The 141,752-nt window shown below is 51.5% G+C and overlaps 2 protein-coding genes across 9 annotated transcripts; both read left to right on the forward strand.

Moving 5' to 3' along the window:
* Positions 1-2,892: 2,892 nt before the first annotated feature.
* ATP2B2 (ATPase plasma membrane Ca2+ transporting 2) lies at positions 2,893-98,096 on the forward strand (the record flags this gene model as incomplete). 8 transcript variants are annotated; one of them, XM_080718057.1, is made up of 24 exons in its annotated part: positions 2,893-3,091; positions 29,438-29,635; positions 34,968-35,225; positions 36,621-36,746; positions 45,707-45,832; positions 47,467-47,499; positions 48,593-48,649; positions 54,839-54,880; positions 56,041-56,199; positions 58,263-58,477; positions 62,865-63,107; positions 71,763-72,004; positions 73,214-73,448; positions 79,205-79,384; positions 79,540-79,627; positions 82,542-82,648; positions 82,940-83,131; positions 85,279-85,492; positions 87,089-87,300; positions 87,382-87,489; positions 88,275-88,457; positions 90,116-90,291; positions 95,227-95,281; positions 97,785-98,096. In XM_080718057.1, 24 exons carry the CDS (start codon positions 2,893-2,895, stop codon positions 98,094-98,096), a joined length of 3,960 nt encoding a protein of 1,319 aa, XP_080574183.1. The 8 variants fall into 8 exon arrangements, with proteins under 8 accessions (XP_080574183.1, XP_080574184.1, XP_080574185.1 ...); XM_080718058.1 differs by lacking the exons at positions 90,116-90,291; positions 95,227-95,281 and having other exon boundaries at positions 2,893-3,095; positions 29,412-29,635; XM_080718059.1 differs by lacking the exons at positions 90,116-90,291; positions 95,227-95,281.
* Positions 98,097-103,367: 5,271 nt separating this feature from the next.
* SEC13 (SEC13 homolog, nuclear pore and COPII coat complex component) lies at positions 103,368-129,837 on the forward strand (the record flags this gene model as incomplete). The annotated part of the gene is given in 13 exon segments (XM_080718217.1): positions 103,368-103,469; positions 110,773-110,817; positions 113,452-113,472; positions 113,476-113,535; positions 113,539-113,567; positions 113,965-114,100; positions 114,103-114,124; positions 114,880-115,013; positions 128,363-128,400; positions 128,402-128,476; positions 128,576-128,699; positions 128,767-128,913; positions 129,724-129,837. Coding segments are annotated over 13 exon segments (1,047 nt in total).
* Between the last annotated feature and the right edge of the window lie 11,915 nt (positions 129,838-141,752).

Below are 141,752 nucleotides of genomic sequence, written 5' to 3' on the forward strand. Positions count from 1 at the left end.
TAGCTTCCAGAGATCCTATTCTTTATGTCTTACAGTATCTCTAAGAATATTCCTGCAAAGTCCTTAGAGTGCCTGGCACCTAGTAGGTGCTCAGTGCATACCATGTGCCATGATAGTATATGTGTTAGAACCCCAATTATAAATGCTGAAATGAAGACACAGAGAAGCCAGGTGACCAGCTCAGAGTCACAGAGTGACCTTCCTACTCCACTAGTAAGGTTAGGGCCAGTCTGGGATCATAAATGGCCGTCTGGCTTTGTCTTTACCTAGCCCACATTTTCTCTGTGTATGGGTGCTACTGGGGCATTTAATCTCTGAGCTATACCCTAGCCCTATATTGTTTTTCTCTGGTGTCTGTGTCTCTTCTTGAAGCAGCATGTCCATTTTTGTGCCCTACACCCTAAGACACCTGTTGGTCCCAGGGGATGGCGTGGGGAGGCACAGCTTCTTCCGGTATCATTGAGTATGGGTGCCTCTCTGTAAGGCATGTGGACTTCTCCTCAGGCTCCACCCCAGGTGGAGGCACATGGGGTAAATTGAGGCAGAGGGATTTCAAGTTCAAGGACAGAGCCGGCAACCAAGTGAGATCCTTTCTCAAAATTTAAAAAAAATGGGTTGGGAATTTAGCTCAGTGGCAGAGCACCCCTGAGTTCCATTTCGAAAGAAAGAAAGAAAGAAAGAAAGAAAGAAAGAAAGAAAGAAAGAGAGAGAGAAAGAAAGAGAGAAAGAGGGAGAGAAGAGAGCTGGGTGTGGTGGCACACACTTGTAATCCCAGCATTTGGGAGGCTGAGACAGGAGGCTTAAGGTTTGTGGACAGCCTCAGCTACTTAGTGAGGTCCTTTGCAACTTGGTGAGACCCTGTTTCAAAATAAAGAATAAAAAAATAGGACTGGGGCTATAGGTCAAAGGCAGGCTGCCTCTGCGTTCAATCCTCAGTACCACAAAAAAAGAAAAGAAATAAAGTTAAGAAGAGAAGAAGCCAACCAAGAGACAGAGGAGGGTGACATTATGGCCCCTGTTCTAAGGATACAGGATCCCAGACTCCAAAAGCGAAGGGACTTGCCCAGGGCCCACAGCAAGGATGTAGGATAGTGTGAATTGCAACTCCAAGTGCTCTGATCCCAGATCCTGCGTTCTTAACTGCTTCCTGGCACAGTCTACCTGGCAGCCAGCACTGCAGAGAGAAAGGAGGGGTGTGTCCCAGGGGAAGGGAGAGGCGCCCTGGGCCAAGAGCCCTGAGGCCACCCGCTCGGGGCTCCTCCAGTTTCCTCTCTTTTAGAAATGAGTTCCTTTCCCTCTCTGTGCTTCCAGTTTCCCACTGAGAAAATGAAATGACCCCTGACTGCCCCCAGCTCCAGGAGGAAAGGGTTGTGAAGGACAGGGAGCAGGCGGTGGGCCTGGGGTTGGGCGGGGATGCAGTTCCCTTCCCCTCACTGTCCTGAGCCCAGGACGGCCAGCTGTCCAGGGCTGCAGGGCGGGGCCCGTCCCTGTGCCAGGCTCAGCCGAGCTCAGCAGGGGCCCTTTGTCACCCAACGCTTGCTGGGGCCTCAGCCGCTGGTGTTGGGTGTCCAGGCGGATTGGATTCTCTCCTGGCAGGATCACAGATGCCGCACTCCTGCAAGGGTGGCCTGGCGGGCAGGGAGAAGCCAGCACTCCCTCCTCCTCTGCCCCCAGGAGAGACTGGCCGGCCGGCCACTGTCCATGGTGCTGGTCTGTGGGGTGCCAGGTGAGCCTTGCATGGACCCCAGCTCTGCCTGGGGAGCGAGCTCTGGGCTCAGAGCCGTCCTCATGAATATTCATGACTGGCTGTCGAGTGGCCAGGCTGATTGACATGGCTGGGGGCTGCAGGTGGAGTTGGGGGTGTGTTTTCCATCCCATGCCTGTGAGGCCCAAATGGGAAGGGAATGAGGGCAGGGGAGTGTGTATTATGGGTGGAGGTGGCTTGAAGGGGGGACCCCATCCCAAGGCCTGTATCCTCAGTGGGAGGGAGGACATGTCCCACATTCTGTGGGCCCAGGCTGTGTATGAACATGCTAAAGAGAGAGAAAGACAGGGCCAGGGTCTGGGGTGCACATCGGGGCCTGGGCATGCAGGTGTTTTTGAGGAAAGGGTTGGGGATGTAAAATGGCACACCCAGAAGGGTGACTACATGTGACAGTGTACATGGGCGGGGTGTCCATCAAAGCTGGGTGCAGGGGGCCCTGCATGGGCGTGTGTGGCGGTGGGGTTGGACCTGAGTATCCAGGTTGAGTGTTGCACAGCACCTGAGCCATGTGTAGGTGTGTGCACCAGTGTGCTGGGGAACCAGGCGCTACCTGGCAGGATGCACAAATAAGGGCTTAGGGTATGTGACTAGGCTGTTGCAGGCTGTGCCCTTCGCACGATGTACTGCGGGGACCCTACCAGGCACTGGTAACCATTTGGACTAACAGTTCATGCTGGTGTGATCGAGATGTTGAATGAAATACCTGTTACTTGGAGTCTGTGCGCACCTACAGCCTGGATCTTACAAGCATCTGTCCCATGAGGACTCCAGTGCAGACCCTTGACACCCACTCTGCTTGTCCCCGCAGGAGCCACCACCCCTGACCATGTAGATGCCAGCTCCAGGGAGCAGCATGGGCCCCGCTGAATGGAGACTCCTGGGTCTACAGCCCTGAGCCCTTCCGGCCCCTGGACCCTGCCCCACACCCGGAGACACCCCTTGGAGCTCCTCACCGCTGTTGCCAGCCTGCCTCGACCACCCCCTCCCCCTGGGACCTGGAGTCGGCCGCCCGGCGCTGCAGCCCTCCAGTGAGGGTGTGCTGGGGACAGCCACACACAGCCATCGCCCAGAAGCCTCTTGTCCAGTGCTGACCCTCGGGCCCACCCTGAGCAGGGACTTCGGCAGACATGGGTGATATGACCAACAGCGACTTTTACTCCAAAAACCAAAGAAATGAGTCAAGCCATGGGGGCGAGTTCGGGTGCACACTGGAGGAGCTCCGCTCCCTCATGGAGCTGCGGGGCACTGAGGCCGTGGTCAAGATCAAGGAGACTTACGGGGACACCGAAGCCATCTGCCGGCGCCTCAAAACCTCGCCTGTTGAAGGTAAGTGTAGAGGACTTGAATACGGGTGGCCACCACCATCTGAATTGTAGGGGAGAGATGTCTTAGAAAAGGACCAAGCTGGGCATGGTGGCGCACGCATGTAATCCCAGCATTCTGGAGGCTGAGACAGGAGGATTACAGTTTGCAGGCAGCCTCAGCTACTTAGCGAGGCCCTTTGCAATCAGTGAGATCCTGTTTCAAAATAAAGAATAAAAAATAGGGCTGGGGGTGTAGTTTGGAGGTAGAATGCACCTGGGTTCCATTCCCCCATACCATGAAAGAAAGAAAGAAAGAAAGAAAGAAAGAAAGAAAGAAAGAAAGAGAGAGAGAGAGAGAGAGAGAAAGAAAGAAAGAAAGAAAGAAAGAAAGAAAGAAAGAAAGAAAGAAAGAAAGAAAGAAAAAGAGAAATGGACCAAAAAAGCCAAGCATGATGGCATGTACCTTTCATCCCAGGACTTGGGATGCTGAGATAGGAGGATCTCAGATTCAAGACCAACCTCACCAACTCATCAAGGCTCTCAGAAACTTAGTGAGATCCTGTTTCAAAATGAAAATTAAAAAGGGCTGGAGGTGTGGCTCAGAGGTGGGACATCCCTGTTTTCAACCCCCAGTACCAAAGGAGAAAGAAAAAGGAAGGGAGGAAGAGAGGGAGGGAAGAAGGAAGGAAGGAAGGAAGGAAGGAAGGAAGGAAGGAAGGAAGGAAAAGAAAAGGGTCAGAATGCCAGGATTGCCATTCTAGAGTACTCTAGCTGAGTCGGCAGCTTTGCCGAGGCCAGGGTAGGGAGCCCCCTCTCTGTTAGGGTCCACACCTTCCGTTAGGTTTGAACTGTAGGAAGTGATGTGGGTTAAGTGTGTGTTCTAGAGAGAATGTGCCAAGTCAGCTCCCAGGGTCAGTTGGTCTACCTGGGGGTAGGTTCTCCTTCCTGGGAACTCAAGCCCAGGGGCTTGCAGTCTTCCAGGTGGGAACAGGAGGGCTCCAAGAGTGGAATCCAGTCACCCTGCCGGCCTGCATGCAGGCCCAACAGAGGCTTCTGCTCTCCCGCACTGAGTCCAGCTGCCCAGCCCATCCTCCCTGCCCAAGCTCAGGAATCTTCTGGCCTGGGCTTGGGCATAGAATCACAGCATCGCAGACTTGCAGATGCCTAGGCCAGAGTCACGCCTGTGTCTTCCCGGGTCCAGACCCTGGCTGGAGATGGCTGGGGATCTCGGACAGCTGTGGGCTGTGGCACTGCCAGGCAGGCAGGGCAGCAGGAAGATGAGCCGCGACAGGCAGGGTGGTGGAGCGGGCCTTTCTTACGTTACCAAAAGGAGCAGGCCAGGGTTTCCAGAGAGAAGCTCTCAGCTCCTAGGGTATTTGTTTTGTTTTGGCAGTACCGAGGATAGAACCCAGAGGCATTCTACCTCCAGCCCTATTTTGTATTCTTTATTTTGAAACAGGGTCTCACTGAGATGCAAAGGGCCTCACTAAGTAGTAACCGAGGCTGTCCGTGAACTGGGATCCTCCTGTCTCAGCCTCCCAGATGCTGGGATTGTAAGTGTACACCACCTTGCCTGGCTCCTAGGGGTTTTTGTGCTTTTTTTTTTTAAGGGGACCAAAGTTAGGTCACCCAAGAAGCAGAGGTTCTTGCCCCACCCAGCTCAGCCTGACACCAGCACTCAGAGTTTGAGTCCACCTCGGCACATTTACCTGCTACAAGATTCCTGCCCTAGGCCACGCGGAGAAGAGAGCCCCCCATAAGCATCAAAGGCAGGGGCGCCAGGCAGGGCCTGGGACTTTGTCCCCAGCTGCACTGAGCCTCGGCTTCCTCCTCTGGAAAGTAAGGTCTGTTGTACAGTAGTTAGCGCAGCCCTGGGCATACCGTAGGTGCTCACTGCATGGCGAGCATGATTATTCTAAGAAGTGGATGACAGTCATTCCCCCAGGCACAGACTACAGCCTGGGAGGCGGACAACACCGGACTGGAGGTCCCTGCCTGCCACTTCCAGTCTCTACTGGCTGGGCGCTGTGGGACACTGACCCCATTCCTGCTGCGACTGCCCCGTGGACTTTGCTTCCAGGTGGAGGTCCACCGGGCAGTGTGGTGGTGCCACTCACCTCCCCTCCTGCATAGAGCATCCCTTGGGTGACTGGTCTGCAGTCCCCAGTCAGGAAAAGTAAGACAGCTTCTCCGAGTGGCTGTTCTCACCAGCACTTTGCCAGCAGGCTGAGCCTAACGGGAGTTTAGCAGCACCCCGCTGTTGCCTGGTTATGATTCAGTGGGGGGTGGAGGGGATAGTGGCCATGGCAATTTTAGCTCCAGGCTTAAAAATGGCCACCTGGGACCTGAGGTGGACACGGGCTCTGCTGAGGGCTCCTGGTGCTCACCCTGCCATCAGGTGCCCCCCCACCGCAGCCAGCTGGATTTTTGCCTTCTGACTGGTGACCAGGATGTTCTCTTGGGTCAGGAGTTCTTAAACGTCTCTGGGTCCCAGTCCTTGGGGAGACGCAGATGGACGAGGTCACCCTTCTCCCCAGAGAAATAGCTGCCTACAAAAGATGTGGCTCATGGAGAGGGTTCTCGGGGGGGAGGGTGTCCAGACCCCCTTGAAGCAAGGCCCTGGAGCCCAAGTTAAGAACCCTGCCAGCAAAGCTCCTCAGACCCAGGCGCGGCGCCCCGCCAAGTCACAGCACTTGGGAATGGAGTGCAAACTCGAAAGCAGGAACCCAGCCTGGTACTGGGTGCCACAGAAAGCTAAGTGCACCCTGAGACGTGTCCCGCGAGGTCCCCTCCCACCCGGCACACCCCTCAGGCGCACAGTTGAGGCTCTGGGCTGCAAGGGATCCAGGCTTACAGCAGTGGGGAGGCAGGCGGGCAACAGCGATCAGGGCTTCCCGGAGGCAGAGGGGTTTGGACTTGGCTATGTATGGGGGAAAGAGAAGGAAAAGAATATAGCATAGGTATAGCATGGCCTTGAGTAGCATTTCTCAGAATGCCAGAGTGCTCACCACTAAAAAATAAAGGGCTCAGCTGGGCATGGCGGCGCACACCTGGAATCCTAGTCCTTGGGAGGCGGGGACAGGAGGATCACAGGTGTGAGACCAGCCTCTTAGCAGCTTAGCAAGACCATGTTTCAAAATAAAAAATAAGTAGCCAGGCATGATAGTGCACACTTGTAATCCCAGGACTTGGGAGGCTGAGGCAGGAGGATCCCAGGTTCACGGCCAGCCTCAGCTACTTAGTGAGACAAATAAAAATAAAAAAAATAGGAAGCTGGGCGTGATGGTTCACGTTTGTAATCCCTGCATTCGGGAGGCTGAGACCGGAGGATCATGGTTGTGAACAGCCTCAGCTACTTAGTGAGGCCCTTGCAACTCAGTGAGACCCTGTTTCAAAAATAAAGAAAATAAAATAAGGCTGGGGGTGTAGCTTGGAGGTAGAATGTCCCTGGGTACCATCCCCGGTACCACAAAATAAATAAATAAATAAATAAATAAGAAAATAAAAATAGAGCTGAGGGTGTAGCTCAGAGATAGAATGTTCCTGGCCTCCTGGCCTCAATACTCAGTAAAATAAATAAATAAATAAATAAATAAATAAATAAATAAATAAATGTAAATAAAATAGGGTTAGGAGAGCTGAATAGTGGTACAGGAGGATCACAGGTCCAAGGCCAGCCTCAGCAACTCAGAGAGGCCCTCTGCAACTTAGTGGGACCCAGTTTAAAAATAAAACAAGAGTAAAACCGGGCATGGTGGTGCACGCTTATAATCCCCGTGCTTGGGAGACGGAGACAGGAGGATCGCGCTAGTTCAGAGCCAGCCTCGCTGGCTTAAGAGACCCTGTTTCCAAATAAAAAAATGTAAAATGGGTCTGGGAGTGTAGCCCAGAGGTAGAAGGGCTTCCAGGAACCCCAGTACCACCAAATAAATAAATAAATAATTGGAGCAGGGGGTGTAGCTCATCAGTAGAATGCCCCTGGATTTAATATTCAGTGCCACAAAAAAATAAATAAAAAGTAAGTAAGAGGGAGAGAAGGCACAAGACCAGGGAGGTGGCCCAGCCTCGCCTCTGTCACTAAGTAGGTTCATGACACTCTTGCGACCTCTGTCTTCTTATCTGTGAAGTGGGAGTCGCCACTTTCCCTCTCTGCCATTTGGAAACAACTAGCAGAAAATGCCATGTAAGTTTTCTGAGACAGGAGGATTGCAGGTTCAAAGTCAACCTCGGCAACTTAGCGAGGCTCTCAGCAACCTAGTGAGACCCTGCTTCCAAATAAAGAATAAAATTGGGCTGAGGGTGTAGCTTGGAGGTAGAATGCCTCTGAGTTCAATCCTCAGTTCCACACACACAAAAAGAATCATCTCCTTGTATTTAGTGAGGCTTTCCACGCATCAGGGTTCTGTGGAGTAGAAACCCACCCCCCAAATAGTAATCTTACGGCTCTTCAGTTGCAAAGCCGGCATCAGTGTGGCCTCAGGCATGGCTGGATCCAGGTGCAGCTTGCAGACCCGTGTCTCCATCTCAGGCTGTTTTTCTGCTTTCTATGTGCTGGCAGCCCGCAGGTGATGGTAGGCTACTGTGCGCACGGCTCCTACTGTGTGCACGGCTCCTACTGTGTGCACGGCTCCTACTGTGTGCTGGGGGGGAGAACAGAACTGTTCTTGTGCTGCTGGGGAATGCTTGACCTGGGTGTGGAGGAAAGGGATGAAAGTCATACAGGGAACGTGATTGGTACCGGCATATAGTAGGCGCTGCATCAGCATTAGCTGCTGTTACTCTCCTCTGTGTGACTTCAAGGGATATTGTCCCACTTTTATTTTATTTATTTTATTTTATTTTATTTTATTTTATTTTATTTTATTTGCGGTACTGGTGATGGAACCCAGGGGCATTCTACTTCCTAGCTACACTCCCGATCTTATTTTTTTTTTATTCTTTATTTTGAAACAGGGTCTCATTGAGTTGCGAAGGGCCTTGCTAAGTAGCTGAGGCTGTCCATGAACTGCAATCCTCCAGTCTCAGCCTCCCGAATGCTGGGATTACAAGCGTGAACCACCACGCCCAGACATTGTCCCACATTTAAGGGACATACTTCTAGGGGTCGTGGGATACCCCTGCACTTGGGTGGCTGAGACAGGAGGATGGCGAGCCTTGACAACTTAGAAAGACTCGTTTCAAAATAAAAAGGGCTAGCCGGGCATGGTGGCGCACACTTGTAATCCCTGCGCTTGGGATGCGGAGACAGGAGGATCATGCAGGTTCTAAGCCATCCATGCGCGCTGGCTTAGGAGACCCTGTTACCAAATAAAAATGTAAAAAAATAGGTCTGGGAGTATAGCCCAGAGGTAGAAGGGCTTCCAGGAACCCCAGCACCATCAAAATAATAACAATAAAATAATAATAATAATAATAATAATAATAATAATAATAATCATCAATTAAAAGGGCTGAGGGTATATTGAAGGTAGAACATCCCTGCATTCACATCCCCAGTACCAAAAAAGGGGCGGACATGTTGGGTTTTAATGAATGGAGAGAGAAGGGCAGATTGTCTCGGAACACCAGCGGGCTTGAGCAACCCACGGGAGTCTACGGGTTAAAGAAAAATTGTAAGCCTTATATTTGCTTTGCAACGCACAGACAGCCCACCGGCATGGGGGGAAAAATCCTTTAAAAGCAGCTCGATATGAAGGTTTGATGAATCACGTGTAGATGTTTTTCAGAATACCGCCCACACCTCTCTCTGAATCATCAATAAAAGAAACCCAGGAGTCGATCGATACGTGCTGTGGATTGTCCCAGGCCGACAGTCCCGTAGCCAAGGAGTGGGGGCAGGGGAAAGCACGGGACAGTTAGAGAAAGGGCCCCTGCAGCCAACCGAGGCTTCCAGGTGGTTCCAGAAGGACGAGGGGCCTTCGTGGCCCCCAAGCGATGCTGCTGGGCCTGGCAGGTGCTTTACATGGCCAGGTGCCCAGTGAGGTGGTGGAGGGGAGAGATGGGAAGGGGGACTTGCCGGCGGGCCTCTCTGCAGATAGACCCACCAGCCTAAAAGCTCAAGCCCCAAGCGTCTTTTACTCTGTGCAGATATTTCAGAACCACGCCCTTCCTGCACATCCTCCTAGCAGCTCCCAGAGCCAAAAAGATCCGCCTGAAGAGGGGAGGGGTGATTCTTAGAACAAAGCGTCTTCATTTCCTATTTGTTTGTTGTGATACTGGGGATGGAGCCCGAGGGACCTTCCACCTCTGCACTACACCCCCACCCCTATTTTATTATTCTATTTGGAAGCAGGGCTTCCAAGTTGCTAAGGGCGTTGCTAAGCTGCTGAGGCTGGCCTCGAACCTGCAATCTACCTGTCTCAGCCTCCCAACAACTGGAATTAGAGGCGTGCACCACCAGCTGCATCGTCATTTTACAGAACATGCTTTCAACAAGCTGGATGTGGTGGCACACACCTGGAATCCCAATACTTGGGAGGCTGAGACAGGAGGATCGGAGTTTCGAGGCCAGCCTCACTTAGTGAGGGCTTCTCAACTCAGTGAGACCCTGTTTCAAAATAAAAAAATAAATAAATAATAGGGCTGGGAGTGGAGCTCAGAGGTAGCATACTCCTGGATCCCACTTCCAGTACCACAAACAAAATAAAATAAAATAGGGCTGGTGGTGTAGCTCAAAGGTAGAATGCCCCTAGGTTCAATCCCCAACACACACATACATACATACATACATACATACATACAAACATACATACATACATACATACATACATAGTACTAAACAGTAGGTACCAGCTATGTGCTCAGAAAAGGAAAGGAGCTGGACATACTGGCGCTTGCTTATATAATCCCAGCAGTTGGGAGGCTGAGACAGGAGGATCGTGGTTCGAGGCCAGCCTCAGCTACTTAGCGAGGCCTTTTGCAACTCACTGAGACCCTGTTTCAAAATAAAGAATAAAGATAGGACTGGGGGTGTGGCTCAGAGGTCGAATGTCCCTGGGTTCTATCCCCAGACCCACGAGAGAGAGAGAGAGAGAGAGAGAGAGAGAGAGGAATAAGCAGAACATTGACGTTGAGTCCCAATTCCACCATCTAAGCCCTCGAGCAACTGACTCCCTCTCTGTGTGCCTCAGTTTCCCCTCTGTTACTGGTCCCATTGTAGCACCCAGCTCCCAGAAGTACTGGCCACAGGCGCTCAGCGGCGCGGCCACTGTTTCTCTGGACCCACTCAGGACAGATGACCAGGAAAAAGGGCGGGCACTGGTTGAGAGGATATGTTGCGCACCTACTACGTGCAGGCTTGGTCACAGGCCTTGGGAGGTGACTTGGGATCATCTCCAGATGCCCCCGCAGGAGCGGTGTCTGCGTGATGTGGCTGCACCTGGGACAGAGGGCCCGAGAAGGGGCAGCCTGTACAGACATCCCTCCTGGCCCAGAGAACCAGGGCCTGAGTCACCCCGGAGCCCCCGGGCCCCTTCCCCAGGACCCCTTAAAGGTTCCCGGGGAGGGGGTGCAGAGACAGACTGCGCACAGCCCCTGCCCTAGAAGCCCTCCCAGTCGGCTGCGATCCTGGTTACCCTCACAACACTGCTTTGGGCTGGGAGACTAGTTAGCAGCTCTGACCTCGGGGCCTAGGTAACACGTTGATGTACAGTGGGCCAGGCCCACCACAAAGGTCCCATGAATAATCTTCACATCGGCCCTGTGGAACACGACCCGTATCCTCCCAGCTTACAGAGGAGGAAGCCGAGGCCCACAGTACCTCTGTTAAAAAGTGCTCTGTGTAGCCGGGCGTGGTGGCACCCACCCCACCTGTAATCTCAGCATTTGGGAAGCTGAGACAGGAGGATTCCAGTTTGTCGACATTGCAACTCAGGGAGACCCTGTTTCAAAATAAAGAATAAAAAATAGGGCTGGGGGTGTAGCTCGGAGGAAGAGTGCCCCTGGGTTCCATCCTCAGTAATGCAAAAAAAAAAAAAAAAAATGTCTGGGAACTAGGCATGGTAGCCTACACCTATAATCCCAGTACTTGGGAGACTGAGATAAGAGGATTGCAGGTTTGAGGCCAGCCTCAACAACTTAGTGAGACTTTGTTTTCAAATAAAAAATAAAATAAGACTGGGGGTGTGGCTTGGAGATAGAATTGTCCTGGGTTCGGTACCTAGTACCACAAAAATAAAAGTGGTACTTGGCCAGCATTGGTCTCCAAGCTGTTTAATATTTTGTTTTGGTTTGGTTTGGGTTTGGGTGGTACTGGGGTTTCTGGAAGCCCTTTTACCTCCGGGCTACACTCCCAGACCTATTTTATACGTTTTATTTGGAAACAGGGTCTCCTAAGCCAGCGCGGAAGCGGCGCGATCCTCCCGTCTCCGCCTCCCAAGCGCGGGGATGACAAGCGTGCGCCACCGCGCCCGGCTGTTTAATATTTTGAAACAGTTCCGTTAGATTGTCAGAGTCTCTCCAAGTTGCTAGGGCTGGCCTCAAACCTGGAATCTACTGGGATTACTGACATGGGCCACATGGGTCACCTGGTGACTTTAGCTGGGGTCCCACAGAGGCCTCCGGGGTGTCTCCAGGCAGCCAGAACGGCCTCCCCTGCAGGCCGGCCTGTCACCTGAGAGACACAGGCGGGGGCTCAGCCACTTACAAAGCCCTTCTTGCCTCACAAAGGTCACCTCGAGGTACAATCAGAACCCTGTGGTTCCATTAGCAGTTATTTATTTTTATTTCTAAGTTTTTATGGTACTGGAGATTAAACCTAGGGGCATTCTACCTCTGACCTACAGCCCCAACCCTGGTTTTTATTCATTATTTTGAAACAGGGTCTCACTAAGTTACGGAGGGCCTCACTAAGTAGTTGAGGCTGGCCTTGAACCTGTGATCCTCCTGTCTCAGCCTCCCAGGGACTGGGATTACAAGCGTGCGCTCCCACGCCCAGCTCGCGGTTATTTATTGTGAGTGGAAATGAGCGCCTTGGGCTATGGCTCCTAGTACCCACCTCTGGCGTCAACCTTCACCCCAGAGAGAGGGTCCGGCCTGTAATGTCTTGGGGTCCAGCACAAGACCCCAGGCTTGGTGTGTGGCTGATGTGTGGCCCAGCTCCTTCTGGGAGGCAGCTTTGGACAACACATCCTGGAGGTGTGACCCGGGAGCCAGCATTTCTGGGTGGAGGAGGCAATATTAGAACAAGAATGTTTTAGCAGGAATGACACGGCAGGGAACCATGTGCACAGAGGCACCGCGGCGAGGGAGGAGGGATGGGAAAGGGATGGACGTTGTGTTCAGCCAGGCCTCAGGGCAAAGCATTGTGAGAAGTAATGATGATGACCGACAGAAGCGGACAGGTGCAGAGATGGCCAGCCCCGGGGCTGGTCCTAGCGGTGCCCCGCAAGGGACAGCACCTCTCAGGACCCGTCTACCAGTCAGGGAAACGGCCCTGATAAGTGGAGGCCACCATTATCATCCTCGTCATCGCTGTTGCTATCCCTGTGAACATCACGGCTGGCATCACATTGGTTCAGAAGCTGGGTGAGTGCGGTGGCACACCCAGAATCCCAGAGTCCTTGGGAGGCTGAGACAGGAGGATCACGGGTTCTCGAGGCCAGCCTCAGCAACTTAGCGAGACTATGTTTCAAAATAAACAATAAAAAGAGCTGAGTGTGTAGCTCAGAGGTAGAACAGCCCTGGGTTCAGTCCCCATACCACCAAAAAAGAAGATGAAGAAGAAGAGGAGAAGGAAGAGGAGGAAGAAGAAGAGGAGGAGAAGGCTGAGTAGGACGCCGCCGCCGCCGCAGCCCAGAGAAAGGGTCTTGCCCAGACTCACACAGCCATCTGGCACAGACTCAAAAGGGCACTTGGGTCTTTGGACCCGGAGTCACTGATTGATTGATTGATTGACACATTCTGTAGTTCTGGGGATCCATCCTGAGTCTTAGTGCATGCTGATCAAGCACTTTAAACCCCCCAGGCCGTTACAGATTTTTTAATCACATCGCTGTGTAATGATAATAAGGGCAGGAGGATAAGTAATTCCTAAATACCCAACACAAGAACAACTAAGTCTCTTCCAACTCCCCATGTGCCTGTGGGAACATTCCAGAAAATGGTTGTTATAGAGGACACAGAGCCCCGTGGATAAGGCTCGTGAAATCGCAGTGTGCTTATAAAGAAGTGGGTTTAGCACTGTGCACCCCCACAGTGGCAGTAGCTCCCTGGAGGCTGGCAGGGGTACTTGGGATGTGCCTGGTGTTGCGATCTCAAGGAAGCTGGGGGGCAGGTACGGCGATGTCCTCCCAAGAGGCATCAGCGAGGGCTGCCAGAGGGAAGCGGACTCCCTGAACCGGATCAAAGGCTGGAACACCTAGCTGTTTCCAGGTGACAGGGCTGGCATGGAGCTTGCCCCTCGGGGAGCCTGGGGTTGGGGACAGTCTACTCCGGCTGCTTGGGGTTCTATGTATCGCTCAGGATTTCCATACGGTGGGATGGATGCTGGTGAATGCACCACAGCCAGCTCTCTGAGGTTGGGAGGTCGTCTTCGTTTGTGGGACGTGTTGATTTTCATGGTGTACAAACTGCCACCGTGTCACCGATGTAACGTTCATTAAACATAGATTTGGAAGGCCCTCAGCAACACACTGCGATCCAGTATTTCTACCACGTGGATGTAGTGGGCTGTTACAGAGGACAGATCACAGTAAAATATACGAAAACAAGCTGGGCATAGTGGTACACACCTATAATCTCAGCTTTGGGAGGCTGAGAAAATAGGATTACAGGTTAGAGGCCAGCCTCAGCAACTTAGGGAGACCCTGTCCCAAGTTAAAAAAAAAAAAAAAAGGACCTGGGTTATAGCTCAGAGGTAGAATGCCCCTGGGTTCAATCCCAAGTACCATAAAAAAGAAAGGTTGAGAGGGCTTCCCAGGACTCCCCGACCCCAGCTGAGAGAGGGCAGGATTTGAGAGCCTGGGAGTTTGCCTAACTCCCAAACATACTGCAGCTCTGGCCCCAGTGTGAGAGAGAAGGGCCCGGAAGGGCAGGAGGCACCCCATCATTTGATCTGCCAATGAGGCAGCTGAACACCTGACCCAGGTTTCTGGGCCCCACTCTTCCTCTGGCCAGGGACATTCTCAAGGGCATGGTGGTGCATGCTTATAATCTCAGTACTTGAGAGGCTGACACAGGAGGATCACGGTTCGCGGCCATTCGTGGCCAGCCTCAGCTACTTAGTGAGGCCCTCTGAAACTTCGTGAGACCTTGTTTCAAAATAAAGAATAAAAGCCAGGTATGGTGGCCCACACTTGTAATCCCAGCATTTGAGAGGCTGAGACAGGAGGATCATGGGTTGTGGCCAGCCTCAGCTACTTAGCGAGGCTCTTTGCAACTCAGTGAGACCCTGTTTCAAAATAAAGAATAAAAAAATAGAGCTGGGGGTGTAGCTCGGAGGTAGAATGCCCCTGGGTTCCATCCCCAATACTGCAAAAATAAATAAATAAATAAATAAATAAATAAATAAATAAATAAATAGGGCTAGGGGTATAGCTCAGAGGTAGAGCCCCTCTGAGCTATACCTGAGTACTCCGTCCTCAGTACTGCAAGAAAAAAAAAAATAGACACACACACAAGCAGATGGATGAGTGAGAACCCATCAGGTAAATACATGCTCTGAAGGCCACTTGGGAGAGAGACGGCTTCAGGGAGGAATTGAGGAGGGCTGCCTCCGTCCCTGTGTAGGTGGCATTCAGCCTGAGCCTCAGCTGGCACGCTGGATGCCTGAGCTTGCTGAGAGTGATAGTGGGGCCCCTGCTTTTCATTGACTTTGGGGCCTTGCTCTCCATTTCTTGAGCTCTGCCAGGTTTTATATCACAGCTGCCCCCCCGGGGGGGGATACGCACACTTTCATCCTCCCGCTTGATAGCAAAGCAACCAAGGCGCCCAGGTGGCTCGGCACAGGACAGAGACTTGGCTTTGGAGATCCGACTCTGCTGGTCCTCCAGCTCCTACCTGCTGCTCTCCTTGTTGGGCTACATTTGGAGAAATCAGTGTCCGGAAGAGCGCCTCCTAGTCTGTTAGAGCTGGAGCCCTTGGGAGAGACAGCCAGGTCCCAAGGGGCTACTGAGGCCAGGCTCCCTGTCGTCCCCTCTGTCCCTGATGAGGAAAGCTATGTCCCTTGGACCCCCTCATGTGCCGGAGTCCCGGGGCAGATGCCTAGGCACAGGGGGTCTGTGACCTGAGCTGGCGGAGGCCCCTGGGGGCCCCTTGTTGGCCGCGGGGACATCTGAGCTGAGGGAGAGCCATTCTAGCAGGAAGCTGCCCGCTTCCGCTTGAAGCCCTGGGTGATCTAATTACCTAGAACCGAGGAGGACGCGGACAGCCCAGCGCCCCTCAGAACCATCGGTTCTGTGACCGCAGCCGTCAATGCCTGGCGAGGCTGCACCGGCCTCCCTCTCGACTGCCGGCTGTTTGATCTGGAACTGCCTGCTTTCCCGTCACCCCGCCTCTGGGGCTTTCTAAATTGTCCTAACCAGTGCCCGGTTGCAGAGCGTGCCGGGCTTCCGGCCTCTCGTGAAAGTACAGCTTTTAAGAGACTTCACCTGACTGCTGTCCAGCCTGGGGGCCATTCCGAGCTCTGAGAAAGGAAGGACACACCCTTCATTATGGCCTTTCCTCGGTATCATCAGCATCTTTTAGATGAGGAGACTGAGGCACACAGTGCCTGGCTCAGGCCCCAGCAGGTTGCAGAGGTGAGATTGGGGTCCAGGCCTGGCCGGCCCGAGCACCCCTCTGCCAGGGGCTTCCGGGCCCCCTCAGGTCCGCCATGCCTTCCCCCCCTCCCCGTGGCATGCACTTAAACCTCACGACCTCTTGGGACATGCCGTGCCGGCTCTGTGCTGAAGCTCTGTCCCTGAAACGTGCCAGGAATGGTGTTTGTCTGCGAGAACAGTTTCCACCGAGGAAGATTCTAATCTTCCTTATCGGATAAAGAATTGCCGGACTGAGCAGCACAGGGCTTACCAGCCCACTTTCTTTTCAGAAAAGCAAAACCCAACATAAAAAGGGACTAAGGCCTAGGAACACCTACTAAGCACCAAGTACTGGTGTGTGTGTGTGTGTGTGTGTGTGTGTGTGTGTGTGTGTGTATGTGCGTGTGCAAGCATGCACATTCTAGGGATTGAACTCAGAGGCATTCTACCTCTGAGCTATGCCTACTGCCTTTTTAGTTTTTTACTTTGAAATAGGGTCTTGTTAAGTTGAGGCTGGCCTCAATCATCCTGTAATCCTCTTGTCTCAACCTCCCAAGTATTGATATTAAATACTTAATACCGCACCCAGCTACTTCACAGTGTGAGTGTGTGTGTGTGTGTGTGTGTGTGTGTGTGTGTGTTTAGGATTGAGCCCAGGGTGTTCTACATCTGAGCTACCCCCCAGACCTATTTTATTTTTTTATTTTTTATTTATTTGTTTATTTTTTGTTGGTACTGGGGTTCCTGGAAACCCTTCTACCTCCGGGCTACACTCCCAGACACCTATTTTTTATATTTTTATTTGGAAACAGGGTCTCTTAAGCCAGCACGGCTGGCTTCAACCTGCGCGATTCTCCTGTCTCTGGCCCGGCCCTATTTTATTTTATTTTTTTTTTGGAAACAGGGCCTCACTAAGTAGCTGAGGCTGGCCACAAACCTTTCATCTCCCAGTCTCAGCCTCCCAAGCGCTGGGATTGCAGGCGCGCCCAGCGCCATGCCTGGCTGCTGCTGCTCATTGTTACTGTTCTCATCCTCCTCCTCCTCCTCCTCTTCCTTCAACTACTCCTCCTCTTCCTCCTCCTCCTCCTCCTCCTCGTCCTCCCCCTCTTCCTCTTCATCCTCCTCTTCCTCCTCCTCTTCCTCCTCCTCTTCCTCCTCCTCTTCCTCTTCTTATTTTGGTGCTGAGGATGGAACCCAGGCCTTGCTTCTGCCAAACACGTTATGCCGCCAAGCTACACGCCTAGCCACAGAGAACTTATTTATACAACTCGTTCACTCAGATGTTTCTTTTTCTCTTTCTTTCTTTCTATGTATTTATTTATTTATTTTTTCAGTACTAGGGTTGGAACCCTATGCATTCTACCTCTGAGCTACACATCCAGCCCAATTTTTTATTCTTTATTTTAAAACAGGGTCTCACTGAGTTGCAGAGAGCCTCACTAAGTAGCTGAGGCTGGCCGCGAACCTGGATCCTCCTGTTTCTCAGCCTCCTGAATGCTGGGATGACAAGTGTGAGCCACCATGCCCGGCTCCCACTCTGCAGATGTTTCTAGAGTGTACCTACTGTGCTCAGAACCCAGGGTGCTAAGGAGAGACCCAACAGCGAACAACGCCACACGGGCTTGCGTCCACGCAGGCTCGACGAGCAAGACGGCAAGCGATAGAAAAATAATGGGGTGCCCACTGCAGTCGCCCTGGAGGAATGAACAAGAGGCTGGGGTTGGGGGACAGAGCGGGCCCCCCGACAGCCTGGGGTCAGTAGGTGGAGAAACTGGCCAGTGAGTGAGGGCAGAGGCCGGGACCCGAGGGGACATGGCGGGAAATGAAGCAGGGGAGGGCCACGGGCTTGTCCTCTAGAGCTCAGGGGCTACTGCAGGGTTGAGAGCAGAGTCCGGTTTCATTTGTCCCCAGCACCTGCCAAGCGGGTACTCAATCCTCAGCTTGGCAGGCCAGGCCAGGCCAGGTCTGAGCGGGGACCTGGCTTCCCCAGCGAAGACGCCACCAGGAAGCCATGCTGGGAAGGTCCTCACGCCGCCCCTGCTGCCCGGCCGGCTCAGGAGGGCAGGGACGGACCCACACACACGGCTCTGCTCATTTTGTTTCGCTGCCTGGGCCTCAGGCTGAAAGAACTCAATGTAATGAGATTTGAGGGTTCATCGGGAACATTGTGTCTCCCCCATACAATGGAAGGCGGCTGCAGAAGGTGCATTTCTGGTCTCTCAGCAACCAGGTGCGAGCCAGTGAGGGGAGGGGGCTGTGATTCATCCTGGACAGCAATGGCCAGTCCGCCCCCTTCCCTCCTTACATGGCCCCAAGATGCAGTTCCTCCCGGGGAGACAGGAGAACCCTGGGAAATCACAGGAAAGAGGCAGAAATACAAAGTAAATGCAGGCAGAAGAGGGTAACAGTTCCAAACAGGTACTGGGTTCAGCCCCAAAGGAAAAAGAGAAGGGTCTATTTCCAAAGATGTAGGGAAAGCTCTCTGTGACCATAATAATGACCTCCACTTTTACCACAGACCAAAGGTTGTTCTCAGCACATGGATATATATAACTGACTCATCTCCCGCTCATGGTAACCCTGAGAGGAGATGCCATTATAACCCCATTTTACAGAGGGGGGAATGAGCTACCTTGGAATTAACAAGCCCAACCTGTAAATGGCAGAGCCAAAGGCTGGGCATGGTGTCACGTGCCTGGAGCCTACACTCTGGAGTCTCACAGGAGGATTGCTGGTTGAAGGCCAGCCTCAGCAACTTAGCAAGACTGTTTCAAAGTAAAAAACAAAATAAAGCTGGGGTGTATCTCAGAGGCAGGATGCCCCTGGGTTCCATCCCCAGTATCCCCCCATAAAAGCTTCGCACCCAGCCTCCAGGCCAACAGATGGATGGTAGGCTTGAGGGGAGCAAGGAGAAGTCGGACGCATGTGTGAATCTCACCAAAACTGGAGTTGGAGACCAGTGTGGTGGCGCACACTTGTAATCCCAGCATTAGGTGGCTGAGACAGGAGGATCATGGTTCGCAGACAGCCTCAGCTACTTAGGCCCTTTGCAACTCAGTGAGACCCTGTTTCAAAATAAAAAATAAGGCCGGGGCTGTAGCTGGGAGGTAGAATCCCCTGGGTTCAATCCTCAGCACCACAAAAAAAAAAAAAAAAAAAAAAACTGGAGTTGGAGCCCAGGCTTAGAGGGACACACCTGCGATCCCAGTCCTTGGGAGGCTGAGAGAGGAGGACTGCAGGTTCAAGGCCAGCCTTAGTAACTTAGCAAGACCCTGTTTCAAAATAAAAAATAAAGCTGGGTGTGGTGGCACATGCTTGTAATCCCAGCATTCGGGAGGCTGAGACAGAAGGATCACAGTTCACAGACAGCCTCAGCTACTTAGTGAGGCCTTTTGCAACTCAGTGAGACCCTGTTTTAAAATTTAAAAAATTAAAAAAGGGCTCAGAGGTAGAACGTCCCTGGGTTCCATCCCCAGTGCCGCAATCAATCAATCAGTCAAGTTGCCGGGAGTGTCACTCTGAGGTAGAGCCTCCTGGGTTCAATCCCTTATACGGAAGAACCCGGAGTTGCCTCAATTCAGGTCTCAAGTCTCTGCCGTGTGCGGGACAGTTTATTCTGGAAGGGAGCAGGGAGTCGAGGCTGGTGGTAAGGGTCTGGGGGGAGACAGAGCCAAGCAGGCGTTTGGAATATTCAGAGGGGTGTGGTAGGTTCCAGGAGAGTGAAGAAAGGGGGGCTCCAGGGGACGGAGGGAGGTAGATTCCAGACCTAGAAAAGGGTGGCAAGGTGGAGGCGAGGCCACGGCAAGGCTGGGGACCGGTCTTCAAGTCCCACCCACTCAGCCCAGGCCCTGAGCTCCCAAGCAGGGGACGCGAGTCATCTGTCTTTGGGCCCTTTGGATGCAGCAATCATGAAATGGTCATTTATCAAATAGACAGACAAAGAAGGAAAGACAGAAAGAGCCATGAGTGAGGTGTGTGTGTGTGTGCTACTGGGGATTGAACCCAGGGGCCTCCCACCTCTGCCCTCCACCCCCGGCCCTTGTTATTTAGAAACAGGGCCTCGCTAAGTGAGATTAATCTTAACTGTGAAACGGAGGCTGCGGGGAAAATGGTGTTGCTGGAGCCCCAGTTACTGACTGAATGCTACGACCACACAGTTCAAAGCCCAGGGGCTCGAAATTAAGTGATGTTTTATTTGCGCATATCCCGCACACTCCCAAAAGATTTCCAAACAGCATGGCCTGGTAATGCATCTGAGTGAGTGTAGAAAATTGAAGAACCGGGCGCGGTGGTGCATGCCTGTCATTCCAGTACTTGGGAGATTGAGACAGGAAGATTGCAGGTTCAAAGCCAGCCTCAGTGACTTAGTGAGACCCTATTTATTTTCTTTCTTTTCTTTTCTTTTCTTTTTTTCTTTCTTTCTGCGGTACTGGGGATGGAACCCAGGGGCATTTTACCTCCAAGCCACACCCCCAGCCCTATTTTTTATTCTTTATTTTGAAACAAGGTCTCAGGAAGTTGTGGAGGGCCTCACTAAGTAGCTGAGGCTGTCCTCCGACCTGTGATCCTCCTGTCTCAACCTCCCAAATGCGGGGATTACAAGCATGCGCCACCACGCCTGGCTGACCCTGTTTCAAAATATAAATAAATAAAGCCGGGCATGGTGGCGCATGCTTGTAATCCTCACGCTTGGGAGGCAGAGACAGGAGGATCGCGCAGGTTCGAAGCCAGCCGCGCGCGCTGGCTTAGGAGACCCTGTTTCCAAATAAAAATGTAAAAAATAGGTCTGGGAGTGTAGCCCGGAGGTAGAAGGGCTTCCATGAACCCCAGTACCACCAAAAAAATAAAAAATAAAAATAAATAAATAAATAAATAGGATAAGTGGGTGTCACTTGAAAGTAGAATGCCTCTGGGTTCAACCCCCAGTACCAAAAGAGGGAGAGAGGGAAGGAGAGAGGGATAAGGAAAGAGAGATTGTCATAAACTGACGGTTTCACGCACCAGAGTAAGACCCATGTTTGTGGAGTACGTGAATGAATGAATGAATGAATGAATGAATGAAACCAACACTCTAGTAGTCCAAAACAGTACTCAAGCTTTCTCCTCCACTAGAAGGACAGCCAGCTAGAAAGAAGAGAACAGCTTCTCTCCAAAGCCACACTGTCCTGGGGCAGCCTGTACCCTGGCGGACCCTTGGGCCCCGTCTCTGTGCAGCCCTCGCTTGGTCGGCCAGCACCTCCACCAAGTGCCAGGGCCACAGTGCTGACGCAGCAGCTCTGGGTGTGCCCTCAGTTGGGAAAGCCAACCTGAGCCCCCTGGTCCAGAGGACAAAGGAACCCTGCGGGAGAATGGGTGTTGCGAGTCTTGGCATGGGCCCTGGCATACGCTGGCACCAGCCTCACTACCGGTCTTGGCCTCTGTCATCGTTTGGGTTTCCCCCAAAGCAGGACCAGAGTCAGGGAAGGGGTGTAGGGGTATATTAGGGAGCGATTTGGGAGTGAGGCATGTTAAACAGCAAAGGAGGTTAGGAAAAGAAGGGGAGCTGGCTGCGGTGGCAGCAGCTGAGGCGCTGCCCCACTGGCCACCTTTGCAGGGAGCATGTGGGTTGTACCCCCTAATCCTTCTGCAAAGGGAGTCATCCCAACTCCCTTTCTCTGCTGGGCAGGGTCTTGCTGACCTCCAGCTTGGTAAAAAGCCCCAGAACAGAAGCTGGAACCTTCTGCCTGGGGGAAAATTCAGCCAGCATGCTCAGGAGCACTGCAGCTGGGAGTCAGGGAGGACCTGGGTGCCAGGGCCCAAGATCAAGGTCACAGCTTCCCAGGAGCTCATGGAGAGAAGCTCCAATCCTCGGTGTTGTTTCTTGTGTGCTGAGTATACTACATGCATGGCTGTGCTTGCTCTCGGGTGCATTGTAGAAGGCTGCTACCATTTATCTCCTCTTACCAATGAGATAAATGAGGCCCAGAGCCTTGTGTGTAAACCCCATTAAAGTCAGCCGGGTGTGGTGGCGCACACTTGTAATCCCCGCACTTGGGAGGCTGAGACAAGAGGATCATGCAGGTTCAAAGCCAGCCTCAGCTACTTAGCGAGGCTCTCAGCAACTTAGTGAGACCCTGTTTCCAAATAAAATATTAAAAAAAATAGGTCTGGGAATCCGGGCATGGTGGCACATGCTTGTAATCTCAGCACTTGGGAGGCTGAGACAGGAGGATCGCACAGGTTCAAAGCCAGCCTCAGCTACTAACTTAGGCTCTCAGCAACTTAGTGAGACCCTGTTCCCAAATAAAGTATAAAATTAGTCTGGGAATATATCCCAGAGGTAGAAAAGCCCCTGGATTCCACCCCCAGTACCACCAAAAATAAATAAATAAATAAATAAATAAATAAATAAATAAATAAATAAATAAATAAATAAATCTAGGAGTGCAGCCTGGAGGTAAAAAGCCTCTGGGTTCCATCCCCAGTGCCACGAAAGAAAAAAGGAAGGAAGGAAGGAGAGGGAGGGAGGAAGGAAGTCAGTCAAACTGGTGACAGGCAGGATTTGAACTCAAGTCTGTCTGATTCCACAGGGCCAGAGAGCCTGCCAGGAGTGGGGCTCAGGCAAAGGAAGTGGCGAGTTATGTATAAAGGCAGGGAAAAGCATTCCTGGCAGAGGGAACAGCATGTGAAAGCCTCTGAGGCAGAAAAGCACCAGGCCTCAGCAAGGAGGCTGCAGCCTAGTGGTGTGTGGGGGCCACAGGGGCTGGGGAGGTCTCAGATGAGTTTTCCTGTTTATGGAGGAGGTCAGAAGGCAGAAGAGTCCCTGATGTGATGCAAAGGGAAAGATGAGATGATGGGCATCGTTCATTGAGCACCTGTTGTGAGCCTAGAGTGTCCCGCGCATTACTTACTAACACTCAGTCGAGGAGGTGTAAGAAAGGGAGCCAGGCTTTAACCCCAGCTCATCTCCAAGTCTGCTTCACCCAAAGGTCCTGTGAACACTAACCGTGATTTTCTTACAGCATGTATTGATTTCAAATCAAACTTTGACTTATTCAACTAAAACATGTGCACATTTTTGTAAAAACTAAAATGTTTCAATCAAAGCTTACCACTCTAAGCCCGGCGTGGTGGCGCACACTTGTAATCCCCGCGCTTGAGAGGCTGAGACAGGAGGATCTGCAGGTTCGGAGCCAGCCTCAGCTACTGAGTGAGGCCCTCTGGAATTTAATGAGACCCTGTTTGAAAATAAAGAATAAAAAATTGGGCTGGGGGGTATAGTTCAGAGGTAGAATGCCCCTGGGTTCTATCCTTAGTTCAAGAAAGAGCCGGGCGTGATGGCGCACGCTTGTCATCCCCGCGCTTGGGAGGCGGAGACAGGAGGAGGATCGCGCAGGTTCAGCCGCGCTGGCTTAGGAGACCCTGTATCCAAATAAAAATGTAAAAATAGGTCTGGGAGTGTAGCCTGGAGGTAGAAAGGTTTCCAGGAATCCCAGTACTACCAAAAAAAAAAAAAAAAAAAAGAAAAGAAAAAGAAAAAGAAAAACAAGAAAAAGAAAGAAAGGAAAGACATAAATGACCTAAATGGAACTGAGCTACACATGTTATTCCGCAACTTCTTTCCGCTCCACAGTTTGTCTTAGAGAGCCTTCTCTGTCCGCACATATAGATAGCTCTCCGTGTGTTAACAGGCGTGCACTGTACTGTGGACTTGGTGTACCCCGTTTATTTCACCCACTCTCCTTCCAAAGACAGAAATGCATTTTTCAAAAAATGTTGCTCTTGAAGGGCTTGTCGATTTTTTCCTTGAAAATATAAGTTTTTTATTTATGCTAATGGAGGAACCCACATCACACAGACCACGCAAATGTTTAGCAACACCCAGCCTGGTGACTAAGTCTCCCAGCTCCCCTCAGGTGCTTGGCATCCCCGGGAGGTAGCTGTTGTCCATTGCCAAAGCTCTCTCTACAGCACAAGCTCTCAAAAGCAGCGGGAGGGGGCAGAGCTGTTGAGGATGGCGCAGGTTCGAAGCCAGCCGCGCTGGCTTAGGAGACCCTGTTTCCAAATAAAAATATTTAAAAAAAAAAATAAGTGTCTGGGAGAATAGCCCAGAGGTGGAAGGGCTTCCAGGAACCCCAGTACCACCAAAAACCAGGCTGGGATGTAGCTCAGTGGGAGGATGTTTCTGGGTTCCATCCTCTGAAAAAGAGAGAGAGGAGAGGAGAGGAGCCACACCGTGGACAGCGTCCGAGTGAGCGTTAGTGTTTATGAACTTCCAGGCCTCACAACTTTGTCCAGCATCATTTGACACATGGTGTTAATTTTTAATATGCTCTGTAATCTAAATTCAATCTCTAACACCATTCATTTCTCACCCCAGTCTCTCTTACATCTGCTCCCAAAAATAGGCGTGTTGGTTTTCAGCAGGAAGGCAAGAGGCTGCAGGACTGGGCTCTGGGGAACGGCGTGATGGGTGGGCTGAACCGGGCCAGTGTCGCACCTACAGGTCCCCAAAAACACTTGGCACCCGAGGTACCAGAGCCACCTGGCCTTTCTCCGGGTCCCTCCTTCACATCACAGGTGGGGAAACTGCGGCCCGGGAAGGGACACAGCTTGTCCACAGCCCAAGGCCCTTCTGCTGCACACTTCTCCTCACTTTGACTGTCCTCTCCCCGTCCTACCGTGCTGTCACAGTCCTGCCTGTCCAAAGGGGTCTTCTCCCAGGATGTCTGGACCAATTGCTAAAAATGGGTGATAATAGTACAGAACAGGGCTGGGGGTGCGGCTCAGTGGCCCAGCACTTGCCTAGCATGCATGAAGCCCTGGGGCCCATCCCCAGCACTGCAAAAGCAAATAATAAGCCAGGCATGGTGGCTCATCCCTGTACTCTCAGTGCTTGGAAGGCTGAGACAGGAGGAACGCAGGTTCAAGGTCAGCCTCAGCAAGCTAGGGAGACCCTGTTTCAAAACAAAAAATAGGAGCCGGACGTGATGGCTCATGCTTATAATTCCTGTACTTGGGAGGCTGAGAAAGGAGGATCGTGGTGTCGAGGCCAGCCTCAGCTACTTAATGAGGCCCTCTGCAACTCAGTGCGGCCCTTTTTCAAAAATAAAAGACTAGAGCCAGGTGTGGTGGCACACACTTGTAATCCCAGCATTTGGGAGGCTGAGACAGGAGGATTGCAGTTTGAGGACAGCCTCAGCTACTTAGTGAGGCCCTTTGCAGCTTAGTGAGACTCTATTTCAAACAATGAAAGAATAAAATATAGGGCTGGGGGTGTAGCTTGAAGTTAGAATGCTTCTGGGTTCCATCCCCAGTAAAATAAATAAATAAATAAATAAATAAATAAATAAATAAATAAGTAAATAAATAAATAAACAAACTAACTAAAAAAATAGGGCTGGGGGTGTAGCTCAGAGGTAAAATGCCCCTGGGTTACATTCCCAATACAAGAAAGAAAGATAGAAGGAAAGAAAGAAAGAAAGGAGAGAGAAGAAAGAGAAAGAAAGGAAGGAAGGAAGGAAGGAAGGAGCCAGGCATGATGGCACATGCCTGTAATCCCAGTACTCGGGAGGCTGAAACAGGAGGATTGCAGGGTCTGGACAGCCTCAGCTATTTAGTGAGTCCCTACATAAGTTAGTGAGACCCTGTTTCAAAATAAAGAATAAAAAAAATAGGGCTGGGGTGTAGCTTGGAGGTAGAATGCCCTTGAGTTCAATCCCTAGTTCCGCAATACAAAACAAAAAATAAAAAGGTCTGGGGGTAGAGCTTGGAGGTAGAAGGCCTCTGGGTTCAATCCCCAGTATTGCCAAAATAATAATAATAAATAATAATAGTGCAATACGCTTACCTGGTGCCAGGTATTATGGGACGCATTCGCCCTCGCACCCTGACCCTGCAGTGTGGACGGTGTTGTCACCTGGCACCAGACTGGGCCCACAGCGGGGGTTCCAGAAAAAACAGACCGAGTGAATGAGCCAGCAAACATCCTGCTGCTAGAATCCCAGACTCGTGTCATAGTAGAACACTGAATTTATAAATATAACAGGCGACGCGAGCTCTGCGGCACAGTAGACTTCTAGCGTAACTGTAACAGGCAAGCGCTCCGGTCCCCCAGCCAGCATGCTCACAGTGCTGTTTCAGAGGTCCCTCTGATGGTCCCTTCCTAGGAGCAGACTGGAGACCCTCCGTCCGCCCTCCCATCCTCACCAAGACCCAGCCGCCAGGGCCCATTCATGCTGAACTCTGCCCAGAGGCATCCTGGACCAGGCTCCCAATGCTAACACTCGCTCGTGTATGTGACCCGCAGCCAGCAGGGGGGACGAGTCTAAGGCCTCCAGTGCTGGTTCCTGGGGCAGCCCCAGAGCGCCACAGCAACTCCGTGAGCCCTGCTGTGGTCAGAGCTGGGTTACGAGCAGGCTGGGGCTACCGAGAATGGGGCACAGCTGCCAATGGAGGGAGGGAGAGGCCAGCCCTGGCTTGGAGACCCAAGGCAGGACAGTGGTTACGGGAAAAACAGAATGACACGCTCAGCAACACGGGGAGACTCGGGGGCGTCTGATGAAGCGTGAACGTCAGGAGGCCTCTCCCCAGAGCCGCCCCTCGGTCACACGCTGAGGCCCCTGTGGGAGGCTCGCCTTACCAGGCTCTGCTTCTCAAGGGTGAGTGCACCTGGGGGTCCACCAGTTGTTTGTCAGCCATGTCTTGGTGCAGATGAGTTCAGAGGGGAACACAGAGGTGGACACATGGAGCGCAGGAGGAGGAGGCTATGGACATAGGTTGGAGGCAAGTCCGAAGGCCAGAGTAGCGGGTTGAAGCCCACAGGTTTTATTCTGAAGATAATAAGGTGCAGCCAGGTGTGGTGGTCATCCGAGAACTTGGGAGGCCGAGACAGGAGGATCACAGGTTCAAGGCCAACCTGAGCAGCTTAGCAAGACCCTGGGCAACTAAGCCCTTGTTTCAAAATAACAATTTCAAAAAGGTCTGGAGCTGTAGCCTGGAGGCAGAACACCCCTGCATTTATTTTTTTATTTTTATTTTTTGGGGGGATCCCTAGACTAGTAAAAGACCTAAAAGGATTAGAAACGTTTATATAGTTGCTGCTACTCGTGAAAATATTGCAGACAACATAAGATTAGGAAAATAAAGAAGTTGTTTTTCAATATTAGCAACAGAAATTATAATCTTGTTCGGTGTTCAATTTGTAACACAGTAACCAATAGGCAATTTTATTTTTCTAAGGTTTTATTTTTTTATTAAACAAATTTTTTATTGAACATAAATGGTATACATTTAAACTATCCTTGGTGCCCTCTCCCCACCACCCCCGTTTTCCCTTCCCCCCTCCCACCAATGATTGTCCAGGGTAACCATGACTTATTCATAATTTTACACATATTCGGATGTAGACCCTCATTAATCAAGTTCAGCCTTCCTCCTCTCCTATCTTTCCATTCAAACTTTGCTGGTATTTCCCCTCCATTACCTGGAGTCCCACTGGTATCCTCTGTGTTCCCTAGTTTGGGCATATTAGAGGAAACATCTGTACCTTCTCCTTCTGTGCTTGGCTGATCTCACTTAACATAATGTTCTCTAGGGCTTTCCATCTTCTTGCAAATGATATAATTTTGTTCTTCTTTATGGCTGAATAGAATTCCATTGTGTGTATTTCCCACAGTTTTGCTATCCATTCATCTGTTGATGGTGATCTGGGTTGGTTCCATATTTTGGCTATTACGAATTGTGCTGCTATGAACATAGGTCTGTATATGTTGCTGTATTTCTCTGAATTCAACCCCTTTGGAACAATACCCAGGAGTGGTAGAGCTGGATCATATGGTGGATCTATCCCCACCTTTCTTAGGAATCTCCACACAGATCTCCATAGCGGCTGAACTAGTTTGCACTCCCACCAACAGAGTAAAAGAGTTCCTCTTTCCCCACATCCTCGCCAGCATTTGTTGTTGATTTCTTTATGCTTGCCACTCTGACTGGGGTTAGATGGAGTCTCAGTGTAGTTTTGATTTGCATCTCCCTGATGGCCAGTGATGAAGAACATCTTGTCATGTATCTATTGGCCCTTTGTATCTCTTCTTTTGTGGAGTGTCTATTTAGTTCATTTGCCCATGTCTTGATTGAGAACACCCCTGCATTTAATCCCTAATACCACACACACACACACACACATACACATTCATACACACACACACACACACACACACGCACGCGCGCGCGCGCACACACACAATTCCAAACGTAGCGTATCGACAAAGACTGCTTTCCCAAATGCAGTCACATCTGCAGGCTCCCAGGTTTGGCCACGGATACTTCAACGCTTCATCTCACTTAGGGTTTTGCATCATAGAGACAGCACGAGGGCTATAACCATCCCGGTTTTTGCTTCCAGTACAGAATTCACTAGATTGCAGAAGATGTTCAGTGCGTTATCGTAAGTCAGGCTGTGGTTGAGATGAACGCTCAAGAGTAGCTTGCTATACATGTCTCCGGGTCAGGCATTATGGCTCACGCCTGTAAACCAGTGCTCAGGAGGATGAGACAGGAGGTCTGTAGCTCTGAGGCCAGCCTCAGCAACTTAGCAAGACCCTGTTTTAAAATAAAAAAAAAATAAAAAGCTGGGCATTGTGGCACACACTTGGAATTCAAGCATTTGGGAGGCTGAAACAAGAGGATAGCTGTTCAAGGCCAGCCTCAGTTACTGCTTAGTGAGGCCCTTTGCAATTCAGTGAGACCTTGTTTCAAAATGAAGAATAAAAAATAAGGCTGAGGGTGTAGCTCAGAGGTAGAATGCCTCTGGGTTCCATTCTCAGTATCGTAAATGAATGAATGAATGATAAAAAGAGTTGAGGGTGTAGCTTAGAGGTAGAGTGCCCCAGGTTCGATCCCCAGAACCAAAAAATAAAAGTATTCTGACTGTATGATCACGGTAAACTATGCCATTCTGTAGCTCAGTTGCATGAAATGCACTTTTTTTTTGTAGTACTGGGGATTGAACCCAGAGGCATTCTAACTCTGAGCTTCACCCTCAGCCTTATTTTTATTCTTTATTCTGAAACAGGGTCTCACTGAGTTTCAGAGGGCTTCACTAAGTAGATGAGGCTGTCCTTGAACCACAGTCCAGGGATTACAAGCATGCACCACCACGCCCAGCTTTGAAATGCACTTTTTTGTATTTTGGTGGTACTGTGGTTCCTCCTACCTCCGGGCTACACTCCCAGACCTATTTTATACTTTTTATTTGGAAACAGGGTCTCTTAAACCAGCGCGGCTGGCTTTGAACCCGCGCGATCCTCCCGTCTCCGCCTCCCGAGCGCAGGGATGACAAGCGTGCGCCACCACGCCCGGCTGAAATGCACTTTTGACTTATATTTCCAGCTTACGATGATCTTATGAGGACGGCACCCCACTGTGAGCCCTCGAGCAGCTGCATCTTTGGGGGGACTACCAATCAAACCACTGCATGGTGTTTCTGGCATCTGACAGGTGCCCGTGCAGGGCCAGAGGCTTGCAGAAGCGCTGGGCTCGTGGGCCAGGTACCTGGAAGTCCCTCTGTTCCTGCTCTCTGCCCAGCAATTGCTGGAGGCACACGCACATTTCTCCTAAGCCCAGCCGACCTGTCTGCACTCTGTCCACAGGTTTGCCAGGTACGGCTCCAGACCTGGAGAAGAGAAAGCAGATTTTTGGGCAAAACTTTATACCTCCAAAGAAGCCAAAAACCTTCCTGCAGCTGGTGTGGGAAGCACTGCAAGACGTGACGCTCATTATCCTGGAAATCGCGGCCATCATATCCCTGGGGCTGTCCTTCTACCACCCGCCTGGCGAGAGCAATGAAGGTGAGTCCTTGGAGCCCCGCCTCCCGCCCTGCACCTGACACACGCCCGACCATGGCATGCACACCATGGGCACCCAGGGCTCATGGCTGCCACAGCGAGAAGCCAAGCCAGACCCAACTCAAAGCCTCAGCCCCATCTTTGCTTGGGTGACATGCGAAAGTTAAAGCCAATGGTAGCGATCATTTCAGTAGGCACTTATTGGGCACTTATGGTATGCCAGGCAAGACGGCGTCCTGATAACCCCATAAAGTTGGAGCTGCGCTTATGCCCACTTAAAGGTGAAGAGCTCAAGGTCACCCAGCGTCCGACTCCACTTTGTGTTACCATAACAGAGTAGCAGGGGCCGGGGAATTTATCAGGAAGAGAAATTCTGTCTCATAGTTCTCAAATTTCTAAATCCAGATGTCAGTGTCTGGCTAGGGGCTTACGCCGCGTCATAATATGGCAGAGGGAAGGCGCCACATGAGACAGGGGAAGTGCCTGGCTCACGCCCTGCTCTTTTGGGGCTGGGACACAGCTCAGGGGTAGAGCTGGGTTCCATCCCCAGCACAGCGAAGGACGGAGGGAGGTAAAGCCGGGCGTGGTGGAGTACACTTGTTATCCCAGCATTCGGGAGGCTGAGACAGGAGGATGCGGGTTCATGGACAGCCTCAGCTACTTAGTGAGGCTCTTTGCAACTCAGTGAGACCCTGTTTCAAAAATAAAGAATAAAAAATAGGGCTGGAAGTATAGCTCAGAGGTAGAATGCCCCTGGGTTCCATCCCCAATACTGCAAAAAATAAAAAAAGTAGGGAGGGAGGTAGAGAAGAAAGGAAGGCAGGAAGGAGGGAGGAAAGAAGGAAAGGAGGAAGGAAGGTAGGTCTCTTCCTATAAAGCCTCTAATGCAGCTGAGGGTAGAGGCTCACGCCTGTAATCCCAGTACTTAGGAGGCTGAGACAGGAGGATCACAGGTTCGAGGCCAGCCTCAGCAACTAAGCAAGACCCCGATTCAAACTAAAAAAAAAAAAAAAAATGTTTAAAAGGGCTGGGGAAGCCAGGCGTGGTGGGCATGCTCAGAGGATCGCGATTCGCAGACAGCCTCAGCTACCTAGTGAGGCCCTCTGTAACTCAGTGAGACTTGGTTTCAAAATAAAGAATAAAAAATAGGGCAGGGGGTGTAGCTCGGAGGTCGAATGCCCCTGGGTTCCAGCCCCAGACCCGCAAAAATAGATAGATAAATAAATAAATAAATAAATAAATAAATAAATAAATAAAAGGGCTGGGGATGAGGCTCAGATGTTAAATGCCCTGGATTCAATCCTTAGCAAAAGACACGAATTGCCATAATGGGGACACAACCCTCCGAACTCCTTCCTTCCTCTCTCCCTCCCTCCTTCCCTCTTTCTCTCCCTTCTTCCTTTCTCTACCTTCTTTTCTTCTTTCCTTCCTTCTTTCCTCTTTTTCGCACTGTGTGTGTGTAGTAGTAGAGATTAAACCCAGGAACGTTCTGCCTCTGAGCAACATCCCCAGCCCTGTGCAGATACCAAAATCCTGGAATGCTAAAGTCCCTCGTACACAGTGGCCTGGTGTCTGCATAGAACCTACACACACCTGCTTTTAAGCATCTCGAGATGACACATCGTACCTAATACAACGGCAATACAATTCCACTGTATTGTTTCAGGAATTATAACAAGAAAAAGTCTAAACATGCTAGTACAGACCCAATTGGGTTTTTTTTTTTTTTCTTCCTTATTCTTTTTTATCCAGTTGGATGCCCAGAGGCAGAACCTACAGATAGAGAGCTGACTGCTAGGTTTCTATAAATTTAGCAAGGATAAAGCCGGGCATGGTGGTGCACGCTTGTAATCCCCGCGCTTGGGAGGCCGAGACAGGAGGATCGCGCAGGTTCGAAGCCAGCCTCGGCTACTGAGTGAGGCTCTCAGCAACTTAGTGAGACCCTGTTTCCAAATAAAATATAAAATGGGTCTGGGGGTGTAGCCCGGAGGTAGAAAGCCCCTGGGTTCCACCCCCAGTACCACAAAAAAAAAAAAAAAATTAGCAAGGTTCACTGTGCTTCTCAGCCTTTAGGTCTCCACGGATGTCATTCATGGTGGAATAGGGCCACAACCCTACTTTCTTTCCTTCCATCATTACATTATCAAAATCCTGTTGGGGCCGGGCATGGTAGCACATGCTTGTCATCCCAGCACTTGGGAGGCTGAAACAGGAGGATCTGGGTTTGCAGCCAGCCTCAGCTACTTAGTGAGGCCCTCCGTAACTTAGTGAGACTGTGTTTCAAAATAAAGAATTTAAAAAAAAATCGTGCTGGGAGTGTATCTTGGAGGTAGAATGCCCCTGGGGTCAATCCCCAGCAGAACAACCAAAAATCCTGTTGGACCCAGGCACGGTGGCGTGCAGCGTGTAATCCCAGAATTTAGGAAGCTGAGACAGAAGGATCCCAGGTTCAAGGACAGCCTCGGCAACATAGTGAGACTTTCAGCAGCCTACTGAGACCCTGATTCAAAACAATAAAAAGGAGCTGAGGGTGTCGCTCAGAGGCAGGTTGCCCCTGAGTTCAATCCCCAGCATCCTGTGTCCTAACACACACACACACACACACACACACACACACACACACACACACACCTGCTGGAGCGAGGAGTGATGGCACACACCTAGGAGGTTGAGGCAGGAGGCTCACAGATTTGAGGAAACATATTGCAACCCTATCTCAAGAAATAAAAAGGGCTGGGGATGTAGGTCAGAAATACAGCACCCCGGCAGGGCGTGGTGGCGCACGCTTATAATCCCCAAGCTTGGGAGGCAGAGACAGGAGGATCGCGCAGGTTCAGAGCCAGCCTCGCTGGCTTAAGAGACCCTGTTTCTAAAAATAAAAAAATACAAAATATGTCTGGGAGTGTAGCCCGGAGGTAGAAGGGCTTCCAGAAACCCCAGTACCACCAAAAAAAAGAGAAATATTGCACCCCTTATTTCAATCCCCAGTACCACAATAAAATAAAACAAGAAAAAATTATAAGCCAAACAGTGGCACACACCTGCAATGCCCATATTTGGAAGGCTAAGACAGGAAGATCGAAGGTTCAAGGCCATTCCCAGCAGCTCTGGGCCTCCTTTTTCTCATCCATAATCAGAAGACCAGCTCTCCCTCTCGGAGGTCTTCTTAGAGGTGCGGGGAGAGGCTGGACCAGCTGAGGCTCAGCATTCCAGGATGGGAGCCACCTTTGGGTTGTGCCCGGTGCACCTGGTGTTTTTCTGTTTCTCTTCACTGCAGGGGCTTAGCTTTCCTGGAGCAGTTTGGGGTACAGACAAGGTGTGACGGTGTGGGGTGCAGGGTCACTGTGGTCACTGAGGGCCTGTGGCTCCACTCCACTGCACTCACCCAGCAAGGGCTGCTGGGAACCGCCTATAAGCTGAGGAGCATCTGCCTTCCTCTCCTGAACCCCGAGGGGTGGTCCATGGGTCCGCATTTTGCAGATGTGACAAAGACTCCCCCAGGCTCATGCCAGGTGGGGCGAGAAGCAGTACATTGGAGGGCAGACGCAGAATGGGGGCTCCCGGCCCTGCCCTGCTGCCTGGGGACCTCCCCACCCCACCCCTCCACCCTCTCTACTGGAAGAATGGGAAGCAGGCACATCAAGAACACGCTTGTCATCCCGGCACTCGGGAGGCTGGGACCGGAGGATCACAGTTCAAGGACAGCCTCAGCTACTTAGTGAGGCCCTCTGTAACTGAGTGAGACCCTGTTTCAAAAAAAAAAAGTGGGCAGGGGGTGTAGCTTGGAGGTCAAATGCCTCTGGGTTCCATCCCCAGACCCACAAAACAAACAACAACAAAAAACAAACAAAAAAACCCCACTGCATTCAAAAGCCAGGCGTGGTGGCACACGCTTATAGTCCCAGCATTTGGGAGTCTGAGACAGGAGGATCTTGGTTCACAGACAGCCTCAGCTGCTTTGCTTTTAGAACGCCCCTGGGTTCCATTCCCAGTACCGCAAAAAAGAAAATAGAAAAGCCAGGTGTGGCGTGGTGGCCTACGCTTGTAATCCAAGCTTTTTTTTTTTTTTTTTTTTTTTGCATTACTGAGGATGGAACCCAGGGGCATTCTACCTCCAAGCTACACCCCTAGCCCTATTTTTTATTCTTTATTTTAAACAGGGTCTCACTAAGTTATGGAAGGCCACACTAAGTAGCTGAGGCTGGTCTCAGATACTCCTGTCTCAGACTCTCGAATGCTGGGATTGCAAGTGTGCGCCACCACGCCCAGCTTAATCCCAGCATTTGGGAGGCTGAGACCAGAGGATCGCGGTTCACGGACAGCCTCAGCTACTCAATGAGGCCCTTTGCAACTCAGTGAGACACTGTTTCACAGTAAAGAATAAAAAAATAGGGCTGGGGTACAGCTTGAAGGTAAACTGCCCCCTAGATTCCATCCCCAGTGCCGCGAAAGAAAGAAAGGAAGGACGGAAGGAAGGACAGAAGGAAGGAAGGAAGGAGAGAAAAAGAAAGCCAGGTGTGGTAGCACATACTTGTACTCCCAGCATTTGGGAGGCTGAGATAGCAGGAGGGTCATGGTTCAAGAACAGCCTCAGCTACTTAGTGAAGCCCTTTGGAACTCAGTGAGACCCTATTATAAAAAAAATAAAGAGTAAAAATAGAGCTGGGGGTGTAGCTTGGAGGTAGAATACTCCTGGGTTCCATCCCAGCACCACAAAAAAAGAAAGAAAGAGAGAGACAGAGAGAGAGAGAAACACTGCATTCTAGACCCGAAGGCAAGTGCAGTATGGGTCGCCTTCTTCCCCACCCAGCCTCGCTGCTTCTCTTTTCTTCTGATTTAGGAGCTTCTGCCACACCAAGTCCATCGGGAGTAAGACTCCTTGCATCTTACTTCGAGGAAAGAAAAAAAAAGTTGTTTTTTTTTTGGTAGTACTGGTGTTTGAACCCAAGAGTGTTCTACCTCTGAGCTACACCCCCAGCTCTTTATTTTTCTTTTCTTTTTTTTCTTTTGGAAACTGAGTCTCACTAAGTTGCTGAGGCTTGTCTCGAACCTGCCATCCTCCTGTCTCAGCCTCCCAAATACTGGGATTATAGGCATGGGCCACCACCCCCAGCTATGAAATTTCAACTTTCACAACACACCCTCAAGATAAAGAATATGTTTCTCATTTTACAGAAGAGGAAACGGAGATTCAGAGAGGGAAGGTCGTTTATCCAGGATCACCCAGCTAGGGCAAAGGCTTCTGTTACTTGTCAAATCTGGGCCTTAAACCCAGGTGGGGAGACTCCTCCTGACTGGTCCGCCCCACCAACCCGCTTCCTTCTGTTCTCCGCAGGATGCGCGACAGCCCAGGCTGGGGCTGAGGATGAAGGGGAAGCAGAAGCCGGTTGGATTGAGGGGGCCGCCATCCTCCTCTCGGTCATCTGTGTGGTCCTGGTCACAGCCTTCAATGACTGGAGCAAAGAAAAACAGTTCCGGGGCCTGCAGAGCCGCATTGAGCAGGAGCAAAAGTTCACCGTGGTCCGGGCTGGCCAGGTGGTCCAGATCCCTGTGGCCGAGATTGTGGTTGGTGACATCGCCCAGATCAAATATGGTAATTGAGCTGGGCATGGTGGTGCACACTTGTCATCCCAGTACTTGGGAGGTAGAGACAGGAGGATCGCAGGTTCAAGGCCAGCCTCGTCTACTTAGTGAGGCCCTCCGCAACTTAGTGAGACCCTGTTTCAAATAGAAAGTAATAAAATAGGGCTGGGGGTGTAGCTCAGAGGTAGAATGGCCCTGGGTTCAATCCCCAGTACCATAAATGTGTGTGTGTGTGTGTGTGTGTGTGTGTGTGTGTGTGTGTGTCCCAGCCACTGAGCCATATCCTGTGGCTTGTCTAGGCAGAGGGGAGATGGGCCAGGCAGATGCAAAGAGACTGGTCAAGGGAAGGGCTGGATCCCTGAAGGCACATCTCAGGCTAGGATGTTCTCAGGTCCTGGGAGAGATAGGATTCCAGAGTCCGTAAAAATCAAGTGTCAGATACATGGCACGCGTATCCCTTCTCCTTAAGTTTCTACCCCTAGCAGACATTACTAATCAATCACAGCTCTGAGTCTGAATACAGTCTCAGATGCTTTCTCAGCTCAATGTCCCAAGAAAGGGCTGGGAATACCGAGAATGGGTGTATGAGATAAAATCTGTTTTCCTTTCGTGATTTGGTGTGGACAGATGGCTGCCGGGCTAGAGGAGGTGTTAGAGGGAGCAGAAGTAGATGAGTGAATATTCTGGACCTGTGATCCTGCTAGTGAAAAAGCAAATAGGCTGCCACCAAAGAGGGTGGGAACTAGATATGTGCTGGGTAAGTAGAGGCAGGCAGCCAGTGAGATATTAGAAATCTGCCGGGGAGGGCTTGATTTCCCCCTGATAAGGCACTTTGTTTGGGGTCTCCTCAGCCTAACCAAGATAGACCAGTCTCTTTCAAGAGAATTTTCCAAGCCAGGAATAGTGGCACATGTCTGCAATCCCAGTACTTGGGAGACTGAGACCCACTTGAAGATTACAGGTCTGAGTCCAGCCTGGACACTTTAATGAGACCTTCAGCAACTTACAGAGACTCTGATTCAAAATAAAATATAAAATAGGGTTGGGGTGTGCCTCAGAGGTAGAATACCCTGGGTTTAATCCCCAGTACTACAAAAAAAATGAAATTAAAAAGGTAATTTCCTCAAGCTGTATTAGCCTAGAGAAGAGTGGACCACAGACAACACTGGGCCCCAGATCCAAACCAGACCAAGAGAAGTGCTTTGTGACGAGCATTCCCCGAGTGTGGCCGCTTTGTGCTAGTGCGACCTCAGCCCCCGGGGCCTGCACCATCCACGTGGCGAACCGCCCATTGGCCTAGTCTGGGATAGAGAGCCTTCCCTTGGCAGCACGTCACATCTCCGGGGAACCCCGCAGGCTGCTCGGTCTCCGAGACTCTGCTAACCCCCCTGCCATCCCTGCTCAGGTGACCTCCTGCCTGCCGACGGCCTCTTCATCCAGGGTAACGACCTCAAGATTGACGAAAGCTCCCTGACAGGGGAGTCGGACCAGGTGCGCAAGTCTGTGGACAAGGACCCCATGTTGCTGTCAGGTGAGCTGCGGCCCCACCACAGTCCCTTTGCAGATTCTCCTCCTGTGCAGGGCTGTCTGAGGGGCCCCTTCACCAGTCCTTGGCTCTGGGGCCTCTGGAAAGCTCAGCCCCTTGTGTAAGCTTTCACCCTTCTCAACAACCATGTAATGAACCTACTGTGTGCTTAGCATGCCCTGGGGTTACGGCAGTGGATGAAATGGGCTGCGAATCCCATCCTGCGCCCCTGACCTTCTAGTGGCTTGGTTTCTTGAAAAGCCAGATGCCAAAGCTTTCTTATGGGGAGAGGAAGACCCAGCAGGGTTGCAATCTTTCTGGATCCTTGGTGTGTTCGGATATTGGTCCACATACGGTGGAATACTCTGATGGTTTTAAGCACTGGCTGCTCACACATGCATTTTAAAAAGCTGACTCTGGCCGGGCGTGGTGGCGCACGTTTGTAATCCCCGCACTTGGGAGGCGGAGACAGGAGGATCGCACAGGTTTGAAGCCAGCCGCGCTGGTTTAAGAGACCCTGTTTCCAAACATTTTAAAAAAGCATAAAATAGGTCTGGGAGTATAGCTCGCAGGTAGAAGGGCTTCCAGGAACCCCAGTACCACCAAAAAACAGAAAGAAAAAAAAAAAACTGACTCTGAGCTGGACATGGTGGTACACGCCTGTAATCCCAGTACTTGGGAGGCTGAGAGAGGATTGCAGGTTCAAGCCCAGCCTCAGCTACTTAGGGAGAACTTCAACAGCCTGTAGGGTTATGGGTGTAGCTCAGAAGTAAAATGTCTCTGGGTTCAATCCCCTGTAAGAAAGAAAGAAAGAGAGAAAGAAAGAAAGAGTTGCCTCTGGCTACCAAGGGGCAAGAGAAGGGATGGGGAGACCTGGAGGGATGAGGTACCAGCCAAGTAGAACACCATCCCTGCAGAGACATCAAAAAGCCTCATGTCCTGCTGCACCGGGTTTTAAAGGGTAAGTAGGAGCTCAGGGCCCTCACAGCAGACGCAATCATGTGCAAAGGCGGACTGGAGGAACGTCCTGGAAGTGCCCGGGGAGGCAGCACAGGTCTGTGGGGTAGGATGGTAGGAAGGAGTGAGGACCGAGGCTGAGCGCCGCTCACGTCCCAGCGCCCGCTGCCCACTCCGCCCAGCAAAGGCCATTCCAAGCAGACAGCCAGACCTGCCGCCATGGCCGCCGCCGCAGGGAGCCTAAGATGACGCCGTCTGCCGCTCGGCCCGCACTCTCTCCATTACACTACCCTGCCTCTTCTCCACGAGAGGCAGCGGGGTGTAGTGGATAGAGCACGGGTTCAAGTCCCGGCTCCACCGCTCATGGCTGGGTGACCCTGGGCCGTCACTCAACCTCTCTGAGCCAGAAAGGCCACAGGTGGGCGGAGGGGCTGGGGCGGCGCTGGCACCAAAACCTACTGCACAGGGCTGTTGCAAGGGGGACGTTTTGCCCACTGTCTGCGAAGGAGAGTGTTGAGAGGGTAGAGGAGGACGCCTCTGTTTGGCGTCCGTGCCAGGAAGCAGATCCTAACCTTCCAGCCGCCTTACCAAAGTCAAGACTCCCTCTATCCGTCTGTCTCCCTGTGCAGACTCCCAGGAGGCCAAAGCCAAGAGGTCCAGGAGCCCTGGGTTCCAGGCCTCGGCTGCCCTGTGTCCTCCTATGCTACCGTGGCCAGTCATTTGCCCTCTATGGTCTCAGGAGAGCCATTTAGTAAGGCAAGGCCCCTCTAGCTTTGCTACTAAGGGTACAGCATGCCCCACTTCCCAAAACACTAGGCTTTGGCCCAAGACAGACAATACCTGGGCCAGCCCAGGGAAGCCGGCTTCTGTCCTCTGAGATGGATCTGAGTTTTGTTTTGTTTTTTGTTTTGTTTTGTTTGGGGGGTTGGGGTTTTTTTGTTTGTTTGTTTTGTTTTGTTTTGAAGGGGGAGGTTCTGAGCCTGCATCTTAAGAAAGTTCTGAACCTTCCTCTGTTGCCAGGTCAGAAACCAAGGGACAGAGCTGTGGGTGTAGCTCCATGGTAGAGTGACTTACCGAGCATGCAAGCAACCCTGCAGTCCCTCCCTAGCACAGTACAAAAATAAATAAAACAGAAAGCCGGGCGTGGCAGCTCACACTTATAATCCCAGCATTTGGGAGGCTGAGACAGGAGGATCACAGTTCGAAGCCAGCCTCAGCTACTTAGGCGAGGCTCTCAGCAACTTAGTGAGACCCTGTTTCCAAATAAAATATAAAGTGGTTCTGGGAGTATAGCCCGGAGGTAGAAAGCCTCTGGGTTCCACCCCCAGTACCACCAATAAATAAATAAATAAATAAATAAATAAATAAATAAATAAATAAAATAAAAGACTGATGGCTGGGCATGGTGGCACACGCTTGTAATCCCTGCGCTTGGGAGGCGGAGACAGGTGGATTGCGCTGATTTGGAGCCAGCCTCGCTGGCTTAAGAGACCCTGTTTCCAAATAAAAAAATATAAAATAGGTCTGGGAGTGTAGCCTGGAGGTAGAAGGGCTTCCAGGAACCCCAGTACCACCAAAAAATAAAAACTAAAAAAAAAGACTGAAAAATAGGGCTGGGGGTATAGCTCAGAGGTGGAATGTCCCTGGGTTCCATCCCCAGTACTGCAAAAGGAAGGAAGGCAGGCAGGCAGGCAGGCAGGCAGGCAGGAGGCAGGCAGGAGGCAGGCAGGCCGGCCCAGGTCAGAGGTTCCGGCAAGCTAGGACCATCCCTTTGGCAGGACCCGTTATCCTTGTTCCTGGGCTCTCTCCCTTTCATCAGTGAGCAGCCCCCCGCGTCCCTGCCCCCTCCTACTCTGGCTACCCAGGCAGCTCTGCTCACAATCTCCTGCAGCTAGGTCCTGGCAAGACAGCGCCGACGCCTCCCAGCCACTGCCCGCCTATGGTGGGGGTGCTGATGGCGTCACAACTCCGCCTGCAGTTGGGAGGAAAGCAGCTTGGTGCTCCCCATGGCAGGCAGTGAGCGCTCATCCACATTCCTCCTCCTCCTCCCTGCCCCTGCCCCCAATGCCTTCAGTGGCTTCCTATGCAGCATCAGGCAGAGACAACACTGGCACCCTCCTCTCACTCACCCCTCCCATCGTGAGCCCCAGTGGCGCCCAGACACCCCGCGGCCATCGCACTGCCCGTCCCACCTTCGCCTGGGCCATGCCCCCCGGTGTGGAGCTGACACCCCTGCCCAGCCAGGGCAGGAGGCTCTGTGTCTGGACCTTCTGCCCCCACAGAGGCTGCCGTGGCCCTCCTTTTCCTAGTCTTTCCCAAGCTGCCTGCCTCGCCCATGACATAGCCTCTGTTTCCCTGGGTTCCAGCATGTCCAGACGCCATTGCTGAGGGGTGCTGACCTCTGCCAGCTAACTCCCCATTTCCAGAGGACAAAAGGCAGGCTCGGAGAGGAGAGAGACTGGCCTAAGGCCACACAGCAGATCAGAATGAGACCCGAGACCTGTTTTCCGGCCGAGCTCTCTGTGCACAACCCCCACATGCTTGTGTGTTGGGGGCCCTGGGCAGACAAGGTCGGGGCTACAGAGGGGTGTCCATGGGACACCATGGACATGGTTCAAGGAACCATGCACAGTTAGATCCTGGCCTGGTACAAGGGTCCCCAACCCCCAAGGGCTCTCACCTCTACCCCTATGAGGTACCACCCAGGGAAGCATGGGGAACAGGGGTGACCCCAAAATAAATCTGCCCTGTGTAAGCCCAGAAAGACCACTTATGGGGGAGGTGGAATTATTCATTACAGATGGAACACGCAGGTACCCAGGCACAGTGGCGCACACCTGTAATCCCAGTACTTGGGAGGCTGAGACAGAGGATCACAGGTCTGTGGCCAGCCTCTGCAACTCGGCAAGACCCTTCACAGTTCAGCGAGACCTTGTTCTCAACAAAAAAATAATAAAACAAGGCAATGTGGTACACACACCTGTAATCTGAGTATCCGGAGTCTGAGACAGAATAGTCACAGGTTCAAGGACATCCTCAGTAAGTAGTGAGACTCTCATCAACCTAGGGAGACCTTGTTTCAAAATAAAAATAAAAAAAATAGGCCTGGGATATAGCTAGGAGGTAGAATGCTCCTGAGTTCAATTCCCAGTACCAAAAAATAAAATAAAATAAAATAAAATAAGGCTAAGTGTGTAGCTAGGATGTAGGATACCCCTGGGGTCAATCCCTAGCAGTACAAAAATGAATGAATGAATGAATGAATGAATGAATGAATGAAATACCACCATGGAAATTACAAAAAGAGGAGGCAGAGGGGGGAGGGTTCTAGAGAAACAGCTGCAAGCTAGGCTCCTCAAGGCGGCCTAGGGGAGATTCACACTCGGGCCTTGTCCCCAAGGGGCTCATAGGGGAGCCATGGGAGTGTCCCTCCCCTGGGGAGCCAGGGAGGACTGGCTATGGAGAGGGACACTCCAAAGACGGTGCTGATTGAGCAGTCTGGGCCTCGGGGAGCTGTGTGGCATCTTCAGGCACCGCTGGGCCTGGAGGACCCAAGGATGGACTCACGCCTGACTGCCAGTGGCCGGGACTCCAGGCTGAGGCGGCCAGAGCCACCCGGGCTTCATCCCCTCCTCCCACCTCCAGATGCGACGCTGAGGCAGGAGCGATCAGATTAGAAGGCGATTCGAGGTCTGATTATCTCGGGTGGAAATTGGCCCCCTGCGCTTTTTTCCATCCTGTTTATGCTGTGGAGGTGGAGAATAGCCGCCCAGGCTAGAGGGCCAGAGCCTTCACCGCCCAGCTAACTGTTTTTCTCGTGCTGATCAAACACTAGGCTCTTAGGACCTTGTCTCCTGGGGCAAAGTGGCAAGTGACCAGGTCCAGAGGCTTGAGAGACAGCAGAGACTTCAAATCATGACTCGTGACATGTACTGAGGGCCACGTTGCTCGCGGCAGTAGCACAGTGCCCAGCAGTCGCAGGTGCTTTTCAGAAACCGTCTCGGTGGCTGCTTCTAGCTTCTATGTGCTGCGGATGCAGCCAGGTGCACCCGCTCCTCTCCCTCCTCCGGAGTCTCCAGGGACCCCTTGCCCCCACCCAAACTCAGTTCCCTTCTCTAACAGCCCCACGCTGCCCAACCAGGGCGAAAGAAAGCACTTTATAAAAAGCTGGCTTTGCTTGGCGTGGTGGCGTGTATCTGTCATCCCAGGATTTAGGAGGCTGAGGCAGGGTCACAGGTTTACGACCAGCCTCGGCTACTGAGTGAGAGCCTGTTTAAAATAAAAAAAATAGAGCTGAAGGTGTAGCTCAGAGGTAGAATGCCCCGGTTCAATCCCCGTCACCCTTCACCACCCCCCCCCCAAAAGAATAAGTTATCTTCTAATACTTTTTTTTTGGTCTGTGTATATGTGATGTGTGTGTACTGGGGATTAAACCCAGGGATGTTCTACCTCTGAACTATACCTCCAGCACTTTTTATTTACCTGGTTATGTATTTATTTTTTGTACTGGGAATTGAATCCAGGCCTTTCTACCTCTGAGCTATATATACTTTCAGATCTATTTTTAAATTTTTTTGTGGTACTGGGGTTCCTGGAAACCCTTCTACTTCTGGGCTACACTCCTAGATCTACTTTTTGTATTTTTATTTGGAAACAGGGTCTCCTAAGCCAGCACGGCTGGCATCGAACCTGCGCGATCCTCCTGTCTCTGCCTCCCAAGCGCAGGGATTACAAGCGTGCGCCACCACGCCTGGCTAAATTTTTTTTTTTTGAAATAGGTTCTTGTAATATTCCTGAGGGCATTGCTAAGTTGCTGAGGCTGACCTCTAACCTGGGATCCTCCTGTCTCAGCCTCCCAAATACTAAGATTATAGGCATGTGCCACTGTGCCTGGCTTGTTAGAAGTTATTATAATGTCTATGTCCAGAAATGGAACCTCAAGGGGCCAAGTGGCCCCAGGATCTGATGTAGATAAAAAGTCACCAGGCCTGGGATGCTTAGCCTATGTCACTGTCTGGACTCAGTCTGTGGTCCCCCTGTTCCCTGGCCAGGGAATTCTTATTCTCTGAAAATCTGATTTCTGACCAGGAATGGTGGTGTGTATCCCAGTACATGGAAGGCTGAAACAGGAGGATTGCAGGTTCAAGGCAAGCCTCAGCAACTTAACAAGATTCTCAGCAACTTATACCCTGTCTTAAAATAAAAAATAATTAAAAGCTAGGCATGGTGGCGCATGCTTGTAATCCCACTACTTGGGAGGATTGCAGGTTCGCAGCCAGCCTCAGCTACGTAGTGAGGCCTTCCACAACTGAGTGAGATCCTTTTTCAAAATAAAGAATAAAAAACAGGGCTGTAGCTTGGCAATAGAATACCCCTGGGTTCAATCCCAGTACCGCGAAAGAAGGAAGGAAGGAAGGAAGGAAGGGAGGGAGGGAGGAAGGAAGGAAGGAAGGAGAAAAGAGAGAAAGAAGGGAGGGAGGGAAAGAAGGAAGGAAGAAAGGAAGGACAAAAATATAGGGCTGGGGTGTAGCACAGAGGTAGATGCCTTAAGTCCAATTCCCAGCACCGGAAAAAAAAAAAAAAAAAAAAAAAAAAAAAAACGAGGCCAGCCTTAGCTACTTAGTGAGGGCCTCCACAAAATTAGTGAGTCCTTGTTTCAAAATAAAGAATAAAAATTGGGGGTGTAGCTTGGAGGTGTAGTATGCTCCTGGATTCAATCTCCAGTACCACAATAAAGAAATAAAGAAATAGACTGGGGGGTATATCTTAAAGGTAGTAATGCCCTAGTAATTCCTCTAAAAAAATAAAAAGAAAAGAAAAGAGAGGTGTTCTACATTCTAGAGGTATTTCTACCCAGTGTGGTAAGAATTAAAGTGAGGGAGGGTATTGGTATCTGGAGGGCCAGGATTCACATATGCAGATTCATTACTAAGTAGAGTGTCCAGGGGCCGACTTCCTTGGTGTGTGCACAGGAGGCACCCACAGACCAAGAGGGCGGCACCTGCTGTCTGTCTGGGAGTGGCCAGTGGGTCCTGTGACCGCTGATAGACAACCTTCCCGGTGCAGGACACTGCCCCGAGGCATCTCCCAGGGGCAGCTAGATGACAAGGACCCAGGGGTGCCACATTCCCTGCAGAATTGCTGGGCATGGCTGCCATCTGTGCCCCCACCCCATACTGCACCCAGCTGTCCAGTTCAGAGACATCAGGTGCACGCACATTGTACTACCAACACCTTCCATGTTCCCCAGCCATAACTCTGTCCCCCTTAAACACTAACTCCCCACCCCCTGAAAATCTCTATCCTGCATTCTATCTCTTGAGCGCGACCATTCGAGGGCCCTCACATGAGTAAGACCGTATGGTATTTATAGTCCTTTTGTGGCCGATTGGTTTCACATAGCGTAATGTCCCCCAGGGCCATTCACAGGGCAGCATGTGGCTGAGCCTCCTCCCTCTTCATGGCTCAGTAACACTCCGTCGGTGACTAGACCGCATCTTTTCACCTTTCCACCTAATCCTCACTCCACTACAAATTTCCCTGTCGTATTAGACAGGCCACGCTGAGCCTGCACGGGAGAGACCTGCCTCTGAGCCACAGCAAGACTCTTCCCAAACAAAAGCTGACACAGAGCCCCAAAGAGAGGATGAGGAAGAGTAGATCTGTTTCACCCCCACAGATACCCCTCCAGACTCTCCAAAGAATGTAGGAACCCACTTTGCGAAATCTGGAATTCTAGGAAGGGGTCCATAGCTTTTCTTGTAGCATGGCCCCCCTGGAAAGTGTGCTGTCACCCTGAGTCACCTCTACTCAGAATAAAGCTTTGAAGTACATAAGATGAAATATGTTGGCTCACAAAGGAAACCAATCATGTTTTTAAAAAAAGGATTTTTTTTTAAGCCGGGCGTGGTGGCACACACTTGTAATCCCCGCGCTTGGGAGGCTGAGACAGGAGGATCTCACAGGTTCAAGGCCAGCCTCAGCTACTTAGTGAGACCCTGTTTCCAAATAAAGTATAAAATAGGTCTGGGAGTATAGCCTGGAGGTAGGAAAGCCCCTGGGTTCCACCCCCAGTACCACCAGAAAAGAAAAAGGATCGTTTAATGTGTGATATAGAAATGAGTGTGTTTCTTGACTACACACTGAGTGACAAGACTTAGCAGGCTGCCTAGTAACCACTTCCGTTGTGCAGCAGGAGGCCCGCCTGTCACATCTGCACAGCTGTAAGTGGCATGAAAAGAATCCCAGGTTCTCATAATGTGCGTAGTGGCGTCATGGGTGCCGATGACACTCCTGGGGTCTGACACCTGCATTCACAATGGGGAGGAATAGTAAATTTCAGTCAGAGGGGGTAATTTTTTTTCTCATCCAAATTCACGGTCCCTGAATTCTTTCCACAAATCTTTAGGAGGGAAGATGGTGCCCATTTTAAACAGCACTTAGTTAGCACTTTCTTTCTATCTCTTACTTTGGAGCTGGGGATTGAACTATTGGTCAGTCTGCCCTTGAGCTACACGCCGAGCCCTTCTTATTCTTTTACTTTTGAGACAGGTCTTGCTGCTCTCCTGTTTAGCTTCACTGGGATTGCATGCGTGCACCACTGAGCTCCGCTAGTTAGTGGTTCTTTACTAGTTGCAGGATTCAGCCAAATGAGACCTGGTTCTACATACTCTCAGTAGGGAAAGGAGAGTATTCTCTGCTCAGCCTAAGGGCAGGAGAGGAAGACAGGAGAGAAAGACAAGGGGATGACTCTGGGTGTGAGTACTGAGAGAGCAAAAGTGTTTCAGTGCCAGGCATCCCAGAGCTGCCCTGAGGTAAGATCATCTTAAAGGACCCACCACACACACACACACACACACACAGTGTGAGCCCACTCTGTAGGTGCTGCCCCCCGCCGAGCTCAGCAGACAAGGAGCTGGGCTGGCTGAGCTGGGCTCGTTTCTCCTACTCCTTCAAGAAAGGGACTTTGGCTGCACAATGGTAACTTGGCTTTTGCCCCGCTTCCTCAGGGACCCATGTGATGGAGGGTTCAGGCCGGATGGTGGTGACTGCCGTGGGTGTGAACTCTCAGACCGGCATCATCTTTACACTGCTGGGGGCCGGCGGAGAAGAGGAAGAGAAGAAAGATAAAAAAGGTAAGTGCAGCCCCCTGGCCGGACAGGAGAGGAGCTTTTAAGGCCACAATTTTCATTGTTTTGTTTATTCGTTCACTCAACAGAATATTGAGTGCCTTCTGTGTTAACGCCCTGTACCAACAGCTGCCTTCTTCATCCCGAAGGCCCTGCTGAGGCGAAGTGGGCTCTGTCTGTTTCATCCCCAGGGTTCTGTCCTAGTCTCTGTTTTGTCCAGTCATGTCACAGAGGCCCCTCATTCTCCTCAGGACCAAGCCAGGGCTCCTGAGCCTGTGGTGATGTTTCTGTCTCAAGCAGTAGAAACAGAATACACTGGTCTCATCCCCCATCCCAAGGCAATGCCTTCCACCACTAAACAGAGCTCAAAACAAAACAAAACGAACCCTACCTAGTATAGATTCATTGTAGATGCAGGCAGAGGAGATTCTAAGGAAGGCGGCTTCAAATACATCGCTCTAGGGCCCCTCTCAGCTCCACCAGAGCTGCCATTTACCCTGCCCCAATTCTGGTTCTTTCTCCCCCATGAAAATAAGAGTCTACTACTCACAGTCTCCTGCCAACACAACAGATGCGCCTGTGATGAATGTCCCCCTCAGGATGGAGGAGGGAGGTTCACATAAGAAGCCCAATCTCACAGGGCCCAGCTCGTAGCCAGAGGCCCAGGCTCCTGGCCTCAGCACGACCCACTCCTCACTTGTCACCTGCACTCAGTCTCAGGGACACCCCCCTTGGCACATTCTCAGGCTCTTGGCTCCTTCCCTGTGCTCAAGGAGACACTCTTTAATGCCCAGAACTTGGGGCCCGGGGAGAAGAGAGATAGGAGGGCCAACGATCCCTCCCTGAGTTGCAGGGCACCATTACCACCTCCAACACTGGGGTGGGGGGCACTTGGGCACAGAGCTTGGGTAAGGATGGAAGGCTACTTGTTTCTGAGGGCAAAACCCATTTCCTGTTGGGTCCCCCTCAAGATTATGGTCCCCCTCAGCAGGAACAGTGGGGCTGAGATGTTTGTTGTCTGGGAAATCAAGAGGCCAGAGAGAATAAATGGGGTGCTGAGGGAGAAGTGGAGGAGAGAGCCCCGGCTGGGAGTCCCAGAGGCCGCCAGGAGCGTGTCCGTGCACCAGGGGAGACTCTGGCCAGGACGGTGGGGCCAGCGCAGGGAACAGGCAGTTGGGTAGATCTGAGTGGTGGACAGGATGCTGTGAGCTATGCATTGGCCTCGCAGGGCTCAGCCGTGGGGCAGCCAGACCTGTGTTTTTTGAAAATATCATTAAAGAAGACAGGCCGCAGTGAACCCTGGAGTGCAGTCAAGGCCCCTCATGAATGTGCATTCATGACGGTGTTTCAAGACCAGGCTCCCTGGGTAGACAAGGCGGGCCGCGGAGGGGACTGAACAGAGGGAACCCAGTATCTCAGGCTCAGCCGGGCTGGGCCCCCTCCGCCCTCACAACCCACCACATTGACCAGAGACCCAGCTTAGCACCGCCAACATCATGTTCCCATTTCAGGATGGCCGGGTGTGCGTGTGTGCGTGTGTGTGTGTGTGTGTGTGCACGCATGTGCATGCATGCGTGCGTGCGCAGATGAGGCTGTGTGTGTTGCTTCTTCATTAACATGTCTCAAAAATCATCACACAGGTGTGAAGAAGGGGGATGGCCTTCAGCTACCAGGTACAGTAAGACCCCCTCAGGGTAGGTGGGGCTTTTAGAAGTAGTTGTAGCCTTGGCCACAAGGCCCTGCCCTAGACCACCAGCACCCAGTGGGAGGAGGCCATGTGTCTGGGGGCCGTCTGGGGATCCTCGTGTGATTTCATTCCCACAGGACAAGCCAGGGCCCACGCTGTCCTCTTTCCCGTGTGGTACTTGATCCAGTAGCCAAGGCCAGACGGCACCCTCAGCCCCACACACCAGCAGCACAGGGTCCCAACATCCCCCAGCAGCACCCCACAGAGCCTGCCCGTTTCCCACCACTAACCACACGGTGTGGTCGCCTCACCCACCAGGGGCTGCCCTTCTCCCCACAGAACCCGGCTCCCCACCCTAAGAAAGAGCTGCAGGGGTGTCATTGGCCATTTCATATCAGCCTTCATTTCTAAATTAAGAAAATGTCGCTAGTGCCCTTTCCTGGGCACAAGATGTGGCACCTTGATACCACTTTTTGAAGGGTGGTACATCTCATAGCAGGGTGTCCAAAGGCCACTGTTGGCCTGTTGTTTAGAGTGGAGGAGGCAGCGATTGGCCAGGCACCATGGCCCAAGTGGCAGGCACAATCCTAAGTTACCACCCTGGTGGCTTCTTCCAGGACACCTACAGCCACAGTGATGGTAGTCATAGCTTGCACCCCAGCCTGCACCTGCCGCTGCACATGTGGAGTTGGCTTCTGCTCCTGGGGTTCTCTGGCCCTGATAGGCAGCCCAGAACCCCTCATTCCACAGGAGACCCACCTGATCCCTGAGCTGACAGCCTCCAGACCGCACCACTGAGGAAGGCCATCCTCCCGGCCACCTTGGTCACCCCCCATGTGTGATTCCAACGGCCATGTTGAGTCTGAGTCTCCCGCACCCTTACGGTGTCTCCATGGGAACATTTCACCTCCCAAGTTTAGTTTCTTAATTTGCAACCGAGATGAGGGTTTGGGTTTTCTTGTTTGTTTGTTTTTAAGAGGGAGTCACGCAGTCTCCTTGCCAGTGGGTTCATGTCTTTAGGGCTGTTGCTTTTCTCCAGTGTGACACACAGCGTTTTCCATCCCTCCCACCCCCCGCAGCGGCAGATGGTGCGGCTTCAAACGCTGCTGATAGCGCAAATGCCGGCCTAGTCAATGGTACGTCTCCCACTGCAAGTGAGCGTTTGGTCTGGGTCGGTCAGATGGGCTTCTCTCTCCTCTGCCCCAACTCTGGGCTCTCTCCCTGTTCTGGACCGCACAGACCTCGGGATGTGTGTGGGCCACTCGGGGACAGTCACCTTCTCACATGGGGCAGGCGCTTAGGAGCAGAGCCACCCACGGCCAGGGACATCCACTCCACGCTGGCTTGCAGCTACCAAAAACAAGGCACTGGCTCTTGTTGGGCCCTGGATGCCCTCAGGGGACTCCGAGTGGGACACAACTTCCACTTCAGATCTGCCCTCCCCCACCCCTGGGAAAAAGTGTCCCAGCCGGCGTGGCCCTCTCCTAAGCACAACCCTGCCCTGGCTTTGGGCAGATGGTCTGGGGTCAGGACCGGAGCTGAAGTTGGCATCAGGGTCCCCAGCAGAGGCTCCCGGCCACCTCTGAAATTCCCTGGAGGCCGGGGGACCCAAGCCGGGGTTCAGCTCCTCGCCCCCACCCCATAGCATGGCTGAGCCACTAGTAGACAGCTCTTCCTCTTCTCTTTCATGGAATGGATGGGCAGGGGGTTTGCTTGGGCCCGGGCCTACTTCTGTCCCTTGGAGGTGGACCGGTGTTTCTTGCTGTTGCCTGTGCTGGGCCGTTGGTGGGTCTCTGCTTTCTCACAGCCCCCTTGGAGAGGTGGGCGGGGACGGGGCCACCCTGGCACATCTCTGTCTGTCCCCCACATCTGTCCCTTCTCACACACACACAGAATTCCATTCACTTTTCTCCCAGCCTCCAGGAGGTTTCAGGTCTCTGTGCCCTCCCATCTCCGAGACCACAGATAAGGCCACTGTTGACTCAGATGCCACCCCTGTGCCCAAGCTAGGCAACAAGAGTCACCCAGGCTGCTCCTGCACTGCCAAGAGCCATTAGGGCTCCACCATGAAAACATTGCCCAGAGAAACAAGGAAAGAGTCAAAAGTCTTTTTGTGTGTGTGTCTGTGGTACTGGGGATACAACCCGGGGCCATTCTACCTCCAAGCTACATCCCCAGCCCTATTGTATTTTTTATTACTTTGAAACGGGGTCTTGTTAAGTTGCTGAGGGTGTCACTAAGTTGCCGAGGCTGGTCTGGAACTTGCAGTCCTCCTGTCTCAGCTTCCCCAGTACTGGGATTATAGGCATGCGCCTCCATGCCTGAGTGACAAGTGTTTTCTCCAGCACCCTAGGCCCTGGGCTACGTACGGGGTTCCCACCCATCATATCATTTAGTCCTCACCACTCCTGCAAAGCATGGGGACCCTTGTCCCTCTCCGTGCTCCCGTCCCCATCCCAGACACCAACTGGCCAAAGACGGCAGCCTCGTGGATGTCAGGACTGCGCGAGGTGCTTCTGCAAACTGTATGCTAATTCGAGTGTGGGTCTATTTCAGGCCCAGGAGGAGGAAGGAGAGCAGCTTGGGGTGTAGGAGGTGTCACGTGCCAGGGAGGGGCAGCTGCAAGGTGACAGGGAGAACCAGCATGAGCCAACCCACAACTGGGCAGGAAGGAACCAGGAGGTGGTACCCACTTTCCCCAGGCAATGAGCATACAGATTCCATCCTGGTTGGCCAGTTCCAGAATAAAAGGCCAACTGCACTTCCCAACTACAGCGGGAAGGAAGGAGGGAGGGAAGGAAAGAAGGAAGGAAGGAAGGAAGGAAGGAAGGAAGGAAGGGAGGGAGGGAGGGAGGGAAAGGAGTGAGTGCAGGAAAAAATGAGACATTTTCATTTCTTAACCAAGTGTGCCAGGCATTGTTGCAAGCATTTCATGTTCTCCATCTCATTTAATCCTCATGACAGTCCCACGCCACATGTTTTACTGTCCCAAATTTAAAGATGAGGAGGCTAAGACTCAAGGAGGTCAAAGCACTAGCCCAAGGTCACCAAGCTAGAAAGTAGGAAGGCTGCCAGGAATGTAGCACATGCTTGTCATCCCAGCATTCGGGAGGCGGAGACAGGAGGATCGTGGCTCGCGGACAGCCTCAGCTACTTAGTGAGGCCCTCTGCAACTCAGTGAGACCCTGTTTCAAAATGAAGAATCAAAACTAGGGCTGGGGTGTAGTTTGGAGGTAGAATGCCCCTGGGTTCCATCCCAGTAATGCAAAAATTAAAATTTAAAATTAGAAAAAAAAATTAAAATGAAAGTATCCAGGCCGAGATTTGAACCTAGAACACAGGCCTGGCTGACTACAAAGTGCATGCTCCTCCTCCTGATCGGAAATCCCCTGCTGGAGTGAATCCTGTACGTTTTGCAGAGAAAGGGAGAGGTTTGAGATGGTCAGGGATGTTTGAGGACCACGGGTTAGAATTGGTCTCTCGCTCACCACAGAGTTTCCCAGAGCCGTGAACACACCCGTGTGCAGTGGCGAGCCTCAGGGTCATGAAGGGTTTCCCAGGCCAACTTGAGAGCCGGACTTGCTACTCAAACCTGTGGGATCGGTGTGCCCCATGATATACTTTGAGAAACAGTGCCGTGTGTCATCGCTTTTGAAAATGTGAGTGGAAAGCTGAGTCTGGGCATCACCTAGAGCTTTTTAGAAGTGCAAAATCTCAAGCCCAGCACAAATCCCGGTATCTGAGAGGCTGAGACAGGAGGCTCATGGGTTTGGGTTCATAGCTAGCTGAGTGAGGCCCTCCACAACTCGATGAGACCCTGTCTCAAAATAAATAAAAAGTAAAATAGAGCTGGAGTGTAGCTCAGAGGTAGAACTCCCCTGGGCTCAATCGCCAGTGCCACACACACGCACGCGCTCGCGCGCACAGACACACACACACACACACACACACACACACACACACACGCAGAATCTCAGGCCCTGCCCCAAACCAGCTCAATGAGAATCTGATTGTGTGTGTGTGTGTGTGTGTGTGTGTGTGTGTGTATGGTACTGGGAATGGAACCCAGGGGCATTCTACCTCTGAGCTACACCCCCCAGCCCTATTACTTTATTCTTTATTTTGAAACAGGGTCTTACTGAGTAGCCAAGGGCCTCAATAAGTAGTAGCTGAGGCTGGCCTTGAACCACGATCCTCCTATCTCAGCCTTCCAAATGCTGGGATTACAAGCCTGCACCACCACGCCCGGTGAGAATCTGATTTTTAACAAAACGTCCACACTCTGGGAGAGGGCACATTTGAGTTAAGGGGCACTGGGCTGAGCTGTGAAAAGTGAGAAAGAATTAACTGTAATTTCACCTCTTTCCTCCGAGCCAAATCTTGATAACTTAGATATAGGGGAAGAAACTTAGGGTGAAAGTATCCCCCCAACTCGGCTCCCCCAGGCTCCCATCTCAAAGGCAGGTGTGTTCCACGCATCTTGGAGGCACTGCGATTGCCATTACTGCGTGATTATTTTCTTTTACACTTGTTAATACGTCACGATTTAATACATCACTTACAACCACAGTTATAACCAGGGTTCATAATATATCACTACCAGCTGCGCACTGTGCTGCATACTTGTAATTCCAGTACTTGGGAGGCTCACACAGGAAGATCGCAGGTTCGTGGCCAACCTCAGCTATTTAGGCCCTTCGCAACTTAGTGAGACCCTGTTTCAAAAAATAAATAAATAAAAGCCAAGCATGGTGGCGCATGCTTTTAATCCTAACATTTAAAAGGCTGAGACGGGAGGATCGCAGTTCGTGGCCAGCCTCAGCTACTTAGTGAGGCCTTTTGCAACTCGGTGAGACCCTGTTTAAAAATAAAGAATAAAAAATAGGACTGAGGGTGTATCTTGGAGGTAAAAATGCCCCTAGGTAGTACTGCAAAAAAAAAAAAAAAAGGGTAAGAAAAGAATAAAAAGTAGGTGTGGGGTAGAATGCCCCTGGGTTCAATAGCCCACCTGGGGCCAGAGCTGGCCGTCCCACCCATTGGGGCTGGGCGTCACCAACTGGGGCAAGAAGAGACCAAATAAGTCCCTTGCTTCTGAGAAACTAGGCCATCTGTGCCGAAGCACTCCCAGAACGTAGCCCCCCTCCTCCAACATATGCATTGTGATTATTTCTCTGGCCACGTGATCCCCGTGGCAATAAAAGAGGAAATTGCTAGCTGAGTCTAATGGGCGCGTGCACCGGCTAGCGCATCTGATAATATGCAATGCAAATAAAGGCCCCTTTGAGCCTTCTAAAAGAGACTATTGAAGCCAAGTCCTCTGGTGCCCCTTTAGCCTAGTTAGTAAAATTATTTTAAGAAATAAAAATAATTGTCGCTCATTCCTGTTTGCTCTATAAAAAAGTTTCCCCTCTGTTTTGGTGCGATTTCTTTTTTTTTTTTTTTAATCCAGTAGGAAGAGTTTCACAATAGACTAATGGGGTCCTTTCTCTCTAAACCCCAGAGCCCCTGTTCCTTGTTGAGAGGGGTGGCAGGCACAGCACCCCGGGAACTCTGGGCAGAGGTGCTGGGCTGGGGGCCAGGGAAGCTACTTGTCCCTAGTCACAGGAAGAGCCAGCGCAGTGATGGGGACAAGCTAGTCACACAGCTATGGGGTCGTTTTGAGTTTGTTCCATCAATGCAGGCTACCTCTGAAGGCCCCTCTCCTCAATTTCCCCATCTGTAAAACGAGTGCGATACCAAGCCTTCCTGCCCCGCCTTTTTTTGTTTGTTTGTTTATTGTTTTCTGGTATTGGAGGTGGAACCCAGGGCATTCTGCCACCAAGCTACACCCCCAGTCCAGTCCTATTTTATTTTTTTATTTGGAAACAGGGTCTCACTAAATGGCCGAGGCTGGCCTCCAACCTGCAGTCCTCCTGTCTCAGCCTCTCTCAAGTTCTGAGATGACGGGCCTGTGCCACCACACCTGGCTCCAGCCAGCCTTTTAAATGGCGGACTCTAAGTCATGCAAGTGTGGATGTTGTGAGGGTGACCTGGGGGTACTCCGTCCCCTGTCGTATAAAGGTGGAAGTTGAGGCTGGGAAAGGGAAAGCCATGATCTAGCTGGTGACCCGGGGGAACCCGGCTCCAACAAGGCCCCTCCCTGGGCTCCAGGGGTCCTCAGGAGAAGAGACGCCAGAATGGGAAGTGGGTTCATCTCTCCTTCCTCCTGAGAACACGCCAGCCACCTCCTGAGCCTGCTTCTCATCTGTGAATGGTACAAGACAGCAGTTCCTTCGTGGGAGATGCCGTGGGCAGGATTATATGAAATGGAGAGCCTGAGCCAGACACCAGGTCGGCCTGGCAGCAGACATCCCAGAGTAGACGGCCTCAGACCTCCCGAGTGGCCCAGGCTGCAGGGCAGCTCCAGCTGAGCTGTCCAGGCTGGGGGAAGGCGGGTGTCCTGGGCGAAAATCAGCAGCCACCTGTGCCTCCACGTTGGCCAGGGCTGGGGAGGATCCTCCAGGTCGCCCCCTTCCACTCAGCAGACAGTATCAGCCCTGGCATGAAATAGGGTCCCCGGGGGACTACTGACCACTGACCCCGCCTAGCCCATCTACTGTGGCCTGAGACACAGAATGAGGGGGTCAGTAGCTTCCTCTTGGGAACCTGGACTCTTCTATGAAGCCCACAGACATGCTCAGGGCCCCTCAAAGACTAAGAGACTGGCTAAGAGCCCTGGCTCACTTTGCCCTGGTCACTCTTTGAGACATTGGGCACGGGATCACCCATTCAGTGGCTTCAGATCCCTTCAGAGAGGCAAAGAAAATGGGGAATTGTCCCTCTTACAGCCAGAAACAAAGGAACATGTTGACCTTGGTACCTTGTCCAAACTCCTCTCCATTCTAGAATCTCTCTCTCTGTCTCTCTCTCTCTGGCTCGCTCTCTCTCTCTCTGTCTCTCTCTCTCTCCCCCCACCTCTCATTTATGGGAATCAAAAAGAATGTAACTAAAAAAGTTCCCCTTCTTCCTCCCAGCCCACAAAACACATGGCCCCATTCAGTCCTAAAAGGCTCCATGTGGAGCCCAGGATGCTCCTCCTTCCTGACAGCAGACACCGTACTCCCAAACACAGTCCTCTCTGCAAAATGCCCAGGGCCACGACCATTCCCACAGAAACCCTCTGTCCTGGGCCCCCTAGAGAAGCGAGGCCCAGGCCTGCTCAGGGCCCCACACAGCTCCTCCCCGCCTCTGTCTGTCACGTGAATGTCTGTGGCCTGTTGCGTCTTCGTGCTGACCGGCCCGTGCTGTCTGTTCTCTGTCGTCTGTTAAAATTCTTTGTCGTGTAGGTAAGATGCAGGATGGCACTGCGGACGGCAGCCAGAGCAAAGGTAACCCTCTGCCGTGACCCATCTCAGCTCCCACGGCCCCACCCCACGGCACCAAGAGCCCCCCGGAGGCAGGGGGCGGCTGGCGAGAGGCAGGCCGTCCGCGCCCACAGCGGGGAGGGGGGGCCTCACATCTTTGGCACGATTTTCCTGGTGCCAAATAAAAAGATGGCACTGGTGAGGAGCAAGGGCATTCCGGGGCCAGTGTCCCCGCGCCCCCGGCCCTCAAGCTCCACTGTCCATTTGAATTGGTGGTGGGGAGGTGCTGGGATTGAACTCGGGGGCATTCCGCCTCCGAGCTACACCCGCAGCAATTGGTGTTGGAAACAGGGTCCCACTAGGTTGCTAAGGCTGTCCTGTCTCGGCCTTCCGACTCCTAGGATTATAGGTGTACGCCACCACGTCCGTCTTGAAGCTGGCTCCATAAGATCCTTACAGGTGTTAGGGCCACTGAGGGGCTGGCCCTCCAATCAGCCCCACACCGAAGGGGCCACACTGGCTAGGATGGGGACTTGGCACCTGTGCCTGGGGACAACTTCTTTTACATTTTGTTGCTGTTGTTTTATACTAGAAGCTGAACCCAGGGGATATTGTACCTCCAAGCTAAGCCCCTAGCCCTATTTTATTTTATTTTGAAACAAGATCTAGCTATGTTTCGGAGGCCGGCCTCAAACCTGCGACCCTCCTGTCTAGCCTCCCAAGTACTGGCATTACAGGTGTGCACCACCATACCCAGCCTCCCTCTTTTACCTATTCAGCTGGCCCCGAGGCTGTGCAGGGAAAGCCAAGCCTTTCTTGACTGACTGCTGTAGGGTCTGTGGGTTTGTTCAGGCCCTGAGAGGAGCCCAGCTCTCTCCTGCCGGGAATCCAGGTAGAGCCACATCAGTCCCTGCTGCGTCCCAGACTCCAGACCTGAGGCAGCAAGAGCCACTGGGCATCAGAGACTGGCTGGAAGAAGCGGGTCCCCATCCCGGCTCCCATGCCAGCCGTGCGGGGCCCTGCCGGGCAGTGGCACCTCCCCTGGGCAGGCAGGGTGGGCACCAGCATCGGCGCCCCGCGGACTGACCTGCACGCCTGTGTCTGTGTGTGCGTGTGTGTGTGTGCGCGCGTGTGTGCGTGTGTGCGCGCGTGTGCGCGTGTGTGCGTGTGTGTGCCTCCCGCAGCCAAGCAGCAGGACGGGGCGGCGGCGATGGAAATGCAGCCCCTGAAGAGCGCGGAGGGAGGCGACGCGGACGACAAGAAGAAAGCCAACATGCACAAAAAGGAGAAGTCCGTGCTGCAGGGCAAGCTCACCAAGCTGGCTGTGCAGATCGGCAAGGCGGGTGAGTGCCGGCTCGGGGCCTGCTGGCAGGCTCAAGGGAGAGGGTCCTTCTGCCGCGTGCTGTGTACAGTGCTAGGCACTCAGCTCTGAGAACAGTAAAGCCAAACCTGCGCTCTGGCTGCAGGCTGCCTGGTTCTAGTCCATCTGTGGCGAAAACTTGGCCAAGTGATTTCCCCTCGCTCGGTGCCCCCTGTCTCCTCGCTAATGAAACGGGGTTACCAGTTGAAATGAGAGAGGACTGTGCATGCGGAGGACTTAACGATGTGGCATGCTCAGTGGCCTGGAATTCTAGGCAGCCCAGACTTCATCCTGGGACAGTGGGAGCCTTGGAAGAGGTTTGAGCAGGGGAGGGCATGGATGGATTGGGGCTTTAGGAGGACCACTGGCGGGGTACACAGAAAAGATAGAGAAGGTTAAGGGTTTGCCTAAAGCCGGGGGAGACCAGTTGGGATTCCCAAATGAGGGAGTCAGGAGCTACAGGTGATGGCTGGTGGCAGCCCCCTGGTCCTGGAAGCCAAGCCCAGCTGCAAGGTGAGCCCCAGCCTCCAGCAGAGCCTTGGCCTCCCCCCCACTCCCCGGGCGAGGATGCGGCCAATGCCAAGGCCTCCCCACCTGGCTGCTTGCTCCTCCGCGGCTGTCTCCCGGCTCTAATTATAGACACCACAGCGTGGGGAAGGGAGGCAAATTATAGGCTTGGCTGTCTATATTTAAACTCAGGGGCCTGGTGACAGCTCCCGGCTGCTGGGATCTTGGCTTCCCGCCCCTGTGACTGTCAGACAGGGACAGGGCTCTGAGGCTCTGCAGCTGGAGATGGGGGCGGGGTGCCACCGGGCCCGGGATTTCCTCCATCCCCACCGTCACAGGCAGAAGACGCCACAGGAACGTGGCACTGGGGTACAGGGAACTGAACCATCCGTGGCCTCCGAAGCCCTCTCTCCTCTCCGACCCCACCTCGTCAAGAGTGAGGTGCACGGTCAGGCAATCCTGGGTTCAAAGCCCACTTCTGCCCCTCTCTCGGGCTGAATTATCTGAAGACTTAGCAGAGATGGAGGCAAAGGGTTTATGGAGAGACGCTCCCTGGAAACCTGTGAGGGGAAGGGGTGCAGACCAGGGTTGGGGAAAGAGCCAGGTGCCGCTGTGATTTGTGGAAAATTTCTAGCCTCTGGACCCTGCGCTAGAGGACAGAACCAGCTTGCAGCAGATGCCTTGGGCTCATCTTCCACTGAGTTTTGGCATCAGATGGGTGGGAATCCCAGGCACTTCGGACCAGGGGTCTCCCATTTGCCCGGCACTGTCTCCCTCCGGCTGATATGCACAGTCTCTGCTGCGTCTGCAGCTGGTGGAAGATGGACATGCCCAGCTGGCAAGGGGACCGCAGGGGATCTGGGAAGGTCACACCAACTGTGTCCCCAAGCTGCAGCATCTCCGTGCTCTGTGGCCAGGGGAAAGACACTTCCCTTGTCTGAGCCTCGGTTTCCACATCCAAAAAATAGCCACCTGGCCAGGTGTGGTAGCACACACCTGTAATCCCAGTACGTGAAGGCTGAGATAAGATTGCAGGTTCGAGGCCATCCTTGGCAATTGAGCGAGGCCCTCCGCAACACAGTGAGACCCTGTTTCAAAATAAAAAGACAAGGGTGAGAGTGTAGCTTGGAGGTAGAACACCCCTGGGTTTAATCGCCAGTGCCACACACACCCAAAAAAATGTATGCCCCGTGGGTGAGCGAGTGGTCTCATCTCACTGCTGTGTGAAGCCTCCACGCAGAGTTCTCAGTATACTCACTGTCCCCATTTCTAGAGTGCCTGGAAGGGTTGGGCAGACACCTGCTGGGCACGCTCCATGCCTTGCTGCATCTGAGCCAGGCCAAGCCACGCAAAGGAAATCTGCGTCCCCATCGCACGGAGGCTGTCTGAGGCTCGCTGAGGACCCGGGGCTGCTCCAGGTCACTGAGCAAGAGAGTAGCAGAGCTGAGACCAAAGCTCGAATGGGCTCGACCCCAGAGCCCCTCCGCCAAGGGCCCCACCCCGCACGAAACCCTCTGAGCAGGTGTCTCTCGCGTCTAGGTCTGGTCATGTCAGCCATCACGGTAATCATTCTGGTGCTGTACTTCACCGTGGACACCTTCGTGGTCAACAAGAAGCCGTGGCTGCCCGAGTGCACACCTGTCTACGTGCAGTACTTTGTCAAATTCTTCATCATCGGCGTGACGGTGCTGGTGGTCGCCGTGCCCGAGGGGCTCCCTCTGGCCGTCACCATCTCCCTGGCCTACTCTGTGAAGGTGAGGGCAAGAGAGCGGGACCATCGAGGGATGCAGCTGGAAGCCGTGGGGGCCCAGGCGATCGGTGCCAGGACTGGGAGATGAGCTAGGCATGAGCGTATGTATGCAGGTCCCCAAAGCTGAGAATCCTTAGGAGGCCTGGGGCAAGCCCAAGAGCCAAAGGGGCCCCCAGTATTCAGCCCAGCCAAGTGTTGTCTGATGGGATTACAGACACAGGTTCCCAGATCTTCACAATGTTCTTACAAGAAGCCAGAGGTGGGCATGGTGGTACACGCCTGTAATCCCAGTGCATGGGAGACTGAGACAGGAGAACTGTAGGTTTGAGGCCAGCCTCAGCAATTTGGTGAGACCCTGTTTCAAAACAAAACATAAAATTGGTTGGGAGGCTGAGACAGGAGGATCCTGGTTCGCGGGCAGCCTCGACTACTTCATGAGGCCCTTTTCAACTCAGTGAGACCCTGTTTAAAAATAAAAAATAGAGCTGGGGGTGTAGCTTGGAAATAGAATGCCCCTGGGTTCCATCCCCAGTAGCGAGAGAGAGAGAGAGAGAGAGAGAGAGAGAGAGAGAGAGAGAGAGATATGACTCAATATAAATTCTTCAGATTTTTATTAACAATCAGCTCAACCTCTGAAAAATAAAACGGCTACAGGAGGTGTGGCTCAGTGGCAGCACATTTTCCTAGCATGCTCAAGGCCCTGGGTTTCATCCCCAGCACTGCAAAGAATAATAATAATACATAAAATGGGGACATCACAGGCAGAAACCCATGCATGCAGCCCAAAGACGGCGAGTCTGAGGCCCTGAGGGCCACTCCCGGGTTCTCACGCCCTGCTCGTTTCTCTCTCTGGCCTTGGGATTTTCCCCGCCTCAGAGGGCCCGGCTCTGGGCTCCTGCTGCCAGGCGTCCTGATGCCGGGATGTCACTGCAAGGGTGGAGATGTGGTCTTGTTTATAAGTAAGGCATTCACTCTGAGAAACTGGCAGGGCCGTTGAAGGGCACGGCGGGCGTCAGTTTCCAAGCTGGAATTTGGGCTGGACTCTCTGATGTAATTTCATCCAGAAAAGAGATCTCAGGGCAGGTGCCAGGAAGTGGCAGCTCTGTGTAAAGTATATGGCCCTTATCGTCTTCCCTGTTTTAGGCTTCTCGAAGAAACTCCATCCCACAAACCAAAGCCCAAACAGGTCACAGCACGGTGCTCCTCGAGGGCCCCGGGGAGCATGAGGGGGTGACACGCACGTGGTCAGCCACCCTCTCATCTGGCTTCTCCTTCAAAGCTGCACAGAGCTGGAGTAGGGGAATCTTAAGCAGGCAGTTTGAGGCCACTGGGCCTTCTGCGGCTGACATGGCGGCGCCTGGTGCCTCCGCTAGTTTTAGGTCTTATTACTGAGCTGTCACTTGGTGAACTTAGCAGAGCACCCAGCCCAGGAGGAAACTCTTCCTCTCTGAGCCTAGACTTGGGAGCTGTGGTCAGAAGCACAGACCAGAGCCCGGCGCGGTGGGCACACTTGTCATCCCAGCATTTGGGAGGCTGAGACTGGAGGGTCGCGGTTCGTGGACAGCCTCAACTACTAAGTGAGGCCCCTAAGTGAGACCCTGTTTCAAAATAAAGAATAAAAATAGGGCAGGGGGGTGTAGCTTGGAGGTCGAATATCACTGGGTTCCATCCCCAGACCTGCAAAAAATAAAAAATAAAACAAAATAGGGCTGGGGGTGTAGCTCAGAAGTAGAATGTCCCCTGGGTTCTGTTCCCAGCACCACACACACACACACACACACACACAAAATAGACAGACTGGATTGGTATAAACAGAATTTGAGCCACACAAGTCATTTTAAATTTCCTAGTAGCCACATTCTGCAAAAAGTTGAAAAGGGAACAAGTTAACTCTAGAACTACAAGTTACCTAATCCAGTACATCCAAATTGTTATCAACCAACATGTAATCGACGTAAACATCACAGAGAGATTGGGCATGGTGGGACTTGTCTGTAACCTCAGAGCTTGGGAGGCTAGAACAGAAGGTCACAGGTTTGAGGCCAGTCTCAACAACTTAGGCCCTCAGCAACTTAGCAAGAGCCTATTTCAGAGTAAAACGGGATTGAACCCAGGGGCACTCTACCACTGAACTACACTTCAAGACCATTGAGGGGGGGGGGAGGGAGGGGGGGGAGAGGGAGAAAGAGAGAGAGAGAGAGAGAGAGAGAGAGAGAGAGAGAGTCCAGTAGCGCTAGGGTATAGCTCAGAGATAGAATGCCCTTGGGTTCAATCTCCAATACCACACACACACACACACACACACACACACACACACACACACTTACGTAGATAATTCTCTTATGTGTCTTTTTGTATAATGTCTTCAAAGTCCAACCCACCTATGTTTATGTTTCAACTCGGATTAGCCATGGTTTGCCTACTTTTTCAAGTGCTCAAAGCCGCGGTGTGTCCTGTGCTGAGCAATCCCGACTGGGAGGTTCTTAAGCCCAGTAGACAAACCCTCTTGCTGAGGCCTGATGACATGGTCTAGACTTCAGACTTAAGCACAGCTGGGCTCAGACACCAACCTCAGCCTCAGCAGGTGTGCGATCCTGCCCCAATCACTTTGCCTAGTTTCTTCAGTTGCCAAAATGGATTACTGGAATCTTCTCAGGTCACACAGGATTCTTAAAATATCTGACTCTCACTAGAAAGTAAATGTAAAAAGCTTAGCTGGGCGTGGTGGTGCATGCCTGCAATCCCAGTACTGGGGAGGCTGAGACAGGAGGATCACAGGTTCAAGGCCAGCCTCAGAAAGTAGTGATGCTTTCAACAACCTAGAGAGACCCTGTTTCAAAACAAAAAGTAAAAAAGGGCTTGGGGTGTAGCTCAGAGGTAGGATACTCCTGGGTTCAATCCCCAGTACCACATAAAAGGGGTTCGGGGCTTTGCAGACTGTATGGTATGTTGTAAATTCAAATTTTATCAGTCATTTAACATATATTTATTAATAATATTATCGCAAGTTATAATAGGAAAAGTCAAGAGGCATATAAGTATTTATTTACTTATTTATTTTTTGGTGGTACTGGGGTTCCTGGAAACCCTTCTACTTCTGGGCTACACTCCCAGACCTATTTTTTTATATTTTGGAAACAGGGTCTCTTAAGCCAGCGTGGCTGGCTTCGAACCAGTGTGATCCTCCTGTCTCCGCCTCCCAAACGCAAGGATTACAAGCGTGCGCCACCATGCCCGGTGGCATGTAAGTATTTATAGTACTTATCTTTTAATAACTTAAAACTCTTTTTTGGTACTAGGGATTGAACCCAGAGGTACTCTACCTTTGAGTTACACCCCCAGCCCTTTTTATTTTTTTATTTTGAAGCAGGAATTTGCTAAATTGCTGGGGGTCTCAAGTTGCTGAGAATGGCCTCAAATCTGAGATCCTCCTTTCTCAGCCTCCCAATACTAGAACTACAGGTATGCATCATTGTGCCCAGCAATTTGTTTATCTTTTCCACTATTTTTTCCATAAAGAATGTAGGTTACTTCTGAGCCAGCTACAGTGGCTTTGTAATCCCAGTACTCGAGATGCTGAGACAGGAGGATTGCAGGTTCCAAGTAATGTCTCAAGACCCTGCTTCAAAACAGAAACTAAAATGGTCTAGTGGTGTAGCTCTGAGGCAGAGCGTCCCTGGGTTCAAGTTCTATTACCACTCACAGAAAAAAAAGGGGGGATGTAGGTTACTTCTGTAACTCATTAAGAAATGTAATGGGGGCTGGGCGTGGTGGCGCACGCTGTAATCCCCGCGCTTGGGAGGCTGAGACAGGAGGATCGCACAGGTTCTCAGCCAGCCTCAGCTCCTTAGTGAGGCTCTCAGCAACTTAGTGACACCCTATTTCCAAATAAAATATAAAAAAGGTCTGGGAGTGTAGCCTGGAGGTAGAAAGCCTCTGGGTTCTACCCCTAGTACCACCCAAAAAAAAAAAAAAGAAAGAAATGTAATGAGTTAGTCTTTATTTATTTTTGTGGTGCTGGGGATTGAACCCAGGGGCATTCAGTCCCAAGATACACCCCCAGCCCTTTTTAGTTTTTATCTTGAAATAGGTCTCACTAGGTTGCTAAGAGTCTCACTATTTGTTGAGGCTGGCCTAGAACCTGCGATCCTCCTGTCTCATGCTCCCAGTACTGGGATTAAAGATGTGTACCACCAAGCCCAGCTTGAATCAGTCTTTTGAATGGTTGAAATAAGTGAAGGGAACAGGCCATACACACAAAGCAAGCCCGGGTATAAGAAGCCGCAGTGACCGCCTTTGACACGCCCGTAGACTGCGGGTTACCCCAGGGCCCCAGAACCCCACTTCCCACTCTGTCCTCATGCCACCCTCTCACCTGTGCCTTCTCCCAGAAAATGATGAAGGATAACAACCTGGTACGCCACCTGGACGCCTGCGAGACCATGGGTAATGCCACGGCCATCTGCTCGGACAAGACGGGCACGCTGACCACTAACCGCATGACGGTGGTGCAGGCCTACGTCGGCGACGTCCACTACAAGGAGGTCCCCGACCCCAGCTCCATCAATGCCAAGACCATGGAGCTGCTGGTCAACGCCATCGCCATCAACAGCGCCTACACCACCAAGATCCTGGTAAGCCTGTGTGAGCACGCATCCTCCGCTGGGGGGATCATCGTCCCAAGGACGCGGGAGGACCAGGCAGGTTGATCAGTCAGAAGCCTGTCTTCTACACCTGCTGCTAGATCCTGCGTGGTCAGATAATAAGCAGTTTGTTTCTCTCTAACTTGATATCCTGATAAACATCGATGTAGAGCCGGGCGTGGTGGCGCACACTTGTAATCCCCGCACTTGGGAGGCGGAGACAGGAAGATGGCACAGGTTCAAAGTCAGCTGCGCTGGTTTAAGAGACCCTGTTTCCAAATAAAAATATCAAAATGGGTCTGGGAGTGTAGCGCGGAGGTAGAAGGGTTTCCAGGAACCCCAGTACCACCAATAAAAAGTAAAAAATAATCCCAGCATTTGGGAGGCTGAGACTGGAGGATTACGGTTCACGACCAGCCTCAAATACTCAGTGAAGCCCTCTGCAATTCAGTGAGACCTGGTTTCAAAATAAAGAATAAAAAAATAGGGCAGGGGGTATAGCTCGAAAGGTCAAATACCCCTGGGTTCCATCCCCAGACCCACACACAAAAAAAAAATCGCTGTAATATTTGGGTGGCCAAAAAGAAGAAATTTTTGTTATTGATTAGTAGCAGTAGTAGTAGTAGTTTTTTTCTTTTTGTTATTATTAACAAAAATTATTATTTTGTTTTATTATTACTAGGTGTTTTTTCCTTTTTGTGGTACTGGGGATGGAACCCGGGAGCATTCTACCTCTGACCTACACCTCCAACCCTATTTTATCCTCTTACTTTCAAACAGTATCTCACTAAGTTGGAGAGGTCCTCCCTCTTTTATTCTTTTATTTTCAAACAGGGTTTCACTAAGTTGCAGAGAGCCTCGCTTAATAGCTGGGGCTGGCCACGAACCTGGAATCCTCCTGCCTCTGCCTCCCAGGTACCGGAATTACAAGGGCCTGCCACCATGCCCGGCTAATTGTTAGTTTTTCAATCTTGCCGTTCTCACACACACACGCACGCGCACACAGTAACTTTTGTTAATCTGTTATTGGTGCATTGCAATTGTCCATCAGAGTGAGAGTCAGTGATACACTCGTATACGCGCATAACATTATTATTTGGTCTGTTTTCCTTCTCCCACCCCTTCTTTCCCATCCCTCCTCCTTTCCCCAGTCTCTTCCACTATTCTACTGGTCTCCTCGTTTTGATGAGGTCCTATTTACTTATTTATTTGAACTGTAGCTTGAACCCAGGAGCGTTCTACCTCTGAGATACACCTTCCGCTATTTTCTACTTTTGTTTGTTTGTCTGTCTGTTTGTTTGTTTTTAAACAGGGTCCCTCTAAATTGCCGAGACTGGCCTCAAACCTGTAATCCATTAGTCTCAGCCATTGAAGTACTGATATTACATGTGTGTGCCACCACGCCGAGTTGCTATTTTTTATTCTGTGTTTTGAAACAGGATCTCACAGCCAGGCATGGCAGTGTGCGCTTGTCATCCCAGTACTTGGAAGGCTGAGACAGGAGGGTCTCAGGTTCATGGCCAGCCTCACCTACCTAGTGAGGCCCTCCACAACTGAATAAGATTCTGTTTCAAAATAAAGAATGAAAAATAGGGCTGGGGTGTAGCTTGGAGGTAGAATGCCCCTGGGTTCCATCCCCAGTACTACCGAGAGAGAGAGAGAGAGAGAGAGAGAGAGAGAGAGAGAGAGAGAGAGAGAGAATATGAAAGGAAGGAAGGACGGACGGACAGGGTCTCGCTAAGTTGCTGAGTCTGTCCTCGAGCCTGCAATCTCCCTATCTCAGCCTCTCAAATACTGGGCTTGCAGGTACGCCCACCACGCCCAGCGTGTTGATAATAAAAGCTCTCTGTCTCAGCCAGGCTGCCTGGCCTCGTCATGCTGAGATCCCTTTCTGGTTTCGAAGCACAGGTTACTCTTGGTGCTTAGCCAGCATCTGGATGGCGGGTGAGGAGCCAACCCGGAGTTCCTCCATCCAGATGCCCGTGGCGCCCAGATGTAGGCCATTTCTGCCACGCATGCAGCTGGGTGGCCAGCTGAGCTGCTTTTGTCTCCCTTCCAAATATGCCCGAGCCCTGACCCTCCCCTCCTGCCCCGAGCCAGCTGTAACCTTCAGAATCAGGTTGGGTTTGTGGGAGCCACCGAATCGGGAGAGAGTGCATGAGTCGGCAGAGCGGAGCCCGGGGCTGCTGCAGGCAGGAGGCGGCCCCTGCCTCCCTGGCGCTCTGCGCCGCCCCGCAGCACCCTGAGCAGGCTAAGGAAGACAGATCAACAGGGGGAAAGTAGGTCGGAGAACATGGAGACTGGCCAGAAACGACGATTTTTTTTTTGTCTTCTTTTCCCCCAATTTGGAAATCAAGAGAGATGGGCAATGCTTTCTTTATTCAGTTTCCCAGGCCTTCCTAAAATAACCAAGATGCTGTGAACGATTTCGTCCTGCAGATGTGGCAGAGAGAGGAGTGGGTGGTTTCCAAAACTGGTCTCAGGTGACAGGGGCGGCCTTCAGGGAACAGCCCTGCAGGATGGTGGGCTTGGATTGTAACCTGTTGACTTGCAGCAAAAAGGGGCTCACCCCTTACTGTGTGTGAATATAAGCAAGTTTCATTTCTTTTCTCTCTCTCTCTCTTTCTTTCTTTCTTTCTTTTTTTCTTTCTTTCTTTCTTTCTTTTTTTTGGTGCAACTAGGTATTGAACCCAGAGGCATTCTACCTTCGAGCTACATCTTCAGCCCTATTTTTAAAATATTCTTTATTTTGAAACAGGGTCTCACTAAGTTGCAGAGGACCTCACTCAGTAGCTGAGAATGGCTGTGAACGTGTGATCCTCCTGTCTCTGCCTTTCAAGCGCGGGGATTACAAGCGTGCGCCACCATGCCCAGCGTCTTTATTTTTTGAAACAGGGTTCCACTGAGTTGCAAAGGGCCTGGCTAAGTAGCCAAGGCTGTCCGCAAACCACAATCCTCTGGTCTCCACCTCTCAAAAACTGGGATTACAAGCGAGCGCCACCATGCCTGGCCCAATGAGCCCTCTTTTAAAGTAGGGTGAGCCTACAGTGCTCGTCCACATCGTTCAGCTGAGGATGGTGCCTGCAGAGCAGAACTGATGAGAGTGTGTGGCATGTTTCTGAAAACATAGACTACAGGAGAAATATAAATCTCCCTGGAAGCCCCCAAGGTGGCTCAGAAGGAAGAATTACCTGGCAGGGTGGTTTTCCTGAATAAACCAAATTCACCTAGTTAGAAACCCCAAGTCCTCAGCATGCCTCATGAGATGGCCACCAGGAGCCCCAGGAACTCCCAAACAGCAGGAAGGAACGAACCTAGAGAGGTGCTGCCTCTGAGCTCCCCCAACCCTCTTGTGTTTATTTCATACATTTTTGTCGTGAGACAGGGTCTTGCTAGGTTGCTGAGGCTGGCCTCAAACCTGTGAGTCTCCTGTCCCAGGCTCCCAAATACTGGGATTACAGACATGCACCACCACACTGCACTCCCTAAAGCCATTTCCCTATACCCCCTTGGGAGAATTGTCACATCACTATTACCACGGTTTACCATGCCGTGGGGCTTGTTGCTGTGTTCATCAGCTTTTTGTTGCTGCAGTAAATTGGCTTCTTAAAAAGAAAAGGCCCCACTGGGTATAGTGGTACACACTTGTAATCCCAGCACTTGGGAGGCTGAGACAGGAGGACCACACAGGTTCAAAGCCAGCCTCAGCATCTTTGTGAGGCTCTTGGCAACTTAATGAGAACTTCTTTCCAAATAAAATATAAAATAGCTCTGGGGACATGGCCTGGAGGTAGAAGGTCCCCAGGTTTTATCCTAGTACCAAAAAAAAGAAAAAAGAAAAGAAAAAGCGCCTTTTGGCTCACAGCTTTGGAGGCTCCACAGTGTGTCAGCCCCATTGCCTCAGGCCTGTGGCATCACATCATGGTGGGAACTCATGGTGAAGCAGAACTGCAAACCTCTCACCCGGGATACAAAGGAAATAAGAGACTGAGATCTCATGTTCCAGCCAACCTAAAGACCTCCCATTAGGCCACACCTCTTAAAGTTCCTTCCTCTTCCCAAGAGCGCTATGCTGGAGACCAGGTCTCTAATGCCTTTGGGGAATGTTTCAGACCCAAACTATGGTAGTTACCGTGGAGTTTGCTTGGATTCTTTTCCTTTTTCATAGTGATGAAATATACATAACAAATTGTATCACGTTGGTGTGTGTGTGTGTGTGTGTGTGTGTGTGTGCATTATGGGGGATTGAACCTAGGGGCATTCTACCACCAAGCTGAACCACAGCCCTTTTTATTTTTTGTTTTGAAACAAGGTCTTGCTAAGTTGCTGAGACTAACCTCTAACCTGTGATCTTCCTGTCCCGGTCTCCTGAGTACTGCAATTATAGGCATGCACCATCATGCCCCCACTTTACCTTGGCCACTTTTAAATGTTCAGTTTAGAGGTCCTAAATACATTCACGTGGTTATGCAAACATAACTATGTTCCATCCACAGAATTCTCATCCTGCAGAACTGAAACTCAGTTCCCATTCAGCAGTGACCTCCCAGTTCCCCTCCCGGCTCCCGCAGCTCCTATAACAACCACTCTGCTCTGTCCTGTGAGCTTGAGTCTTCTGGGCACTTCATACAAGTAGAACCATATGTATTTGTCCCTTTGTAGCTGGCTTTCTCCTTAGCAGAATTTCCTTAAGGTTCATCTGTATGTGTCAGAATCCCCCCCTTTTTAATACTAAGTAATACTCCACTTCATGTATAGGCCACATTTTGTTGATCCCTCCATCCATCGGTAGACACTTGGGTTGCTTCCCTCTCTGAACTACTGTGAATAATGAATAACACTACTCTGAACGCGGGCATGCACATATATCTGAGTTCCTGTTTTCAATTATTTTGGATATAGACCCAGAATGGACTTGCTAGATTGCATAATTGTTCTGTGTGTAAATTTTTGAGGAGCTGCTTTGTCAATTGTGTCTGCGCCATTTTATGTTCCGACCAACCATGCACAAGGGTTCAGATTTGCCCATGTCCCTGCCGACAGCCATTGTCTCTCCCAGTGGGAGGTAGCATTCTTGTATGTTTGTTTTGTGGTACTGGAGGTGGAACCCAAGGACATTCTACCTCTAAGCTACACTCCCAGCCCTATTTTATTCGTTATTTTGAAACAGGGTCTCACTAAGTTGTAGAACCTCACTAAGTAGCTGAGGCTGGCCACGAACCTGTGATCCTCCTGTCTCAGCCTCCCAAGTACTGGGATTACAAGCATGAGCCACCATACCCAGATTTTTGTTTTAATAGTGGCCACCTGCCAGGTGTGGATTAGGATTGCAGGTTCAGGCCAGCCTTAGCGACTCAGCAAAACTCTGTTTCAAAATAAAAAATAAAATGGACTGGGGGTATAGATCAGAGATAGCATGCCCTTGGGTTCCTTCTCCAGTACAATAAATAAATAATAAATAAATAAATAAATAAATAAATAAATAAATAAAGTAGACATTCCGGGGCCAGGATGTAGCTCAGTGGCAAAGTGCCTGCTTTGCAGGTATGGCACTCTGGGTTTGATCCTGGTTCCAAAAAGACAAAAAAAAAGAACCCCCTTAAAAAAAAAGTAGTCATCCTAATAGGTATGAGGTGGCAACATGCTCTGAGGTTTTTTATCTCATGTTTGAAGATGTTGTTTACAATTTAGCATCATTCCAAGTCTCCATTCATCAACCTTGGCTCCATTCACACCCCAGCATCCCGGAACAGCAGTATGAGTTGTACTACACCGTAGACTGCTCCTAGCATCCCCAAAGAGCTTAACATGTGAGCAGGGAGAGGTACCCAGTGAAGCTTTGGGGTGGGGCTCGGGGGACCTGGGGAAGCCACAGGCCCAGTCTCAACGACTGAGGCCAGGAGCAAGCCGCTTCCCTCCCTGGCCCGTCTCCTCTCCAAACAGAAACAATAACAACACGCTCGTTCCCCCACTGAACTGTAGCCCTGGAGATAAAAAGGCTCTTGGAAATCGTACAGCAAGAACCGAACCTCGGAGTTTGTCAGGATAAAAAAAAGCCAAAAGAAAAAAGGGGAGGTTGCCTGCTCCTTAGTAACACATGTAGGCGAATTCCGAGCACAAGTTCACGGAAACAAATTGAGTTACGGAGGAGGCAGCGCTGCCATTTGCAACCATGGATTGTTTGAAATCCTTTTAGAGAAAAATTAAACTATTTCACAGAGGGTAATAAGATGCCGGGTGCTTTGCAGGCTGAGCTGCACAGCTCTCTTGGGCAAATAAGTAATTAGGGACTTTTATTTAAGTTCTTGGTGTCGTCATTTTCTCTCATTAGTTGGGGGGAGGGGCTTCCATTAGTGGAAGACACATAAAACTCTGGAAATCACCAGAAAGTTAGTTATAAAATTGTATCATGCATATATATTTTTCAAAAGCACGATAAAATCGCATATTATGGAAACAAAGCGAAGCTCTTAGAATTTATTTTACCAAACACTAATTTTCTGTTTCCAAATCAAAGCTTCTCCTGAGTGTGGCGTGGGGAGCTCTCCAGGGTGCTGAATTCCAAAAGACCCATTAACATGGCCGTGGGGCCTGGGGGATACCCTGAGCAGTGTCTCTCCTCAGTCACCAGACACTTCTTGACTGTCCCTCACCACCATGAACTTGAAGGAAAGGCTCGCCTTTTCTCTCAGGTAGAAATCATGTAGCTGGGCATGGTGGCACATGCTTGTAATTCCAGTACTTGGGAGGCTGAGACAGGAGGATCCGAGTTCGCGGCCAGCCTCAGCTTATTTAATGAGGCCCTCTGCAACTTAGTAAGACCCTGTTTGAAAATAAATAATAAAATGGGCCAGGCGTGGTGGCGCACACTTGTAATCCCAGCACTTGGGAGGCTGAAACAGGAGGATCGCACAGGTTCGAAGCCAGCCTCAGCAGCTTAGTGAGGCTCTCAGCAACTTAGTTAGACTCTGTTTCCAAATAAAGTATAAAATAGGTCTGGGAGTACAGCCTGGAGGTAGAAAAGCGCCTGGGTTCCACCCCCGTACTGCCCAAAAAAAGGAAAAAGAAAAATAAATAAATAATAAAATGGGGCTGGGGATGTAGCTCAGAGGTAACATGCCCCTGAGTTCAATCTTCAGTACTACAAAAAAAAAAAGGGAAGAAATTGTGTGCCCCAGCACCTCCATCTCCCAGCTGGGGAAACTGAAGACTCGTTTAGTTAAAGCTCTAAGGCTTTGTCCTGTGCATCTCTGGGTCCCAGGGCTGCAGCATGTCAACACTTGCATCTGCCCATGCCGTAGGCCTGCTCCCTGGCTCCGAGCCCTAAGTGTGGAAAGGGGAGCAGATCTGGGGCCTGTCTGCACAGCTGGTCCATGCTGGCCCCTTCGTGAATACACCTTCTTTCTGCCCAAGCTGCTCTGTGGAGCACTATAAAGGAGGTCAAGGATAAGAACCCAGAAGGCTCCTCCACAAGGCTGGCCTGAGGCCCAGGGAAAGCCGCTACTGGGATGGGAGGGGCACAGGCACGTTTGGTGCCATTTATTCCTCTTCAGAATCTCTGATGGAGCTGGGTGTGGTGACATTGCCTGTAATCCCAGTACTGGGGAGGCTGAGACAGGAGGATCCCATGTTGGCAGCCAGCCTCAGCAGCTTCGCAAGACACTGTTTTGGAGTGAAAAATAAAATAGGAGCCAGGTGTGGTGGTGCACATGCTTGTAATCCCAGCGTTCGGGAGGCTGAGACAGGAGGATCACAGTTCACGGACAGCCTCAGCTACTTAGTGGGGCCCTTTGCAACTCAGTGAGACCCTGTTACAAAATAAAGAATAAAAAATCGTGCTGGGGATATAGCTTGGAGGTAGAATTTTAAGGGACATGAGCAGGTTGTACACGGGGAAGGGGTGCACGTGGGGGCTGAGCATATCTGCAAATCTTACTTCCTGCAGCCACGGTTAATCCCAACCCTGTACCCACACGGAGCTCCACTGTACCACCCGCGCACACACACAAGTGCCTGCAAAGCTAGAGAAATCTAGATAGGGTCACTTGGAGTGTGCAGTGTCAGTGTCTCGGTTGTGGTGCTGTACTGTGGTGACGGAGAGGCTGAATGAAGTAGATTATTTCTTATTGCATCTGAATCCATTTACCTCAGAGAGTTCACACACACACACACACACACACACACACACACACACACACACACACAGTGATGAATGTCTTATTTAAGATCAAGGCTGATTCAGGGTGAGGGGGTGAATTATGCAAGTGAGAAGAGCTATCCAGAGGGGATTCAACTCTATCTGACATGTTTTACTTCTGAAGAAAGAAAACTCTGAAGGAAATATGGCTTAGTGTCAAGATTCCACAAAGCAGGATGGTGGGCACACCGTTGCTTATTAAATCATTATCTTTTTGAACGTTTGAAATGCTTCGTAGTTTCTTCCAAAGCTGATCTTTGCTTAATGACTTGCATCTGGAGTCAGGACTAGACCCAAGATGCAGAGGCTTGCAGCCAGGCTGGGTGCAGAAGGTGGGCCTTGGGGGCTCCGTCCCCACTCCAGGGACCACCAGGTGGCAGCTCCTGGGGCTGGGTGGCTGCGACAAGCCCTGGCCTATGCAAACCACCCCTGCCTCCCTCTCTCCACAGCCCCCGGAGAAAGAGGGTGGCCTGCCTCGGCAGGTAGGCAACAAGACGGAATGCGGCCTGCTGGGCTTCGTGCTGGACCTGAAGCAGGACTATGAGCCCGTGCGCAGCCAGATGCCAGAGGAGAAGCTGTACAAAGTGTACACCTTCAACTCCGTGCGCAAGTCCATGAGCACCGTCATCAGGATGCCTGACGAGAGCTTCCGCATGTACAGCAAGGGCGCCTCGGAGATCGTGCTCAAGAAGTAGGTGGCTGCTGGGCCGCCTGAGTCCAGAGGGGAGCGGCCCCGCCCCAGGCTGTCTAGACCCTGGGTCACACAGCCAAGCCCGCTCCAGGGCCCTTTGCTCACCCTCTGCTTTTTTCATTATATCCTCTTAAAAATATTTTGGGTGGTGGGGAGACTGGGGCATTCTACCTCTGAGCTACACCCCCGGCCCTTTCTTTTTTTCTTCTTTTTTCTTTTTTTTTTCCCCCATTTATGTGTGTGTGTGTGTGTGTGTGTGTGTGTGTGTGTGTGTGTGTGTGGTACTGAAGATGGAAGCCAGGAGCATTCTACCTCCGAGCTACACCCCCAGCCCTTTTTTTTAATGCTTTATTTTGAAACAGGATCTTACTGAGTTGCAGAGGGCCTCACTAAGTAGCTGAGGCTGTCTGCGAACTATGATCCTCCTGTCTCAGCCTCCCAGGGATTATAACCGTGTGCCACCACACCCGGCTTCATTTTTTATTTTTACTTTTTTATTTTTCTAATTTTGTAGTACTAGGGATTGAACCCAGAAGCATTCTACCTCTGAGCTACACTCCCAGCTATATTTTATTATTTTTCTTTTCTTTTTTTTCTTTTTTATGATGCTGGGGATTGGACTCGGACTTTCTACCTCTGATCCATACTCCACCCCTATTTTATTTTTTATTTAGAAACAGGGTCTCCCTACGTTGTGAGGCTAGCCACAAACCCGCAAGTCTCCTGTCTCAGTTTACCAAGTACTGGGATTATAGGTGTGAACTGTCATCCCGGCTCTCTTTCTTTTGAAACAGGGCCTCACTAAGTTGCTGAGGGTGTCACGAGGTTACCAAGGCTGGCTTCAAATCTGTGATCCTCCTGTCTCAGCCTCCTGAGTCCCAGAATGACCAGCATGCCCCACCACACCTGGTGGCCATTTTTTAATGACCAGCATATATATATATTATGTATCCTACATATATATATATTAGACTAAGTGGATGTGCTCTTGCTGTACAGCTAGGGAAGATATTATAGGAGAGCACCCTGATTTCACCCTGCCCGGGACCCAGGAGCTTGCTCGGTGCACCCAGCCCTGAGGCATTATGGGAAATGGACCTGCAGGGCGCTGATCGACGGCCATAGCCAGCTGGGCCTCCCCAGGGCGCACAGGGGACACCTTGGGCCTTGGCCTCGCCTCGTTCATCTCCCTTCCATCCCCTGCCCCAGGTGCTGCAAAATCCTCAGTGGGACGGGCGAGCCCCGGGTCTTCCGGCCCCGTGACCGGGACGAGATGGTGAAGAAGGTGATCGAGCCCATGGCCTGCGACGGGCTCCGTACCATCTGCGTGGCCTACCGCGACTTCCCCGGCAGCCCCGAGCCCGACTGGGACAACGAGAACGACATCCTCAGTGACCTCACCTGCATCTGCGTGGTGGGCATCGAGGACCCCGTGCGGCCCGAGGTAGGCCCCATAGCCAGTGGGCTCAAGGGCGCTGAGAGGCCTGGGCTGAGTCTCTTGGCCTGTGAGCCACAGTTCGCATGCACCACCCATGGGGAGGCTCTTGCCTGCCCCCTAACGTTACCCTACACCACCCTTGGCATTGGTCTGCCAGAAGGCCAAGCACACAGCACACCGGCGGGCGTGGTTGGCTGTGGGGTCAGTCCTCCAGCTCCCTAGGGGACAGGGGTGGAGCCACCCTGCCCCAGAGGAGCCAGGCTCTGTAACATGTCCTTAGGCCTCGATTCCAGGCCCGGGCAAGGGACACCCCCGTGGCAGGGGCCACTGCTTCAGCAGAACCAAAGTATGGTCCCCAAAAGTCTTCACACTTCTCCTCGCCCAGATGGAGCTTAGCGATCATCGTCCCTGGCCAGCTTGCCAGGGGACATGGGCGTCAAGGGGCACATCTTTGTCCAGGGGCCAGAGCTCAAAAGTTCATGCAGTCTCCAGCAAAGAGTGAGGAGTGACCGCACCTCCCTCCCAAAGATGGAGGGTGGGATGTGTGGGAGTGCACTCCACAGGCTGCTCAGCACACAGTAGGTCTTCAGTCTTTAGAATTCAGAACTAAGGCCTCGTGGAGTCAGGGGGAGTGAGATGTATGTGCACCTAACAAAGTGCTTAGCGCACAGTGCATGCCACTCTCCCTTATACCTCATGCTGGGCGTTGGGGAGTCGGGGAGAATGGGGGTCTATGCGCCTAACAGGGTTCTTAGCACACAACAGGCCTTCAGTCTTCCTTATAATCCAGTGCTGGGGCCTGGCAGGGTCAAGGAGAATGGGACGTGTGTGCGTGCACCTACCAGGGTGCTTAGCACACAGTAGGTCTTCAGTCCTCTCTAGCATTCAGGGCTGGTGCCTGGTGGGGTCGAGGAGGCAGGGTGCGCATAGTCTGAGAGGATGTGGGGAGAGGCGCAAGCCACCTGGAATCTCTGAAATGCTGCCATGGCCAGCAGAGCCTCCACCCTGTGGGTCGCCGAGGAGAGCCCGGCAGCCACCTCCACTTCCTCCCAGGGCTGTCTCAGCATCTGGACTAGGTCTGCCCCCTGGCCAGGCTCTGGCTGGGTCCAGATGGACCTCGACTGTGACATTCGCTGCACGGGCCCCGTGGGGAAAGCTCTCTTCTAGTACAGGCAGCACCAGTTGCCCATCTACCCTGCCTCCATTAGCTGAAGGCCTCTGGCCATTCTCAGGGCCTGTTTCTCCTTATTTATAAGATAGAGTGGATGCCTCCAAGTTCCTGGATACGATCGGAAGATAGGAGGCCTCAGATGTAGACTTTCACCCTTAGATAACAGGGAGAGGGTCCAGGTGTGAGCTCAGGTGCCAGACAGACCTGAGCTGCTGAGCACCGACATGGCTTCTGTGTGATAGGAAGGCAGTTTATGACCTCCTGAGCCAGACCGTCCTCCACACACAGGCACACACCCCAGAATATTGAGGGTCCATCACACACATGCAGACAACAGGCAGAGTTTCTGGCATGAGGCAGAGAGCCCCCAAATGGGAGTCTCCTTCTTTGTGACTTCCCCAGAAGATTCTGGGCCTGGGGACACGTAACAGCCTCTGAACACAGCGGGCTTTCGGGAGGTGCTTGGGCAGGGTCTGTGGGATGAAGAGCGAGAGTGAATAGACTTGATACTCAGTCTTCTAATTCCACGCACAGTACTAACCCCCACGTACCCGCACACACACAGCAGGTCTCACTGCGGTGCCCTCCCTCTACCAGACCTTAAAGCATCAGAGACAGCGGATGCCCTGGGAGCTGGCACCGGTGCCCAGATGGGTTTTCCTGCCGACCGCAGCTCTCCCTGGGCAGACAAGCCATTTATCAGCCTCCCCGTGGGACGGCTGCTCATTACTAGCCGCTAATGGGCTCAGTCCTCGTGGAGATGCGTGATCTCCTTCCTGGAAATTGCTCAGAACAGGTGGTAGAGGCGTGCACCCACCCCAGGGGCTCCCATGTCCTTGCCACCCCAGAGCTCCTGGCTCATCACCCCACCTTGGGAACATCCCAGAGGTGGGGTGGGAATGAGCATCAGATGCAGGGTTTTTTGGGCCATGACTCATGGCGACAAGAAACACATTTTATGTCATGACTCAAGCCGACACGCACTCTTGACAAACTAAAGAATTCCAGGAAATAATGTGATGCCCCCAGGTGTTTGCTCTTCTCTTCCGTTTCTTCCTTTCTTGGTTTTGTTGTTGGTTTGGTCTGGTTTGGGTTTTGTGGTACTGGTGTTTGAACCCAGGGGCATTCTACTTCCAAGCTACACCTCCAACCCTTTTCTAAATTTTTTGCTTTGAAACAGGGTCTTGCTAAGTTGCTGACGACCTAGCTGAGTTGCCGAGGCCGGCCTTAAACCTGTGACCCTCCTGTCTCAGCCTCCCAAGTACTGGGATGACAGGCATGCGCCACCACGCCCAGCTCCATGTTAAGAATGCTGGTCATTATATGGTAACTGGCCTCGAGTCACCCAGCAGGCATGGCTAGAGGTTTGAACCTCCCATCCCATCCAGACATCTTCCCACATCCCCCCAATTTACAGATAAAAACACATGCCTGTAATCCCACTGCTCAGGAAGACCATAGGTTTGAAGCCAGCCTCAGCAACTTAGGGCTTGTTTCAAAACAAAAAATAAAATAAAATAAAATAAAATAGGCTGGGGTGTAGCTCAGAGATAAAATGCCACAGAGGGACAGGGATGCTACCACGCTCTTCCTGAGCAAAGCCGTATTAGACCAGGTGTCCAGCCTTCCTGCCCTACATCCTTGCCTGGATGCCAGTTATAGGAAAGGCACATCGTTCTTCATCGGAAGCTGAGGAGAGAATATTCCACACCAAGGGTCTGAGTGGGGTGGAGCTAGGCCTATGATCCTAGTACCTGGGAGGCCAAGATTGGAGGATTTCAGCCTTAAGGACAGCCTTAGCAATGTAGTGAGACCATGTATCAAAATAAAAACAAAAAGAACTGGGACTGTAGCTCAGAGGTACAATGACTCCTGTCTCTAGCCAGGCGTAGTGATGCGTGCCTGGAATCCCAGTACTTGGGCGTCTGAGGCAGGAGGACTGCAGGTTCAAGGCCAGCCTCTCAACAACTTGGGCCCTCCACAAAGATGGAGAGCCTCACTAAGGCCCTGTTTCCAAATAAAAGAATACAATAGGGCTGGGGTTGTAGTTCAGGGGTAGAATGCCCCTGGGTTCAGTCCCCAGTACCACAAGAAAAATAAATCACGCTTGTCCAAACCCTACTGTCGAAGTTCCCAAAGCTGATGGGAGCTGGCATGGAGACGCTATTGGTCTGGGACTTGCCGGGTTATCCGGGGGTGTTTGGAGCCCTCGGAGTCACAGACAGCGGCTGTCACCAGAAACAACATATGTTTAAAAGACTTTATTTAATGAAAACAGGAAGCACCCATTTCCCGGCTGTTTTTCCTCAGTGAAAAATAGGATAATTTTAGCTAAAGAAGTTCTTTTTTAAAAAAAAAATTTAATAGTGATTTAAAATTATGATGTAGAAAATGTATTTCAACCAGATCGATGCCTCTGGGGTTTCAGTCTTAATCATCTCTGGATCCTTAGTCCCAGAGGAGTTGCATGTTCAATAGCTGTTTGTCAAATGAATGGACAGCTGAGTGACCAAAGAAAGTACTGAGGGCAGTTTAAGAAAACATACAAGCCCGACACGTGATGGTGGTGGTACACACTTGTCATCCCAGTACTTGGGAGGCTGAGACAAGAGGATCGCAGGTTCACAGCCAGCCTCAGCTACTTAGTGAGGCCCTCTGCAACTTAGCGATGCCCTGTTTCAAAATAATAAATAAAAAAAATAGGGCTGGGAATATAGCTCTGAGGTAGAATGCCCCTAAGTTCAATATCCAGTACCACAAAAAAAGAAGGAAAGAAAACATCCACTAAGCACTGCAGTGCATGACTGTCATCCAGGACTTGGGAAACTGAGACAGGAGGAGCACAGGTTCAAGATCAGCCTCACAACTTACTGACACCCTATTTCCAAAATATAAAAATAAAATAGGGCTGGGATATAGCGTGGAAATAGAATGTCTGTGGCTTCAATTCCAAGCACAAGAAAGACAGAAAGAAAGAGAGAGAGAGAGAGAGAGAGAGAGAGAGAGAGAGAGAGAGAGAGAGAGAGAGGAGAAAGAAAGATAGAAAGAAAGGAAGAAAAGAAAGGAAAGTTGGGGCTGGAGTATAGCTTGGAGGTATAATGCCCTTGGCTTCAATCCTTAGTCACACACACACACACACACACACACACACACACACACACACACACGAATCCCAAGGATAGAAAAGAGACAGGAGCTGTCCACAGTCTGTTTAGCCCACTGTTTTAATTCTTTGAATTAGTTTGCCAGGGCTGCCATGACTAAGCACAGATGGACCCCAGTGTGACAACAGTTTGATTTAGGGATCGTTTACCTCACGAGGGTGTGGAAACCGTGCCTGAAATTTCCAGTGTGGATCTTTTCCGCTCATGGCAACACCAGGCAGTGTCCTCTGTCGGGCCGTGCTGGGCAGGGCAGCAAGCCGCAGCACCCAGGCAGCCTCTCCAGCACAAGGGGAGACTCTGCCGTACTCCGTTGCCGAGCCAGCAGGAGGTTAGGCATATTTGGTGCCTTTTCAACTGGTGCCATTTTCAGTTTCGCGATGGATGTACGGGGACTGAGCCCTTTCACCAGCTGCACAGCGTCTATGCCACAGGCCGAGGGGGCCGCAGTCGGCAGTCGAAGCGAGGGCAGGGTTGGGCCGAGGAGGGCGCCTGCCCCTGACCTCTCTCTAGCTCCAGAAGAGCAGGAGTTGGACTCAGCTCTCAGATCTACGATTTTAATGTGTTTCAGTCTTTCTATACACTGAATTTTCTGCCCTGGACATGTTCTTTCCCACTCAAAGACATTTTGCAGCAAATGTGGCCTTATTATTTTATTACTTGTCATGCCCATGGGTGAGAATCACTGGCTCAGTTGATCTTCGTTTTGTGCAAAAGGCTGCCTCAGCTCTAGAGGCTAATTTCTGCATCCTGATCACTGGGTAAATCCACAGCTAACACACAAAGGCTACTGGGGTAGAGGGCGGGGCTCGCCACTTTCGGATTGGCCGAGCTGGGTCTGATTGAACCTGATTGGCCCAGATACCAGTCTATCATTACAGTCAGAGAATTCTGTCCCTGAAATGTCCTATTTTACAGCATTCACAGTCCTTCATATTTATTCTAAGCCAAGCCACATTATGTAAATAAAACTCCCCAAATATAAAAGTCCCCCTCAAAACCCCAAAACACACAAATGGATCTATCATGGAGTATGTGAGTCAAGTTCAAGTGTAGTGAGTCAAGTTCTCTGTACCCTTGCCCAGTCCCTGACCTGAAGGAGTGTTGAAGACAACACCTTTATCTAGGTCAGGATCGCCAGTGGCTTGGTCTCAGGATAGACTCCCGTGATCACTCAGTGGCGGCTGCCTGGGACTCTGAGCCCACATCAGGATTAATGAGAGGACACTATAATTGATTAGCAATGCCCGTGTGGACCCAGCAAAGGAAGTTGTGGCCCTTGTACTCTTCTGGGCCACCAGCATCCCGTGGGTTATCTAGTCCCCTTCCACCACAGCCTCCTGTGGAAAGGGCTCATGCTGGAATCCATGAGGCCGGATGGGTCTGTCCAAGGTGTCACCCTTCCTCATAACCTCTGCCCCCTTCTCCAGGTCCCAGAAGCCATCCGCAAGTGCCAGCGGGCGGGCATCACGGTCCGCATGGTCACTGGTGACAATATCAACACGGCCCGAGCCATCGCCATCAAGTGTGGCATCATCCATCCTGGGGAAGACTTCTTGTGCCTAGAGGGCAAAGAATTCAACCGTAGGATCCGCAATGAGAAGGGAGAGGTGCGTGGCCCAGGAAGAAGGAACCCGGGGGAGGGACGGGCAAGGGGATGCAAGAAGAATTTGTCACCGGGGTCCCAGGGATTATGGGAGATCCTCTCCCTCCTTGAAGCCCCGGTTCTCTCCCTGACCCATTCAACCCACCCCTCCCTCTCCAGATCGAGCAGGAGCGAATTGACAAGATCTGGCCCAAGCTGCGGGTGCTGGCGCGCTCCTCCCCCACGGACAAGCACACCCTGGTCAAAGGTAAGGCTTGGTGGCCACAGGCAACTCAGAGGCCCAGCTGCAGGCTGGAAACCAGGCCCTTCTTTCCTGGCACCTGCAGCCTCTCCCTGGGAGGGAAGGGCCCCAAGCTGGGACTCTGTACATCTGGGGATACTCCTACATCAACCTTCTTTGCTTCTGGGAGGTCTGCAAAGGACCCAGAGGAGATGGGGAGGGCATGGATCTTCTCTTCTGCCATCCACTTTTCTAGGAAGCACTCCCAACCGGTCTCCCAAACTCAGCTCGAGAACAGATGGGGCCCACAGATATATTTAATTTTAATTTTGCTGGTATTATGCCTTTTTTTTACACAGGGTCTTGCTAAGTTGCTGAGGCTGGCCTTGGACCTGCAATCCTCCCATCTCAGCCTCCCAAGTACTGGGATTACAGACACGTACCGTCGCACCTGGCTCACGCCTTTTTATTTTACGTTGAGCTTGAACTACCTTGTGCAGACGTCGTTCTCCCATGCTCAACAGTTCACCGTTCCCCGTTGTCTGAAACTCAGCCCACTTCACTAGCTCTCTGGCACCGAGGGCTCATGTGTTTTGAGTCCCTGGTTCTGCCTGGCATCTCTGAGGCCCCCAACCAACTCTGTGACCAGAATCCTGGGAATGGGCTATCCTGCGAATAGCAGCCTGAGGGATATGACTGGAAGTCAGACTGTGTTTCCCTCCCCATCTCCCTCCAGAGAGGGCACAGCATGTGCTGAGCCGAGGTGGCGGGCATTAGGCACTTTTGCAGTTACACAGTGCTGGCGTCTCTATTAACAGAGTCCCACTCTGGGACTCTATTTCTCCACCTGTAGAACAACTGGGGGAGGGGCAGGCTTCTGCCTGAGGTTAGCCTCGGGCGTCTTGGATTCCTGTTTGAAAGGTGCCTCACACAGCCAGGTGTGGTTGTGCACCCCTATAATTTCAGTCTTTAGGAGGCTGAGACAGGGGATCGCCAGTTCACAGCCAGCCTCAGCAACTTACCAAGACCCTCAACAACTTAGAGAGACCAAATTTAAAAAAAAAAAATAGGGCTGGAGGTGTGTGTAGCTTGGAGGTAGAATGTCCAGTGCCAATAAATAAATAAATAAATAAATAAAATGAATTGACTGGAAGTATAGCTTAGAGATAGAATTCCCTGGGCTCAACCTCCAGTACCAAAAAAAAAAAAAAAAGTGCCACCCAGAACATTAATAGAGACAGATCCGGTGGTGGAGCAGAAGGCCCCCCACCCATCCCCATATTTTACTCAATCATCAATCTGTTTATTCCTTCACCAACCACTTACTGAGGACCTCTGTGTGCCGGCCCTGCTGTAGGTAGGCCTGGTCCTTCCCTCTGGAACCCGTGGTGCAGGTTTCCTGCAGCAGTTGTTAAACCAGCTGTGTCCCTGCACAGAGCGAAGGCTGTGTGGATGACAGAGAAGGCTGTCCTGGGGCTGCCGCTGGCCTCTAGGGTTTCAAGTCACAGGCCATCAAAATTGGACTGAGAGCCGGGTATGGTGGCACACACTTACAATCCCAGTACTTGAGAGGCTGAGACAGGAGGATCTCAGGTTCATGGCCAGCCTCAGCTACTTAGCGAGGCCCTCCTCAACTTGTGAGACTTTGTTTTAAATTAAAGAATAAGAAATAGGGCTTGGTATGTGTGTGTGACTTGGAGGTAAAATAGCCCTAGGCTCAATCCTCAGTACCGCAAAAAATAAAGAAAGAATAAAAAATGGGGCTGGGGGTATAGCTCAGAGGTAGAAAACCCCCAGATTCAATCACCAGACCACCAAAAAAAAAAAGTGGAATGGGGTGTCAAGTGAAGAGGTCTGTGTTTCAGGCAGGGTAGGGAAGCCTCACTGTGAAGGCCCAGAGATAAGATTCCCTGAACTATCAAAGAATGAACAGAAATTCAGTCACTTGACTGAGACCTGTGGCCAGAGAAAGAGGCTAGAGGATGCCGGTGGTCTCAGAGCCTGAGACAGCAATATTGGCGGTAACCATGACCGCAGCCAGGGACCTGCACATTGTGCCAGGCTCAGGGTGTGATAGGCCCAGGCAAGAGGAGCATTGTTTTAGAAAGCTCACCAGGCTCTGTTAGATCTGCAGTCTAAGTACCGCCAGGATTATCCAGGATGACAGGTGGTGGCAGGCTGAGTAGCATTTGCAGGTGGTGGGGTCCAGGCAGGATGAGTGTTTAGACCTTGTAAAAAGACGAGGGTGAAGAAGAGCACACGGTTCCTGCGCTTTAGCAAACTGGCTGCCTGCACAATGGCTGTCCAGTGGGCCCTGGACGTTCAGAGTTGTGGGAGAAGGGACAGCTCTGAGGAAAAGCGTGTCTCCACGCAGGTCTGGCCACCTAGAGCTGGTACCACCTAGGGAGCCACAGAGAAGAAGTGCCACGCAGGCAGTGGGACCTGGGGAGGCGGCCCACTGGGTGGCACAGGCCTGGACAGTTCCCGGTGCAGCGGGCATGGAGCAGGGGCTTAGGAAATAGTTAGGCACTCAGCAGGATCTGTCCGCCAGGCACGGCAGGAGGGCGCCAGGCATACCTCCAGCCAAGGAAGCAGCCTATGTAGGGACAGAGGCCGGCCAGAGGCAGCCTTGTAGTAGCCGAGGCAAGAGAAAGAGGAGGAAAGGGCAAGAAGACCAAGTGGCAGAGGGTGCCACCATGCCCACGTTGTACTGAGGCCGAGGCGGGAAGGGAGTCCTTGAGCCTAGGCAGAGGGGATAGGGGACAGCGTCTCAGGTTAGGGTGACTGCCTGTGTGGCCAAGGGCTGGAAGGAAGGAGAAGGAAGACAGTGGCGCTGGAAAGGGGCAGGGCGTGGGCCACAGCGTGGACGATGATGGGCAGGGATGGTGGGGGAGGCCAGGGAGGAGGCCCCTCCCCAGGCTGAGCACACCCCTCCCCTCAGGCATCATCGACAGCACACACACAGAGCAGCGGCAGGTGGTGGCTGTGACAGGGGATGGGACCAACGACGGGCCTGCGCTCAAGAAAGCCGACGTGGGTTTCGCCATGGTAAGAGCGGGGATCCAGGGTGGCGTCCAGCGGGAGCTGGGGGAGGGGCTTGCAGACACCAGGTTCACGCTCCGGCCCCACCATCCGCCTGGCCCCGGGTCTTCCTGGAAGGATGCAGAGGCCCTGCTCCTGAGCGCTTTGCAAGGAGAGCGACTTGCAGGTTGGGGAGGTGTGGGGGGTCCCCATGTGTCCCATTGGGGCGGGAGAGGAGGCTCAGGGGGTTAGGACAGTGGTGTAGACCCACTTGCCTCCCCCAGACGCCCCTCCAGGCTCCTGTCCCCGTCCCCACAGGGCATTGCAGGCACAGACGTGGCCAAGGAGGCCTCCGACATCATCCTGACGGACGACAACTTCAGCAGCATCGTCAAGGCCGTCATGTGGGGCCGCAACGTCTATGACAGCATCTCCAAGTTCCTGCAGTTCCAGCTGACGGTCAACGTGGTGGCCGTGATTGTGGCCTTCACGGGCGCCTGCATCACACAGGTGGGTCCGGGGTGGGATGCACAGTGAAGGCTGGGGGAGGGTAGATGCCCCCATCTTCCCAGGCATCTTGGTTGTGTGTAACAGCTGGGCAGGTGCCGAGGGCCGGGGTCCACGTCGCAGGCCTCAGCACCAGCACCCATCCTGGCACGGTAGAAGGATGGAGACCAGAGAGGTGGCGTGACCGAGGTGGCCCTGTCTGTCTGGTCTGGGAACTGGCCTGTCTCTTGCTCCAGGAGACAGGAGAAAAAGGGCCAGAGGGAGACAGGGCCAGGGCAGGAGCCAAGGGAGATGGGTGGCCCTCTGAGGACAGAGCCAGCAGGCCCCCTGGGAGCCTTGGTTCGGGGTGGGGTGTTGGGGAAGGCTGGTAGGGGCTTCCATCTTCTGTAGCACCGTTTCTGGGTCTCCCAGTCCAGTCCACAGAGCCTGCGGCCTGGCTCTTCCTCACCCAGCTGTTAGGCAGGCGCTGGGATGACCCGCATTGTACAGAGGCAGACACTGAGGCTCAGGATGGGGCAGCCAGTCACCTGGCATTGCTCCTGAAAAAAGAGCGGGCTCCCTCAACTCTGAGATTCCCTGAGGCCTGAGCCCTCCCTGCAGCCACCTGGGCAGGCGTGCCCCTGCCTGCGCAACTGCCAAGAGCCGTGTGGCCTAGGGAACTGGGCCCCCGGTATTGCATCCTGAGTTGTGGGGCGCTCCGGTGGCTGCCACACTTGGAGCACTGTGGAGTGGGAGCGAGGTGGGAGGAGCCTTAGCTCCAGGTTGTGGATGACACGCTCCCCCTGGTGGCAGTTTGGGGACACTGCCACGTAACAGCAACTCTTCCAAGACTGCTGCCAGTTGGGGAGACTGAGTTTCCAGAGGACTGTCACTGTGCCCGCGATCTTCGCTTGGGCAGCGCCATACAGCCACGGTGGGAAATGTACGGGCCTTTCCCCGAGGCATGTGGCCAGAGAAGGCGGAGGGGAGGAGGAAGCACAGCAGGGAAAGGGGCAGGCAGAGGTGGAGCCCTGGTGAGGCGGGGGCAGTGGAGAAGCCTGGGCTGGAGAGAAGCCACCGGAGGTCCCCAGATCCAAGGAGACTAGTGTGCAGAGGATAACAAGGCCAGGGAACCTAGGGGTGTGCATGGGCCCTCCACAACTTAGCTGAGACCCTGTTTCAAAACAAACAGAATAGAGCCGGGCGTGGTGGCTCACACTTGTAATCCCCGCGCTTGGGAGGCTGAGACAGGAGGATCGTGCAGGTTTGAAGCCAGCCTCAGCTACTTAGTGTGGGTCTCAGCAACTTAGTGAGAGCCTGTTTCCAAATAAAATATAGGTCTGGGAGTATAGCCCAGAGGTAGAAAGCCCCTGGGTTCCACCCCCAGTACCACAAAAAAAATTATATATATTTTATATATATTTATATATATAATATATAAAATTTTATATATATATAAAACTATATATATAATTATATATATATATAAATAAATCTGGGGGTATAGCTCAGTGGTAGAATGCCTTTGTGTTTGATCTCCGGTACAACAACAATTTATAACGTTTTTATAATTTGTAAATTTTACAATTTATAAATTGCAATTTATAATGCAATCTTTGTGTCCTCCGGAGAGAGGCCTGGGAGGGTCCACAGAGCACAGGCCTGTCGGGACCCTCTCTGAGACCCCTAATGAGCTCTCCCTTGCTTGCTGACATTTCCTGGATGATAATGCATTCTCTGGATCACAGATACAGACCAAAAAAGAAAAAGTAACACAGGATAGTTAAGAGGTGAGGATAGATTGGGGGGGATCACGGGCACTGTTTGTAGGGCAGGAGATTGCACCCCAGGAAGGAGAGGTGAGAGAGGCAGCCGGGGTACAGAAGGAAGGAGGCGCAGGAGCTGGGCCAGGCCCTGGCCTCCACCAGGAGAGACCAGTCCACGTTACAGGGATGGCTGGGATGTGGCTACCTTTCCTCGATGGCAGGGAGCTGGTGGGCTAGGCCTGGGGGCTCTGTTTTCTCCTGGGGGGTGAGGGATCAGGGCTGAGACGGGCAGATCCGTGCTATTCTCCAGGCTTGTAGAACTTGCTGTGCGTAACCCGGGCAGCACTTTATAGCAGAGGAGGGCAGGTTCCCCGTGACAGTGCCCCCCCCCCCCGCCGTCCCCAGGACTCCCCCCTGAAGGCTGTGCAGATGCTCTGGGTGAACCTTATCATGGACACATTCGCCTCCCTGGCGCTGGCCACCGAGCCGCCCACCGAGACCCTGCTGCTGAGGAAGCCGTATGGCCGCAACAAACCTCTCATCTCACGGACCATGATGAAGAACATCCTGGGCCACGCTGTCTACCAGCTCACCCTCATCTTCACCCTGCTGTTCGTTGGTGAGCACCCACCCCCTCGCTGGCTGGTCACCGCCTTCCAGGCACGCCGTGGCCCCGACCCAGCGGTCGGGACTTGTACCGTGGCCTTCCTCTTTTGAGGATGGGGAAACTGAGGCCTCCGCAGGTAAAGTAAGTCAGTCAAGGTGGTTCAGGAAGCCAGACCCTGTCCCCAGCCTGGCCGCCCCCAAAGCTGGAACTCTTTCCATTGATGACAGCTCCCAGCTCTGTGTGCACACCATGGAGGGCGACCCAGGAGCCTTCGCCAGCCCCTCCGGCACCTTTTCCTGGCCCAAGGGACGGTCACCTGGTGGACGCGCCCCTGGGGACGAGCACACGCGTGAGGCCACTTTCACAGCGTTCCTGCAGAGACCGCTGTGGGAGGCTGCACCTTCTCCCGTGCGTGTAGCTCTCCCTCACTATGATGAACTCCCCGAGATGATTAACTTTTTTTTTTTTTTTTGGTGGTACTGGGAATTGAACCCAGGGGCATTCTACCTCTGAGCCACAACCCTAGACCAATTTTTTTATTATTATTATTTTGAAACAGGATCTCTAAGTTGCTGAGGGCCTTACTAGCTGGCTGAGGCTACCCTTGAACCTGGGATCCTTTTGTCTTGGTCTCCCACGTACTGAGATTACAAGGGTGTACCACCATGCCTGATTTTAACTTTGTTTTCTGTTGTTTTGTTTTGTTTTGCAGTACTGGGGATTAAACCATGGGGCATTCTACCTCCAAGCTACACTGCTAGACTCATTTTTTATTTTATTTTTTATTGAAAAGAAATGGTATACATTTAAACTGTGCTTGGTGCCCTCTCCCCTTCACCTCCGATTTTTTATTCTTTATTTCAAAACAGGGTCTCGCCAAGTTGCAGAGGCTCTCACTAAATTACTAAGGCTGGCCTTAAACCTGGGATCCTCCTGTCTCAGCCTCCAAAGTACTGGGATTACAGGTGTGTGGTACCACGCCTGGCTTAATTTACTTTTTCAAAGGCTTTTGGCTCATAATGTTGGAGGTTCCCATCCAAGATCATTAGGCTTTGTTGCTTCAGGCCAAGGGCAAGACAGCACATCATGGTGGGGACATACGGTGGAGGAAAACTACTCACCTCATAAGCCAGAGAGCAGCGAGGAATCGGAAAGGGACAGGGTCCCCTGTCGCCCTGGTAACCAGACGACCTCGCACGAGGTGCCATCTCTCAAAGTCCCACCATCTCCCAGGAGTGCCACGGGCTGGGCACCAACACATGGGCCTTCGGGGCTATTGCAGATCATAGCAGGTGCCCACAGGTGTTCTTGTCCTGCTGGGCCAGGCACATTTGCCAATCTAGGGTCACATTTATAAGCAGTGTTACCCAGCAGCACGGCTGGCACTCCACCTTTCTCCATTTAACACAGCCAAGATGGATGACAATTCCCTGCAGTCTGTGTCTCCTAGAGAGGGAAGGGCTTTCCCCGTCCCTCCACTCACTCATCAGCCAAGGAGAAGCCTGGCCGTTTCACTCCAAGCGCCCAGGTGCACCCGCGTCTGGGCGGCTTGCCCTGCTGCCCGCCACCGCCTTCTGCCCAGCGCTGCCCTCGCCCTCTCTCTCCTAGGCGAAAAGATGTTTCAGATTGACAGCGGGAGGAACGCGCCCCTGCACTCACCACCCTCGGAGCACTACACCATCATCTTCAACACCTTCGTGATGATGCAGCTCTTCAACGAGATCAACGCCCGCAAGATCCACGGCGAGCGCAACGTCTTCGACGGCATCTTCCGCAACCCCATCTTCTGCACCATCGTGCTGGGCACCTTTGCCATCCAGGTAGCAGGGCGCCCGGGCGGGTGGGCGCGCCCAGCCCCAAGGCTCACCCTGACGGCCCGTCCGCCCCCACTTTGGTCGCAGATAGTGATCGTGCAGTTCGGCGGGAAACCGTTCAGCTGCTCTCCGCTGCAGCTGGACCAGTGGATGTGGTGCATCTTTATCGGGTTAGGAGAGCTCGTCTGGGGCCAGGTGAATCTCGGGGGTTGCTTGGTGGGCACGGGGAAGACCGCAATGGGCCCTGGCTCTGGTGGACTCCCTGTTCACCCCAGGCAAGTCCTTCCCACATCTCTGCACATCTGAGCAACAGGAGTCCGCCGAGATTCCCAAACCGGTCACCTGGGTACCACCACTCTGATTTGTGCCTTTTATCTGTGGACCACTGCCGCTATTGTTCACTTGTTTGCTTTTAGCTGGGTATAGTATCACACACCTATAATCCCAAGACTCGGGAGGCAGAGAATGGAGAATTGCAAGTCTAAGGCCAGCCTCAGCAACTTAGGGATGCCCTCAGCTATTTAGTGAGAGCCTGTTTCAAAAAAATAAAAAATAAAAAGGGATGCAGGTAATCCAGGCATGGTGGTGCATGCCCGTAATCCCAGAATTTGGGAGGCTGAGACAGGAGCAACTCAGGTTCAAGGCCTATCTCAACAACTTAGAGAGATCCTGCTTCAAAATAAAAAACTCAAAGGACCAGAGTGTAGATTGGAGATAGAACACCTCTGGGTTCAATGCCGGAAGGAAGGAAGGAAGGAAGGAAGGAAGGAAGGAAGGAAGGAAGGAAGGAAGGAGGGAGGGAGAAGGGAGTGGAAGGAAAGGAAGGAAGGAAGGAAGGAGTTGGCAGTGGGTGGGGTGCTAAGGAGGGAGCTGACCCTGTGATTAGCATGTGGGTAGAGGAGGAGGAAGATGAGGGGTGGAAGGGAGGAAGACCACTGAAGGGCAGCTGGCGGCCCTGACCACTCCTGGGCTCCTTGCAGGTCATTGCCACCATCCCCACAAGCAGGCTCAAGTTCCTGAAGGAGGCAGGCAGGCTCACGCAGAAGGAGGAGATCCCGGAGGAGGAGCTCAACGAGGACGTGGAGGAGATCGACCACGCGGAGAGGGAGCTGCGCCGCGGCCAGATCCTGTGGTTCCGGGGCCTGAATCGGATCCAGACACAGGTGCGGGGAGCCCCAGGGTGGGCCCGGGCCTGGTCAGCGGGCAGTGATGGGCCTCCGTGTGCCTGCCACCCCCGGGTCTGGCTCTGGGGCCAAGGGAGGGCAGCCGCAGAGGCCTGGGGGCTTCTACAGACCACACTGCAGGGCCCCAGGACCGCCCCTTATGCTCTCACCAACCACTTGCACAGCCGCCGTCCACACGCACGCACACACATGCACACACACTCACGTGGCCTGAATGTGGCCACCTCAGGAAGACCCCGTGAGAGGTCCCTGTGGGAGTCACATGCCATGGGTTTCCAGTGGAAGTCACTTGAGAGGGTGGGCGCCGGCAGAGGCAAGCAAGGGGACAGAGTGGCTGGGGAGCAGCCCCCAGAAAGGGCTGGATGGGAGCCAGAAGCTGGGGTGGCCCCAGGTTCTCCCAGGGGACAGGGCCCCCAGTGAGGTGCAGGCACCTTTACTCACTCGCATGTGTTCTCTGCTCCCAAGACGGCCCCGGGGTGTTAAGGAGGATCCGGTGGGAAACAGCCACTACACACACACACACACACACACACACACGCACACACACGCACATGCACACACACATACACACGCACGCACACACACACATGCATGCACACACGCACACCACATTCACATTCACACTTGGAAATCACATGTGTACAGCGTGTGTCCAGAGAATAAACAGCCATCAAGTGGTACACGCCCCCTACACACACACACACACACACACACACACACACACACACACACACAGCGCCCCACACCTGCGCCGGATGTTGTGACTCTCAGGCATGCCTTCTCACCTGACCCCGGGAGGTCAGGCTCAAAAGGAGACTAGGAAACTGAAAGGGAGAAGTCTCTTGCCTGGAGAGACCCCCCAGGGGAATCAGACTTTGTCCTCAGGTCCCCTGAAAAGCGCTCTGGGAAAACCTTGCAAAGAACTGCCCACCTCTCCCGGGTCCCCAGATGTGGGCCGGCACCTGCATTCCCACCCCCTGTAGCAGGTAGCTGCCTGAGATCCTCCTGGCCCACAGTGGCCCACCCGACCTCATCTCCTCTGAACTTCACAGCCCCAGAGAGGTGGGTGTGACCCCCCCCCCCCGAGTTCTGAAAGTCACTTGAAGTCCCGGAGGTGACCCTTTCTGCGGAGGCGGCGTGGCCGAGGCAGATCCGGAGCTGCCTGGGCACTCCTTCCCTAAGCAGGACCCCAGCAGCCCCCACTTCTTATGGAGGTGGTGCAGCTCAGCGCCCCCACGCCCGGCACTGTCACGACCCTGCAGGTCCCCAGGTCTGTGGAGGAAGTAAAGGCCGAGTGTCCCCTGCCTGTCTCTTGGCACTAACGTGGCCTGGAGCTTTGCCACTTGCAAGAAACAGGACTCAAGGCCTCCTAGCTAGTTAGTGACCAGGGTCAGAATTGGGCCCAGCAGGCCCCGAGCAGCCACTCTCGTCCCTCCAGACAGCTTGGCCAGTCGCCGCCTCCCGCCGTGTGCCGGGCCCGCGGCGCCGCGGAGCCCCGAGTGTCTGTCGTGCTTTCGTGTGGCTGGCGTGGCGTCGTCGTCGCGTGGCTGCGCTGTCCGTGGCCTTGCGCCTGTCCATTGTCGTGCAGCTGTTTGTGGTTCTTCTCGCAACTTGTCTCGTTCTCTCCTCCGTTGCAGATTGAAGTAGTCAATACTTTCAAGAGCGGGGCCTCCTTCCAGGGGGCCCTGCGGAGACAGTCCTCCGTCACCAGCCAGAGCCAGGACGTAGCCAATCTCTCTAGCCCTAGTCGCGTGTCGTTGTCCAATGCTCTTTCCTCTCCGACCAGCCTCCCTCCTGCTGCAGCTGGGCGTGAGTGTGACTCCTTACCGCCGCTGCTGGCGCCACCAACGCCAGCCCCCGGGCGGGCAGGGGCCGGGGTGCCGGAGGACCCGGGGGGCTGAAGGGTCATGCACCGAAGAGGGTCCCGGGGGTCAGGAGGTCACGGCCAGGCACGGGCAGCCGTCGCTCAGCAGGCTAGCGTCAGGGGGCGCCAGGGTCACAGTGTCCCACTAGTGTAAGGTCATGTTTTGTCCTTCAGCAAGGGTCAGAGGTGGCCAGGTCATGTTCTTATACTCAGAGTCAGGCAAAGGGTCAAGGGTCAAAGCCCCTCAGAGGTCACAGTCAGTCACCCAAAGAGGGCTTGTGTCGCCTGGGACTTCCTAGCTAGTCAGGGAGCACCCATTAGTACTAACCCATTAGTAACAGTCATGGCCCAGAGGGGCAGAGGAGCCCAGAGGTCCCTGCAGATCAGAAGTTACAGTGAGTCCGGAGTCAAAGATCAGAAGCCCAGCCTAGCAGTGCAGAACTACACCCAGAATCTCCCCTGCAGGCCACCAACCCCTGGTGCATCCAATGGCCTCAGCTGCTTCACAAACACCTGTCCTCTAGTAGAAGTGGGGACACACTAGAGTGGCCCCTTCCTGCAAAATGGCGGCTCAGGTATTGCCTGGGCGCCCCATGGGCCCTGGAGTGGTCCGGCCTTGGGCATCCTGCCAGTCTTTATCTGAGGGCTAGCCTAAGACTGTGCCCCTCCCTCATCTCCTTCCTGCCAAGTTCATACCCTCCTTGCATACATCTCTCATCTCTGGCCTTCCCAGGCACCCCCGTGACCTCTCTTGCTTTGTCCCGTCATGTGCTCCCAAACCACGAGGGAGCCCAGTTCTGTCTTCTCAGACTGACACTGGTGGTCCCAGCACGGGAAAGGGCCCGTGCAGGACAGAGCCACGGCACTGGGCCTCCATCCATAGGCCGCGCAGAGCCCGCTTGGGGAGAGCCTGCGCTCACGTCCCTGTGCTCACAACCTGTCCAGGCTGCTCTCCTGCCTGGTATACAACGGCAGAGAGGTTCAGAAAGAAGTTCACTCATTAGCACAAAACACAGCAGTGCGGTGGCCAGATGAGCTCCGGTGAGCTGTGTGTGTGCGGATGGTTTCTGAGCCCCATCTCCATGAGCTACTGACACTAGAGGTCACTGCCAGGCTTCCTTGGAGCCAGAGACTCTGGTCCCATCCTCCCACCTTCAGACCAGAGAGCCCTGCCTCAGGGTGGCCCACACCAGCCTCTGCAGCCGAAGGAGGCCCTCAGCAACTTAGCAAGACATTGTTTCAAATTTTTAAAAGGGTTGGGGTGTAACTTGGAGATAGAAAGCCCCTGGGTTTGATCCCCAGTACCCCCCAAGGTCATGCTGTCGTCTGGCTCTCTGGCAACTTCATATTCACCTGATCTTTTGAGCCCCTTGTAAACCATCCAGGGGCCAGTCCTGGGACATGTCCCCTTCAGAGAAATGCCCACCTGTCACTTCCTATCTCTAAGCCAGTCTCCTTCCTGGCCAGATCAGTCAATCCCCTTTCTCCCAAGTGACCCCAGCTTTGGAACGGCCTTGCAAAGGGAGCTGAGGCAGACGGGCTAGTCCTTGCTCTGACTTCTGTCCATCCATCTCTCTCTCAACCAGCTGGTTGGGTCAGGCAGGACTCCCTTACTCCAGCCCCTAGGGATCTCCCTTTCCTATTTTCTGTATTAGACTGGAATTCTGGGGTCCCCTCTGGGGTCCTTTCTTGGCTCAAGGTTTCCAAAACAGCCTGACCATCCTCCTACCCAAGGGCACTGGCTCCCAGAAGGCATCACAGCCTCTGTGGCCTCAACACACACATTTGAACAAAAGGTCACAGTGCAGACACTAAATAAACATCCCTTAGTCCTTTGCTTGGAAAGTTTCTCTTTTTGTGTGTATGTGTGGTACTAAGAGTAGAACCCAAGAACCTTCTACCTCTGAGCTACACCTCTACCTCTATTTTATTTTTATTTGGAAACAGGGTCTTACTAGGTTGATGAGAGTCTCACTACCTGCTAAGGCTGTCCTTGAACCCGAGTTCCTCCCTCCAGTCTCATCCTCCCAAGTACTGGGATCACAAGTTTCTACAGCAACAGCACCTCCTCTGGTCCTCCAAGGGCTCAGAGGGCCCTCTAGGTACCAAGGCAAGGTCCCTTTAGAAGCCAAAATGCGAGTTGCATTGTCATCCCACTAGTTGGGAAGATGAGACGGGAAGATTTCAGGTTTGAGGCCAGACTCGGCATCTTAGTGAAATCCTGTTTCAAAATAAAAATAAAAAGGTGCTGGGCGTGGTGGCACAGGCATGTAATTCCAGCATTTGGGAATCTGAGACAGGAGGATCATGGTTTGTGGACAGCCTCAGCTACTTAGGCCCTTTGCAACTCAGTGAGACCCTATTTCAAAATAAAGAACCAAAAATAGGGCTGGGGGTGGAGGTCAGAGGTAGAATGCCCCTGGGTTCCATCCCCAGTATAATAATAATAATAATAATAATAATAATAATAATAATATAAAAATTGAAAGGTCTAGGGGTGTAGCCCGGAGGTAGAATGCCCTCTGGGGTTCAATCTGAAAGGATGTAGCTCAGAGCTTTTTCCTAGCACCTATAAGGCTCTGAGTTCCACACTTGGCACTGGATAGAGAGAGAGAGAGAGAGAGAGAGAGAGAGAGAGAGAGAGAGAAGAGAAGAGAAGAGAGGAGAGAGGAGCCAAGGGCCTAGAACAGGGCAGTGCATGTTGAAGACTCACCTTACCCTGAAAGTGGGGTGAAAAAAGTCCCTGAGTACATCATGCACCTTCCTGCAGCCCCGCCAGGCCCAGCAGGCAGGTGTGTAGGGAACATGGCGGTCCAGGAAGGCTGGCACTTCCCTGCTTGGCAGGGGATCAAGTGCACCCTCAAACTTACTCTTTCTACTTACTCAAAAATGAGTTTGTGGCTGAGAGAATATATAGGCCAGTGGTAGAGCACATTATCCAGGAACCGGGCCAGGGACGTTCTGCCTCCAAGCTGCACCCCCAGCCCTTTGGGGTTTTTTTGTTTTGTTTTGTTTTTGGTGGTGCTGGGGGTGGAACTCAGGGAGGTTCTACCTCTGGGCTAGACTCCCAGACCTATTTTATATTTTTATTTGGAAACAGGGTCTCACTATAAGTTCCTGAGAGCCTCACCTAAGTAGCTGAGGCTGGTTTCGAACCTATGCGATCCTCCTGTCTCAGCCTCCCAAACGTGGGAATTACAAGCGTGCGCCACCACAACTGACTTTTTTTTTTTTTTTTTTGGTGGTGGTACTGGGGTTCCTGGAAACCCTTCTACCTCTGGACTACACTCCCAGACCTATTTTATACTTTTTTTAAATTTGGAAACAGGGTCTCTTAAGCCAGCGCGGCTAGCTTCGAACCTGCATGATCCTCCTGTCTCCGCCTCCCAAGCACGGGGATTACAAGCGTGTGCCCCCACGCCCGGCAGCATCAATCTTTCTCTCCTCCTCCTCCTCCTCCTCCTCCTCCTCCTCCTCCTCCTCCTCCTTCTTCTCCTCCTCCTCCTCCTCCTCCTCCTCCTCCTCCCCCTCCTCCCCCTTCTCCCCCTTCTCCTCCTTCTCCTTCTTCTTTTTTGTGGTACTGGGGTTCCTGGAAACCCTTCTACCTCCAGGCTACACTCCCAGACCTATTTTTATACTTTTTTTAAATTTGGAAACAGGGTCTCTTAAACCTGCACAATCCTCCTGTTTCCGCCTCCCAAGCATAGGGATTACAAGCGTGTGCCCCCACGCCCGGCCTTTCTTTTTTTTTTTTTTTTTTTTTTGAAACAGGGTCTTGCTAAGTTGCTGAGGCTGGCCTCAAACCTGAGACCCTCCTGCCTCAGCCTCCCAAGTACCTGAATGACAGACATGCATCACTGGGCCAGGCTTAGAGCACTGGTCTAGCATACACATTGCTCCAGCTCCAATATCTATCTCTATCTCTCTCTCTCTCTCTCTCTCTCTCTCTCTCTCTCTCTCTCTCTCTCTCTCTCTCTCTCACACACACACACACACACACACACACACACACACACACTTTGAGTTTGTTTTTCCCCCAGAAATTCAATGGCACACCCTGTATACCTGAGCCCCACTCAACTCTTCGCAAAGCATTTCTCCGCTTCCTTTACTTCACGGATACCTCACAGCTGGGATAGCAAGAGAAGGAGGGTCTACCAGAGTATCCACATGACCGAGGAAGACACCAGCTTGGCCCCATTCCATACGCCAGGACGCGGCAGGAGGTCCCTCTCCACAGCCCTGTCTCCCACCACTCCATACAGCTTCCCAGACGGGTCCAGGAGCTGGAGGCACACAGGTTGAATTTCTGTTCTGGCGCCAGTGCCCACACACAGAGGCGCATACAGAGAGGAAAGGGAGCCCTTCCAGGCTGTAGCCGGCCAGGGATGTTGTTTCTCTGCTGGAATTTCTTCCAGCCTGGCAGGCACCTAGAAGCATCATGCTTTCCCATGCGTGGTCCAGGACAGGATTCCAAGGCCTCTTCTTCTTACCCCCTTAAAGTCCTCGGGCATCTCAAGCCATCTTTGCACTTAGCAAATCCATAGCAGGCTCCATACTCATCCCAAAGCCCTGCTCTTTCAATCCCGCCTAGCCAGCCCAGGACTTCTGAGCCCGGCCCCAGCCACGCTCTGGACAGCTAGGGCATCACCTGCCCCCCCCCGTGCCCTCCATACGCCCAGTTCTGAGGACAGCTAGGGCAAGGAGTTTGCAGTGAGGACAAGAAGTCAGGATGAGGAGAGGAATGGAAACCTGACCCCTCGCTAGCATTTGGTGACTCGCTTAGTGCGGCCTCGGGTTGGAGGAAATGGCTTGCTGCTGGGTGGAGGGCGGGGACCCCAGACCTCTCTGCTGTCTGAATATCCCGTGTGTTTGTTTCCCTAGAGGGCTAGAGAACCCTGGACACAGAGTTCAGCAAGAGAGAGTGAAATTAAAAGAGGTTGTGAGTCTTTAACCTTGAGCCTGACATGAATGTGAATCAATCCCAGACTCTTGGCTTCCTTGAAGCCGGGTAAACATTCGAGTATGCGGAACCTTCTCAGACCAGGGCCAGGCATCTCCCCGCCCTGATGAGCTGGATCCCACCCCACCCGGGCCCCTTCCCCCGGTGTCCCCCACCCCCAAATCCCATCTTCACGGTAGGCAGGGAGGGGAGACAGAAGAGCTTGCTTTTTTTTTTCTTCTTCCCCTATTTTTTTTTTCCATTTCAGCCACAGAGAATCGAAGTGGAGACTTGAGATGGCCTTGGCGGGGTGTCCCCAAGAAGTCTTGTCCCTGGTCTTGTCAGAGCAGTTCATTTCTTCTGTTGTCTCCATGCCAGTGGGAGGGTGGAGGGGCCTCATCTCCTCGTGTGTCGTCCCCTCTGCGTTGTCAGTCACAGGACAGGTGCCCGCCACTGTCCCCGTCCCTCACACATGCTCTAGGGGTTCCAGGCGTGCCTCGGGACACACTAGCGCCAGGCAGACTAGTGGCGGTGATGAACCGCATTCCCATCGCTCTGATGAGGACACTGACACCCACCCCACCTTTCTCTTTGATTGTCGTCACTTAATCAAGGGGTCAGGGCCCATTCATCAGGGAATCCCAGGTATTAATAGTCTCCACAGAGCCACACACAGGGAATCCAGGGCCCTTGCTGAGCACCCGTGCTCTTGCCAGACACCTATCGCCCCTTACTTAAGCCCCAGCAGATGGGGTTCTTTGGAGTCCCCAGCCCACAGCACATAGAAGGAACAAGTACAGATGCTCCCCAGAAAGGAAGGAGAAAGCAGCTAGCTAAAATAGAATGCTGACAGCAGATAAGGGAGGGACACTCAACCCATGGGGGTCTCACACAAGACCAAGATGGATGCTGTCAAAAGTTTCAGTTGAACTGTCTCCGTGCGCTAGCCCTGCCAGGCAGAGGAGCTTTAGAAACATGCCCGTCTGGAGCAGGACAGCAAACTCTCCGCTGTGGCATTTAACTCTCATCCAGCGTCAGCTAGAAAATCCACTCCCCTGGGCAGGGTCTCCACCAGCGCCCACAGAGGAGCTGCCCTGGGCTCAGCTGAGAGCGCACATCTGGGGCTTACAGGACCTCCCCACGATGGTCTCTTGGGACCTCCCTGCAGTCCTGTGGGCCACGGCCATGCCCCTGGGCCTGCACCATGGCTGCTAAGGTGCCAGCTACCTCACTTTCTCCCTCTGAGTTGGGATTGGGAAGAGAGAAGGAGACAGCTGTGTCCAGAGGCCCATCAGTCCCCCGAGATGACAGGCACACTTCCCCTCCCGGGGTCCAGAGAAGGGCACCTCTCTTCCTCTGCAGCCTGGGAGCAGGACCATGCCTGACCACAGGGGTAGCAGGTCTTGCCCTCAGTCAGCACAGGAGATGTGGCCGAGCCAGGCTCAAGTGTCCACGCTCTGCCCACCGCTGGAGACCACACCACCTCCTTCCCTTCTTTGGAGGTGGGAGCCCCGGTTCACACTGAAATGAGCCACCCGTGCCAGGTCCCACACACACCCACCCCACCTCCCAGAACCACCCCGCGGGCCTGGGTTCGGCCATCTGTCCCTGGCTTTTTTGTTTTGTTTTGCTTTGTTTTGTGTTTTCCCAAAACAAATAAAGAAATAAACAAAACACCCCAGGAAACCAGGGACCCTAAAGCAAGCTCCCCCAGCTAGCTAGGGCTAGTCTATACTCGAGTGTTTACCTCCCCAATGCATGAAGGAAAAGTGGCGCTGGGTACCAACGACCCCGTTCACATTGTCCAGGCTTCCAAGTGCAGCCGTGTGTCCCGTCTGTGTGCCGTGCGGTCCCCGCGCCCTGCGTGGCATGCTCTGCCCCGACACCACCGTCTGCGGCCCCTCCGTGCTTTCTGGCTGCCTCTGCCCTGCACCTCAGAAAGCCCTGAGTTGGCTTTGGTTTGCTTTGCTGCCCGGTTGACGTCCCTGTTCCTGTTTCCTGTTTCCTCGTGTGTCTTCTCTCGTCCCAACTCATTCCACCATCTTGCTTCTCCGTCCCTCCTGTGCGTGACACCTGTTCCCTGTGGTTTGGTTTCTGAACTTTGTGTGGCTTTTTTTTTTTTAAGGTAACAGCCTCTCCTCTTTCCTCCTTCCTCTCCCCACCCTCCTCTCCCTCTGCATGGTGGAACCTCTGCTGGGAAGTGAACCAGGCTCAGCTTCTCATTAGGTCGGGCGCCCGCCGGAGCGGGGTAGCCTTGCTCTGACTGTTGGGCAGCAGCATCTTGCCACGGTGCTTGACCCCCAACCAAAGCCCTTTAAACAAAACCGCTCACAGATGCCTACAATCTGAGCCCCTCCGCCATTTTCTCGCCCCGTGATGCTCCTGACGCCCAGCGACTGTGGACTTCAGCTGCCTGCTTGCCCTCGCCCTCCTCCCACCCCTCCTTCGAGCCCCCCCAGCCCGGTCAGCCGGGCCCCTGACCCCTCTGTTTCCCTTGCAGATCCGCGTCGTGAAGGCGTTCCGTAGCTCTCTCTATGAAGGTTTAGAAAAGCCTGAGTCTCGAACCTCCATCCATAATTTCATGGCTCATCCTGAATTCCGGATCGAAGATTCACAGCCCCACATCCCCCTCATCGACGACACCGACCTGGAAGAAGACGCCGCGCTGAAACAGAACTCCAGCCCGCCGTCCTCGCTCAACAAGAACAACAGCGCCATCGACAGCGGGATCAACCTGACCACCGACACGAGCAAATCAGCTACCTCTTCAAGTCCAGGCAGTCCCATCCACAGCCTGGAGACGTCGCTTTAGCTGAGGACCCGCCTCCCGGCCCAGCCCCGGGCGCCCACCCCTCCAGCACCAACTCACCACGCAGCGGAGCGAGCGAGCGCAGGAAACCAGCTCTGGAGAGCAAACCGAGACGACGTTTCCACCCATAGACCTTCTCTGGCTGCCAGGCTGTTTGAACTCTTTTTCACTCTGAGGCAAGGGCGGGGTTGGGGGGGTTTGGGGCTCTGGGAGTGAGCGAGAGGTTCTCCCAAAACAAGCCCTTCCCAGCTCCCGCCCAGACATGGACCAGCCATGCGCCCACGCCCGGCCACCACGTACCCCGCATGAATGTACTGGACAATTCCATCCTCCTCTTATTTGTTTGTTTGTTGTTGTTTTCCGGGGGGGAGGATCAGGGAGGATTTTTTGTTGTTTGTTTGTTTGTTTGTTTGTTTTCTTTCTTTCTTAGGTGGGAACTGCAGACAGACTCTTTTCTGAGACTTATTTATCCAACCCACTGGTCTGTGAGTTTTCGAAATGCTTGCACAGCATGGTCTCAGTTGTATAGATTAATTTAATAACTTTTGAAATCGCAGAGCTTGACTCGCCTAGTAGATTTGCACCAATGGAACCGAAGAACTTCATAGACACTCACAAGGTTATATCCATTTCTTTGGATCTATATCAACGTATACTTCTCGGAGACTGTATACGTCTATATAGAGAGGTAGATATATATATATATATAAATATAAATATATATACATGGATATATAAAGTTTCTTTGCCGGCATGTTGCCTTGTTTCTGCTTAAATTGCTCTATTTTAACTTATTTATGTCCTAAAGAAGAATGTAATTTGTTTACAAGCCTGTAGATAATGTCTTTGGCTATTTGTACGGTTCAAGAACCCCAGTGGCCATCGCTATAGAAATAGCTGGTCCCAACAGATCCTTCCCGTGGATTGCATCCCTGATATTTTACGATAGCCATGCTCTGGGTTTTGCCTGCTATTTCCGTTCAAAAACGTCGCTACCGTGGGAGGCTCAGGCAAAGGCCAAACACAACCACAGATCCATCCGGAGGGGTTCAACCTCACGCTCGCTCCGTAGACAAAGGGAGAAGAGGAGAGAAGGCTTCCTGGTTTTGCAACATGAACAGCCATTCCTGCCCAAGGCCGTTGGACCTGCAGAGCACTGGTCGAAGAATTTTCTCTCAATGAAACTCACTTGAGTTTACCAAGAGCATTTCCAAACTAGGTTGTCTTTGGCGCTGTCTGTCCAGAGATTGAGGTAGTGTTGGAATATGATAAATGCTGTTGTGTTGATTTATTTTTAGTTAGTAGCTTATAGATTTATTTCCTTTATAAACAGCAGCGTATGAGCTGTTGGCGTTTTGGACGAGGATCAGTATGGCTTGCTGCTTTTATTTTTATTTCTGAAGAAGAATAGCCTTTTTCTCTGCACTATTTAGATCCGAATGAACCTTATGATGTGTATAATGAGATGTAATCAGTGTGATTTTTAAACCAAATTGTCTTCCTGTAGTCACAATATATACTGTAGCCTTTTAACAGCAAGTCTTGCTTCCCCAGACAGAAAGCCATTCTGAAACCTTCCCATACCACAGGTGAGAAAAGGTATTCCCTCCACCCCAAGACAATAACAGCACTAGTAATCCCACTTAATAAGAGCTTATTTACTTGTCCGTCGGCCTCTTAACTGCTAAGCACTTTGTGAGTCTCAGCTTTTTTCATAAAAGAACTTTTGTATTTAATACAAAGTTTGCTTCGAGACTTTTCAGCATATGACCTTTTTCCATAAACTTGTACAGTGCAAAAGACATTTTGAATACCATGATCGACAACGACGAAGTCCCATGCTTCCGGGAAAAAGACACTCTCCCGCCTTGCTTGCAAAATCCCCTCCTTCCTCCGGCCCTCCCCAGTGTTCCAAGTCAGCCCAGCCCCTGCCCTCCTCCAGGCCCAGAGAACTCTTCCACTAACAAGATGACAGCCACTTGGGAAAACAGCCATAGTCAGCTGGGAGTGCCTAAGTCCGCACGACTGTGGGAAGACCTGACAGGTTTGGGGTTGGAGGTCGGCCCGTCCCTCCTGGCAACGTCTTTCTGTAAGGAGGACCTTCTATATGGAAGAGCACCACCCGAGTGTCAGGAGGAAATCTCTCTGAATGTATCCAGCAGAGGAAACCGCATTCCTGGCATTGGAAGGGACCCGCCTTTAGGATGTGCTTATGATTCCAGTACCAACACCACTCTTCCTCCGAGGAAGGAACGCCCAGCTCATGCGAACTTGGGGCGTGGAACATGGTGGCTTTTTTTTTCTTTCTGTTTCAGTTTCCTGTTTCAACGTTTTTCCATCTTGCCCTTCTTTGTTCAGTCGTGTATCTGTGACCTCATTCCATGACATCGAGAGGGTTGTGCCTGCACACCAGGCTCCCTGTGCTTTTGAGTTCTCTGGGCAGATCCTGGCTTGGGAGATAGGGAGCCATGGATGATACCAGGGATGCCTGGTGTCCGGGTTGGTCTCTTCTTGTCAGGAATGATGGATGATCGCACACACGCACCTCCCCCCTCTCCCACACACGCACGCACGCACACACAAAATGGTCGGTTTGTCCAAACTCACTCTAGTACACAAAGCTTGCACCACGTCCTCTATCTAGCAGCATGGGGTACGTTTGGCAATTAACCCCATTAGGGGGTCAATAATTTATGACCATTCATCTGTTTTTATGAATTTTTTATCTAGACAATAATTGTAAATAAAGAAATCACCGTCTCTGTTCATTTAATACTATGCAATGTTTATGCTTTCCATGGCTGGTTCTTTGGACTTCTGCAGTGTGGGTCTGCGATATCTGTGGTTTAAGGGGGGGAAAATGGGCAAAAACACCATTAGACAGAACGTAGTAAATATATCCTGTGTAATCTCAACTCCTTCTAGCTGGGACTGCAACTCCCCTTTAGATTCTTTCCTGTCCTCTGGACAAGGGCCCCAAGAGACAGGGGCAGGTTACACTCTGAGCAGTAAGCAGAGCTCGCTCAGGGACTCTGGACTCTACAGAGTCGCCCGCCTTGGGAGGAGGGCAGGGAGGCCTTTGCCTGCGACTCAGAACTCGGCCTGACTCCCAAGCGCCTCTAAAGCTCCTCTGCTCTCCATGTGGCCTCTGGTCCAACCTCAGCACGGAACCGACAACAGGGAGGGTGCCCTGCTTCTAGGACCGGACCGAGGACAATGGCTGACTGTCCTGGAGCCAGGACTCCGAACCTGTCTTCTCCCAGGTCCCCTTGTCACCAGAGCCACTCTGCCCAGCCCCGTTGCAATGCCAACTTTATCCCCAACTGGCCACTGATATAAATTGGGACCTACTTCTGAAATTTCCTTCTGTTCTCTTCTCTGGGTGTCTCCTCTGGCACCAACTACAATTATTTAATTATTGTCACATTAGAATGTTTTATTATGTGGGGGCAGGAAGGGGGCCAGTCACTATTTTTTTGTTGTTGTTTGTGCGGTACTGGGGATTGAACCCAGGGGCATTCTACCTCTGAACTATATCCCCAGCCCTATTTTTATTTTTTTATTTCAGAAAAAAATAAAAATAGTTATATTTTGGGGATTCTTTGATTTTTTTTTTCAGGTAGTAGGGATTAAACCCAGGGGCATCCTACCTCTGAGCTACACCCCCAGCCCTGTTTCATTTATTTATTTTATTTAGAAACGAGGTCTCGCTAAGTTGCAGATGGCCTTACTAAGTAGCTGAGGCTGGCCGTGAACCTGCGATCCTCCTGTCTCAGCCCCTTTCAGTCCTGGGATTACAGGCGTGCACCACCACGCCCGGCTCACTCTTCTTTTACATCTCCTGGTTATTCTCTGACATGTGTTTTTCCAGGGACATGTTAAAAATGTTGCCTGCCTCTCCTATCCCAGGTTCAGGGCCCTGATACCATGTGCCATCCCTCTCCCACGAAGTGTAGTTTGTCCTGGAAGGAGGGACAGAAAGGACATCCTGAACCTGAGGGAAGCCTCATGTCCCTCCCACCATTCAGGAGTTGCAAGGAGGCCCTCAAGCCCACCCGACCTTAGCTTGGGAACCAGAGTCACCTCCCTTGGTGTGCCTGGGTATACCCTCCATGTGCCCCAGCCCAGAGGAGAAAGGGGCTACGAAAGCCAGAGAGGAGAGGAGGAGAGGCCCCTCAACTAATGTTCTCATTATGGAGAGACATTCTTTCCTGGCTCCCCTTCCTGAACACATTTTTGGTTGAGTGGGAGTGTAATTCGGGGTTTTGGCACCGTTGGGTTCTCTGCACCCTCACTCCCCTGTACTTGCCCTGCCTGCAGGAGATTGCCACCCGGGGGTGCTTTTGAGAACCTCCCACTCAAATCTCTCCCTGTCAACAGCGATGGAGAAGGCCACCCCAGAGGGCCTCCCCAGGGAAGGGGTGGCTTCTCAGTGCTTCCAGAGCCACCAAGGTCATCAGAAAGCAATAGGGAGTCCCCAGTCTTTCCCGAGACCTAAATCAAGCCCTCCTGATTTTAATGTAGAGATCCCACCCACCTGAGAGGGAGAGGGATCCTCGGCTCTGGGCAGCTGCCATCACCCTCCCCCCTAGAAGAGATTGGAGGCTGCTTGGGGGCACCCCCTGGAGTCCCCAGTCTGTTTTGTAATGTCTGTGGTGCTGTCCTCCCCGACCTTCCCTTGTGGGGGTCGCTACACTCTGCTAACCCTTGCGTGCACTGTCTTTTATATCAGAGTGGCAAGGAACTGGTGCCGCCTCCTGCTTGCACAAGCTGCCCGGGCTCTGGGACAAGTGGGGCTGGGAAGGGATCGTGCTTTTACTGTACTCTTTGATTTCTCTGTATCTCTGGCTTGTGCTCTTTGTAATTAATGGGATCTGTCTGCCTTTTCAACACTATACTAAGCAATAACAATAAATGCACACGTGAAAACGCAGACACGCTCCCCGTCACAAGGCCTTTTTATGCAGGACGACGGGGCCCCCACCTCTGTGGATTTGAACCTCAGGGAAATCAGAGGCATTCCGCTCTCCTTCAGGCCACACCTTGTGAGCACCCATCATGTCTAACCTGCCATGAGCCATCAGGAATGGCTGCCCATCTCTGGAAGACTGTGGGGCTGGGGCTCAGTGGGACAGAAAGAGACTGGGGAAAGGGCTGGCAGGGCACACACTGGGAAATGCTAAGGATGGCCTATTTGGGGATCTGGGAGAAACCGGAGGGAGGAGATGGATAACACAGACACGGGATGAGGTTGCATGCTCTACTGGGGAAGGGATGGTGGAGGAGAGCCTAGTTCCCTACGAGGCTGAACTTTGCAAAACTTTGCTGAGCATCGGCGGCAACAGAGAATATGCCCAGGCCAAGAAACAGTTCCCAGTGTTGAGCCGTAAACTGAGCATTCATTGTACTCAAAGAGTCCCAGTCCTTCCCAAGTGAACTGATTCCCTGGCCAAGCATTACTGGCCCATCCAACTTCCAAACACAACTTCACATCCAAGGTCCATCTAATCCCCCAGTAATCGAGATATGACAAATTGAGCATCCCCGGTCCAAAAGCCTGAAATGTTTTGGGTGTTGATGGGCCACAAGTGAAAAGTTCCACACCACAAAACTCTGCTTCGTGAATAAAATACTGTACATATTACCTTTGGGCTATATGTACACGATGTAAACCAAACCTAAGTAAACTTTGTGTTTGGACTTGAGTCGAGTCCCCAAGATAATGCATTAGGAATATGCAGAGTTTTCAAAATCCCAAAACTAGGAAGTCTGAGACACTTCTGGTCCCAAGCATTTCAGATGAGAGATGCTCCACCTGTATCATAGTTCCCACTTAACAAGATGACAGAGGAGATAGCTCAGTGGTAGAACGCTTGCCTGGCATGCATGAGGCCCTGGGTTCAAGCCCCAAAACCACAAGAAAAAAATAGTTGCTCAGAGAGATGAATGAGGAGGGTCTACATTTTAAGTATCGCTACCTCTTGATGCCAGACTTGAGAATTCTAAACCTCTCTTAATGCCTTTCAGTCTCAGTGAGTAAAATACATGTCTATTGTTTGTCCCAGATCCTAGGTTCCTGGGTTTCTTCAACTTTAATGTTTATACCAGGAAACCCCCTCTCTTCTTCTTCTTCTTCTTTTTTTTTTTTTTTTTTTTTTTTTTTTTTTTTTTTTTTTTTTTTTTGTTTGCGGGTCTGGGGATGGAATCCAGGAGCATTTGACCTCCGAGCTGCACCCCTGTCCTATTTTTTATTCTTTATTTTGAAACCGGGTCTCACTGAGTTGCAGAGGGCCTCACTAAGTAGCTGAGGCTGCCCGTGAACCACGATCCTCCTGTCTCAGCCTCCCGAATGCTGGAATTACAAGCATGTGCCACCACGCCCGGCTTCCTTTTTTTGTGTGCTAGGGATCAAATCCAGGGGCATTCTACCTCCGAGGTACACCCCCAGCCCCCTTTTAATTTATTATTTTGAAGTAGAGTCTCACTAAATTGTTGAGGCTAGCCTCGAACCTAATATCTTCCTGTCTTAGTCTCCCAAGTACTGGGACAAGTACTGGGATTACCGGTATGAGCCACCACATCCTGCTAGTGTGTGTGTGTGTGTGTGTGTGTGTGTGTGTGTGTGTGTGTGTGACTGGTGGAACCCAGGGGCATCCTACCTCTGGGCTACACCCCCCAGCTCGATTTTTTATTCTTTATTTTGAAACAGGGTCTTCCTAAGTTGTGGAGGGTCTCACCAAGTAGCTGAGGCTGCAAACTGCAATCCTCCTTTTTCAGCCTCTCAAATGCTGAGATTACAAGTTTGTGCCACCACGCCCAGCTCCAGCTAATTTTTTTACTTTGAGACACGATCAAGGGTGGTCTTGAACCTGTGATCTTCCTGTCTCTGACTGGGATTACAGGCATGTGACACCATGCCCGGCTAGGAAATTCCTTTAATAACTATGCCTCATGTATTACATGTCTGTCTAACATGCCCCTGTCCCGGTTTTCCAATAGCAGCAAGTGAGGTTTAGACCTGTAGTAAAGCTACAGATTCAAGAGCACGGCCTGTCCCTTATAGAACAGGAGGCCAAGAGGCCCCCTTGGCTCGGTTTCCTGCCTTACCCTAAGCAGCACCCCAACACACCCCTGAAATGTCGCTCGAGGTTGGGTGGAAGGCTGGCTCGCTGCCCAAGGCCTGGTCCTGAGTTCTCACCTCACTCCCTGCCCCCCTCCGGAGCTCCCTGACAGCTTGCATCTGTCCCGCCCTCTCACATTTTCCAAGTGACTATCTCCAGCTAGGAAATGTTCAGTGAAAGAGCCAGAAGCATTGAGACTTACTAAGGGAGCCAAGGTCCCACACTAGGCCATCTGCCTCCCTGATGTCCTGAGGGGACCGACCCCAGGCTAGACCACGTGTGCTTGAAGGTAGCCGCGAGCTCATTTGTAAGGAGCCCTTGTCTGCCCTCTCTTGGAGAAGCCAGGCAACCAGGGGTGGGGGGCACTGAGGGCAGGGCACTGGATTCCAGCTACGGGAGCTTGGTTGAGATCCCTTCTTGCTTGGAGGACTCTCGCACGATCCCAGGCGATCCGTGTGGAAGGGGCAGTTTGGAGTCTCTGAGTCCTGAAGCTGAGAGGGGCAGGGCTGTCTTGAGGGGAGACTAACAACAAGGAAGTACTAAGATCAGTCTACTCAGGTCCACAGAATTACCTATCAGATAACGTCCTTCAAACCCAGGACCGCAGGCAGGCAGGTGAAGCTGCAGTTATTTATTATTTATTTTTATTTTTTATTTTTGCGGTTCTGGGGATGGAACCTAAGGGCATTGTAACTCAGAGCTACACCCCCAGCCCTATTCTTTTAGTCTTTTTTAATTTTTTTATTTTTGTGGTACTGGAGGTGGAAGCCAGGGGCTTTTCTACCTCCGGGCTATACTCCCAGACATATATTTTTATATTTTATTTGGAAACGGGGTCTCACTAAGTTGCTGAGAGCCTCACAAAGTAACTGAGGCTGGCTTCGAACCCATGCGATCCTCCTGTCTCTGCCTCCCAAGCGCTGGGATTACAAGCGTACGCCACCACTCTCGGCTTAGTCTTCTTTATCTTTATTTTTGCTTTTTGAAACAGGGTCTCACTGAGCTGTGAAAGACCTCGCTAAGTAGCTGAAGCTCTCTGCGAACCGTCATCCCCACCTCTGCCTCCCGAATGCTGGGATCACAAGTGTGCGTTTCCACACCGGGCTTGAAGCTGAAATTATTTATCATTTCATTTCGGGATCTCAGAGAAGGGAAGGCTTAGTCAGGAAAGAAAAAAACCACTAGAGCATCCGATTCAAAATCCCCGAGGCCGCCGGGTGTGGCGGCGCACGCTTGTAATCCCAGCGTTTGGGAGGCTGAGACAGGAGGATCGCACAGGTTCGAAGCCAGCCTCAGCTACTGAGTGAGGCTCTCAGCAACTTAGTGAGACCCTGTTTCCAAATAAAGTATAAAATAGGTCTGGGAGTATAGTCCGGAGGTAGAAAAGCCCCTGGGTTCCACCCCCTGTACCACAAAATCAATCAATCAATCCCCGGAGCCGGGGTCGCCAGGGCAACCAGAGCGCCAGCGCTTGGGCATCACATGTTGCTCCGGGATACGGGGGCGGAGCCACAGGAGGACTGGGCGCGGTCTTCTGAAGACGCGGAACCTTTAAGTGAGCGGAGCGCGCTGCTGCCCGGAGGATCTTCCGCGACGGCCCGTCCGCTCGCCGGAAGTGAGCCGTGCGGACGCGCCGCCTCGAGCTGCCTGCCAGGTCTGGGGGGCGCCGAGTGGGTTTCGTGCCACAGAAGCGCCCTCCGTGCCGCGCCGAGGCTCAGTCCTTGGGCCGGGGCCGCTCGGGTCCCCGCCGGCGCCGGGGCTCGGGTGCTCTCGCGGCCGCCATGCCTCCCGCTCGTCTCTCTCCCGCCCGCCGTCTTCCCTCTGCGCTTGAAAACAAACCCCCAAAGCCGCAGGAGCCTCTGTGGGCCTTGCCCTTAGTAGGCCTTGCCCTTAGTAGGCCCCAGGTGGCCGCGGCCGCGGCTCCTGCCTTGCACACGCCGCCCCGGAGGAGAACGCGTCCAGAGAGGCCGAGCCTCTTTCGGTGCAAAGCTGAGATTCGAACCCGCGCGGCCATGTTCTGCGCCTGAGCGCCCAGCAGAAGGGGTCGAGCCGTTCATTGCTCGCCACAGGGGCCCCAGGTGTGATGGGCGCTTCTGGAAACGGAGGAAATGCGAGCTAGATGACTTTAAATTCTCCATGATATCTACAGCGTAGGGTTCACTCCCTGAACAACCACACCGGCTGGCTGGTTGAGAGAATGAATGAATGAATGAGTGAATGAGTGAATGAGAGTGGGGGGAGCGTCTGGACCGAGCTTGACAGGTTGATAAGTGGACGCTCTTAGGAAAATGGTCCTGCTTTAGCAGCAAGTTTTTGTTGTTGCTGTTTTGGTATTGGGAGTTAAACCCAGGGGCATTCTACTTCTGAGACACAACCGCAGCCCTGATTTTTATATTTATTCTTTTTGTTTGTTTGTTTGTTTCCAGTACTGGGGCTGGAATCCAGGGGCATTCTACCTCTGAAGACACCTCAGCCCTAAGTTTTTACTCTTTTTTTGTGTGTGTGGTACTGAAAATTGAACCCGGGAGCATATAACCTCTGAGCTACACCCCCAGCCTGGTTTTATTCTTTATTTTGAAACAGGGTCTCACTAAGTACATGAGACAGGCTGTGAACCTGGATCCTCCTATCTTGGCTTCCCAAGTACTGGAATTACAAGTGTGCACCACCAAGCCCGGCTCATTTATTTTTGAAACAAGGTCTCACCAAGTTGCAAGGGCCTTGCTAAGTAGCTGAGGCTGGCTGAGAACTTGCATTCCTCCTGTCTCAGCATCTCCAGTACTGGGATTATAAGCGTGTACCACCATGCCCAGCTCCTATTTAATTTTTATGTTTGTTTGTTTGTTTGTTTGGTGGTACTGGGGTTCCTAGAAACCCTTCTACCTCAGGGCTACACTCCCAAACCTATTTTATACTTTTTTTTTTTTTTTTTTTTTTTTTGGAAGCAGGGTCTCTTAAACCAGCGTGGCTGGCTTAGAATCTGCGGAATCCTCCTGTCTCCGCCTCCCAAGTGCGGGGATTACAAGAGTGAGCCACCATGCCCAGACCTGATTTTTATGTTTTTAAAACCAGCTTGCTCGGTTGATGAGTCTCACTAGGTTGCTGAGGCTGTCCTTGAACCTGTGTTCCTCCTGTCTCAGCCTTCCACGCACTGGGATTACAGAAGTGCACCACCATGCAGGGCTAGCAGCAAATTTGAGGTTTCCTCTGTGAACTCAGAATCTTGGGTTTAGTTCTTGCTCTGAGGGGAGCTTTTTTTTTTTTTTTTGGTGGTACTGGGGTTCCTGGAAACCCTTCTACCTCTGTGTTACACTCCCAGACCTATTTTTATATTTTTTTTGTTTGGAAACAGGGTCTCTTAACGCCAGTGAGGCTGGCTTTGAACCTGCGTGATCCTCCTGTCTCTGCCTCCCTAGCACGGGGATTACAAGCGTGCGCCACCACGCCCGGCAGGAGCTGTGCTTTTGACCACTGCTGCTGCTGAACAAAGTTCGGAGCTTGCATACTCGATACTCACTTTATTTTGAGTGAATTGTTTCAAATGCTGCTTCTTATTTCTTGACAATAACAATCTTCAGGTGCGTGGGAGGACCTCTCTAAAGCTTTTAAACATACACTTAGTCAGGTGGACGCCTCTAATCCCAGTAACTGAGCGGCCAAGACAGGAGAATCGCAGGTGTGCAGTAACTTAGCGAGACCCGGTTTAAAAATAAAAAATAAAGTTGGGAATGTAGTAGCTCAGTTCTAGAAGGCCTCAATACCATGAAAAAGAAATGTCAGTTCCAAACTGAAACCTCTTTGGTCCCGTGTGTGTGTGTGTGTGTTTATGTGTATGTGTATGTAGTACTGGGGGTGGAACCCAGGGGCTTTTCTACCTCCAGGCTATACTCCCAGACCTATTTTTATACTTTATTTGAAAACAGGGTCTCACTAAGTTGCTGAGAGCCTCACTCAGTAGCTGAGGCTGGCTTCGAACCTGTGCGATCCTCCTGTCTCAGCCTCCCAAGTGCGGGGATTACAGGCGTGCGCCACCACGCCCGGCTTTGGTCCCCTTTTTAATCCAAAGAATGTAAGAGAATAGTGTCTGAGCAAAGAGAAAAAGTCAATAGTTTTGTTTATATGTTCAGTTGGTGAATATCCAGTGAGTTCCTTCTTTTTGCAGTGCTATGCTGAATGATTTTATTAATTTATTGTGGTACTGGGGATTGAACCAAAGGACGCTATACCGCTGAGCTACATCCCCAGCCCTGTTTGTTTGTTTGTTTGTTTGTTCCAGTACTAGGGTGGAACTCAGGGACATTCTACCTCCAAGCTACACCCCTAGCCCCATTTTTTTTTATTATTTATTTTGAAACAGGGTCTCACTGAGTTGCAAAGGGCCTCACTAAGTAGCTGAGGCTGGCCATGACCTCAGTCCTCCTGTCTCAGCCTCCCGAATGCTGGGATTGCAAGTGTGTGCCACCACGCCCAGCTTTTTTTTTTTTTTTTTTTTTTTTTTAGACAGGGTCTCACTAAGTACCTACACTGGGCTTAAACCTGTAGTCCTTCCTCAGCCTCCACAGTTACTGGGATTACAGGCCTGCACCACTGCCCCTGGCCTTTGCTAAATGGTTTGAAGAGATTAAGAACTGAGCATGACTCAGACCATAGCTCTCAAGAGCTCCCCTTCTAGGGAGAGAAGAAACAGCAGAAAGTGTTGTACATGTTTGGGGCTGAAAATGTCCAAGAATCCAGCAAGTTGGGGTTTCACTTAGAGTTTTCAAAAAGGGGCCTGGTCGCAACTGAATGGGGAGGAGGTTGGTGGCCATGACAGCTGTGTCCCAGCCCCATAAACTTTTGAACCCTGAATGCCACTAGGCGTGACAGTCCATGATCTGTCACCAGTGGTAGGCCAAGGAGCAGCCTCAGGAGAGGTGTATGTCAGGTTGCCAAGTCTTAGATAACAACCATGGGTTTTTTGTTTTTGCGATACTAGGGATTGAACCTATAGTCATTCTACCTCTGAGCTACACCCCAGCCTTTTTTATTTTTTCTTTTGAAACAGGGTCTCACTAGGTTGCTGAGAGGCTCACTAAGTTGCTAAGGATGAACTCAAATCTGCGATCCTCCTGGCTCAGCCTCCCAAGCACTGGGATTACAGGTGTGCACTGCCGTGCCTGGCTTTTTATTTTTCATTTTTTACACAGGGTCTCACTGCATTGCCCAGGCTGGCCTTGAACTTGCAGCCCCCCTGCCTCAGCCTCCCAAGTCGCAGTTCATGTCGGCCTCGCAGGGCAGGCTCCTGTAAGGTGTGCACACCACATTAAAGCATTTATCTTCCCGTGCTGGCTTCTGGATGAGCAGCTTCTCAGTGGCCAGAGCTGCCTCGCGCTCCTGTCTGTATGCATCCTCAGCAAGGTGCGCCCCTGAGAAGGAACTCAGAGCAAGTGTCTGTAGAGCGCATGCGTGAGCGAGGGAACACATGCCATTGAGAATCTGAAAAGCCGCCTGTGGGCCTCAGGAGAGGATGGTGTGGGAACTGCCATCACTCAAGTCACCAGCTGTGTTTTTGGTTCTAGGTGTCAGTAACCAACACCGTGGACACCTCCCAGGAGGACATGATTGTAAGTATTTAACCCTCCTGCTGGGCCTTCCTGGGAGGAAGGAGGTTTGGCTTTAGCTCACTTTCTCTTGGTCATTCCTGAAGGCGGGCGTGGCTTTGCACTAGTTTGAGTGAGGCCTTTGTCATTATCCCCACAGTGTCCCTGAGTTGGCAGGGCTGTCAGAGCCCGTCGCTGTGTTGAGGGGCACATGGGATGGTGTGGGGCTCGGGGCCCTCTCTTCGGCCAGCACAGTGCTGTGCTCTGGGACGGGGGCTGTGCAGGTACAGAGGTGTCGCTGTGTTCTCCCTGCCATATTCTTCCTGCTGCCTCTTCTCAGTGCCAGTGGGTAAGGGTTACGTGAAGAAAGAGCACCACAGAGCTCACTGTACGAGGTTAAAGTCTCCAGCAGGAACAACTCGCCTGCTTCAGATAGGGCCAGGCAGTCCCAGCGGCCTTTGAACAAGACCCAGATCAGTCGGCTTACAGGGTTTCATTCTGGGTTCCCACCCTCCCCACCTGTGCACTAACTGTGCTTTGGGGTTATTGAGAAGTCGCTGGTCACAGAGTTGTGTAAGTTCTTTGGTTTCAGTCTAGCTGGCGCATGCGTGTAATCCCAGCATTTTGGGAGGCTGAGACAGGAGGATTGCTGTTCAGGGACAGCCTCAGCTACTTAGTGAGGCCCCCCCGCAACTTAGTGAGACCCTGGATCAAAAGAAAGAATAAAAAACAGGGCAGGGGGTGTAGCTTGGAGGTCGAATGCCCCTGGGTTCCATCCCCAGACCCTCAAAAAAAAAAAAAAAAGACCACACCTCCTTGAAAATGGTGTGGCACCATGGGCATAAAGATCTCAACAGAGACTTCATAGCCAGGAACTTGGTGAGCCAGCCTCAGTTTCCTCATGGGAAAAATAATGGGCATGCCCCTATTTATATGAGGAACAGATAAGGCAAAATAATAATTACTGAGCCAGGCGTGGTGGCACATGCTTGTAATCCCAGTACTTGGGAGGCTAAGACAGGAAGATCACAGATTCATGGCCAGCCTGCAGTGACTTAGTGAGACCCTGTTTCAAAGTTTAAAAAAGGTTTGAGGGTATAGCTCAGAAGTAGAGTACCCCTGGGTTCCATTCTCAGTAACACACACACACTCCAAACACAGAAAACCCCACGTAGCAACTCTTGAAGCAGACGTAATCATTAGGCCCATGTAAAGATGTGGAAAAGCTGGGCGTGGTGGCGCACACTTGTAATCCCAGCGCTTGGGAGGCTGAGACAGGAGGATCGCACAGGCTCGAAGCCAGCCTTGGCTACTTAGTGAGGTTCTCAGCAACTTAGTGAGACCCTGTTTCCAAATAAAATATAAAAATATAGGTCTGAGAGTGTAGCTCAGAGGTTGAAAAGTCCCTGGGTTCCACCCCCAGTAGCACAAAAACAAAACAAAAAAAGATATGGAAACTGAGAGGTGAGTGTATTCAAAAGCTGCCAGCAAATGAGCCAGGGAGATGAGGTGGAATCTCCTGGGGACATACATTTCTTCCCATGGTGAGTTAGCATGTGCTGGAGAAGAGCTTTGGAATCCACCTGCACTGCCTGTCTCCCGGGTCAGCAAGGCCTCGGAGCAGAGGGGCTGGCTTCAGAGAATCCGAGCCGGGTGTGGTGGCTCATGCCTGTAAGCCCAGTACTTGGAAGGCTGAGACAGAAGGATCACAGGTTTGAGGACAGCCTCAGAAAGTAGTAAGACTCATCAACTTAGCAAGACCCTGTTTCAAATTAAAGAATAAAATAGGGCTAGGGTTAGCTCGGGGGTAGAATGCCCCCAGGTTCAGAGACACACACACACTGTTGTTTTTGGGTAGGGAGGGGAGAAAGGAGCGTTGAGACCAATACAAGTGCTTCCTTGGAAAGGAAGGACTTGCTCCTGGTAACCACACCAGTGACAAGTGAGCGTTCCTGACCCCAGGGGGGACAGCTAGGAAAGTGGCACCCAGTGGCAGAGGCGGAGCCAGCAGAGGAGGAGCCTGGGTCAAGGAGCATCTACACGGTTCCCAGGAGAACAGGTGTCCCAACGGGAAGGAGCTATGGGCAGCAGCTGCTGGGGGTCGGGCAGCATCTAGGAGTCGGGTCCCCGAGCTGCAAGGCTGCCGACAGCAACTCCGGGCGTTGCTTCCCTTGGTGGAGAGTCTGGCTTGCCAGCTCACTAGATGAAGGAAGTTGACCAGAAAGGCCAGAGACAGGTCCACAAAGGACCCAGGGTTGGGCCAGAGGAAGGCACCCAGGCACCTGTGTGGAACTCTGTCCAGGCCAGAAGTGGACTGTAGAGACCCACAAGCATCAGGCTTAGGGTCCCTTCCCCAGTAGCCCAGGGGTCTGGAGAGAAAGGAGGATGCCAGTCCAGCTTTGTCCCCACCCCCATCATGAGGTGGGATGGGGCCTTCCCTGGAGCTCACAGAGGATGTGCAAAACCGTCTGGCTATGGCTTGTCCATTCCAGTAAGAGGCTCCCTAGCAGGGAAGTGCAGGTCCCCACGCTAGCTTCCTGTCCAGGGTGGTGATTCGCCAAGCTCAGTGATGTCAGGGAGATGGGTCCTGACAGCACTGCTGGTGACTGCCCCACTTCAGCTGCTCGCCCAGCTTCTTGAGCTGTCTTCCCTTTGCAGCACGACGCCCAGAGGGACTTTTAGGGAACCCGCCTAGCAACCTGCTCCTCAGACAGGTCTGTCAAGATTTTCGATGTGCGCAACTGAGGGCAGATCCTCATCACCGACCTCAGGGGGTGAGTGCCGCTGTCCCAGTTCACCTCCCATATTTCCTCCAGAAGACCCGGGCAAGGAGCAGCCTTCCCTGGCTTCTCCATCCACTTACCCTCAGATGGGGCTCAGCCCGCTTCCTGCTCAGGCCATGCGTGGAGGTCCCGACAGTGCCCGGCACCGGCGGGCCTTCAGTGTGCCCGGCTGCTGCTGATTCAGAGTGGTCTGTGCAACCTGAACGCCACGGGCTGTGTGGCCTCAAGTCATTTGACCTGTGTGGGCATCAGGGTCCTCACTGTCCAGTAATCTTCCCTTCTGGAGTGACCCTCTGTGCCATCTCAGCCTGCCAGGGAAGCCAGTCAGTTGTGTGCAGAATGTAAATGGTGCCTGGCAGGGCACCTGAGCAGCCTCGCCTCTCTGCAGACACGAAGGCCCCGTGTGGCAGGTGGCCTGGGCCCACCCCATGTACGGCAGCATCCTGGCCTCCTGCTCCTACGACCGCAGAGTGATCATCTGGAAGGAGGAGGGCGGCACCTGGGAGAAGACCCACGAGCACTTGAGCACTCGGGACACGACTCCTCAGGTGTGTGGCTCCCTGCTGCTGGTCCAAGGTCGAGACCTGAGCTTGAGGAGGGAGCAGCACGGTCTTTTTTGAAGTTAAGTCACTGCAAGTGCTGGCCTTCATTCCCAGGCTGTTCTCCTCTCTACTTTTTCAAGACAGACTGAAGAAACATTAGGTAACAGATTTTGGGGGAGGCAGGGTTGGTACTGGAGATTGAAACCAGGGGCAGTCTTTTTTGAGCTTCACTCTCTGCCCTTTTTTATTTATTTATTTATATTTATTTACTTATTTAATTTTGATGATACTGGGGTTCCTGGAAACCCTTCTACCTCCGGGCTACACTCCCAGACACCTATTTTTTATATTTTTATTTGGAAACAGGGTCTCTTAAGCCAGTGCACTGGCTTTGAACCTGTGCGATCCTCCTGTCTCCACCTCCCCAGTGCGGGGATTACAAGCATGTGCCACTATGCCCAGCTCTGCCCTTCTTAAAATTTGTTTATGTTGAAACAGGGTCTCATTAGTTTGACGAGAGTCTCATTAGGTTGCAGAGGCTGGCCCGGAACCTGTGGTCCTCCAGCCACAGCCTCCCAAGTACTGGGATTACAGGCATGCACCCACCATGCCCAATTTGTTGGCTTTTTTTTTTTTTCAATAGAAAAAAATTACAGCTATCCCAGTCTGTCAATTCCTGTGGTCCTCTCAGGCTAGTGGTAAAAATAAACCTGGGAGATGAAGGTCCGCAGCTCAGGGCCTGCTCCTCTCCTCCCCTTCAGTGAACTCTGTTTGCTGGGCTCTCCATGACGACGGCCTGATCCTGGCGTGCGGCAACTCTGATGGGGCCATCTCTCTGCTGACCTACACCAGGGAGGGCCAGTGGGAAGCGAAGAATATCAACAACGCCCACACCGTGAGTGCAGCCTGCCTTGGAACGTGGGTGGGAAGGGGCTGCTGAAGGCCAGCAACAGCACCAGCATCTCAGCTGTGGGGACTCCCTCTGTGAACCCCAATGGGGAGAGCCGGGGCAGCCACGGGCTCACCACGTCAGCCGTCCACACCTTGGCTCACATGCTCTGAAGTGCCACAGGAACCCCTAGAAGTGAGTGTGGTTAGAAAAGGCATCCAAGGGATACAGCCCCTGTGCTCCTGGGCCGGACCAGTCCCACTGGGCGGAATCCCCATACTCTGGAGGCTGGACAGTAGGATCGCAGGCTTGCGGCCAGCCTCCACAGCTTAGGCCCTCCACCACCTAGACTTTTTGAAAATAAAATAGGGCTGGGGTGTAGCTGGCATTCTACCAGTATCATAAAAAAAAAAAAGAAAAACAAAGCGTGGTGGTGCATGCTTGTCATCCCAGCATTCGGGAGGCTGAGACCGGAGGATCGCGGTTCGTGGACAGCCTCAGCTACTTAGTGAGGCTCTTTGCAACTTAGTGAGACCCTGTTTTAAAATAAAGAAAAAATAGGGCAGGGTGTGTAGCTCGGAGGTTGAATGTCCCTGGGTTCCATCCCCAGACCAGCAGGAAGGAAGTGTGTGTGTGTGTGGGGGGGGGGTCCAGAAAACGTTGTGGACAGTCGTGGAAAGCTCAACGTTATTGAGCCACGACTCTGTCTTAACAGTTTGCACAAACATTCCTGACTGAGAGAAGAAACTAAGAGACGCACAGGCTTCCAGATGTTCATGGTCATGCGCGTCAGCGTGACCAGCGCTGATCCTCTGGCGGCTGAGCGATGCTCCGCTGTAGACGTAGACATCTTGGTCGCCGTTCAGTGAGGAGCGTTTCAGCTATTAAGAGTGCACGCTTCTGCACTCGCTGCCATTGTGTTGGGCGCATTGTGTTGCTTGACAGTCTTATTTATTCTTACTGACTTTATCGGTGCTCCATGGTTATGCCTGAGAGATTCACAGAGGTGCAGAGCGCCACGTAGCCTTGCCTTCCCACCGTGCCCTTTCATATGAGAGAAAGCGTGTGGCCTGTGATCCTGGGGCTGGCTGACGTTAGCGTGAGGCTCGCCTGCCCCATCCATTTGCCTGCAGGCGACATAATGTCCATTCTACGTGGAACTCCATTGTGTGTATATTTTCTCTCTATATTCACCTGTTGATGAAAACCTGGGTTGGTTCAATAATTTTGCTGTTGGGAATAGCTTGGCTCCTATAAACATGGAGATGCGTGCATCACTATAGTATTCTAACTTGAGTTTCTTAGGAAGGGCACCAGGCGTGACATGGCCGGTCTCACAGTGGTTCTGTTCCAATTCTCTTGAGGAGCCTCCCTAATGATCTCTAGGTTCTGCACTAATTTACAATCCCACCAACAGTGTGTAAGCGTTCCAATTTCCCTACATCCTAGCCAGCGTTAATTATTGTTTGTGTTCTCGATGGTTGCCATTTCCAACAGAGCTAGATGCAATCCCAGTTTGGATTTGCATGTCCCTGATGGCTGTGGATGTTTAACATTTTTTTTGTATATTTGTTAGCCATTTGTATTTCTTCTTTTGAGAAATGTCTATATGGTTCAAATATGCATTTTTAATTCTTTTTCAGGGCTACGTTTTTGAGTTTATATTGGACCTAGACATTGGACCTGTACCATGGAGTAGCTGGCAAAGGTTGTCTCCCATTCTGTGGTCTCTCTTCAGACTCTTGATTGTTTACTTTGCAAGAAGCTTTAGGATGTGGTGGCGCCCCTGAAGGAATGCAGGAAGAAGAATCTAAGATATTGACAATACTAGTATAGGGAATCTACTAGAAATAAGAAAGCAGGATATTAGAATTAAAATAGGACCCTTGTAGAAGTAAGAGAGTAACAAAAACATGTGAGAGTACTGTGAGGAAACATTCCCCTCTCCTGATAAAATTAAAATGTGAAGAATTAACCTAGAATAAAACTGTGAGTCTCTGCTTCGGTAACCCCACTTGCCAATATAAAGTACAACTTGTAAGTTCCTGCTTATGATAACTGCCTGAGTTCTGGCTTCTGTGAAACTGCTTGCTTATGTCCCAGCTACCTTAATGTTAAAAGTTGTTTTAATTTAAAAACCTAGGTTACTATTAGAAATTATTTTAAGGATAGACTTGTTTTTCAAAATTCTTGATGTTAAGAATTGTTTTTTAAAGTTTGAGATATTTTAAAATAGTATAAAGTAATTTAGGGAATGAAGCTATTTTTCTTGGAAGTGAGGCCCAAGCTCACCGCAACTTTATCTCAAGGAAGCACCCGGAGGGCTCCTCAAACGGTCAGTACTCAGGGGCCGAGCTGAAGGTTGCCATAGTAACCAAGCATGAAAGAGAAAGTCACTCTTTGGCGGGCAGTGACGTAGAAAGGCTGTCATTTAAGACTATTTGCTGTAATTCAAGTGTGTGTGTGCTTTCTTTTGAAATTATTGGTTGTACTTGTTTACCTTCTTATCTGATTGGTTATATCCTACCTTTTGGCGGGCTGTGACGTGTGTAACCACCCCTCCAGGGGCTATAAAAATAGAGCCTGAAGTGTGCTCAGGGTCGAGCTCCGACCACTTTCCTTGCTGTCTACTGAGGCTGAACGCTAGCTCGGCCAGAGGCTCCCTCTGGTAGCTGCTGGGCAATTCCTCTACTGACAGTCAAGCTAGTGAAGGAGTCTCGACCCCTGGCATGCCAGTGAGAGCTGCAGCACTATAAACTCTGCTTGTGAGTTGCAACCTTGGTGTGTCCTTCGTTATTTGGGTAAGGGGGTGACTCTCGGACCCTAACACCCCATGTCCTGATTCTCAGTCTATTTCCTGAGCTGTAGGGGACTTACTGAGGAAGTCTCTACCGGTGCCTATGTGTTGGAGAGTTGGTCCTGGTCCTGGGTTTTAGTGTTTTTCTCTAGTGATTCTATTTGTAGTTTTTTGTATGTGTCTGTTTTTGGTACTTGGGATTGAACCCATTCAATCTCCCAAGTATTGAGATTATATTATATCTTCATTCTCCCTCAGAGCTACACCCCCCACTCTGTTTCCTTTTTATTTTGAAACGGCCCCACCAAGTTGTGGAGGGTCTTCTGTTTCAGCCTCCAAATACTGGGATTACAGGTGTGAGCCACCACGCCTGGCTAATTTGTAATCTTGTATCCATCTTCAGGTGACTTTTGTGCTGGGTGAGAGATACGTTCTAGTTTTATTTTTCTTCATGTATCTAGTTTTCTCAGCACCATCTGTTAAAAAGGCTGTCTTTTGTCCAAAATATGTTTTTGGTGCCTTTTTCAAAAATCAGCTGGTGGGCCGGGGATATAGCTCAGTGGCAGAGTGCTTCCCTACCATGTGCAAAGCCCTGAGTTAGATCCCAGCACCTCAGGGGAAAAAAAAATTTTTAACTTATCTCTCTTATATCTTCTGTTCTGTTGTCTCTCTGTGTGTGTGTTTGCCAATGCCGGGCGTTTCTGGTTAGTATAGTTCTGAAGTATAATTTTTAGTCGGGTGTTATGAGGCTCCAGCAGGCTCTTACTGCTCAGAGTTGCCTTGGATGTTCTGGGTCTTTTGTTTTTCTCTGTGAAGAAAAAAAAAATTTTTTTTTTTTTTTTTGAGTGGTGCTAAGGATTGGGTACAGCGACACCTCCAGACCATTTTTGTTGTTAATTTGAAACAGGGTCTCCCTAAGGTTGCTGAAGCTGGCCTTGAACCTATGATCCTCCTGTCTTAGCTTCCCAAGTATTAAGATTATATCTCCATGTATTTCTGTAATTCCTCTATATTTTTTTTCCTTTTGAGTTCTAATTTCAACCCATTATCATTTGAAAAGAAGCAAGGTATTATATACATTTTTTTGAATTTACTGGTATCTTACTTTGTGGTCTAGAGTGTGGTCTATTTTGGAAGAGGTCCGTGATGAGCAGCAGAGAAGAATGTGAATTCAGTTGTTGCTGGGGGAAATAATCTATAATTGTGTGTCAAGTCCATTCGGGTTATAGTCATCCTTAGGTCTGAAGATTGTTTATTGACAGGTGTGTTGTAGGGTCCAGGACTGAGTTGGCGTCTAAGTCTCGATGTCGGGTGGTATTTGTCTTACGTGGTGGGTGCCCTGTCGTTTGGGCCTGTTTACTCTCACATTGTCTTGCTGGGTTGTAAGAAGTGACCTGTCGGGATCCAGCCCCAGCAGGAGTCAGGGGTCGTGTGCTGGTGAGAGAAGAGTCGAGGTCGAGCGAGAGAAGACTGACACAGGAGACCAGATGGCAGCTCCTCCGACTTTATTCAGGATTTGTTACAATCTTTATACTTTCTTTTCTTGGCAGAGTAGGCAAAACCACAGTTATGCAAGCAAAAACTTCAAGAACAGAAAAAGTCTTTAACAGACTTCAGGGCAGGGTGCCAGACATTTAATAAATCACAGAAAGTATGCTTCGTCTCATCACAAGGCCAGCTCGAACTTAATCTTATATGTTGGCCCGAACTAAGGTCACTTTGAACTCAATCTTTGGCCCAAACTTTATCCTTGGGAAAAAAGGTCCTTGCTGACTCAGTCTCTCGCGTGTCGTTGCCCATCAAATTTAGTTAAAATGCTTATACATAAGATTCCAATTATGCATATTAATCCAAATGATCTTAAAATGATTTTTTGAAGAAGGAGATGCTATTCATACTTGATGGGGCTCCTGCGGTCCCCTGACCGAACTTTGGCTCAAGGCCTGCATGAGATGCTATAGCAACCTTCTTCATCTCTTCTGGTATGTATTGACTTGAATTCTACTTAGTAGGTTATGAGAGTAGCTACCCCTGTGTTCTTTCAGTCCCCTTTTGTATAAAATATCTCTCTTCAGCCGAGCGTGGTGGACGCTTGTCATCCCCGCGCTTGAGAGGCTGAGACAGGAGGATCGCACAGGTTTGAAGCCGGCCTCGGCTACTTAGTGAGGCTCTCAGCAACTTGGCGAGACCCTGTTTCCAGATAACATATAAAATAGTCTGGGAGTGTAGCCCGGAGGTAGAAGGCCTCCGAGTTCCATCTCCAGTACCACAAAAAATAAAAAAAACCTCTCTTCATCTTTTTGCCTTTAGTATGTGAATATCATAGCCTCTAAGGCGAGTAGGTGGATTTTTTATTTTTAATCCATGTTGCCTGTCCATGTCTCTTATTTTTTATAATTTTAATGGTGCAGTGTAATTACATACTATAGTGTGATTCAAAGCAATACATACACGCATGCGCACATCACTTGGAGTGTTTCCTTTGGTATACTCCCCCCCCCATACTTGTCAGTGAGATTGGTAGTGAAGTCTTGCGTGGCCATAGCCTTACTTGAACTGTCCCCTTCGGTCCCCCTCCCCACCCCCCCGCTCTCCTCATTGGCCTCAAGTCCCTTCTGCTTCCTGTTTCTTGTTCCAGCTTCCACATGTGAGAACATACGACCCTTGACTTGCTGAGACTATCGGGTCTCACTTAGCATAATCTCTAGTAACATCTATTTTCCTGCAAATGACATAGTTTTATTCTTCTTTATGGCTAAGTAAAATTTCATTGGTCTGTAGACCACATTTTCTCATCCGTTCATCTGTTGGTGGAAACCTAAGTGTCATAATTTTGTTATTGTCGATTGTGCTGCTATAAACGTGGGTATTCTTAGATCACTGTAGTGTTTTAATTTATTTATTTATTTATTTATTTTGGTGGTACTGGTGTTCCTGGAAACCCTTCTACCTTCGGGCTACACTCCCAGACCCATTTTTTTTTTTTGTTTTTTGGAAACAGGGTCTTTTAAGCCAGCAAGACTGGCTTTGAACCTGCGCGATCCTCCTGTCTCCGCCTCCCAAGCGCGGGGATGACAAGCGTGCGCCACCATGCCCGGCAATCACTGTAGTATTTTAACTTCAGCTCCTTTGGTGGGGTTGCTGGATCACATGGTGGTTCCATTCTTAGCCTTTTGAAAAAAGCCCACATTGACCTCCAAAGTGGTTGTACTAATTTACAACCCACCAACAGTGTATAATAGTTCTTATTTCCCCACGTCCTCACCAGCATTTATTAGTAGTTTGTATTCATGATGATTGCCATTCTCTTTGGGGTCAGATGGAATCTCATAATAGTTTTGCTTGCACATCCTTAACTGCTAATGATGTTGAACAGTTATTCATATTTGTGTTGTCATTTATATTTCTTATTTTGATAAAGTATTCATTTCAGTAGCCAACTTTGTTTTGATAGTGTACTGGGAATTGAACCCAGGAGCATTCTATTTTTTAGCAATACCCCCAGCTCTTGTGTGTATGTGTGTGTGTGTGCGTGTGTGTGTGTGTGTGTGTGTGTTACTGAGGATGGAACCCAGGGGCATTCTACCTCCAAGCTACATCCTCAGTCCTATTTTTTATTCTTTATTTTGAAACAGGAACTCACTGAGTTGCAAAGGGCCTCACTAAGTAGCTGAGGCTGGCTTTGAACCTGCACAGTCCTCCAGTCTCAGCCTACCAAATCCTGGGATTACAAGTGTGCGCTTTTTTTTTTCCTTCGGTAGTGGTACTGGGGTTCCTGGAAACCCTTCTATCTCTGGGCTACACTCCCAGACCTATTTTATATTTTTTATTTGGAAACAGGGTCTCTTAAGCCAGCAAGGCTGGCTTCAAACCTGCGCAATTCTCCTGTCTCCGCCTCCCAAGCATGGGGATTACAAGCGTGCGCCACCACGCCTGGCCTGGCCTTATTTTTTATTTAGAAACAGGGCCTCACTAAGTTGCTGAGGCTGGCTGTGAACCTGTGGTCCTCCTGTCTTAGCCTCCTGAATGCTCCAAGGTCTTACAAGCATGTGCCCCCACACCTGGCCCGATAGCCTATCTCTTAATTGGAATTGGGGGGGAGACATTGTCTTGAATCTTTATATATTCTAGATATTAGTCCTCTCAGAGGAGTGGGGCCAAGTTGTCCTCCAGATCTGTAGGCTCTCTCTTCAGACTCTTGATTGCTTCCTTTCCTTTACGGAAGCTTTTAGTTTGGTGGCACCCACTTATTGATTGTCTTTGTCATTTCTTGAGCTATAGGGGTCTTGCAAATGTTCTGGTTTAATTTCTAGGTCTTTGATCCTTTTTTTTTTTTAAGGTTTTTGTGTTGAACCCAGGGGCAGTCTGCCCTCTTACGTACACTCTCACCCATTTAGTGTATGTATGTATGTATTTTTTTGAAGCAGGGTCTTGCTAAGTTGCCAAGGGCCTCACTAAGTTGCTGAGGCTTTGAATTTCCATCCTCCTGTCTCAGCCTCTCCAGTACAGGGATTGCAGGCGTGCGCCCCACGTCCCGCTTGATCCATCTCGAGTCGCTTTTGTGCAAGGAGCAGATTCTATTTTCATTCTTGCATGTGCACATCCATTTTCCCAACGCCCTTTGTTGAAAAGGCTCTTTTCTCCAACGTATGCCTTCGGCACCTTTGTCAAAAAGCATTGGCCTCAGGTGTGAGGATTTTTCTCTGTATCGTCTGTTCTATTCCATTGGTCTATGGGCCTGTTTTTTTGTGCCAATACCATGCTGTTTTTGTAACTGTAGTCCTGTAGTTCAGTTTGAAGTCAGGTATCATGATACCTCCTGCACGGTTCTTATTGCTTAGGATTGCATTGGCTATTCTAGGTCTTTTGTTCTTACATGAATTTTAGGCCTTTTTCCCCCCTAAAGAATGACTTTTCCTTTGATAGTAGGGATCGAACCCAGGACCATTCTACCTTCGAGCTACAATCCCAGCCCTATTTTTTATTTTTTTATTTTTTTTTGCTTTGAAATAGTCTCACTAGGTTGCAGAGTCTCCCAAGTTGCTGAGGCTCAAACTTGTGATCCATCCTCCTGTCTCACCTCCCCAAGGACTGGGATTACAGATGTGTACCACCACGCCTGTACCTTCCCAGAGTATCATGGACTTTTTGACTATTAATTCTACTTCTCCAAGAACACCGGAGGTCTTCCCATCTCCTATAGTCTTCTGTCTTCTTCAGTTTCTTTCTTCAGTATCTGTGATTTTTATTGTAGGGGTTTCTTACCACTTTTTTTTTTTTTTTTTAGTGGTGGTACTGGGGATGGAACTCCACTCCCAGACCTATTTTATATTTTTATTTGGAAACAGGGTCTCTTAAGCCAGTGAGGCTGGCTTCGAACATGCGCGATCCTCCTGTCTCTGCCTCCCAAGCACGGGGATTACAAGTGTGTGCCACCATGCCTGGCCTTCTTACCACTTTTTTTAGGTTTATTCCTTTTGTTTTTAGCCTTACTGTGAATGGAATGTTTTCTGGACTTCTTTTTAGCGGATTTGTGATTGATGTATAGAAAAGCTATTAAGCCAGGTGTATTGGTGCAAGCTTGTAATCCCAGTAATTGAGAGGCTGAGACAGGAGAATTGCAGGTTCGAGGCCAGCCTCAGCAAGTAGTGAGACTCTTCATCAACCTAGTGAGACCCTATTTCAAAAATAAAAATAAAATAGGGCTGGGGATGTAGCTCAGAGGTACTACTAAAAAAAAAAAAAGAAAAAAAAATAATGCCGGGCCCGGTGGCACACACTTGTAATCCCCACGCTTGGGAGGCAGAGACAGGAGGATTGTTAATTCGAAGCCAGCCCTGCTGGCTTAAGAAACCCTGTTTCCAAATAAAAATATAAAATAGGTCTGGAAGTATAGCCCAGAGGTAGAATGGTTTCCAGGACCCCAGTACCACACACACACAAAAAAGCCGGGTGTGGTGGTGCACGCTTGTAATCCCAGCATTCAGGAGGTTGAGACAGGTAGATTGCAGTTCATGGACAGCCTCAGCTACTTAGAGAGACCCTCTGTAACTCAGACCCAGTTTCAAAATAAAGAATAAAAAATGGGGCAGGGGGTATAATTCGGGTCATATGCCCCTGGGTTCCATCCCCAGATCCGCAAAAAAAAAAAAAAAGAAGCTATTGATTATTGTTAGTTGATTTTGTACCCAGCTACTTTGCTGAATTTGTATATCTGATCTGGAGTCTTCTGGTTGAGTTTTTTGGGTCTTCTGAGTATAGAATCATATCATCTGCAAATAGAGATAATTTAAATTCCACTATCTCGATTTATTTCCCTTTAATTTTCTTCTCTTGCCAAATAAATTGCCCTGGCTGATAAGATTTTAAGAAATAAATAAGTGTGTGTGTGTGGGGGGGTGGTACTGAGGGTGGGAACCCAGGGGCTTTTATACCTCCGGGCTATACTCCCAGACCTATTTTATACTTTATTTGGAAACAGGGTCTCACTAAGTAGCTGAGGCTGGCTTCAAACCTGCACAATCCTCCTGTCTCAGCCTCCCAAGCACCGGGATTACAAGCGTGCGCCATCAACTCAGCTCAAGAACAATATTGACAGCTGGACTGGTGGCGCTTGCCTGCAACCCATCAGCACCTGGGAGGCTGAGACAGGAGAACTCTGGGTTCACAGACAGCTCCAGCAATTTAGCGAGACCCTGTTCCCAAGTAGAACAGGGCTAGGGTGTAGCCTAGAGGTGGAATGCCTCTGACGTGAATCCCTAATAACACACACACTGCATTGAGTAAGTGCCGATCGTGGGTCTTCCATGCCTTCTTCCCAGTTTTAGAGGAAATAAATCTGTTCAGTTGTTCCTCGTTCAGTGTAATGTTGGAGTTGGCTTTATCGCACTCTCTTTGTAGTGCTCCTTGTGCCTCCAGTTTCTCCACTGTTTTTAACATTAAATGGGCCTTGGGTTTTGTTAGATGCTTCTGCATGTTGAGATCATCACGTGGTTTTGTCATTGCTTTATGAGAACGATTACATTTATTGACTGACCTACGTTGAACCGGACTTGCTTCCCTAGAATGAAACCAGCTTGGTGATGATGCACAATCTTCCCAGTGTGGGTTTTAAGGCAAATTGCTAATATTTGATTAAGAATTCTTGCATCTATGTTCATCAAACATATTTGTCTAAGCCGGGCATGGTGCGCACGCTTGTAATGCCAGCATTTAGGAGGCTGAGACAGGAGGATCTTGGTTCACAGACACCCTCAGCTACTTAGGCCCTTTGCAACTCAGTGAGATCCTGTTCCAAAAATAAAATAGAATAAAAAATGGAGCTGGGAGTGTAGCTCGAAGGTTGAATGTCCCTGGGTTCCATCCCCGTTACGGGGGGGGGGGGGGGGGGGGGAGTATTTGTCTATAGTTGGGTGTGGTGCTGCATACCTGTAATACCAGAGGCTAAGATAGGAGGATTGCAGGTTTGAGGACGGCCTCAACATAGTGAGACTTTCATCTGCCTAGCAAGACCTTGTTTCCAAACAACAAAAAAAAAGTCTAGGAGTATAGCTCAGAGGTAGAACACCCCTGGGTTCAATCCCTGGTAGCCCTTCACACACAAATTTAGTGGTGTGTGTGCGTGTGTGTGTGTGTGTGTGTCTATAACTTTCTCTCCTTGCATGCACAAGGCCTTGGGTTCAATCCCCATTACCACAAGTAATGAATCCAACAGAGGGAGGGAGTGGCAGGCCTGGATCGCCCGAGTCTTTGGTGCTCTTGTGCGGGTAGCCTGGTCTCGTTCTAAGTCTGCGTGGAATTCACACAGCAAACCCGTCCCCTGACCTTGTTTCTTGCATGTTGGCACCACTATTCAGATTCAGGACTCAATGTCGTCCTTCCCTGAAGCAACTCAAAAGCTTACTTTGTAGACAATGTAGTATGAAAGTAGGCAACTGCTCAGGCATCAGGGTGTGTGTGTGTGTGTGTGTGTGTGTGTGTGTGTGTCTGTGTGTGTGAGAGAGAGAGACTGAGGATGGAACCCAGGGCATTCTACCTCCGAGCTACACCCCCAGCCCTACTTTGTATTCTTTGTTTTGAAGCAGGGTCTCACTGAGTTGTGGAGGCCTCGCTAAGTAGCTGAGGCCTCCCGTGTGCTGGGATTGCGAGGGTGCGCCCCCACGCCCGGCTCAAAGTTAGACTTGACGCCTGGGTATGTATTGTTTGCATAGCATTGAGACCACCTGAAACCCCCACCCTGTGTTGACGCCACACCTACGTCAAACCCACACACCCGGCCTCTGCGAAACGGCGAGCACAGGCCAGAACCCCGTGCGAGGTTTGCAGTTCTCTTGGCCATGCCAAGGATAAGTTATCAGGCTTTGCTCACGTAACACATGGCACCCAGATGCTGTGGTCCCTGCGCCGGTCCCGCAGTCTTTATTTTTGTACTGGGGACTTATCTCAGGGGCATTCTGCCTCTGAGCTACACCTGCAGCCCACCTCCCCTTTTGTTTGGAAACAAGGCCTTTCTTAGTTGCTGAGGCTGCCTCGAACTTGCGATCCTCCTGTCGCAGACTCCCAAGTACTGGGTTATGGGCACACGCCACTGCCCGCAGGCAGCACAGCTTCTGAGTTCGGGGAGGCAGGTTGAATAACTGGGCTAGTGTGGATTGCGCGGCTATAAACGTGGGTTTGTGGAAATCTACCTGTACTTCTGGGTGGATGCTGAGGAGTGGCGTAGCTGGGTCACAGGCTGGCGCTGTCCCTGCGCGTGGCGGGCTCTGTGGCGCTGATTACAGCCTGCGGCAGCGAGCACACACTGCTCCCCGTGTCCTCGCCGCGCTAGTTCTTGGCGATTGCCATTCTGACTGGCACTGCTGGGCCTCGGTGAGCTTCTGACACGCACCCCCGATCCCACTGGGGACTTGGCTGTGGAACTCTTCCTCTCAGTTACAGCCCCAGCCCTTTCACCCCCTTCCCAGCCTATGTCATTTATTTTTATTTAGAAACAAGGTCCCGCTAAGTTGCTGAGGCTGGTCTCGAACCTATGATCCTCTCAAATATTGGGATTACAGGTTGCGCCACTCCACCTAGCCTGACTCTTCCCTATCCTTTTTATACGGATACCAGTTTATCTATTTAGGAGATTGAACTCAGAGACATTCTCTCTCTGTGGGCTATGCCTCTGGCCCAGTTTTATTTATTTGGAAACAGGGTCATTATGTTGATGAGTCTCGCTCTTTGCTGAGACTGGCCTCGAGCCTGCAATGCTCCTGTATCAGCCTCCCCAGGCTTGCATTACAATGGGGCCCAGGCCTCTCGCCTGGGGAGGTCCTCACTGGAAGTCTATGCCTACCAGACTCCCTCCCTCACAAGCCACCTCACATGCCGGAGGCTATAACTTCAAAGTTGAGTTTGGGGGATACATTTTGGTAGAAAATGTGTCATTGGTAACCTTTGAAACTTAACACTTGTGATCCATGGAGTCACCCTGGAGTTGGGCTCTGCAGGCCACTCTCTGTGAAACTGGGAGCCCTGGTGCTTCAAGAGAAGTAAGTGATGGCTGTGGTTCCTGTGCTGGAAGGAGAGTGTGGACCAAGAGAACAGGGGGAAGGAGCAGGGAGCCTTTGCAGACATGTGGCGGGACGGTTGGAGGCTCAGAAGGGAGCCACAGGCCACGCGGGCGGTGGTCTCAGGTGGCTCCTGCTGGAGGCTGCAGCAACAGCTGGTTTGGGCGGGCAGCTCGAGAGCAGAGGGACGCGTAGCAGGGAAGTTCCCTGCCTCGGACTCAGACTCACAGCCCGGCCAACCCTGGTGATCCTCCTGCCCACACCTTGAGGCTCCTCCTGCACCTCTGCCCTTTTTTTTTTTTTTTTTTTTTTTTTTGCGAGTCTGGGGATGGAACCCAGGAGCATTCTACCTCCAAGCTACACTCCCTGCCCTATTTTTTTATTCTTTATTTTGAAACAGGGTCTCACTAAGTTGCAAAGAGCCTCACTAAGTAGCTGAGGCTTTCTGTGAACTGTGATCCTCCAGGCTCAGCCTCTGGAATGCTGGGGTCACAAGCGTGCGCCCCCACGCCTGGCTTCCTCTGCCCTCTCTTCTCTTCCTTGGTCCCCATGGATGTCTCCCCCTCACCCCCTTCCAGTACAAGAACTGCACTTCCCACTTGCTTGAAGCTCCTGCGCTCCTGGGTTCATAGAGAATGCACCACAGAGATCAATTCTAGGGTGGCATCATGACTTACAGCATTACGTAAGACAGATGACATCAGTTATAATAAAAACACATCCTCTGAAGCCAGGGCCGTCGGTGGCCCTGGATGTGCGTGGCGTCGGTCCCGCCGTGCCTCCCGAGGGTGGGCGGCCTCGCCTGCTTTCTTCTCTGCTTAGTCACTGCAGCCTATGACTTGGTGTTTTCTGTCTTGATACCACTTCCTTTAAATAGTCATTATTGCTCTGTATAACTACACGTAGTAATGACGTCCACAGCAGCACATTCGCCCACCCTCAGCCCGCTGCACCCACCGCGGCCAGTTGCGCCTCGGGTTCACACCCTCGCCACGTCTCCTTTGCAGATCGGCTGCAACGCGGTCAGCTGGGCCCCGGCCGTGGTCCCCATCAGGACAGAAGCCCACTTACATCAAGAAGTTTGCGTCTGGCGGCTGCGACAACCTCATCAAGCTTTGGAAGTGAGCTGACCCCTGCCACCCCGGTCACCCCAAGGGCACCGTCCTTCCCGCACCTGTGCGAGCTGCGGAGGACGCTGAGCTGGAATCTGCTTTCCACAGGGAGGAGGAGGACGGCCAGTGGAGGGAGGAGCAGAAGCTGGAAGCGCACAACAACTGGGTGCGCGACATGGCATGGGCGCCGTCCATCGGCCTACCCACCAGCACCATCGTCAGCTGCTTCCAGGTCAGCCTCGCCCGCGCGCTTGCTCAAGCAGCGCAGCCTCGCGTTTCTAACCCTGCCCTCCCTGCAGGACGGCCTTGTCTTCATCTGGACCAGTGACGACGCCTCAGGCAACGTGTGGTCACCCACGTTGCTGCACAAATTCAATGACGTCGTGTGGCACGTGAGCTGGCCCATCACAGCCAATATCCTGGCCGTCTCTGGAGGGGACAACAAGGTAAGCGCCGCCGGCCAAAGCCAGGGCCCGGGCCGTGCGCACAGAAGGTTCCAAGGCCTCCACGTCCTCTGCCCTGCGGGAATCTCGCCGACGCGGCATGGGGTCACCGAGCCTGGTTCTTACAGAACTTGCCCTGTCACTTTCCAGCAGAGGGAACCCAGTGAAGACAAGCCTCCACAAAGACTTGACATTGTTTTCAGGTTTTTAATCACATTTTTATTTTGCAGTACTGCAGTGGAACCCAGGGGCATTCTACCCTAGTGTTCCAGCCCAGCCTATTTTTTATTCTTTATTTTCAAACAGGGCCTCACTAAGCAGCTGAGGCTAGCTGTCTCAGCCTCCCACATGCTGGGATTACAAGCATCTGACCCTGCAGGCTCACACTTTTTCTCTCTTTTTGCAGTACTGGGGATGGAACCCGAGGGTATTCTACCTCCATGCTACATCCCCAGCCCTATTATTATTATTCTTTATTATGAAACAGGGTCTGAGTTGCAGAGAGCCTCAGTAGTAGCTGGGGCTGTCCACAAACCACGATCCTCCTGACTCAGCCTCCCGAATGCCCGGCTGCATTGACTCATAGATGCACCCTGTGCTCTCCCCAGAGACAACCCTTTCCACTCCTGAGCCATTTCTTCTGCAGGCAGCGTTCGTAGGCACCGTGGGGCGTGGCCCTGGTCAGCCGCCCCGGCCACTGTGTGTCTCACTCGCGTGTCTCTTCCTTTCCCTACATTTGGTGGAGTTCTGGGGGAACCACCGTGAGCGCCAGGCCCACAGCCTGGCAAGAGTGGTGTTTGTGCCCTCACCCAGGTGACCCTGTGGAAGGAGTTGGTGGACGGGCAGTGGGTATGCATCAGCAACATCAACGAGGGCCAGGGCTCTGTGGCAGCTCTGGCGCCTGAGGGCCAGCAGAGTGAGCAGTAACAGCCACGCTGTGGAGAAGAAACTTCAGATCCATTGTTTTGAAATACTTTGCCCATTTTTATGTACTGAATTCAGGCATTATCTGGAGACAGGCTGTTTCCAAAGTCATTAAATAAAATCATATTGCTAATAGTTTGTGCCACGTTATCCTGACCGCATTTCTGCTGTGGGCGGCTTGGTGGCTTGCTTCGTGAGGAAGTCCACGCACAGGGCTGCCGCCCGGCCGCCCCACAACATCACTGCGTCAGACTCGGCCCTGGACAGTGCGTGAGATGCCAGCCATGGTGGCGCATGCTTGGGAGGCTGAGGTTCGAGGACAGCTTCAGCTACTTAGGCCCTGTTTCAAAATAAAATGAAAAATAGGGCTGGAGGTGTAGCTCAGAGCTAGAATGGCCCTGGGCTCCATCCCCAGTACCACACACCATAAAACGACGGGAGAGGCCGTGGTGGAGCTGCTGTGACCCAGCACTGCCTGGCCTCTGCACACCTCGTTCAGTGTCATGCTCACAGGACCTGCCCGGGCTCTGGCTGGGCCATGCTGGACTCGAGGGCAGCAGTGACGCTCACAGCAGCCTCACGGGAACCCCGAGAGGAGACGCCAGGACCTGACCTGGGAGGTATGAATCCTGACCCTCCACCCACTCCATCTTTTCTCAGCACAAAATGTTTCTTTTAACCACAATATATAAAATGGAAGGAAGTACTTTGCAGTGAGGATAGAGGCTAGAATCTACCCACATCAATCCACAAGCTCCGAACCTTGAGAGGTTGACGTGAGCTTTGCGTCCTGTCGCCTGCGCTGCGCATCTCTGGGCACCGAGCACGGTTGGCCCCCTGCTCCGTGCTCTGCAGACAGGCCTGGGCTTCCTGCAGTGCGCCCCTCTCCATCTTCAGGAAAAGGTTACACGTCATCCCCTGGCTCCTATTCGGCATTCTCCTGGGGTGATGTCGCTGACTCAGGGACTCTAGGTAGTGCTGCCTGCTCCCCTCAGATGAACAGTGGGAAGGGACTGGTCCCATGTTACAGGTCGGTCTCTACCCTAACAGTTAATGCTTGCAGTGGTAACTCTACCTGTTACCATAGCAAAGCCACACACTAAAACATTTCTAGATAGACCTCACATATGAATATAGCTCATGTTCCAAAAGTCAGAGTGGAGCAGCTTCAAAATACACAGACGATATAAAGTTACAAGGAGCCTGTAAGCTCAGAGTTTGGGAGGCTGAGACTGGAGGGTCACAGGCTTGAGGCCAGCCTCAGGAATGTAGTGCGACTCAGTTTGGGGGGTGGCTACTGGGAATGGAACCCAGGAGCATTCTCCCTCCAAGTTACACCTGCAGACCTATTTTATTCTTTTGTTTATTGTACTCAGTGGTAAGGCTGGTGTATCTCCCTTCTGGTTTGAGCTCCACTCTGAATTCCTGGAGACAGTGATGGGCTTGATCGATGAAACTTTTAGCTCATCTTCGCGCTGAAAGAACTGCTGAATTACATCCGCCTGGACTGCAACTGGTCATTTCACCTCCTTTCCTTATCCTCCCTGGAGTCTGATTCTGTGAGGCATGGTGGCATTGGCACGGCAGCCCCCGCCATAGCGGGCCACTTTCTTTTCTGCTTCTCAGATTATTCTAGTCTTCCTTTTTTCTGTCTTTTGTATTTATAGCTTTTCTCTATTGATAGTATTTTCTGACTCGGTAAGCCGTTATTTTTGCCACTATGGAGATCGAGTGTCAGCAGTGCTGATAAAAGCTGCTTTACTTGGTTGCCATCTTCCCGTTTATAGAGACCTTGTTTCAAAAAATAAGAATAAAATAAGGCTGAAGTGTAGTTCAGAGATAAATTTTTTTAAAAAATCTGAGTTCCATCCCCAGCACAAACACATTGAAAAATGAATAAACATCTTTCAGAGGAAGAAATACAAAAGGCTAAAAGATATATGAACAAATTTTCAACATGATTAGCTATTGGGGAAATGCAAATAAAAATGACTACACTGAGATCTGTCTAATGCCAGGTAGAATGACATTCATCAGGAATATGATCATACAAGCCGGGCATGGTGGCTTATGCTTGTAATCCCAGCATTTGGGGGGCTGAGACAGGAGGATGGAGCTTTGTGACAGCTCAGCTATTTAGTGAGGCCCTTTGGTACTCAGTGAGACCCTGTTTCAAAATAAAGAGTAAAAAATAGGGTTTGGAAGTATAGCTCAGAGGTAGAATGCCCCTGGTTTCCATCCCAGCACTGCAAAAAAATATGATCATACATGCTGGTGAGGATGTGAGAAAATAGGAATGTTTCTACTCTGTTGGTGGGATTTTAAATTAGTACAACATCTATGGGGATCCATATGGAAGTTTCTCAAAAGACTGGGAATGGAACCACCATATGACCCACCTATACCAGTCCTTGATATCTTTCTCAAAGAATTCGAGTTAGAATACTAGAGTAATATAAGCGTATCCACATGCATGGCAGTTTAACTCACCCACAGATAAATGGATAAAGAAAAGGTGTGACATCTGCACCCAGTGAAGTTTCACTCAGCTGTGAGGAAGAGAAACTTATGCCATTTCCAGGTAGGTGGATGGAAGTGGAGCCTGATGCTAAGTGAGATCAGCAGAGATCAGCAGCCTCTGAAAGTCGAGGGCGTCCATGTTCTCTCATGTGTGGAAGACAGGAACTAGGAAACATAGTGAACTTTCTCGCAGTGCTGGGGATAGAGCCCGGGGCATTCTACCTCCAGGCTACACCCCCAGCCTTATTTTTCATTGTGAAACAGTCTCACTAAGTTGTGGAGGACCTCACTAAGCATCTGAGGCTGGCTGTGACTGCAGTCCTCCTGTCTCCGCCTCCCAAGTACTGGGATTACAAGTGTGCACCACCATGCCTGGCAGCGGACTTAAATGAGGAGAGAGACCTGTAGAACAGTGGACGGGAAAGGAGATTGGTGGAGGAAGGTGTGGAGGGGAAAAAGGCTCAAGGAAGGAAACAGTGATGCTAGGTTTTGTTGCTGAGAACTACTTTGTCTATTCTGGATTTTTTTGTTGTTCCAAATGAATTTAAGGACTGATTTTTTTTTATGTCTGTGAGGAATGATCTTGGTAATTTAATGAGTATTGTGTTGAATCTGTTGATCACTTTTGGAAGTATGACCATTTTGATGATATTTATTCTTCCTATCCATGAACATAGATAGGGAAAAAAATCCTCTTTGATTTTTTTTTATTTTATAATTTTATTTGTAGAGGTCTTTTACCTCCTTGGTTAAGTTTATTCCTAGGTATTTTTTTTGTGGTAAATCCTGAGTGGAAGTGTCTTCTGGATTTCTTTTTCAATGGATTTATGGTTGGTGTACAGAAAAGCTTCTGATTTTTTAAGATTGATTTTGTATCCAGACACTGTGCTGAATTTGTTGGTCAGTTCTATAAGTCTTTTGGTTGAGTTTGTTAGGTCTTCTAGGTGTAGTATCATGTCATCTGCAAATAGTGAAAGTTTGAGTTCTTTTCCTATTTGTACTCCTTTGATATCCTTTTCTTGCCTTATTGCTCTGGCTAGGGTCTCAAGTACTCTATTGGTGAGAAGTAGTGATAATTATCCTTTATTTTGAAATAGCATCTCACTGTGTTGCAAAGGGCCTTACTAAGTAGCTGAAGTTGTCCGTGAACCATGATCCTCCTATCTCAGCCTCCCAAATGCTGGGATTACAAGTGTGCACCACCACACCGGCTTGCTTGCTTATTTATTTATTTATTTGTTTGTTTGTTTGTTTGTTTGTTTGTTTTGGTGGTAGTTGGGATGGAACCCTTCTGCCTCCAGGCTGCACTCCCAGACCTATTTTGTATTTTATTTGGAAACAGGGTCTCTTAAGCCAGCAAAGCTGACTTCGAACCTGCATGATCTTCCTGTCTCCGCCTCCCAAGTGCAGGGATTACAAGTGTGCACCACCACACCTGGCTTATTCTTTTATTTTGAAGTGGGGATCTCACTAAATTGTGGAGGACCTTGCTAAGTTGCTAAGGCTGGCCATGAACCTGTGATCCTCCTGTCGTGGCCTCTCAAGTACTGGGATTACAAGCATGCACCACCCTGCCTGGCTTACCATCCTTTTGATATCAATGACCCACGGTGAAAGAAAAATGAATTGAATACACTGAGTGTAGCTATGATGAGCATTGTATTTGTGCATGTGTTACTGGGGATTGAATCTAGGGCATTCTGCCTCTGGGCTACACTCTCAGTCCTATGTCTTCAAACAGGATTTCAGTAGGTTGATGAGATTCTCACTATTTGCTGAAGCTGTTGTCCAATCTATGATCCTCCTATTTCAGCCTTCCAAGTACTGAGATTGCAGGTGTGAGCCACCATGACCAGCTTATGATGAGGTCTTTAAAAGCCAAAACTTACCTGTTATTTTTACAGTTAAATTGAAAAAAGCCTTTGGAGCTCCCTATACAGTTTAATTTCTAAACAAGTTAGTTTTCATAGCCCATGGAAGCAAAGAAGCATCTAGAGTTTTTCCTCATTCTTTTTATTAAAGTAGAAAAGGTCTTGGAGGCCAAAGGTAAGACAGCCCAGGCAGGCTATGCCTCACCTGATTGGGCCATGTCTAGCCGTGACCTCACAAAGAGCCTCTGTGAGGCGTCAGGCACGGGTATATAAGGGCCTGGCAGTTGCTGGGCATTTGTCCGTTGAGTACAGGGAGCTCGTGTGTGGTGACCTGTAGGACTGCGTCTTGGTGCTTGTGTGGATTTGGATTCGGCTTCACTTTGACTTTGGACTTTGGACTTCTGGAATTTGGATTTGGCGTTGGACATTTGGACTGTGGACCTTTTGGATTTTTGACTTTGGCTTTGTTTTTGGCTCAGGACTTTGGATTTCAGACTTAGGCTATGTCTTTAAGTGTTGGGGACTCTATGGCTGGTAAGGAAGAAGGGAGGGAGGCGAGTCCAGGCATCTCCACCGACAATCCCTGGGTGGAGGCCCTCAAGGGCCAGTATACTATCATGAGGGAACTCGAGAAGGGTGCCTTTGGCAGCATCTACCTGGCCTGCCATATTCTCACTGGGACGGAGGTGGCAATAAAAGTTATAGACAAATACGGGCATCAGGCCCCCTTAATGCCGGAGGTAGAGATCCTGAAGATGGTGGAACATCAACACGTGGTCCAGCTATTTGAGGTTGTGGAGACACCAAACACATGCTTTTTGATCATGGAGTTCCTGAGCGGGGGCGAGCTGCCCATCGGCCTGAGGGAGGAGGAGGCGCGGCGACTATTCAGGCAGATCCTGTGGGCAGTACACTATCTCCACCATGAAAGCATCATTCACAGGGACCTGAAGCCAGAGAACATCCTGCTGGACCGGGAGGGGAGCATTAAGATCATCGATTTTGGGCTGAGCCGTAAAGTCAAGGCCGGGCAGAAGCTTACAACTTTTTCTGGCACTTGCCAATTCTGCGCCCCTGAGCTCTACCAGAATCTTCCATATGGCCCTGAGGTGGACATCTGGGCCCTGGGCGTTATCCTTTACCTTATATTGACAAGCACTCTCCCCTTTAATGGAAACACCAGAGAGGAGCTGAAGGAGCAGGTCGTGCAGGGAAGTTATAAGGAGCCCACTCGCCTTTCCACCAAGGCTCAAGATCTCATCAGGCAGCTGCTGACATTAGACCCAGCCCAGAGGCCGACAGCTGATGAGATTCTAGGGCACCCATGGCTGGTCCAGGGCGAAGACATACCACCTCCTCCCAAACCGCTCCCCAAGGAGCCCAATGCCTTGATTTTGAGGGTCATGCGTTGCCTGGGATATGACCCACACCTCACCTGGATGTCTGTGTCAGACAGACGATTTGACCATCTGAGTGCCACCTACCTCATGGTACAATGGAGGATGAGCCAGGGTGCAGTGCAGGTGAGGCAGAAACAACATCAGGGCAGGGCGCCGCCTCCAACACCAGCACACCCTTCTGCTCTCCCCCCAGTGCGGAGAGCTAGCGAGCCTGCCCGTCCCACCAGCCCGTTGCTCTCTGGGAATTCCCTGGATGAGGACTCACAGGGCAGAAGGGGGACAGAAAACACAGCCTGCCAAACATGCTCCTGGGCAGCATGGGAGAGAGTAGTGCCAGTCTGATGGAGAGTGCCAACAACTTGCCCAGTGAAAGCCCGCTCAGCCCGGAGGGGAGAGAAGAAAGCCTGCCCAGCAAAAGTCTGCCCAGAAAGATCCTGCTCAGGGAGAACCTGCCCAGCAAGATACTGCCTAGAAAGAGCCTGCCCAGTATTCACCTGTTGAGGCCAGAAGGGAGAAGGCACAGGCTCCCTACCATTCGTCGCTGGCGCCAGAAGAAAGAAAACGACAGCTGGGCCCCCTCTCTGCCCACCATCACAGAGAGAGAGAACGTGCCAGTGCCTGAGGTGTTCACCCCTGAGCAGAGTGAACAGCCTGCACAGCCCCTCTCTGCCGACCATTGCAGAGAGAGAGGAGGACGTGCCAGTGCTTGAGGTGCGCACCCCTGAGCAGCGTGAACAGAGCCAGTGCAGCATCAGCGAGAAGACCCCCGCTCCCAGCATGGCACCCCCGCACGACCTTGAGGCTGCAGCCCCTGACGTCACCCAGGGCTGGAGGCAGGCTGGCAAGAGATTACTGGGCAGCATCATGAGAGCCTGCTGCTGCTGCCTGATGGCCAAGAAGATTCGCCCTGGAGCCAGCCAAGAAGCAAAGAGGTGCCCTAAGAGATTCAGAGCTAAGGTGTCTCCATCTAAAGCAAGCCAGTGAGCAACATCTAGGGGTGCAGAAGACACAGCCAGCCAGCCATTCCCCTGAGCATTACAGCCACCTGCCACCCCACTGCCCAGCGTGGAGGAGAGTCCAACAGCAGGCCCAGCAAGAGCTGCCCAGCAATAGCTTTTGTAGCAGAGCCCACCTGCTGCTCCACATCAAAGACATAGCAAGCAAAGACACAGCCCAGTCCCCCTTCTGCCGACCATCGCAGAGAAGAGTGAGAAGAACCTGCTGGTGATTTACCTGCACGCCCCACAGCAGAGTGGACAGAGCCTGGCTGCTGCTGTTCTGTGCAGATCTGGTGAAACGACACCCACTCCCATCATGGCACCCAGCACAGACTGAGCTGCCCCAGCCCAGCTTGTGCTCCCAGGAACTATTGGCAGAGGCTGACTCTGCCCCAACCTGGCAACCCCATTGTGAGTGCAGCCACCACCCCTGACCACACATGCGGTAAATGAGTTGCAGAATTGGGACCAGGAAGGCCGGGCGTGGTGGCGCACGCTTGTAATCCCTGCGCTTGGGAGGCGGAGACAGGAGGATCGCGCAGGTTCGAAGCCAGCCGTGCTGGCGTAAGAGACCCTGTTTCAAAAATATAAAATAGGTCTGGGAGTGTAGCCCAGAGGTAGAAGGGCTTCCAGGAACCCCAGTACCACCAAAAAAAAAAAAAAAAAAAAGAATTGGGACCAGGATCACGAGAGCCTCTGCAGTTGCCTGATGGCTCAAAGGTCCACCCTGGATGCACCCAAGGAGCTGAAGAGAAAGGCGAGCAGAAGTGCCCTGGACTGCTTGGTAATAAGGTGTCTCCAGCGAAAGCAGGTGGACACCACCAAGCAGGTAGGGCATGGAGTCAGGGCAGAAGGGGCAGGGGCACAGGCTGCTTGCCATTTCATTCCCCTGGGCAGTGTGAGGGGGGAGTAGTGAGAGCCCACCTGCCATTCCCCTGCCGGCCTGGAGGAAGGGAGGGACTCTGGGAGCAAAGACACAGCCAGGCCCCTCCTGTCCCCAGCCCCACCCAGAGGAGACTGCTGAGAGTCTGTCATTCTCCTGGGCAGCTCCAAGTAGAGTAGACAGAGCCTGCCTTCTGTTCCTCTGTGAGGCCCCAGTGAGAACACCCCACTTCCAGCATGGCTCTCTAGTATGGCCTTGAGGCCTGAAAGCCAGTTGTCTTCCCAGGAGCTAGTGGCAAAAATATTCTCCCTCCACCAGGCAACCCTGTTGTGAACCTGTGGCCACACCATGGATAACAATCAGGGCTGGAAGCAGGTCACCTGGAGAAATCCACCCAGATCATAAGGACCTCTTGCTGATCCTGCTGGCCCCAAAGATTCAACTTGGATCTACCCAAGTAGCTCCAGTGAAAGGGGAGCAGAAGTTTCCTTTACTATTTACTTAGAAGGTGTCTCCTGTGAACGCAGGCTGCTGAGAGGAAAAACACCAACAGGTAACACACTGCAGTGTTTTATTTTATAGATGGTTGACTATGTCGTTTTCAGTTGCTAAATCGTAATTGTGGCGGTTTTGAGGTTTAGTGTGATGGTTAGATAAGTCTCTAGACTGTAGGATGACTAACTCTTCCTAATTAACATGTCTCTCAGGTCCCTGGACCCTGGCTTTGACCACAGTGGACTCCAACAGACATTGGACAGACACACAAGGCCATCTGAAGCCTCCTGGACACCAGGACCCCTCTGCTGGATATCGATCTTGATCCGGGTCTGCCTGACCTTGAGTAACCACTCTGGGCTTTGCTTTACTCCATTAGTGTGATAATAATCCTGTACTGTTTATCATCAGTGTAAGTTTGAAATGGAACCAGACATTGGATGTCCCCACCCAGATCTGGTCAGTGTTGACTCCCTTTTCTGTGCTCACCCAGCCTTTCCTCAGGAGAAGCCTCTAGTATACAGTGCATCTGGCTCTGGCATCTGGAGGCCTGAGTGAGGGGATCAGGCCCTGACTCTGGTTGCTGCTGACCAAAGGTAAAAACATCAGCCCTTAGGGAAACCCTCCCCTGCCTTCCAACATTGCACAGGTTGGAAATGCCCCAGGCCCTGGGGAGATGTTGTAGTGTCTCCCACGGCCATGGGCCTTCCTCCTCCTGGCCAAGAGTCCTAGAGGGGTCTCAGTCCAGGGGCATTCTCAGGAGGCTGGGTGACAGCCTCTCAGGGCAGGTGGCCGGGGCCTTTCCCACAGGACATCTTCTGCTCCTGGAAGACCATTTACTGCTTCAGCTGTGTGGACTGAAGGTCTGCTCTGTATGGCCCACTCTGTATGTGGTGAGTCTCATTTCTTCCAAAGTATTGAGGCTGCACTGAGCCTTTGGGCAGAACAGTTTCTGCTTATGGAAACCCTTCTGCCGATTCATCCCAGTTTATCCTGTTGCAGCGCCCCCTCCCCATGGCACAGGAGAGCAGCTGTGAGACAAAAGTGTGGCGGGGATTCAGGTCCGGTGCTCTGAGTGTCCCTGTGCTTCATTATCAAGGCTTGTCTGAAGACCACGAGATCTTGGCGGTCCCTGGGAAGCGGGGCAAGTAGTGGTGCTCACAGCTGGGGATGATGAGGCAGAGAGCCCGGGAGCCCTGAGAAGGGACCGTGCCCTTCCTTACTCTCCGTGATGCTGTTCCTTTCTTGATGAGCTGCAGAAAAGACTGGCACTGGAGGACTCTTAGCAAATTTGTGGTCATGCATGTCCAGGGCATTTCATCTCATCTGCTACCCAGAAACTACATTGGAGGACACAATGAAAGGTGGGGTGCGAGGCTTCCTCCTGGTCCATGACCTCAGTGCAGGTTTTGTTCTGGCTGTAGGTGTTCAGCACGTGTGGCTGCCAGACCCTCCTGCAGGGTGAGCTGTGGGGAGCAGTTGCCAGGTCCCCTCACTTGGGGCCTATGGGTGGGACAGTCTTCGCACTGGGGTTTTGTGGTCGTTTGGGATTGGAGGCCACTCACTGCTCTCAAGGAAGTATTTCCTCCTCTGTTCTCCAAACACCAGAGAAGGATCGAGTCATGTTTGTGGCCAAAGAAGATCATTCATGAAACTCCCAGCAATGCAGGGCTGGTGGCTGACGACCCCAGTGATCCTTAGGAAGAACACAGTGAGTGGCACGGGCCTCCCCTGGACCCGCATGCTGGGGGAGGCTCAGAGTTGCGATTGCTTGGCCCACTTTGTCTCAGCCAAGGCTGGGTCTGAGGCGGCATCAGCCATGGGTCTTCTCTGCATGCGGTGAGTCTCGGCTCCCTCCAAAGTACTGAGGCTGGGCAGGGCAGTTTCTCCTAGTGAAACCCTCCTGCCTCTTCTCTCCTGAGTTTCTGCACTGACCTAAGCAGCTGGATGCTTCACAATGATAAAGTGTGAAGGGTGGATGCGGTGGCCTCTGGCAGTTACAGGTAGGTTAGGGTGACAGGGATGCGTCTGCTCAGTCAGGTTATGAGACTGAATCCTGCAGCATCTACAAGGTCTCCAGCAGGGAGGCACAGGCGCCGTCGTGTGGATTGTCCTATGAGGCGCTGGCTCTACAATCACCTGGCACCAAAAGGAAACTCAACACAGGCTGTTTTCTTAGCAGCAGGATTCCGCTCACTGAGTCAAAACTGTTGCACACTTGTTGGTTCACAGCCCAATAGAGCGATGGTCACTTGAGCCTAAGATGTCACTCTAGAGACTGCTAGAGTCAGCAGACACTCAGTTCATCAATCAAAAACTTTTTTGTACTGTGGACTGAACCCAGGGCCATTATACCTCAAGCTACATCCCATGCCATTTTTTTTCTTGTACTAGGGATTAAACTCAGGGATATTCTACTTCTGAGATACACCCCCAGCCCTATTTTTTATTCTTACATTGAAATAGTGTCTCACTAAGTTGTGGAGAGTCTCACCAAGTAGCTGGGGCTGGCTGTGAACCCATGAGCCTCCTCTATCAGCCTCCCAGGTACTGGGATTACTGGTCTCTGCTGCTACACACAGTTCAAAACCCACTTGCAATGGCCTGGATGATAACTGAAAAGACTTTGGATACAAATTGGTCATAAATATGGTTGAAGAGCTTGAAGCAGCTGCCACTGGAGTGAGGGCTTCCTCCTGCTAAGAAATGTTTAAACACTATATAATGTACATATTCCAGCTGGGCATAGTGGCACATGTTCATAATCCCAAGTAGATGGGAGGCAGAAAAAAAGAGGATCACAAGTTCAAAACCATCCTCAGTAGCTTAGGGTCTTCTGCAACTTAATGTGACTGTTTCAAAATTAAAAAATAAATTAGGACTTGAGGTATATCTCAGAGCTAGTATGCCCCGGGCTTAATCCCAAGTGCAATAAATAAATAAATAAACAAATAAATAAATAAATAAAATTTGTACATCTAGCTGGGCAAGGTGGTGTACACCTGCAATCCTAGTACTTGGGAGGTTGAGAAAGAGGGTCATAGGTTTGAAGCCAGCCTTCCACAGCTTTCAAAATAATTAGGGCTGAAGTTACAGCACAGAGGTACAATTCCTCTTTGTTCAATCTCTAGTACTACAAAAAATGTACATTGGGAGCCAGGTGTGGTGGTGCGTGTTTGTAATCCCAGCATTCAGGAGGCTGACAGAAGGATCGCGGTTCACAGCCAGCCTCAGCTACTTAGTGAGGCCTCTGCAACTCAGTGAGACCCTGTTTCAAAAATAAAAAATAGAGCTGGACATGTAGGTTGGAAGTAGAATGTCCCTGGGTTCCATCCCCAGTATCGGAAAAAAAATGCACATCAGGGTTTAATTGAGCTGCTGAAGCTGCCATCCATGTTGATTTACATTGTGTCCCTGAGATGCTAATGGGCACCACCACTGTCAGCACTTTCTCCTCCCAGCTCTCCATCCCCTAGAAATAATGAAAAGAACTTCTGCGGACCTAGTTGCAATCTTCACATGGAGGAAGTATTTCCTTGGAAAAGTGTTTGCTTAAAATTATTGGCAGACTTCCTGGGCAGCGCTTGCATGAGTTCTTTTCCAGCACTGTCACTGAGGTTGGTGAGAAGTGGGGAAAGGGCTTGGGCTCTGGGAATCCATGGGCCCTGGCTGGGAACCTGGCCTGGAACCCATGAAGCCCAGAAACTGCATGCATCATGGCAGTAGGCCTTAACTCAGAAGGCTGTCAAAA

The sequence above is a fragment of the Muscardinus avellanarius genome, assembly GCF_963383645.1.
Source record: "Muscardinus avellanarius genome assembly, chromosome: 22".
In the NCBI taxonomy this organism is placed as follows: Eukaryota; Metazoa; Chordata; class Mammalia; order Rodentia; family Gliridae; genus Muscardinus; species Muscardinus avellanarius.